Source organism: Nipponia nippon, unplaced genomic scaffold (assembly GCF_047370975.1).
Source record: "Nipponia nippon isolate SJK-2023a ecotype South Korea unplaced genomic scaffold, ASM4737097v1 scaffold_4, whole genome shotgun sequence".
Classification (NCBI taxonomy): Eukaryota; Metazoa; Chordata; class Aves; order Pelecaniformes; family Threskiornithidae; genus Nipponia; species Nipponia nippon.
The window spans coordinates 26,581,204-26,725,382 of NW_028262358.1; the positions used below are offsets into that span (position 1 = coordinate 26,581,204).

General features: G+C 40.8%; 3 long non-coding RNA genes across 4 annotated transcripts in view; 2 read left to right on the top strand and 1 right to left on the bottom strand.

Annotated features, from left to right (window-relative positions):
* LOC148053226 (uncharacterized) overlaps positions 1-1,374 on the top strand; it is a 26,911-nt gene extending 25,537 nt beyond the window's left edge. The window contains exons 5-6 of the long non-coding RNA XR_015708622.1: positions 1,103-1,148; positions 1,259-1,374. This is a non-coding gene — a long non-coding RNA (uncharacterized LOC148053226). The remainder of the gene's footprint in view (positions 1-1,102; positions 1,149-1,258) is intronic.
* Positions 1,375-27,237: 25,863 nt separating this feature from the next.
* On the top strand, positions 27,238-97,082 carry LOC148053227 (uncharacterized). The gene is made up of 6 exons (XR_015708356.1): positions 27,238-27,388; positions 31,942-32,009; positions 33,058-33,197; positions 91,290-91,395; positions 93,347-94,678; positions 95,462-97,082. It is a non-coding gene; the product is annotated as an uncharacterized LOC148053227 (long non-coding RNA).
* Positions 97,083-98,385: 1,303 nt separating this feature from the next.
* Positions 98,386-118,284, bottom strand: LOC148053228 (uncharacterized). Of its 2 annotated transcripts, XR_015708942.1 has the most exons (3): positions 118,209-118,284; positions 117,336-117,471; positions 109,468-110,146 (listed from the first exon to the last, which is right to left on the bottom strand). It is a non-coding gene; the product is annotated as an uncharacterized LOC148053228 (long non-coding RNA). The 2 variants fall into 2 exon arrangements; XR_015708941.1 differs by lacking the exons at positions 109,468-110,146; positions 117,336-117,471 and adding an exon at positions 98,386-99,717 and having other exon boundaries at positions 118,209-118,282.
* Positions 118,285-144,179: the final 25,895 nt, after the last annotated feature.

The window sequence follows — 144,179 nt, forward strand, 5'->3', positions numbered from 1 at the left end:
CTGTACCTTTGGAAAAAAAAAAAACAAACCACTAAAAATACAAACAGTGAAGAGAAAAGCATTGGGTGAAGAAATACAGTTAAAAGAGCACATCTGTTTCAAATTCTTATTTGGGGAAAAAAATCCCCACATATGTTTTTATTTTAAGTTTGCATGTGTGTTGTTATCCTTGTGTTAACTATTAGGTAAATAAAAGTATCGAGAATCCATTTTTCAGTGAAGTTTGGTTAGGAATATTTGTACACATTGTGAGAGAGATGATTTGAAAGCTAATTGAAGCCCTGCAGGTCCCTTAATTTTAAATACCTGCCTTTTGTATACTAGTGTTGACCAAAGACACTTATTTATTTTGGAAATAAAATAATTTTACCCTTCAGTTTGCATTTTTGACATGCCTTGCTAGAGTACAGTGTAACACAGAACCATGTCACCAAGTTTGCTCCAACCCAGCAAATACAGCTCTAGCAAGAACTGAACTGTAGAGGAAAACACATTTGGTTTTGGTTAATGAGGTACATGTATTCAGCCGTGATTGGTTTAGATAGCGATTTTAGATACGCTCTTGTAAAGTTAATAAGTTTTCTACTGAATAGACAGGGGGATCTCATGCTAATAAACCTAGCCATGTGGACATAAGTAGGAGTGAAATTCCAGGGCCATTGAAATCTGCGGTAAAAACTCCATCAGTTTCCTTCAGTGGAACTTGTATTTTACCTTACAGCCATCGTATGGGTCTCCCAATCTCAATCTGCACTTTTGTAAAGATTTGTGGTGAAAAAGTATTCACTTTATTTTATGTTGCAAGGTCCCTGACGTTAGAAAAACTACTTGTGTGAGGGTCTAGAACCATCCTGTTCTGCTTTTGTCATCAAATTGCCTGAATTAGGAGCATTGACCCTTTTCAAGGTCAGCCAAGAGAGATGGGGCAATTTATCCCACCTGGGATCTGATTCATTCTCTGGAGGTGACTCTGGAGGGAGCTGCCTTGTGCTCTGCACGGATGGGATAAGCCAGGCTGGGGAGCTGCCCATTACTTCTGCACTTCCCTGGAGAGCACGAGATCCTCAGGTGCTCAGGGGGACATTGATCTGCTCTATCGCAGGCACTCTGAGGAACAGTCACTGGAATATCCCAAAACAGAAGTCAAGGTGGGACTTTTGAAATTACCCCCCAAATAGCTGGGCAGCGTGAGCTCACCTCCTGATGTTAACTAGGAGATCGCACAGGTGAGAAGGAATTTTTACTCTGTGTTTTGCAGGAGCTAGAAACGCATTGGATGGTGGGCTTTGAATGGAAATAACTTCATGGACTCAGTATACTCCCTTCTTCACTGCAGAAAAGAAAGTGATTCAATATTGTTGCCTCTGCCACTTTATTACTCCAAGAAATAGTCATAAAAAGTAGCAATAGAGTCATTAGAGAACTCTATTAAAACCATTACTGTGCCTCTAACTGCTGCAGGAAAAGAAAAGGGCTTCTGGACCAAAGTTTTCTGTCCAAGATTTCTGCCCTCTGTAGAGACGAAGGAGGCTAAAAAATAAATCCCTGTCTGTAGTTCTTGCCAAATAGGCATGGCTTCAGTGTTTGGAGAGTCCCTCTCGGGAGATCAGGAATGGTTTGATGTGGAAAGATTTATGAGCACTTAAAACTTACAATGAAACTGTTATCTTTGCTCTCTCTTCTCTTTCTAAATCATATAAAGTCAGGTGGTATGTACTCACAGTAGTATTAATAACTGTCAAGTCAGGTATAAAGCAAAAAATATTCCTGACTTGGGTAGAAATTAGAGCTGAGGACGAAAACTGTCAGTGGAGAAGTGATTTTTTGTGTTGTCTCAAATAGTAAGGTGCTGCTCTTGCAAATCATTCTCTATAAGAAGATCTTGTGCCAAGTCTCGTTAACTTCAGCAGGAGCTTCATGAGAGCCTGGGGATCCTGCCTTTCAGAGCAATTTATGTGTCTGAGGCCGAGTTGGAGAAAGAGCATTGTGTGTTGGAGGGCAAGGTGGGGAGCTGCTGGCAGAGGGAACTAAGCAGGGAAGGAGTGAAGGGGGAAATAGAAAGGTAGTAATGGCATTACAATCAGAAGAGTTTTCTTGGATTAAAAATCCAGCTGAAATACATTCTCTGTTCCATTTAAAAAATACAGCCTTAATAATCCTGGATTGCCAGGGATCAATCCTGCCTCCACTGAGGGTGCTGAAGCCTGTTGGTTGGTTTTACAAGCCTGGGGTTTCAGCCCCTGTCAGATCATTCACATAGGTGTATTTCTGACTTGCACAAGGTTGCCAGAGCATTGCAGGGTTGTTTTATACCCTCCCTTATTTTCATGCTAAGATGGAAACATTTTGAAACTGAACTCAGAAAAAGTGAAATTCTGAAAGAAAACACACAAGTTCCTGTTAAATACTCTGCAGCTCGTGTAGGATTATAAAAATTCTCCAAAGCTGGCTTGATAAATGTGGGAGCTAGGGTGATGTATCCTCAATCTGTTTTTAGACTTTCCCCACCTTTAGCCATCAGAAATTGCTGCTGTGGTAATCATTGCAACTGATGCGCTTAGGAGTGGAAACTGTTTGCCAGACCGAGGTATCCAGAGAGAGAAGGTGAGAATATACATTGAAACCCACCGTTTCCCTTTTCTCCACGTATTTTCTTGTCCAAGAAAAACTTTCTTGTCATCTTTGTTTTCTCCTACCCTGTTTAAGATCCTCAGTTAAGAAGTTGGTTTGCTCACTGTCAGGACTGGCCTGCTAATCTCATTCCCAGCCCCGTCCTACGTTCTGTTTCACAGAGGCCAGCACCATCTGTGCCAGAGGAGGTTTCACGAGTTGCTGAGATAGGTGTTGCTGAAAAACCTGTCTTTAGGGTAAGTTTCTTTTTTCCTCTCACCCCCTTTAATAAGAGTTTTGCTGATGTGGTGAAGTCTGAGTGCTTGTCATTAATAATAATTAAAAAATAGTGTCTACAAGTTGGAAAAGGCTGATTGAAAACAGGACTATACGTGATTTTTGTGCATTCAAAGTTAATACATAATCTATTTGTGCTGTACTACAGTATAATATAAATTTGTTTTAAATAACTTCGTTACTTTCAGAGACTTGCTGTTTAAACTACCTTTTTTTCCTTTCCCCAGTGGCTAGACACTTTTAACCACCCTTTCCTAAATCTTATTCTGTGCTCCATATGTATGAGATCTCATCTTGAACACTTATTGTTAATTTTTATGATTGGTGTAAAAGAGAAGCATGGAATCTGGGTCAGTCGGATTGAATCCATGGGAAAATGCCACTAAAAATTAATTTATGATGGGTGAGAATGATGCTGAAAAGGCTGACTTAATTTGTTTCATTACGTTTGGAGAATGAAGCTGAAGGCTTGACAGCACCAAACTGAGGTGGGCACAGCAAAGCCCAGTTCATGGCAATCTTCACTCACAGCTTTATCTATGCATCTCTTTAATGATGGGTAATATGCTGCTCTTTGACAATCTCTGAACAAAATCCTGAATTAATTTTGCACCCAGGGGAGAGCACAAATCATCAGTGTGATGCTGTTGATGGTGTTTCAGAAACTTCAGTAGTGCAAAGAAATGATTCTGAAACATAGGCTGGGGGAGGGAGGAACAGGAGAAATGGGGTAGCCAGAGTAGGAAAAGAGGACATTTCTTACCACTGTGTCCAAGGAAGAATGGAGATCAAGGGCTGAAGACTGGGTACTGCTTAACCTGTGGAAAGCGCGTGTCCTTAGCAGGGATTTGTTCTTTCACATACACCATAACTGTTTAGTGCTTAGTGTGCGATGGTCTGCTGGTAACAAAAGGATGTCAGCGAATTCATTTCTCTTTGGGATCTGAATCATCTTTGAGCTTCTAAGATAGCTTAATTTCTCTTTTTATGCCATCATTGAATCAGATCAAGTACAAAGTACAATTTTTTTTTTAACTTTAATGTCAGAATAGGTCTCAAATACGTTATTGCGAGAACTTTTCCTGGGCAGAAGATTAAGTGCTGCCCCTTCTCATTTGACTAGTGAAGGGAATGACTAATGAAGTGAGAGTGCGAGAGTTCACACATAATTTCATTCTATTTAAACTTGAAAATGCTGAGCTACAAAAGTGCTAAGAATTTCCATTTGTGGAAGAAAGAGGAAGATGACTATCAGAACAGAGCTCCTACTTCAAATTTACTGCAGTGATTTTCTTTAGCATTACTTCTTTTGTTGTAGGAAACTGTAGAGCTTCTGAAAATATTTTTCCATTTTAAACAAAGGGAGCTGTGTTTCTGGGTTATCGAATGCTGGTGCTGTCTGTGTCTTCATATGTGATCTTGACACTCTGGATCTATCACAAGAAAAACTGAGGCTTTGGCATCTAATTAATAATGATGGGAATCTACCTTCTTTGTCATCAAAACTCAGTTTTGGGAAAAAAGAAATTTTCTTTAAAAAATAACATGTTTAAGCCTGTTTATAGATTCTGCCAAATTTCAGAAATAAAGGCATGCGTAACTGCTAGCACCTTGCGGTATATCAGACAGCAGTACTGTAAACTGCTATTGCCCATGCAAATGGTGTTTCCATATGCAAACACGGAGAAGTCTATGGCCACTTAGGCGTTTACAAGCACACAACGTGTGCATGTTTATGACTACGCAACGGTACATGGACTTTGGCCGCGGAAATGTTGTCAATAAAGTGCAAAACCGTAGATGTACACATAAGCGCATTCTCTGCTTATTAGCAACCTGCTATAAACCCCTGTTGACATAGCTATTGGTTGTGCGTAATCATCGTGCGCATTTTTAACTATCACATTAAGATTCCCAGTTTCTTGTAAAATCAGTCACTACAGTATTTTCTTTTTTTATTAATACCTGTGTGTATGAGGTGTCTGACAGAGTTATTATCCACTTTGGTGATGAAAAACTCCTGCTGAGGTCCGGGAGAACAGGATTGCAAAGACCAGCATGATGTCTGTCTTATAAAGCGCTCATTCTTCTGACTGACCATCTGTGTGTGAAAAAGGACTGCTATTACGCAGCAGTAGTTTTGTTGAGTTTGGCCTTGATTTCTTTTTTCCAGATTCTGCCTAGCAAAGAGGGAGGGAGAGAAGGGAAAAAGTGAATTTCATTGGGGAATGGAGGAGGTGGGGGCGGAGGGAAGGAGGGCTGAAAGCTTAAAAAATGAGTGACTGGTAGAAGAGTACAGTAAAGTCAGTGAATAATTTTACTGTCCTGGTCTAGCAGCTTGGGAATGTGCCATGTTAAACAATAACATCTTCCAAGTGAGAAAGGCGGAGAGGGAGGGGAAAGTTAGGGTGAAGCATGGGGAGGGGACTGGAGGCAAGAGAGGGATTGGATCCTTGAGTACAGTCATTGCCATTCTTGGATCAGCTACTTTTTATTTTTCTTTTTCTTTTTTCATTAAATATTTGACACTGAATCAATGCCCAGGATATAAAAATCCGTACTAGTCTGTTACCATTGCTTGACAAATAACATTACAGGTAGGCTGCTGGCTTCAGGTTTTACCCACATAAATTAAATAATTATTGCTTCTTTGGAGCCTTATGGACCTCACTTCTCTAAAATCGTTGTATGGCACTGAAGGAAACCTAGAGGCAGGGCTCCAGGAAAGATGTAGGGCTGCCATGCAACTTGACCTGGGTCTTTTTTCATTTTGTTTCTGTCCGCCTACTGAAAATGTTATCCAGAGGCTTTTGAAGGCTTTGTAGATTGTTTTCCAAAAGTCTAGTATCTTAGATACTCATCGATTCAGACACCTTCTGCCAGTTTGCTCTTAGCCAGGACTAGAGTGCACGTCCGGGATTTCGGCACAGAGGGTATCTTGGTCAGCGTGCTGAGCTGCTGAGAAAAATTAAGGTAACTATGCATGGACTGCACCGTTCCTGGATGCCTTGGCAAGAAGTGTGCTGCTTTGGGAAGCTTTGGGTAAGCCCTACAGCGCATTTCCTGCCAGGTTGTTTTCTGTGCGCGGTTAGCAACAGCAGCATGTTGCAGGAGTGCCGTGCAGGATAGAAGAGGCTTTCAGGGCATGGTGGCCCAGAACAAAGGGGCTGTCAGTTCACCGCTGGAGAAGACTTCTTGCCTTGGCAGAGATGGTATATGAGGCTTGGGCAGCGGCCACCCGCAGCCTGGGTTTGGGCTCACATGAATACAATTTTTGTGGTATGTTGCAGACATCTGGTTTGGAGGAAACTGATGCTGTGACTGAAGGTGGCCCTTAGTTCTTAGTTTAATTAAAAGTTAAACTCCAACAGGTCTGATGCACCATCTGGTAAGAAGATGTACTGTGTGTGCCTGGCTATGCATGTGTGGTGTGCCCCTCCTTTTCCCCCAGCGTCAACACACCGGGGACAGCGACACTGAGCTGCTGCTGGAGCCGCAGTGGATTTCATGCTTAAGCCTGCCTTTCATCAGCGGCTGAACAGACCCCATGAGACACGTTCCTCTGGAAAGGTGCAGGAAACACGAGTTTCAGCTGCTAGTTTGACTGGTAGGTTTTTCTGGAGGGTGTGAAATTGTAGCAGGGTCTGGGCTTGCTGTGTTGGAGGAGAGGCAGGGCTAAAAATCTGAGAACACTGCTGGCGATATTGGATAATTTCAGGCATTTGAGCCAATGGTGATAGGAGGCAAGCCCTGGTTCGGCACTGAACTGGTCTGAAAAAAAAACCCAAAACAAAAAGTCAACCAAGAAAAAGAACAAAGATATAGGAAGCTGAGCTTCCTACATCAGGTCTTTTCTTAAAGAGCTAACGTGTCATAGCATTGACAGAGACCCAGAAAGGAGGTAAGAAAGAGAAACATGTTGCTTTACTGACTCATAACCCATGTCAGTTAAGCGGTATTTCATGCTTTTATGAGGATGGATGTGGCAAGCCTCCAAGAAATGAGTGAAAATTATGTAGAAAACACTTCCCCAATTAGCAAGAACATTACAGTGATGTAATAGAAAGAATGGCAATCACGGAGGGGGAAGTTACTGACAAAAATCTGTTCCATGTTATTGACATTATTCCTGATCTAAAAATGGGGATAAGCAGTAAAAGGACAAGATTTGCTAATGACACAAAACTGTTCAGGAAAATCTAAACTCAAATCAACCCTGGGGATTTGCAGATGCTATTAGGATGATGAATGGCTGAATTTCTTTTCTCAGGTTATTTTCTAATCTTAGTAAATGAAGAGTGAAGAAACTAGCATAAATTATATATATGCCATGACTAGCAGGAAACAGCTATTGCCATCTGGGGGGGGGAAGCACCTCAGGTGTCATTATGGCTAGCTCTGACAATGTCACCTCAAAACAATGGCAGAGTCAGCTAGAATGCTAGGCATTGGTAGAAAGGCAATAGAAATCAAAGTATAGAGCATCATGCCATAGAACATTCACACCTGGTCTTCTGTGTGAAACTCTGGAAACATTGTAATTTAAAAATCCTAAGGATTTTAAGAAAAACTGGAGGGATGGATGATAAGGATGCTATGGAATGACTTCTACGTGACAAAGAGCTTGATGGACTTCCTAGGCTGGAAAAGATTGAATGTGGGGGAAAGATGATCATTATCTTTAAAAGCAGTGAGGATGAATGAAGAAGGATAGAGGAAGTGAATAAAGCGGTATTCCTCTGTTCATTGTTTCTCACTAAACAAGAACAATGAACACTCAGATAAATTCTCAGCCGATTTTAAACAAACAAAAGGAAGTGCGAGGAAGTTGTGGACACCGTTGCCACAGGATGTTGTCCTGGACAAAAGCATAAGCAGGTTTAGAAAAGGATTAGGCAAATTTGAGGAGGATGGGTTCATGAGTACCTATTAAACATGGTGGTGCAGGTGCAAACTCTCAGTTCAGGAAGTCTTTAAGCTGGTACCTTGCTGATAGCTGGATGGATACAGCAGGGAAAGAATTACTCTGCATACACCCCTTTTCTTATAGCTGTTATTAGACTGGACTACATAGACCTTTGACTGGCTCAGTATGGCAGTGCTAGATTATGAAATACATTTTTTCCCCGCTTGGTGGCATAAGAAGTGACTTCTCGTCAGTCTGGTACAAATGGCACAACGCATCACCGAGTGAATGGGGAGAGTGTTTCTGGAGGGTGCTTCCTGACGAGGTGGGCTCTGCACAGCGTGCCAGGAGAACCGTGCTTGTGGCAAGGGTGCCCACATTCCTCTCTGGCTTTACAAGTAGAGGGGATGATGAAAAGTACTACAAGGCAACGTGCTCTTCATTTAATACCAATCATCTGTCTTAGTCCCAAAGGTGACTGAAAACACATTTTTACCACAGAGAAATTGAATGGCTACGGTTAATTTGGTAGATGGGAATCTGCTCTGGGAAGGTGAACAACGTCTGATCAGAAGGTCGCGTTCTTGCTGATAGTGTGTCTGCTGATGTTTTTTCCATATCGGTGTCAAAGAGGGAAACCAGCAGCTCCTATGCCAACGAGAGAGCTATCTGTTATGAATGTCAGCACTTTGTAAACTACTTCACTATACTCCCTGTCTCTTCCCTTCACCTCTTAACCTCTGCTCTAATAAATATTTTAGATGGAGAGATATTCTCTGCAAGAACTAAATGTGCTGTGTAGAGGTACTGTAACTGTGTAGGACAGAGCCTCCTCTTACCACCTGCTCTGGCTTCCACTCACAAAAATCTGATGGTAAAAATGAGTAGGATGGACTGAGAAGTCAGGTGAAAAAGTAAATATGCTCTGATTCAGACATAAATGCTGATAGTTAAAAAAAATCACCAAAACACTTGATAAGAAATGCATGTGAGTAGACTCTGACTTTTAGAGTGCAACTTAAGAGAGTTGTGCTGAGGTTCTGCAATATTTAATTCATGTTAAATGTTTTCTTCCTTTTCCTTTCTTCACTTCTGATTTTTGTCCAAAAGTGGAAGTGCAGGAAATCCCTCAAGAAAGGCAGTTCTGGAGATTTCCAGCTCATTTTGGGGCTCTAGAGATTCAGATAGTTTGGGTAAACCTGTGAACTTTTGGATGTTTATCTGAACTGAACCTGAACTCTAAATCTTCTAGGGTTCACCCAGCTAAGTCAAAGGGAGGAAGGCCTATAATGATAATTTTAATGTTCTTTTCTCATTCAGCCATGGATATGACCCTCCCCAACCGCCTGAGAATTTCTGTGTGCTGCGTTAAACAAAGAAAAAGCTAACTAGTATGTATCACATATGCACAATTAAACATCATACGCGCCATTACAGCTTCAGCTGCTATACATCCTAGTTGCTAGCTGCTGTCTTTGTAGGAGGATTTAGCTAGAAAACAGATGACTGTTTCCAACCTGACATTGCCTCTGATGACGTCTTTCATGTCAGATGAAGATAACTTACAAAAAACCTCTAGAAACAAAATTATTGAGCTAGAGTAAGCAAAGCAATAAAAAGAAAAGAAAGCTCATTAAATAAACACATACATGAATATGTAGTGTTCATTCTGTCAAGCTTTTAGAAGTGAATATAGTAACTTTTTCCTTATCTGACCTTATAATTACAGCATCTGAGTTCTTGATGTTTATCTATGGAGACCTCTGGGAAACAGGGGAGCAGTTTATAATCTCTGTTCTATAGAAAATAATTTTTTATAGTACCAAAGATAACATTATAGCCTTCCTGATGTCAAAGGCAAAGCACTAGCTGATTTTTCTTGCTGCAAGATTTTACTAGTAGAAGTTAATGTAAGAAATCCACAACAGAGTGAGGAATGGGGACAAGATTTCCATCTACTTTGTCAAACTATCCACCCATACCCCGTCATCCACCACAGTTATCACTGCCTCAAATTTTTACTCTTGTATTACATGTAAGGAAGCCATGATATGTTCCCTGAGGGTTCTCCAGCTTGAAAACACCCAAAGGTGCTACCCTGACCTAGCTCTCATATCTTGTGTCTTTTTTAGACTATATCAGGGATGACAGTGGTCTTACACTCATTTACAAATAGGTGTGATGAAAACATAGGGCCTGTGTTCCAGTGTCCTTACAGATGCAAGAAAATTAATTGCTAGAAAAATGCATAACTACATTTCCTTTGGTGAACTGGCAGGTTAGCGGTTTGGTAGGGAGTCTGAAGAGGCAGGGTGCTTCATTGCTGAGGTTTGGAAACATGATACCTGTCACCTGCCTTTCGGGCACCTAGGTGAGTACCACCCTTAGGAGCCTTCAGTGCTTCCTCCAGCCTGTGGAGAGAGGGCTAGTGACCGCGCTGTAAGATCTGGCTTACCTTCTGGTGGTGCCTGGAGTTATAAGGGATAAATCTAAAGCTTGCTTCCCGAATGCCTTCCCAAGTCATATTTCTAATGTTTATGAAATCACTATGACTGTGTTACCACAGCAGCAATCATTTATGCCTTTGGAGCTGCTGCCACTGCAGGGGAAATCCGGAAGAGCTCGTTTTATTTCCAAAGGAATTTGGAAACCATCAGTGCTCGGTTTGAGCTCCTGGGTTTTCCGCAGAGCTCGGCCTTCAGCAGCGGTGTGCTGCTCTCATCAGCTTCAAAACTTTAAGGACTGCTGTTAAGTCCTTCAGTCACATGAAATGTCTGTTGCAAAGTTCAGACTGGGCTCATTCACAGATTTTTGACAGGACTCTCAAAAAAATTGCAGTTAATTTATACTTTTGAACAGGGGCTATGTGGGATTCAGTAATTTTGTGGGATTTCCGGATTTTTGAAATTTGGCTAGCTTTCTGTTTTCTTCTGTGTGTGGATCCATGCAGGCATGAAGTTCATAGATATGAAGCTATGAAAGCTGTAGCTTAAGGAATGATTTTCATCAGTCCTTGTGAATGGAGACTTCCAGTCTGGCGTACTTATATTGCACACCTTACTTCAAATTGTACTCAGTCTTTCTAAAATACTGCCTCCTGGGGAGTATGCTTGAATAAAAACACTCTCCAAACTCATCCAGCTTCTAGGAACATCCTATTGGAAAAGTTTTTTTTTCTCCTACTGAAACCAATGCACTGAGTGGGAGAACGATATTAATGAACAAATCCTCTAGAGGTAATGGCTTAGGAGAAATGTCCATGCCAGCAGGATGCAGGAATGCCTCCTAGATATACTTAACCTCTATGTGCAACTGTGTTTACATAGCAAATCAAAGATTAGCTTCTGTACCCAAGGTCCACGGAGATCTGAACCAGGGGAGTTATACTTACTTGAAGGATACAGCACAGTGAACTTTTTATCAAACTCTTAGCCTCACCTTCAGATGTAGGTATAAAATTGATTCACACATTCACTGTCTGAAACCTTGGTAGTTTATCTAACTATGCATTGTTCCTCTGCTTTGTCCTAGTATTGATAATACTTATTTTGCCATCCAAAGAATGGTTATGACTTTCTTTGAAGCCAGAGTATTGGATGCAAGTTTACAAAATTGAATACTTGCAAAAAATACTTAGATGTCAGTCTTGCAATATCTTTTATTCTGAAAATGTTTTACAGAGAAGTCCCACTGAAAGCAGGTCACCATCAGCAGTAAGATTCTAGTGCTGATGTAGCTTTATCTCAGAGAGAGAGAAAAGCCAGGCAATAAAATGGGATTATCAGTGGAAATGAAAACATTCAAAGGAGTGAAGCATAAGAATAAACAGTCTCTCTCACACGCCCTCAAAAGAGGATCTTTCAGCTGGGGCTTCAGATAAGGAAACATTTCCACTAGAGGTGCAATTAGGAGAAATAATTGGGTCAGTTGAACTCTGGGTCAGTTGACCCTGGACCTCGTTGTGGCTTAGGTCTGATTCTGCCCTGAGCAGGAACAGACCAGGGAATTTGACTACACGCGATCTTTGTAGAACCCAGATTCATCCCTTTCTGAGTCCGAATGCTGCAGGCTGAAGCCCTGACTCTTAATATTGCCAAACAGTGGGGGAGCTAAGATCCGAATCCGGATGGGGATCTACGCAGCATGGTTTGGATCCCCTTTATCCCTAGGGTACTGTAGCATGCTATCACACTTTTGCTTTCCCTCGTTGCACTTATTTGTGAGTCATGCAATTCTGTCAGCTCACAGCCCGGTTTCTTCTCTCCTGATGAAGCCTGAGAATGGTGATTAATGTCTTACGTTTTGTTGTGCCATGAGTTGCCATGGGAATGAGCTCGAAGTTGCAAATCTAATGAAGTATCCTATCTTGTGGAACAAAGAAGAGCTGGAATTGGTGACACTGTGGGCAAGGAGCCTTATATGAATGTCTGTTGTCTGAGATCAGCTGGCTGTCCTGGTACTTCCTATCTTGTCTTTCAGCACATCAGGAAATGTTATTAAAACTTGCTCTAATTAGTAATTATTCGTTACTTAAATATGGAGTTTAGAGCCTTATTTCCTATGTGCTTTTTAAAATAATGTCTGTGAAATTCTTGTTGTTTACTGACTGAAAGGTTTTTTACTTGCAGGAAAAGGAAGAATATATGCCTAAAAGCAAAAATACATGGGGCAAAAATTCAAGAACTGCTGAGAAAAATGCCAACACCCTCCTTTCTAGCCCAGCATGCAGTGCTCTATAGTGGATGTGCTGAGAGGAATGTAAAACCAGAGCAATATTAGAGTGATGCTTTCATTGTTAAACTCTCAAAACAGCTGGTAATCTGCAGTGTCGGGGCTTCCTGGGGCAGGGGTTGTATCTTGACCTTTTTGTTTTACAGCCAGTGGTCCTCACTTCCTTCACCTCTAATATGCTTCAAAATTATACAGGATTTTGCAGACTGGAAGAAACATCTCATTCTGCACAAAGTTATTAGAAAGGGTGGAGCAATCTCTGAACAGCTAGTATTATTGTTTCCTAGTCAGTGATACTGCCAAGTGTGTAGGAAGCTGAATTCTTCCTGTACAAGTATTTCGCATAATTTGTACCTTAATTTCCACTATACTAAGTGAAATAACTTCCTGTCCTGGGGTGGGCTTTGTTTTCTCTTTGGGCATGTGGAAAGGTTGGAAAACTGTATGGATAATGCCGTTGCTCAGTATTGTCCTTTTCCAGAACTCTGGTCCGCGTGGTGTGCAGGATTGTGCTGGGAATTTCCCTCCTTGCGTTTGAGCCCTGCCTGCAATTTATAGGAGAAGGATGGAAGTCCTGACATTTGGAACACAGCAATGCCTATTGCTTATTTCCCAGTAGAACTTTCGACTTAAAAGATTTAGATGCTTTTCTTTATTAAATGGAGTGAATACTTCAGTGTTTTCAACTCAAAGCCCATCAACATATCTCCATATTTTGTCAAGGGGCCCAGCTGCCAGTTCTCAGTGGAAGTGCTGTTAGCAGTGGTGGTGATCCAGCATGGTGGTCTAAGAAGAGGATAGGAGCCAGACATTTGTGTTCAGGCTCCAGTTTTCTCTCTTGTATTTGGCTACAGTCACTGAAACCAAAGCTTTAAAAAAAAGACTCTGGTTTGTGATAAACGAGATGGTCACCCCAGAATCAGGACCCTCCCGCTTTTGAAAATGCTGTCTCTTACTTTGTGCCTCTGTTTCTTGATCTGTCAACTCTCAATGGTGCTGTATTTCTTAAAACAGACTTGGCTGTTCAGTAAATGTTTGCAGTGCAGTGGTTAAATCTAAGAAAGTAAATGTGCGGATGGTAGGCTAGGCTGTTAATTTTGGTCTGTAATTGCAAACTGAGAATAGAATAGGGAAAGTCATACAAAACTGGATTATATATTTGAGACTTTAATCTCTGCCATTAAATCTCCATCCCTCTTCGTCTCTTTCTCTCCCTCTCTTTTGCACACACGTCCTCAGGCCTCATACTCTGCTCTGGCTCCCAGCTCAGCCCCGCTGTCCCCACAGTGTCATTTGGCAGTCCCTGAGGTGAGAGAGGGAGCTGAAAGTGTGCTGTATGGTGTCCTGCAGCTCTGCCCTGGTACAAAACACATTTCCCACCTCCAGGAAACTTTTTCATGTCTTCCCTTCCTGAGCCTTCCCTCTTCCCCTGCCCCCACAGGACAGCACTCCCTTTCCTTTAAGAAAAGTTTTATATTCAAATTACTAATTTTAACCTGATTATTGTTTGTGAAACCAATAATTGGAAGAAGTCGGTTATTGGTTAACAGCTTTAGCGATAAATTAGTTCCAGCAGCTCGCTGTGCTGCTGCTAGCATGAATCCACGTGCTTCTCAGCTAGAAGCTCTTGTCTCCCGCTCCTCCCTCTCTCTCTGTCTCTGAGATCCTTTGCTGGGCCCATATGGTGTTGGGGATGTAAGCACTTCAGAGGAGTGTTTCAATATACAGTTATGATTCTAATTTTTGGCGTCGGCTTTTTATTACAAATTGTTGCCTGGCTGGAGGCGTGAGAGAGTGGGAACAGGGAGGGTTCTCGACCATGTGTGAAGCAAGGAGACAGCAGGCAGCAGTAGCAGCAATAATACAATAGCTTTTCTCTGGAGCATGAAAATGGGGTCTGGAGCAATCCCCTTGGCCCCTAATCTCTTGCTAATCGATATCTGTTGCTAGCTCTGGGGTTTATAGCATGGACCATGACAGTTTTTGGGAGGAAGGGTCAGGTTTTCAACCACAATAAAAGTTGCAGCTCAAGTTAGTAGCATGTTTTGGTCTGGCATAAAAAAGGGTGCATAAAGTATGAAATCCATACCTCTGTTTAAAATAAGATCTATTCTAGGTACTGGTGCTCATTTTCTATATTGTCTTGAGTTTGATTTTTATGTAGGTCTAAAAATGTAATGAAAATGTAAGCAGATGTGTTTCTGTGATAGTACAGAATAAGCTCCTGATATGCAGCAATTTGGTTTGTACTTTATATTAGGTAGAAGTTGATACTTACACATAAGATCAGTACATGCAATCATATTTCCAAACAAAACTAGTAACTGACATAACTGTAAGAGATTGTGTGAAATTATTGGTAAATGGCAAAGATGCAGAGTAATACCCTCTGATTAGCAATCACAAAACCTGGACATGCAAAATTAAAACTAAGCTCAAAAAGGAATGAAACAATGTCAGGGATGGATATGCTCAGGTTTAGGTCCTGTCCTGAAATGATCTCATGTAGTAGTCTCATAATATCAAACTTTATTACCATGCACAGAATACCACACACAGCTCTCCATAATGAAGCGCTGATGTACCACGGTTGATGGGAAAACCAGAATAACAGAGATTCCCCAGGGCACAAAGGGAGCAAAAGCTTCAGACTGACTTAGCATGGAGCCAGGTCTGATCCAGCTGAAATTATCAATTCTAGTCCAACACGAGCCCTGCTAAGCATGACCTGGTCACCTTGAGATTATGCAGGTTCCTGTGTACCACGTTCCCCTGTGCTCTGAGTTGTGCTGAGCTTGTGAAATAAACAGTAAGAACCAGAGCAGCCTTGTTGAGCGGGTTGAGGGGAAAGAACACAGGTAAGCCCTGAGGACGTGGCTCAGGGCTGGATTTGCTCAGCGGTAGCATGCTGAAGCGCCTGGATGGAGGCTGCTGAGGAGCAGTACGAGAGGTCAGAGGTTCCCAGCGAGGTGCGGGTGGTAGGTGTGTCTGGGTTTTGGTCTTACTCTGAGGTGCTTGTGCCTCCTCACAAACTATGCAGAGAGCCGAGGTGCCTAAATGAGGGTTAGAGATCCCACTTAGGAGCTAGGAGTGAGGTGGACTGCATGATCTCGTGTATTGTGCTTGCCTGTAAGAAAAAGCTTTGTGGTCTGTTAAATTTTGGATGAGTTTTGGGTCTTCCTGAAAGTAGTTAGGGAACAAATGAGTGTGCAGAGTCCTTCTGAAGGAGAAAAGGATGAGAGTATTCCATGGAGACGTATTAAAGTCAATCCAAAGTGAACTGATGACTTTACAACCCTCAAGCAAAGTACCCCCAGATCATTTGTTTTGTGCAACAGGATCGTGTATGAAATATGAAAATGTGTGCATGACCTTTTTTTAAACGGCTGTGATTTATTGCTGCCAGAACCATGAGGGAATCAAGATGAGCTTATGAAGAAATCAATGTTATGTGGGATTGCAAAATGATGCTGGGTCTGACGAATCCTTTCTGAAACCCTTTAACCACAAGAAAACTGCTGCTTTACTCAGATGTTGCTGAGTGGATATCTCATCCACTCTGATTCCAAAAAGCCTTAGGTATCTAAAGGATTTTCAGGAAGGTGATGTTTGCCTTTTTTTAGTATTAGTGTTTGTGTTTCGTGCAATCTTCTGCAGGTACTTAGGTTCTGTTGTCATGATGTCTTTTAATTGATGAGAAACTTGAATCATGCTGGTTTTATTTTCTTTGGCAGCATAAACCAACCCAATTTACCTTTTTCAGCTTATTCAGCAACCTTTATTTGCCTTGCTCTGCTAAACATGCTTTAGTTTAAAAGTTACTATGTTCTTTCATATTTATGATTTGACGTGTGCTGCTCCAATTTTCCCCACCCTGCTCAGTACCTTTGTTCTGCAGCGGCTGTCTTCAGGTAATAGTTCTGAAGCAGGCAGAGGAATACTGGGGAGAACTGAAAATTTTTATGTGTTTTCTTCAGAAGATACAACCTGCTGAAGCAAAAAAATTCTTTGAGCTGAAAAATGGGACACCTCAGCCTTGAAATGATAATACAATTGCTTCTGTTTGGAAAGGTACCATAGCATGACCTGATTTTCATTGCCTATCGGTGTTTCCTACAGTATAGGAGTAAATCTATCTGATATTTACAACTAGTTTTTTTTTCTCCTTTTCTCTGTGTGCTTTTGTGAACAACTAGTGCATTAAGCAGCATGCCTGAAACCTTGAGATACCTCACGCAGGCGTTGTTTTCCAAAAATACTGAGCTCTCAGTCTCGGGCCTGCTGGGTGATTCAACACAGGACCCCAGAATCGCAGATTACTTTCGAAAATCTTTAATGGGTTTTCACCTAAGTGGAGTTTTGACCTATCCAAGAACTAGCTTATAAAGGCATTGTAGTACATGAGCCATCAAATGTCTCTGACTTCTTCGTAAAGCAATAAAGTGGTCTGCTTCGCACGGTGCAGAGCTAACCGTTGTGGTTGCTACCTGTACAACAGCTTTGGGATCACTTGCGGGTAGTTGGTCCTCGTTAGATAGGTGTGATGGAAAGTCCCCATCAGACAGATAGAACGCACGTAGTGAGTATCTCCCAGAGCACAGCAACGTGGTACGTACGCAGCCAGGGGAAAATGCTGCAGCTGTAAGGCTGCCTGGGATCAGACCTCCTTCCCACCCGCCGCAGTCATGTTCCACTGCCGTACCTCACCCATTCTCAAAACCCCCTGCCATTTGGGGTTGGTTGGTGGCAGTAATCTACATGACGCTGTGCCAACCTTGACTCTCGCTTTCTCCTCCCTGGGGCCATCAAAGTGTGATGAGGCTTTACTAGACTTGACTTGGAAGTTTCAGTGGCTTCTTCGCAGCACTGCCGCATCTGTCATGGCAAACCTCTCTGTTGCTGCGGAGTCCTCCACTGTAGGGCTGTGAGAGCAGGCAAGTGCTCCCCCACAGCCCAAATGATGTCTGCTTATGATAATGTTCCTTCCAGAGATGCTGGCTGAAAGCGTTTGCCAATGAAACTGTATTCGGTAGCATGTTTCTCTTCTTACTAGAAGGGGAGGAGGATGACATTTCTTTCCCTGAAGCTTCTGGCCATAGGGCTTAGAATAGGCAGAATTTCCTTTACTTCTGGTAAAATCTAGTCAAGATTATGTATGACAGGGCTGTGTCCTGTATGGATCATGTTAATTGTATGTGCATCTCAGCTTGAGGTAAGTCTGGCCTGACTCACCATTACTTTGTGGTTGTATATGACAGTCAGGGATTTCTTTTTCTCAAAAGAATTTTTTCTTTTTTAATGAGAAAAACTTTGTGCTCAGACATGATTAATCATTTTAGTCAAAGTTTCCAATGTTTTGATGAAAAATCAGATCCTGTAATGTTTATTTTATTATTATTGCCATGTGTTATTGTTGTTGCCATTGTTTTCAGTCAAATCTGTGAGTTTCGGTTTTATTATCAGATGACAGGTTTTGCCTTGGGACCTTAATTTGAAAGTGATTTTTTTTCTTTGGGTCTGGTTTGGCAACGTACTGTCCTTCAATAGGGATGAAATCAGCTCGGGAGCTGCTTGGTTCAAGTGTCAGGATTTTGGGAGTAGCCTTAAACAGAGGAGTTGCTGGACAGGTCGCACTTTGTTCCCTCTCCCTCTGCTCCCACATTCTGCTTGTGTGAACAGAGCAATTGGTGCTGAGAAGCTGATGTCCTCATGAAGCACATTTCAGGTGCTCTACCTTGAACTATTTCTAATCTGGTCCTGTAGGCTGCATACCCGTAACTGGTTGGAGTGCAGTAGGTGCTCTGCTGGAGCGGATCTTCCAATTTAGTTTCATAATCCAGTTTGTGAGCCCTAAGGCTGTGTGAAGTGCAAACCAAAGCATGGTAAATGGGATGATGAGGACATTTTCTTCAAATGTTTGCTCCTGATTTGAAACAGAAAGCTAGTGTGATCGCACTTCCTTTATTTCTTGTGCTCAGTGATTCCTGACACGTTACCCTCTATATGAATATCCCTTGCGTGGTTAAATTTTCAGAAATGCAGCTGTGCTCTCAGGCAAACTTAAGCACTGTGGGCCTTTACACAGTAAAAAAGAAAAAAAATAATCTAGCATTGTAAGAAGTCCTGTGCAATGTGCGTTAAAACTGTGTGAATGGTTGTTCTCCCTGTGCTTCAGATCATTTATAAGTCATCTGGAGCAAGTATATTGTGTGCCATTTTTATCAGTTCAAAATGTGGACTAATTTTCACATATTCAGTGGCCTTCAGCTTTTTCAAAGCCCCATGCTACCTATGGTGTCAGCTGCTCTTTTTACCTGGCCTGGATTCTCTTCCACTTACGTTACACCCTCACTTCTACATAAACTCTACTTCTGCCCTGTTTTGGCTTATCACCTGTAAAATAGTCGCCTGCCTTCTGAGATAACACCACAGATGATAACAGTGTGATGTGTATACCCACCCCAGTCCAACTTTAAATTTGGGAGCAAAAGGTGTCCTGTTAAATTCAGGATTATCTTTATCCATTGATCACTAATGTAAGGAGGGCTACAAATCCAAAGAATGTAGTGCTATATTAGCCATATTTTTCTATGTCTGTAGGTTTATAAGAAAACTATGGTCTAGCGTGCTTGGATATTTCTCCTATGTTAAATATATACAACAAACAACCATTAACGAGTTTTAAAACTATGATGCTTATTCAGTCCACCCAGTGCTCTTGAATGTGAGCCAACATTAATTCAAGCCCAGTTGATCCTAATAAGTAACTAAGACCCCAATTCATAGACATGCAATTCTAGCTTGTTATTTCTGGCACTGCAATTAAGCAAAAGTCTCTACCCTCAGAACGACAGAATTAAGGGATTAGGGATAAACTGAAAATCGTGAATAATTCACAATTTCTTCCCTCCTCTTCTCCCCACCAAAGGCAACTCTAGAGGGGCTCAATAACTGCTCTCAGTTATGCAGCTTTTCTTCTGTGAGTTATGCACAGGAGTGTGACCTGCCAGCACAATTTTTTGCTCATACGAGTGATTTGCTCATACGAGTGGAGTCTGTAGGATCAGATGTAATATCTGATACTTTCTATTATCATCATAGGTTCGTTAGGACAAGGACCAATGCCTGCGCTAAAAGCTACTACTTACACTTAGCCATCCTGAACAGGGATCTTTAGTGCCTCCCTAATGTGTGTTGTCCCAGTACATATTTCTTTTCAAAAGAATCTATGACATTTTTTACTAAGATGCAGCCGGTGTAACTTCTTTACGGTGGTCCTTCAGATAATCTGGAACATGTGTTATACTTGTTCCTTAAATAGATTTTCTGTTCTACTTCCCTGATTTTGCAGTAAGATATTCTATGAAGATCTTTTGGAAAAGGAGAAACTTCGCAGCAAATTATCAGGAGATGCATGTTATTATGTAAAATCCAGTGATGTAGGAGTTCAGATTAAAGCAACAAATACTGAAAACCAATGTATTTTTTAATAGAGACATTTCTTCCTCAACCTTTATCTCTACCATGCCACCGGATTTCTCATGCAGGTGTTGCAGTCTTAGAGCTGTAGAATATAAGTTTAGGACTGTCCTTTTATGTGTTTGTACAGTGCCCAGTCACTGGTGTCTTTGGCTATCTGAGCTTCTAGGCATTATGGTGATATGGAAGAGGTAAGGATACGCTTCGTCTCTTTCCTGCAGTGAGAATTGCTCGCTTATGTTCATAAGGTCTGTGTTGCTAACATACTCTTTTGCTCAAACTCTGAGCCTTCTTGCTGATGCTGCAATGTTCGTATAATGCTGTTGTATTGTTGCAGCATTCTGCCAAAATTAAAAAAAGAAGTCTAGTTAAATTAAAAATTGGGGTACTAATGGCCTTATAGACTTGCTGTCTTGTTTGTTCAGTGTCAGTGAATGGCTGTGCTCTTCAGCAGCACTTATTAATTTTTCTCAAGTGGTTGCTGATGTCGTTATTGTTCTGGGCTTTCTTTATTGTTCATGTGCAATTGTTATTTTTATCGAAGCATGGGGGGAGAATGCTGTGCACACAGCTGTGTCAGGAACGAATTCAGAAAAGGCCAAGTCAGTTTGTAAGAGAAATCAGGTGTATTGCCATCAAGTTTCGGGTCAGTAGCAGGGCACCAAGTGACTTGGCTTTCTTAAAAAACAGACTAAGGCTTTTAATTTCTGAACAGAACAGGGGAATGCATGCAACCCACAGAGACTGGAGTCTCTCCAGGCCTATCTAACATAATGAGAGAATTCTTTGTGAAATGCATAAAACGATGACATTTTCGTGGTGAGTGAAATATTTGATTACTTTTTCCATAACCTAAAATAATTGGAATGTTCTTTTGCAATCCTGTTCCTGGTGAGGACTAGGAATGTGTAACCTCACCATATATCTACCTCAGAGACATCTCCAGGGCATCATGTGGTGATATGGAAAAATGAGTTGAAAAGTCTTTTTTAAAGCACCAAGGAAAAGTTACAGTCATGTTCATCTGGGAAAACATCCAGAAGATGAATTCAGTCATGACCACAAGTCTGAGGAGAGAAAAGATGGTCTGGGTGAGGTTTGGTGAGCGCTGTGATGGCCAGTGAGATAAGGGTGAGCACCTGGCCTAGTCTGGCACGTCTGTGTGGCTGTTTACAGAATGGAAGAAGGGGCATGCTGCTGGCTGGCACCCGGGGACAGGGCAGCACAACCCTGGTGCAGGGGAGCGAAGTCCGGTCCCAGTCTGGCTGGACTCACTGGCAAAAAGACAGCCAGGTCCTGAGCTGCCTCTTTGTCCCCTGCTCCCTGCCACCATCCCGAGAGGGTCCACATGCGGGCTGAGCTCTCCTGGGGAGGGTGCAGTTTCTCCTCAAGTTTGGACGTGGAGATCTCAGCCCTGTGGATGACAGGCAAAGTCTGGCTGTGCCAGCTCAGCACGGGGCAGCTGGCTGGCTTGCCCCTGTGGCCTTACAGGATTGATGCTAAAAGGATGGTGTATTCCCAAGGAGTTTTATGGTGAAGGGTGGACAAACAGAAAGGAATAAAATTGGACTCACTCCTGGCTGAGGGCTGAAATGGCTACAACACATTGAGGTCTGCCTTAGTTCTGACAATCATTAGTGTTTATCGGTGTGTGAGGAGTAAGTGAATAATACAGAAGGGATTTTGGCACTGCAACACAGAGGAGATTTTTAACATCATGTAACATCTCTGACTAGCATGGGTGGTCGGTCAGCATGGTCTTTCACAGCAAAGCTTATTTGGTACATTAAGAGGCATGATTTAGCATTTCAGCAGTGGTAAAGAACAATTAAAATCTGTTAAATTGGTCCTTGACCTTCAGGACATGTATGCTCCTGCAGCAATAGGAGTACTCCTAGGTACTATATTAGGGTTTTGTATTTGATGTATGGAGACACTGAGCAGCTCTGACACAAGCCATAGCCAACCACAGAAGAAAAGGATAGTCTCTGCCCTGTGGAAGTGGCAACTAGAAATTCAGGAGGAATTTAAAGGTAGACCCAACCTTTCTACTCCCAGTAACATCATATACCTGCTAGCAGAGGACTATGTCTGTTTAGTTGCTGAGGGCAGAGTATATATTGCTCAGCATGGCTGTTTTATCAGACTGCTCATGGATAGTTCTTTCACATTTTATATTGTGTAAACACAGAAAGACAGTTTATCAAAGAGTAGTTTGCAACTGTGTTGACGCAGCATTTCGTGAGGACACAGAATACCCTGAATGGCTGTTTCTAATGCAAAAACATTAAACCATTTAAAGCCGAATGAGTTTCATTGATGAGTTAGACCATGAATAGTCTGGTGCAAAGGAGCTAATATCTGTAAGAGGTTGAAAGACTGGAGAGGGATGGTAGGAGTTACATATTGACAGAAGATGAGCCAGGCTACATCATGCCTGTTCGCCAAATTAATTATTTGTTTCAATATTTATAAAAGTGAATAGGAAACAGATGGTAGAAATGGAGATGCCTGTCAGGTTTCTGTAATGGAGAAAGGAGAAGGAGTGAGAGGAAATCAGAATCCCACCATAAGAGGGGAACAGGAAATTAAAATGTCAGACAACTGACAAAACTGCAGGACCACACACAAATATAAAGAGGTTTCTCATAGGATCTCTAGAGCATTTTAAATTTGAATCTTCTCTCTTTTGCCACCCAGAAATCAGAATAAAGATTAAAAAAAAAAAATAAAAAGAAGGTCAAAACACACACCCTCAGCCCAGTCTGTTAGAATACAGTATATTGAAAATTTCCTTGGAAATATGTCTTAGTTTGGAAAAGTCCTACTGTAATATCTAGTAAGAAGACACAGAAGAGAAGAGATGGGGAATTCCTGACTCATGTTTCGAGTATGGTGGTATCTACATCCTTGACCTTGGCAGTAAGAATTCATAGTCTTCATTCTGGTGATATGGCAGGCAAAGGTCTTGCAGACTGGGGTTAACAGGGAACTCTGGGTTACGTTTGTCCTCTGCAGCTGTTCTGAGCACCTGCTGCTTGTGCTTTGTCCTTACGTTTGGCTGTTTGTGCTAATTTCACCTGAGGTGCAAAATGTGAAAGATGGGGGCAAGGGAGTACTGCCAGGTGTAGGGGTAGCCTACAGTATATGTTACATCTAGAACGTCAGAGGGGGGGAGGAAGAAAATAAGGGGGTGAAAGGATAGGAAGCCTTCATGTTGAACAGATTTGGTGGAAATGTGCCAGGTGTGTTAACTGAGGGGCAGGGATCCTGAATCCATGTGGGATTCTGATAGCCCCCCTGCAGCCAGCATGCAGCAATGTATTCTCCATGCCTGTCAGCAGAAGACAGTCCTGAAACACAAAGTTGCTCTTTGCAGAAATCTCTTTGTTCTGCATCATTATGTGAACCAGCTGAATTTGGAAAGAGGTTGTAAATCGAGGTAGGGTTACTGGTCTCTTCCCCTCTCAGAGTTGCTTCTGGTCTTTAGTGTCCATGGGAGCATATGGGAGATATGGGAGCACGGGAGAATGTGCTTTGTCCAGCACCCTTCCCAGCTGGGGAAGGTTTGCTGCTGCTCTAATAATCTCTGCTTCTTTAGCTGCCCCTTGCTTATGTCTCTTCATATTCAGCAATCATCACTGAATAAGGGCTGTCTGCTGACCTTTCCTTCAACAGTAAATTCTGAGCCAACTGTGCTGCGCTGCTGAGATATGGATGTTTTTCTTTCTGTCTGTCTGTCTGTCTTGTGGTAGGGTTTTGTATGTCTCACTTTGACTTTGGCCAAGTGCCTCACAAGCTATGGACTCTGAATGTGTGCCTTATTTGGAGAAAAACATAGGCTTTTCAGTTGGCTTGACCTCCCAGTAAGTTTCCTACTCTCCTTTGACCTTGTTTCTGCCTTGCCAGTCTTTGTATTAAACTTTTTTCTCTCTTTCATATGTAAGAGTTCACTGATATCTCTTCCTTCCCCAATAAAAAGACGAGAAAATTTTAGTAGCTGCTGCTAATTGTGCCCCAGTCCTTCTGCTGGCGTTTGATGTTCATCCCAGGAATAAGAGATTTGCAAGTTCACATTCACACCAGTTCAGCAGATGCTTCTGCTGAGGATTGTATTGAAACTTGTAAAATAGCCTACTTTAATCACGAGTATGGAAAAGTCTGCCTCATAGAACTATTGCCCACTGCATTTTAGCATAGATGGGCAAATTCAGCCCTTTGCAAGCAGGCTCTATAGACAGTCCCTGAGAAACAGGCTGTTGTATCTTCATGTTCCAAGAGTAGGCTTATCAGGACGGTATTGGTGAATATAACTATAATTTTGGAGGCAAATGCTGGTCCCTCAGTTGGATCAATGAGATCAAGATTAAGCCCTTTAGATCAAATGCAGATCACAGTCCACCAGAAAAATGACTTTGCAATCAGCTCTTCCTCCGGTTAACAACTGGTAAACCACAAAAACAAAGTGAAGAGCAAAACTGCATGGTGGAGTCCTTGGTCAATGACAATAAGACGCCTGCCAAGTAGATGGATTTTGTGATTTCCTCTGTATTGGCTTTCAAAAGGAGAAGTGTTGGAAGGAGAGGAGAAATAAGAATGCAAATCAATGGTGCAGCAGTGTGTCAGATGGATCTATTTTTTATTTGTCTGATGGTCTAAAATGGGAGCTTTCCATAAATGCATGGCTTTATATGGCATTCATTGTAAGCAGGTAGTGTGGGAGCAGCAAATAGATTTGGTTTTAGCTGGATGCTAAAAGGAGGAGTGAGTTAGTGCTTTTCCCTTTTGCTTTTCTCCCTTCCTCCAAACACTGGGAGCTTTAGCAGGTGCCTCCTTTGGCAGATCGATATCTCAGGAACCTGGTGTTTTCAAAAGATCTGAACTGAACTTGGCTGAACTTGTCAACTTGTCTGAAGTTATCGTTTACTGACCACGTGAAGAAATAAGGGACATTCAGGTGTGGGATGCTAGGAGTCAGTGTCTTTGCTGATCACTGAATGAGATGAGATATCCATGAAGCAGGCTATGAAGGATTTTTTTTTTTGCACAGTTTTCATCTGCTTCTCATCTGACACTACTTCCATTAAAGCTAGATCTAAATTCATCCCAGGGGCTACTCCAAAGATGAGTTGTATTTGGTCTGTTTCATTTGTGACTTAAAGGCTAAAAAGAAGACATACCTGTTACAGAAGTGTTGCCAGTGACTGACTGGAGAGGAAAAAGAGTCCACTCCCTTGTCTCAGAATGTTCACCTCTGTGGGGTTTTTCCCTTGTAATTTATTTTTACAAGGATCTGACTGAAGCTGATTTGTCCTTGGTAATGGCCAGCCTGGAATAAATCTTCAAGATATTTTCTTCCTCTCCTCTCCACTTAACTGAAGCCTGAAGTGTGTTGTCCTGCCATTCTTCCTGCCTGTCCCCCCACCATCGCACTCTCACAGGGCTGCTGTGACTCAGAGAGGATGGATAGGAGCGACGTGAGTAAGGCTCGGTCCCGTGGAGGAGAAATGCACTGGTAGACAGGGAAGGAGACAGATCAGCATCAGCACAATATCCAACCAACTGATGTCTTTTTCGGAGTTACACTTACCCGTACTCTTAAAGTAGGCATGCTTTTCATAATGCTTCCTTCACCTGCAAGCCTTGCAAACCCCAGCCTCTGGTGTGCTGCCTCCTTTTGCATTGGTCCCCATCTTATCCTTACCACACAGCCGCTGCTGTCTGTGTGGTCTTTGAAATTCACACGGCTTGGTGGCAACCAGTAGGGAGGGAAAATAAAGTGTTTTATTTATTTAGAGTCAAGCACAGTTTAAACTCCATTCTAAATAAATAAAAACTCTTAGCCAGATTTATATAAATAAAAAAGCAGATTTTCCCCTCTCTTTTGGCTGCTGTTGAACAGCATCAGTTTCAAGACCACACAAGGAGCTGTGTCGACAGCTCTGAAATGTGCAGTGGAGGCAAAGGTAGGAAGGGTAGGAAGGACCTTGATAACTTGCTTTGGGATTCTAGTGCACAGGGGTTCCCTCTGTACATAAAGGAGTATCGCTTACACTGTGCTGGGTTAAAATGTTAGAAGAAAACTAGGAGCATCTTATGTCTTTAACAGAGGAATATTTCTATAAAAGACCAGTTTTTCCTCAGATTGTTCATCCATTCTACCAAGTAATCTGTGTAAATAGTAGGATTAGTTGGCACAGCTGAGCACTATTATTTCAGTCTTTTAGTATAGTCTAGAGCTGATAGAACACCCATAAAAAGCAATGATTTGAGGAAGAAAAGTTTGATTCTTAGGAGGCTGATCACATTTGGCCTTTGGGGGTTGAGTCTGCACTACACAAAGGTAGTTTCCATCAAATGGTGCTCCCACACAGGTGCTGACAGTGCCGTGTCTCCTGTTACAACCATCACTTAGGGAAACTCCAAGCATGGTTTCGTTTTCTTGGGAATGAAATGTATTATGTCTGCACAAGGTTTCGGATCTCTCTTCACTTCCAGACCTGCCAAGCTATCAGGAAGGGTGACAAGCAGCTGCTATGTGGAGCACCTGGGTTTTGTTACTCCAGATGAGAGATTATAACAGGCCCTAAATAGATACCTGCTTTAAGTGGGTTCTCCTCGTGGCAGCATTTACTCCGCTGCTCATGGATGAGGATGGGCTGAAGGACATGGTTCTGCTGGTTGCAAGATTAGACTGAGAACAAAAAGGGCCCGATTAATTATTGTTATTTTGTGACTGGTCAGAGGCCACTACAATTATGACAAAAAAATCAAAGAAACACTCCTGCAAAGCAAAGCCTTGCTCACAGTTCATTACCTCTTTCATATTCTGAACCTCCTTGGGCTGGCAAACAAAATGACCAACAGATGTTAGTCACATTGAGGAAAAATTTCAAAGAATAATTTTTTAAACATGTCCTTTTATAGCTTATTTTACCCACTTTATATATTAATTTAAAGTTATGTATGGTTATATATCCCGCAATACTTTTGGGTTGTCTTGTTCTGTTAGTAAAACATCAATTCACTTTTTTCTTCCCACTTAATGAGACAGCTAGGGTCACAGCTCGTTGTAGTCAATGGTATCAGGACAGCACAAACTCCTAAACATCTTCACAAAATCCTTATCCTTAAGGTAGTTAGTACATCTCAAGCCTGTATTGCTCTATGGTCCAATTAACAGTAAAATGCCATTTTTCTTTGCACAGATGAAGTCATCGTTCTACTCCTACATCTGCTGTGCCAACCTGCAGGTGGTTGCTTCAGCTGCCAAAAACCTTCGATGCAGCAAATGGTCTCTGTCCCGGCCCGCTCAACCCAGAGACGTGAAGAGTTTCCCTCCTGGCTGCAGCTGGTGGTGACGTAGTGAGTCTTTTTCCTTGAGAACACTGCTCGCCTTACTAGAAAGAGCATACATTTTGAAAAATGCTACTTGATGCATGAACATAGATAGTGTGGCATAGGCTCACACTGCCTGCCTGCATGAATTTCAAGGCCCCCCGAATTGCTCCCTGTGTAGGATTCAATTTTTATGCGTGCATATTATGATTTCAGAAAGAAACGCTGCATTTTGAAAACCTGAATGTAGGAGAGCTAGGAAAGATGGTGCAATATACTTTCAAACCTGAATTGTATTGATTTTTTTCATTTTCTTTCTTACAAAAAGAAGTTTTTAAATGTTTTCTCCTATGAAAATATAGTGTCAGTGGCAATGGACTGTATGTGCAATAAACAGCTTTTTGCGGTTATTGAACACCCCAGCCTTGCCTTACAATTTAACCAGCCATAAAGTCATTTATTGCATCGTATACTGAGTTGCCATGAAGGATATCGCTTACTTGTCACAGCGTTCTAAGTACCTACACCAAAGAGACTACTCATTTTCACAACAGAGAACAGAAATGATTTACCTCGTTTTAACTCTCAATAGGTGTTTAAGGCCTTGAAGATAATTAATGTGTGAGTTTTAATTCTTCTCTAAAAATGATAACTGAGCTCTTAGAAGTGAACCAGAAAGCAGGTGGTTCTACACCTCTTGTATTGGTGGCTATGAAATATCATACTATCTGGCAAGAATGGGCCCCTGGAGAAATCTTGTGCAAATTTACAGAAAACAGCTATAAAATTACAAATACTAACAAATCTAGGTCTTTAGATTCTGAGTGAGATGGAGCTGCTATTCCATTTTAATTATTTTACTGGAATTCAGTGTAAATGCTAGCTCTGAAACATTGAAGAAATTCTAAGGAATAAAAAATAAAAGCCTGTGGGAGACGTATGTTTAAGGAGAATAAACAGAATAATCTGTGTAACTGTAGGCAGGCTAATCTGACACTGATTCTGAACAGAAATCATTAAAATCTTCTTAGAATATACAATTAGCTAAAGGTTGTAAAGTAATTGTTGCCAGTCAAGATAGTTTTATTTAAGTCTGCTCTTGCCAAATAGCTAGATTAAATTTCAAATATTGTCAGTAAAGTTAAATGCGATGACAAGCTGCTCACTTAACAGATTAGATTAATATAATTAGTTGGAGATAAAATCACTCACTACATATTGCAAGGATTAAAAATATTTTGCAAAAAGTATCTATAAAAAGATTATCATCACCACAAGGGTAGAAAGGGTTTTTTTATTCAGGAAGTCAGCCAGGCTGATTGCTAGCCTAGTGCTATTCAATTGACTCTCTTCTTCCGGTTATTGGGAAATAAGTATGAAGTTATTGGCAGAAAAATATCCCGATGTAATCACACTTTGTTCTGGTAAGACCTTTTTGCTAACCAGGGGACACTGTTTGATAGGGTATATTTGGAAGAACAAGCATTTTCTCACAGGCAAATGTGAGCACAAAGGTCTGTATTTAAGAGGAAGAAAGCCCTGCATGTAAGACTTCTGCATGCTAGAAATCAGTGATCCTGAAAGTTTTAAAGTTCATGGTAGCCACCTAAGTTAACATGAGCTCTTAGACTGCTTTTAGGAGCATGACTACAGTATTGTATGAGCAGGTGGAAGAATATTGTGTAGGACTGGAGAGGTGATTATTCTCATAGATGGGACTGATGAGGTATTTATTAGAAAAGCAGGTTAATTTCTGGTGCCTGTTAGGAAAAGGGATCATAAACCAAGGAAATATGGGGAAAAAAATTCCAGGGATGCTCTGAGGGTCTATCGATACTATAGATCTTGAAGACTCTCAAGTACACAGTGTATAACTTACATGTGTAACACACAATACATACCAGTATTCCTGGTGTTATAATTTTATCTATTAATACATATATGTATTTGTTTAAAGAAGTATGTATACATGTGTGCGTGTATGTTTGGGAGGTTTGTGGTAACACACCTTCTTTTTGATTACAATAGTGTCCATGTAAAAATCTTAGCCATTTAAAAGAACAAATTAATTCTTTTATTAATCTGCTGTAATTCATCTTGCTTTACCTTATACAATATTTTTATGCTTAAAATGCAGCAGTATCTGGTGTGACTAGTATTGTGTATACAACTATAGCTCCAGACTAGCTTCATTGATCTCAGTAGCATAACGGACAGTAGAACTTGGCCCTCTAAAATTTAATATGTCAGTCCTAAAATAATTTTAAAAGGTATTTATATATCTCCTCCTCCTGCTCCTCCACACTGCTTGTAACCTGAGAGCATCCATGTGGCTAAGAATACAGACTTGTCTTTTCTAAATTGAAGACGTTCTGCTCATACCACTGTAGAGACAAACTAAAAAATAAGGCAACCAGATGTTTAAAAATGTTGAAAGTTCCTTTTTTTGGAAAGGTAGCTACGTTAAATAAACATTAAAATGCTATTTTTTCTATATAACTATTCATTTTAATGGCACCCCAAGAGTTCATCCAAGGGTCTCTGTGTCACTTGGGAGAAGGTACAGTATATTTTGGCTCCACAGTCTTCGACTTGCTACAAAGAGCTAATTCTTCCAATTAATGAAATAAATGTTGCTGATGTAGACGGATTGACAAATTATTTTAAAGGCTAGTTTATTCAAGCAGATGGCAAGTCTGATACGACTAGAATGCTTTAAGAGGCCTTCCCTGGCAGGAAAAGAAGCCCTTGCAAGAACAAGATATAGTGGCTATTCGCCCCTGGTGAAACCTGGTGGCGTTTACTCCTTTGGACATCTTCTGTCCACAATGGCACTGCAATGGAGCTAGGAGGTATGAAGACTTTTTGTCCTGTAGGGCTTTCAGTAGGGCTTTCTGTTCTGGGCAAAAGCAACCTGTTTGGACAAGATGCCAGTGATGAACATCAACAGCTGAGGTAGCTGTAGGTCTGGGAGTACCTGCTGGGCATACTGCAGTTTGATGAGCTATTTAATAGAAAAGCAGGTTAATTTCTGGTGCCTCTTAGGAAAGGTGATCATAAACCAGGGAAATGTGGGAAAAGAATTCCAGGGATGCTCTGAAGTTTATCAGTACTTGCTTTATGATCAGATGCTGAAAAGCTAAATAGAGCAAGGAAACCAAAGGGAGATTTCAAGGCTACAAGTCTGCTTATGTGGGAAAAGACTTTTGGAAACAGTATATTTTCCTGTCCCTCTTTGGGACAGCACCCTGAAATAGCTGCATTTTAATTCAGTTTGCAACAGTTTATGAGAGCAGTTGTATTGCAGTGTTGATATTTCAGGAGTAGATCAGCTCCACGGATTAATGCATTTACATGTGTCAGTAATGGTGAAGGTGGGTTACTGCACACCTGAGACCCTCTGTAGGGCATGTTGATGTCTGGCTGCAATTTCTGAGCTTTACAACTTTAGCTAGCTAACGTGATAGCCTCTGTGTTTCCAGACAGGAAATAACACTCACTGTCAGCTGTACTCTACGTGGTGATGGAAGGTGTGTCGCTGCCTTGATACCTAAAGATATAAAAGGGGTTACAGGGAAAAGCTGCTCATCTCTCAGGGAACACGTCTACCTCTAGTTATGGCTTGAAAAATACAAAAAATATGAGTTGAAGAAGTCAAATGCAGCATTCCTTTTGCCTTCTTTGCAAGCAAGACTCGAGGCTCTCAGCTGGTGCCCATCAGTGTAACATCAGAGGGCTGTAAGGTGATATAGGATGTTGCACACTGCAGTAATGTGGATATACCAGAACTGGCTTTAAATGCACTACCTGGTGTACCACAGCCAGACGTCCTACACGATAGTGCTCAGCTAGGCCTTTGGCAGAGCATGAGGGTGTATATAGCATATGCAGGGCTCCATGTTGCTGTAGCTAAGCTCCTTTCCTTCCCCATGCGCTAGCTTGTTTGGAGCCTGGTCAGCTGTCCATGTGCTACACGCTATATGCTCTGCTGTACTTTATACAAAAGACAAATGTCACAACTGGGCAGAAAGCAACCATCCCTGTAGTGGAGTTAACATCCATGGTCTCTGGGTCTAGCTCAGTGAGAATAATAACTTCAAGACATGGAATTAAATTGCTTTGCTACTGTATGAGCTTTAATGTTAATTAGCTGTGTGAGTGGACATCTGTGCAGGACTGGCTAAACCTCCAAATCCTGACTGAACATTACTCTACTGGGAAATGCTGGACCTCAGTCTATGTAGATAGGTGGGTTTTTTCTTTCTTCCTGTTTATGGCAGGGGAGCTTTTGGAGGCTGTTTTATTTTCAGTCACTTGGAGCTCAAATATGAGCTGTCAGCCCACAGAGCAGTGTAATATTACAGATAGTTGGATGTTTTTCACAGAGCCCCAAAGGCTAAATCACCTCTGGTTGAAAGATCAGTTTTCATTGTTAGTGAAATTTGATTTTTCTGAAGAGAAATGTCAGGAATACATGGAAGAAACTGACTTATCATTACTGTTCTGGTAGTAGCTTAGTCGTAAAAACATGTTGTATTTGCAGTACATGTGGATAACCTCTTATAATGTATTGTTTACAGAGCCCAGGAGAGAAATCTCAGCATCATGCCAATGCAAGAATTTTGTTATCCCTTCTCTTGGGAGAAAGGTATGCAAAGAAAATCATTCATTTGTTGTTTTAAGAGTAATATATTTACCTTCCAAGAATTACGTGTCGCAGATTGGTTTGATTACTGCCATTAGCCTATCTGCTGCTGCAGAGTGTTTGCTTTGTTTCTTAAAGAGAAAACAAAATGTGGTGGTGCAGCTCAAACACAGGGGATAGGAAGAGTATGGATTCGCATTAAGACTGCTTTTTCTGGCTGCATCCATAGAAAGATGTTAAGAAAGCAGCCAATGAGGCAGTTTCAGCAGATAAATTTGCACGTTCTTAAAAGGGTTTTTTTTGCTTTGTGTTTTTTTTTTTTTTAGAAGCTTGTAGACTGAATAAAACACAATTCCCAATATCTCCAGCTGTGCGCTGTCTACAGATTGCTCCAGAATTTCTGTGCCTTCATCCTCATCTCTCTTTCTTTTTTTTTCAAACACTTCCAAGAGCCAAGAGGGTAGTTGCTGGTATGCGATGAAGGCTCTGAAAGGAAAAGAATAAATTAACATCAAATGGGCTTCTCCTCCTCCCACTCTGCATACAGAATGTCTTAAGGAGACCATAGCACAGTATCAGTACTGCCTCCCAACATGTTCTGTATCCCAAGAACCCCTCCTAGTCCTTTGCAACCTCCAATAACTTCACTTAAAATAAAACTCCTTCTTTCGTCTTTCTTCTGTGAAATTATTGGTGGTGTCTTCTGGAAGGTGCAAATCTATGAATTCCCTCAGTTCCTCTTAATGTCTGAAAGAACTGGGGTTGTATGGTGCTTTTCAGTGGCTATTTAAGGATAGCATCCTTAACTAATATCCAACTGGATTCAGCTATTGACACAGCTATTTCACACTGTTAAAGAAAGTGGTATATGCTTGACGTCACCTGTCTTTTCAAGGGTACCCTTCTTGCATTGCTTCTATCTAGTCTACATATTAAAGAAGGAGTGTCAGAAAAATGTCAGCACTTGTATCAGTGTATACCGCATTGTTGTATCAGTGAATACTCTTTAGCAAATCAGAGTCTTATGGTTACCTTACATGTCTTGTTTCAGGCAACAGACTGCAAGGTGAGGACTGAGATATGGAAGAACACTTTCCCGGGCAGGGCAGCACTCCTGGTCCTGGCTCTCCTGTGGTTCCCCTCCCAGCTTCACCAGAGACGTCTCAGATACCAGTCCAGGTGACAAAAAAGGTACGTGTAAAGTTTAATGTGCAAAGATGGGATTTATTTCTGAACTTCAAAATGCCAACTTGTTTTGCCATGATTAACAAGGAAAGAAACCTCTGATGTTCATGGTAAGAGAACATGGCTGAGAGTGTGGAGGGATAGCAGTTTAGCTGCACTGTGATAATGTTCGTGGCTTTTCTTTGCCCTGTATGAGATAAAATAATCATGTTTAAACCTCAGTAAAAGCAGCCTTGTCACTACATCATATCTGCTTTGATCTGTTTTCCTTGGTTATGTATTTTTCGTTTGTTACAGGCTCCCAATTTTCCTTCTTTGCTCTAAAAGCTATACTCAGAGTATTGGGTCACTTTTCTCCATATCAGTGAATCTGCTTACTGACATCCTGTGCAAATTGTCTTCAAAAAGGAATAAATGAAAGACACTAGTGAAAAGCGAAGTTTGACCAGAGGGCAAAGTTCTGTCAAAAACACTTTATCTTTCTTTGTTACTGAGACAAGACCAGATGCTTGTTTATAACAAAATGCCTGCATTGGGATTTTTGAAAGCCCAGATGAGGAAAACTGTATCTAATTGCTGCTAGGAGTGCAGCCATGTCCTAGCTGCAACCTGGGTTGTTGTGTCCTAAAATACTATATTTGGAGATTCTGGGAGTGGAATAAAAGTGCATATGTTTTTGCTGAAAGGAGATAGGGCTGTCAGTTCAGAAACACACTGAACATCTGCTCTGGCTGAGCCCTGTGGTTTAACTAGATTAAAGCCCCACATTAAAATGATCATCAGTCAATCAGAACGCTTCCTCAGTCTGAGAAACATAACATCACGCTCAGTGCTGCAGTTTCCAAAGAAGCCGATGTGTCGTGGTAAGGAAAAAAAAATGAGAACAGTGAAATATTTCACAATTGTGGTTTGTTTGGCTTGTGTGACATCACAGACTAATGTTTAACCTAGGATCAAACAACTTGGAATTTGTTGCCCTAAATGATTTTAAATCTAGCTAATTATTTTGAGCACATCTTGGCTATTAACTCTAGTTAGCAAAATGAAATGTAATTCCTCTTCTTCTAGCTTTGGGTGTGTTTCCAACCAATAAAACTGTAGCGCAGACCACAAATTTGTGTTGTTTCAGTGGCACGTAGATAATTTTCCTTTTATTTAAATGCCTAGACAGCCATTTAAGACTACCAGACTTATAGACATTTAGATAGACATTTAGACCCCTAGACAGACATTTAAGACTACAGGTCTTATAAATTATAGGAGTATGAATTGCCAGAAAAGCTCTGTTCTATTAATAAAAAGAAGACCCAACCCTGCTAGGCAAATCAAGATAACCTTCTTCAGTTGGCATTTGGCTGTGAGCTAGTTGTGTCAGGTGTATACAAATAATCCTTTGCCATAGACAAGTTGCTAACAATTGAGTAAATGTTGGTCCGAAATATCTTACATGATGATTTGCAAGACCTTTTACTGTAGAAATTTTGAATTATTTAGAATTAAATGCCTTGTTACATTTATTAAAGTATTTAATTAGTTTGGTTTTGGCTTTGTTGTAGTGAAACAGAGAAGACAGAAATGTGTATTTTCTTCTGCACAGTGCATGTAACAACATAATTTTTGAAGTCTGTTTAATTTAGACCAGCCAGAAAATGTATTCAGCATTGTGGAAACACAGTGTTAATGAAAAAAATTCTATAAATCAATGTACAGCAAGTTGATGCTCCCTTTCAGAAACACCCACTGCATGTTGAGGAAGCATCTGGTGCAACTTGGATGTTTTTTGTCACTGATTTTAATAGCCAAATGTGCAAAAGAGCTTACTGAAAATATTTCAAGATTTTTTGCTGATGGAAGTTACAGATATGAATTGAGAGACGGGAATCAAGGGACAGATTTATGGCTATTTGGAGCCTGAAGCACATTATAGCATATGGATCCTGTGTGCTTCTCCTGCCCCCCTTCTCATTCCTTCCCTCACACACTCTTGGAACTGCAGTGGAAGGAAGGCTTCCCTCTCGGGAAGCATCAGTGATCCTTTTCCTTTGCAGACAGGGAATTTCTTGGAAGACAGACAGCTATGTTCCCCCATGCTTCGAAAGCTTGGCTTAGCCTGGCCTGCTGCACTTTTCTCCTGGTAATATTTGACCAGTCCTTTTTTGGGATGATGCTGAAAGAGACCTTGCAGCAACAGATCTCACTGAGATGAATGTGTTCATATTGCAGAACTTAAAAAGATCACACTACACCAGATAAACGTCATGTTGTCAATCTTTTTTTTTTTGGAAAACTGTGGGCTAGTATAATTTGAAAAATAAGAAAAGGAACTGTGAATCCAGTATTATCAGATGATCTCATGATCTGGGATGGTAAGGAACAGCATTAAGGTGTCTGTACGTTAACCTCTCCTACCTGAAGCAGCTCTAAAAAGTCACATTTACAGGCAGCACTGTAGTTCTATGTAAAGTTCTGAGAAAGCAAGCTGTGCTCCTTAAGGGAGGAAGATGATGGTAGAATAAAACAATGAAACATCAAAATGAGATAATTGGTTTTTTTCTCATCTTGGATATTTTGTTTCTATTGATTACTGACCATGTCAGATTACTGATGTCATGTCCACATATCCTAGCTCCTTTCTCATTGTAACTTTTACTCTCTTCCGAAGGAAAAAAACACTGTAGGGGCAATGAGTGACTTGTTGACGAAAGAAGTAAGGTTCTCATTATGGGGGGAAGCATTCTCTATCACTTAGAATGAAATTTTAGTTTTCCAAATGTCTTCAAAAGTCACCATGTGTTCCTGGTGACTACTGTGTTGGAAGGCATGGCATTTGTCTGATCAAGAGCTGAGTTTCTTTGTCATGTGGTTGGCATTACATCATGGATGTTCAAGTTACTGATAATGCTCTTCAGATGCATTAGAGATTTAGTGTAGTTGGTCTAGACTTACACTAAACGTTAGGTGCCACAAAGTGGCTTCATCCTGGGAGAAAAGCAATGGGCAAACTGCTGAAATGAAGCAACAGTTCAACTGTAAGAAAAAAAATGGTATGTAGAAAGGTGATTTTGCTGGAGCTTCTATTCAGAGGGTAGACATTTATCAGATAAAAGGAGGTATGCTATATGTAGAGAGCTACAAAGAAGTCAACACCACTGGCTGTAAAAAGCATTGCACTGGCATCAGGAAAGAAATTTATAAAACTGGTGAACTAACAGCATTACTCCATGGGCCAGGAACTACAGCCTTAAATGAAATATATGCTATGATTTCTTCAAGAAGCATGAGGTGTAAAGAAAAATGATTTTAAGATTCAAGAGTCAGAGGGACAACAGAGTATGAAATTAGAGTATTTAATGGTTACAGTGGTGGGAACTTGAGAGAGGGCAAATAAATTATGAAAAGACAGGTAGAAGCCTATTAGAGCAAGCAACCAAGTGTGGTCCAATTTGAAGAATGGACATTGTCTGCAGGATTATGACGGGGCTGAGCAGAGTGGAAGAGCAATACCAGGCTCTGAACGAGCAATGACTCTGCATTGTTCCCAGGATTTGCAAATATGCTTCAGATCAAACGAAAAACAGGACTGCTGGCACGCAGACTAACAGGAGAATATTTTATACCTTGATTTTCTAATTAGAACTCATCTGCAATTAAATTTCTCACTTCTGTGGTGTTTTCAGCCAGTAAAGCAGCCACTTGTCTAGCAGTGCCTATAACCCAGACACTGCATCAGCCTCCAGCAGCGGACTCCCTCAACACCGGAGCCTGAAAGCAGAAACCTCCAAACAATTCAGCCATGCAGCAAAACTGCAGGAATAAGATAACATGCGACTAGCTGAGATAGAGATGCCCAGGGTTAGTTTCCCAGGTTCCTACCACGTGTGGTGGCCAGAGGTGGCACAGGCCAACCCTCCTGCAGGGATCTGCCCTGTGACTCAGGCTGGCGGCTTCAGATCGCTGGCAGAAGGTAGCTGTGGTCACCATGTGTCACAGGGTGAGTGTGCCGGGCCGAGGGTGACAGCACACAGCCCGTCAGCTCTTTTCCTCTAACTGCCCTGTCATGTGCTCCCACCCTGCATTTCTGCTCGAGGGCAAATCTGTCATGGCTGTGCACAACGCTGAGTACATGGGCAGTTATTCTGAGAGCAGTTAATGCTCCAAAAAGTTACTCCTCACCCTGCCTTGTGGTATCTTCTCTGTGCTGACACACCTTGTTCAGTGTTTTACTGACACTTGAGGATTTTGGAAAAACATGCAGTAATTACAGTGTATTATTATTATCTGCATTTCTGATACGTAGCTTATCATAAAACGCCTCTTAAACAATTTCTTGGTTTTTCTTAAAGTGTTGCTGCAAATGACCTCATTTGCGTGTGAACTTCAGTTGGATATGGTAACACCTTGTAAAGTACTTTAACAAGACAGAAATGCTTAAATAAAGTTTGGGTTTGGTTTCAAAGATCTTCCCTTTAGGAGACTGCAGTAAATTCAGCCCCCGGGCTGACACCCAGTTCTCTGTATAGATTTAGTTTTCCAGGGTTAGCATTTCTTCATGGTGCAATTTAATTGCTTTACAAGGAAAGACTACAATAGTGCTATATATCTATAGTGGCTTTCCCTAGCTTTTGGAAAGTATATGGTTTTACAATTAAGCGACAGGGATGCTCTAGTCTGTCACATATTTGGGTTTGTTAAATCCATTAGCAAGCAATAAAATCTCTGGTATTCAATCTTTCTCACTATTTATATCTTATTTTTATCCCACCCTTTCACCCTTGGCTTTGACTTACTTTCACTTTTGCCAGTTTATTTACAACCACTAAATAGAAACGATGCCACTCCTGCTTCACAGCTCAGCAGACAGGCAATGGTGAATCACCGTGCTGGGCCATGCCTATTCAGCCTCTGCTGCCTGTGCAGGTTTTTATAACCGAGCCTGGCTTTCTCCATCACACCTCTAAAGCCCCTCTGAATGAAGTCTATCTTACAAGGGCAGGCTCTTAAAATGGATGTGAGTACTACAGGTTTCCTGCAGTTCTCTGTTTTCAGCGATTTAAGCACAACTGTTTTTGACAATATCCTTCTTTAACCCAATATACTCCTGCACTCTCCAGCCTGATGTAATCCTGCAAGTGCTGGGCAAGGCCTAGGAGTCCCGAGTGATTCACTGAAATGTCAGTGTATTTTCAAGCCCCAAACTGAGATTTTGTTTAAAAAAATTTTGAAATAATAAAAAAGAAAGGGCTAGAACTGAATAGATTTTGTGTACGCTGTCCAGAAGTACGTGTATGGAAAGCATCACTCCTTAGTTAAAGTCTTCATAATTCTCTGTCCCCAGGTTCTGACTAATCCTGGATGGGATTACACAACACGAGGATGTCTCACTTGTAGGGTTTAGTCTTATGAGACCAGGGCAAGTTTATCCTCACTCAAAAGGCAAGAAAGGGAAAGGACCTCACCCTGTTAGTCACCATGGCGGTTGGAACATGTGCTAGTTGTGGCTGGGAAGGACTGATGCACGAAGCCTGCTCCCTGTGAACGTGTTAGCCACTGGGCTGGTTGTGGGGAATGTGCCGCAGCCTATTGTGTAATGGGTAAACTTGGCTTGTGTTTGGTTAGAAACTCGTCTCTGGAATGAAGCAGACCTCTAACAAAATCTTCTTTGCCCTAAGCAATTGCAAATGACATCCACATTGATACTGAGGAGAAAAAGCTGAAAGAGAAATAGAAGTCTGAAAGAGGTCCTAGGGAGGCATTCAGAATTTGCTGGGCAGGCTTTAGAATGAGATTTCTAGAGGAAAAAAAAAAGATGCCTGTGTGGATATTTTGGTGAATGTAAAATCTTACAAAGAAAAGGCAAAAAATCACAAGGCAGGTGAAGCCCAAAGCCTGTCATTTGTTTTGTGGCAGTCGAGTCCCAGTGATGCCTGGCATTTGGAAGGAAGTATAGGAACTGGAGGAGCTACCATCACCCGGAGAGAGTTTGGAAGCATTCATGGAGAGTGCACAGCATGCAGAAGGGGGAGTGATAAAATTGCCACTAAACAAGAGGAATTCCTCAGGGGAGCACTGAATGTAGGAGCCACCTCCAAGTCTGAAGTAGATGCAAAGCTTCTACAGAAAGCAAAATACAGATTGAGAAATACTGCTCTGTGTTTAACTTGGTTACGTTTATCTCCGGGGCAATTTTAGAGGACTGGAACACTTTTCGTTTAGATGTAGATAGTGTGATGATGGGAGCAACACACTGGGGTTTCAGGAAATGCTGTAGGCAGCAACAGGTGAAATGCCAACATAAGCTTTACAACTAAGGGTTTCCCAGCATATATGGGTAAAAAAGTTGATAAGAATAAAATTTGCAATTGTATTTGGGGAAAAGGTGTCTTTTACTAGAGCGAAACCATGTCAACCACATCAAGAGGGCATGCTCACTGGCAACACAGGGGCTTAACCTACTAAAGCTTTTGAACTCATCTCTCAGGTAACAGGGACACTTCCAGCAGGGTATGAAGTGGTCTGAGGAATGGGTTTGTCTCTAGAAGACTTCCTTTGCTATGGAGGTGCGGTTCATAAAAAGTCTGGTAGGTGTCTTGCTCAGAGCTTGTAGACCAAGTAGCCAAACTGTGGTGTCACGGTGACAAATTTGGGCTCCACTAGCTATGGAAATGGAGTAATTGGGCTTAAGTCATCAGCATGGGGTGGGGGTTTCTGAAGCCCAGCCTTGCTCAGAGGACTCCTCCTGAGAGCTAAGCTTGGTCTTTTAGGGCTTCCCGTGAGCTTGGCTTCACCTGCTGAACTTCTGCTGGCATCGCAGTGCTCCCGCACAGAAACATCTCCCGAAACCCCCTCCCCTGTGCATTCGGTGGGAGTCGCAGCCCGGTCCGTGCGGGAAGCGATCTGGCGTGTCAGACCGCAGCCAAGCAGCTTGCCTCCCTCCCGCAGCACTGGGGGTGCAGCACGTGCTGGCCTCCCCTCCCCGCGGAGCATCCTCAGTCTTTGAGGCTGTTACTTTTCAGGTTACAGTAAGTTCGATTAGAGTTAAGGTGACTGTTTCACTCCAAGCTGCCGATTAACTGGCAACTGCTATCTTGATGATCTGTTTGTGATTATCCTACTGAGAGTTTTAATTTTATTTTATTTTGGCCTGTTGTTATTTACTGTCCCAGGGGCAGGGCATTACACTGCATGCTTTGTATACAACATTATGGTTACTCTTCAAATATGTAAGTAGAGACATGTGATTTCTCTCAAATCCCTAGCTATTGGGACTCATTTTTAATGCTACATACATTTGCCACACAACTCTTGGTTTTCAAAGCCCCTGTTTCTGTTCTCAAACCTTGGTCTTTATTTAAAAGTAATATTAGAGTTGATTAACTGTAAAAAAAAAAAAAAAAAAAAGTTTTTGCTGCCTAAAGCAGTGTCCCCAAACAGAGCAGGTAGATTATTTTCAGTGATGGATTCAAACACCTCTGGGGGCTGCTCGGTCTTTCTGTTTGTTATTATCAATGCTGTAATTTTGTTATCAAGACTGGCAGTTGCTTCTCACAGAAAAATTTTATTACAAGGCTGACCAGCCTAACACCTCCTTATTAGTAACAGAAACAAATAAGAGTTGATTGTTCAGCTGCTGTCATTTAAAAAGACTAAATCAACCTGCCACAAAAGGATAATTCCCTCTGGTAACTTTATCCATTTGCCCTTGGTGGTGACACTGTGGATACCACCCTGGTTGAACTATATATTAGTTCCTAGAGAAGCACTTGGAAATATATAGCTCTGCACAATGTTGTAGTTGAAAAAAATTGAATAGCCATACATGGTTCAGTAATCTGAAAAGAATGCAAAGGTTCAGTTCTAATTGCTTTGCACAATTTAATACCATTTTGCTGCACTTTCCAAATGGGTTTATTCTGCTGTTCTACGTATATCTATTATACAGTTTGGCAGCACTGGCTATACGCAGGCAGCACTGTTTTTTAAAAGGATGTGGCAGTATTTTTATTTTATGATCTGACCGCATTTTTAAAAGACTTACCTAACCACTTGACCCACTCCAGGTGTTTGCTATTCCAGCGAGAAGGGTGGCTGCTCCTCCAGAGTCCTGAGAAGGGTTCAGTAACCTGTGAGATGAGTTAAGGGCCTGACTTTAAGCTTATCCATTAAAGTAGTCTTTCTTCTATTGTGTCTTGGAATCAAGTCTCTAAATTCTCTTTGGACTGGGGGAGCTTTAAAAGCTGCCATGAAATATGTGCTTTTTAAAATTTACTTTATAACATCCACTCAGATTAGCTTCTATTTATTTTACATGCAATTCTTCTAGGTCTTTCTGGATATTAAACCCTGTATACTGCCTATCTGTGAAAAGCAGCTATTCTGAAATCTAAGGAAGAGTGACTCTGAACAGACAGTCATCAGAATGGAACTTCAGCTTTAACTTAAAATGGCCTTTTTTTTTTTTAAACACTTGACATTATTTTAATGTTCTTAGTGCATTCCTCATATAAATCCTACTTATAATATGACTGTGCTGGAGACTACTTTTTCTTTTTAAAAAAAGGTTTATCTAAAATAATTGTTAATAATATTAATAACTGTAAATACCACAGAGACTAAACCACCGTGCTTCTTTTCAAAGCAAATTATCTTACTGCTGATAGAGATGGTAGTAAAACTTAGTTAAGACGTAATTCAGGATATACATATATATTTCAAGCCTTTTTTTCCAGCTAAGCAGAGGATTCTTTTGGTTGGTGGGGTTTCGCAGCTGGTTGTTTTAAGGTTTCTGTGTTGTTTTTATAATGATACAGATGAAAAAAGAGTCATAGTGGGATTTAAAGCAGGCAACACCAATAGGGTCAAATTGTTAAAAACCTTAGGAAAAACACTTGCAATATTTTCAAGGTCTGTATAGACGTATATATGCAAAAGGCATGAATATAAATACAATCACACATTTCATATGTGCCAAAATGCATGCTAGTAAGTATTACAGTGCTTTTGGGAGGCTTATTGGAAACACAAACCCAGATGAGGGAAGTGTATGGGAATAAGTATATTGTCAGACTATCAGGATGTGAACTGCACAATGGAACAGAATGAGCAGCAGAGAGAAGCAACTTTCTTTTAAAAAGTAAATTGAAAATAAAATGCATCTTCTCCATTTGTGGTGGAAAACCAAAGACAAATGGAGACCAAGGAAAAGAGAAGATAAGAGAAATTAATAAATGAAGATACACTGAAGTAAAAACAATTGATGGTTGAGAGGAAGCGGAGATTGAAACTGCTTTTGGATGTCACTTAGTGGCATTACACAATGTTCTTTGTTCTAGGGCAAGCAGGCTTTGGAAAGCCTGTAGGGGATACGAGGTTTGTCTGGAGTTTCTAGATCTTGGAGTCTATTTTGTATATATGTCAGTCTCCAGGTAGTTCTAGATGTAAATTCTTGAAACATCCTAACTTTCAGCATATTTGTATCCCACTGATATTGTCTTTTATTATCCAAGAATACAGGAGTCTTTTATGCAAGCTAATTTCTGATTACCTATCAGTACATTGGTTATAGGACATAATACTGTTTTTAAGAGAGGTATTTCTTAAAATTAAGATAGCCAATAGTAATTTTCTCTCTCTAGCCTATTTTGATTAGTCCTGCAAACAGTGTGGAACCGATTACTCAAATCTTGGCTAAGCAATGGTCAGGTCCAGACTGCTTTCTGTGGAGGCAGGTATAGAGTCCACTGAAGGTTATTTTAGTATAGCTGAAAAAAGAAGCATTGAATTGGGAATCAATAATAAGATATAGAATGAAAGAGTTAACTTCTACGGTTTCACTGCCACTCTTCTGTTGCAAGGACGTTATTAACAAAGGCTTGATTGTTGTTTTGGCTACAAGTATTAAGTACAAAAGAACTTTATGAAGGTCTCAGGCACAGACTGGCATTTAGACTGACTGTCCTTTTCCAAAGCAGCTTTTCTATTAAATGAGTCCATTATTAAAACATGGTAGCTTTAATTAAATCTCTGTAATCTCCCATCAGGAAAATGGCATTAGCCTGCTAGCCAGGAAAATATGGTAAGTCCAAACAGTATCCCTGTTATTAGCGCTTGATTGTCTGTTGGAGTGTTTGATCAAAGGCATGGAGATTTTGATGTTGTTTTACAGTAAGACAATGTACTCAGGAGTGTGTGTGTGGTAGGGGTTTGTAACAATTACAACTCTTTCTAAATACTGGACCTAAAATCCTAAAGGCTGCACAAAATACTGTGCTTGTACTGGTTTAGCTCCTCCTCGTGCGGTGCAGTTGTGTCACTATAGAAGTGCTTGGCCTAGCAGAATTTATTGGCACATGAGAAAACAGATAAGCGTGTAAGATGCATTTAGCAAACATAGATGTGTCTTCCCCTAAAGGCTGTAGTGCTGGGAACTGTAGGTATATACATAAATAAAATTCTTCATTTTTCATTTAAGTTTTGGTGAGATTATGCTAAATAACTTGATTTCAAATCACACCTTTAAATACTGGTCCAGATGTGAGATCAGAAGCATCTCTAAAGGATTTCACCCATCTCTCCAGATAAAAGTACTAGAGATACAGAACTGGTAAATAACAAACATTGATGTGGTTGTTAAATGAGTCGGTTTGTTTGCATGATTCAGTCCAACTTGGCTTTAGGATTTACACTTAATTCTTGTCTACTCACCACTTTTGAGTGACATAGTTACACCAGATTGAGATGGGGAGCAGTGCACAGGAGACCTACTTGCATAGTGTCTACACTACCATGGAGGAGTACTCAGGTTGTCTGTGTCACCAGATGGGCTAATTCTTTCTTCTAGGGAAAGGCAATAAAAGAAAAGGTCATGGAGCTTTTTGTGCTGGAAGTCCACTTGTCACTTACTTGTCCATCATCACTGCCCTTCCTGCTTCCACTGAAATCACTGACAGCTGCTGTTGACTTCAGGAGAATGAGCATGAAGTCCCATGTGACAAATATGAAAATGATGGTAGTCCTAGACTTCTGAGTTTTATAGGAATGCAATTATCTTAAATATGGGCTGTTCCTACCACCACAAAAAACAGGGAGGGATGCAATTACCCAGAGAGCATGTGGCATGCTTGTCATTGATTAGACTGTCCTGTTTGATTAAACTCCTCAGTATTTTTAATTTTCTAGCCCTAATTGCTGCCTTACATCTTTCTTGGGTCCCTTTGTTCTAACTCATCTGCTTTCAGGTCCAGATTTATTTTTTCAATGCATTCAGATTCTCCACAAATGTATCCTGTCATTATGTGTTTTATCTGTCTCTGCAGATGGTTATTTGACAGAAAGTTTCCATCGACTCCAGAGAATGGGTCCTGTAAATACCCTTTGCGGTTCTCAGATGGAGTACTTGCAAAATGGAATTGATTAAAAGGTCAAAAAACATTACTGTTGCAATGTCTGAATTGCTCCATCAAAGTGGTAGTGTGACAAATCTGTGCAGATCTTTTCAAGAGACTAGTCTGGATTTTAAAAAATTCTTCTCTCATTCAGATCAGCTTTCTGATGTTTCCTAACAAGAGAGACATTTTCGAATTATAGATACAAACTAGTTTCTCCTTTTACACTAGTGTCAGTTAGTAGTAATCTGGAGGTAATGAGGTTCCCCTAGTCTGAGTTACAGTAGGATTGAGATTCATAGTATTTAATCTATGTTCCAAATTCTGGCTCCAAGTTGTTCAAAATAGCTGTTTTGAAACCAGCAGCGCTATTAGTACATCTAGCTAAGGGGAGACTTCTTGCAGAAAGTGCAAGTAACCAGATCATACCTGGGTCTTTCAACATCAGAATGGCTGATGGGGAGCCAGTGAGTAATTCCAGACTTGTTTCACATGTAGTACATGACACAGGAGAAGTAGCAGCTACATGTCCTCTCCTGCTCAGAAAGTCATAGAACGCCAACAAAGTCTCAAAGGTGAGGATACTAATTTATAAGGACGTCATGGCCAGGGCTTGGCAAAAATTTCATTCTCAGCTTATCTTCACAGCAGTCTTTACCGCCTTATTATCTAGCCATCCTACATCAGGATATAAATTTGCCCCTCACCACTTAAAATACATATCCCACAAATAACTATTAGCCACTGCATCTTAGTTATCTGCATTGAATCCCAATGGAGGCAACATAATTGTAACTTTTATTGCCAGCTAGGTAAGCCCCATATGGTGTCTCCTCCTTGTGATTTTTCTAGCAGCAAAACCTCACTGAGCTGATGCATACACTCCATGGTAAAACACAAACCTTTGCTCCATGATGAAGGCAAAGCCTCAGTGTGAATAACCTCTGTGTCTCTCCATTCACATGAGAGTGGAGAGAGATAATTTATGTCCGTCTGCAACATCAGTAGTGAACTGGGCACTTGAACTGAGCTTCAGGGACTTGAACGGGGAATTGTTTCCACCTTTCCTTATGCACTCTCCTAAAAGCAGAACTTCTTTTCGGGTGTAGTAAGTCAGTTTGTCTCACTCCTGGTTTAGCTAGGCAATTGCTGGGCAGATGGGCATCAAACTGAGAACTGTCTTCCTGACAGACTGTGCACATATTCTTCGCAGAGTTTATATGCGTTGCGGGTGGATTTAAGAATGGACTTTACACAGGATTTTGAGGGAAGTTTCCTTCAAATTCTGGTCACAGATTCACAACATTATTGAGGTTGGAAGGGACATGTGGAGGTCATCTGGTCCAACTGCCCTGCTCAAATAGTGTCGCCTGGAGCCAGTTGCCCAGGACCATGTCCAGACAGCTTTTGAATATCTCCAAAGAGGTAGACTCCACACCCTGTCTGGGCAACCTGTGCCAGTGCTCAGTCACCCTCACAGTAAAAAACTGATTCCTGATGTTCAGAGGGAAGCTCCTGTGTTTCAGTTTGTGCCCATGGCCTCTGGTCCTGTCACTGGGCACCACTGAAAAGAGCTTGGTTCTATCTTCTTTGTATCCTCCCTTCAGGTATTTATACACATTGATGAGATCCTTGATCCTATCAAAACAGTAATTTCAAAGGGAACAGGATTTGTGAGGAAAAATCAGTTTGCCTATGGGTTTGAACAAAGCTGCTTTTGCATGAATTCTGGAAGCGGAGTACCTGCATCTGTAGGACGTGTCGCTGGTGCCTAACCTCCGCTCCGTAATCTGCAGCCATGTGCAGACCTGCCTTTCGATCGCAAAGGAGCGCTTCACTGCATGCGCAACAGAGCTGACTGGTACGTGCACAGTAAATTTGAGGCACGTCGTCGCGTGCAGGGTGAGGGGAAAGCTGGTAACAGAGAGCAGCCACCATGCACTCAGTTTGTGTGACTAGTAAAGGGTGATGCGCCAGATGAACCGTTGTGGTGGGCAGATGGCAACCCATAAGCCTGGGTTGTGGGATGATAAGGAATGTCTTATCCAACCAGACAAATGACATCGTTTCTTGAACAGTGAGTAGTATTCAACACGTGACACTGTTCTCCAGAAACTTTTAGGGCTTGCTGGTGTTATTGCGGTTTATTTGGATGACAAAAAGTATTTCCAGATAAATATGACTTTGCATAATCTTAAAGCAATATGTAGAGATGGTAGAAATATTGCAGTTCAGCAGAACAGGAAAACTAAATTGTAAATGACAGGACAGTCCCAGTTCTGTATTTTGCAGTGTCTAATGAAATGACAGATGCGGTACAATCTATTATAGAGGGCAAATGTCAAAGATAGAATATGCTACTACATAATTCTCTCAAGCACTTTTAATTTCTCATTAGGATTAATTCCCTATTCTTTCCCAGGCTGCTATTTCATAGCAACATTTGTGATTTCTCATATAATAATACTGCTTTAAAAAAAAGCTCCTTTGGATGAGCGTAGGCTGTAAAGTAGCACATTGCCAAGTTAGGAAATATATCTTTTCAAAATGAAGTCCTACAACAGGAGAAAATAAACACACAATACTAAGGAGCAACTGCCAGAGACGTTCACCAAATTCTGTCACCACTGGAGAGGGAGACAAATCTTTTTCTTTCGCAGTTTTTCCTGGCTAGCAAGAGAAACTGTACACAAAAGCTTCCCTGCGTCTCTTTGGTCTGCTCTTACAGTGCTGTGCACCAGTGCCGGGTCTGTTCTTAGCTGGTGGCCTGTACACTCGCGCTAACTCCTAGCTTTGTGCCTGGCTGTTCTTGCAAAAAACTTGGGGTCTGCCTCACAGATGGGCAGTGTGCCTGCATGTATCTTGAGATGCAGGTCCTTACCTTCTTTTAACTCTGTTTAATGGTCCTGCTCAAATTTAAATCTGCTCCCTTGGTTTTACAGTGCGAGAAGCTGAACATGGGAAAGAAAAATATAAGCATGTAAACAGGCAATGCATTGTAATCTAGGTGCTGAAGCATGGCTGTCATCCCTCCAGTTCACCTGCTAAAACAGCTCTGGTGGTTCTCAGATATCACACATGGCTGCTGCGGCTCTGCCAGCAGTGTTGGTCTGCCCTTATAATAGTCATGTTCTGTTGTTGTTTTGGCAGGCTACTAACATTTTCCCGAGGAAGGAACACATACAAGGGAAGAAAACCAATGAATTCAAGAGTGTTGAACTACTTAAAAATAAGGTTCACTGCCGCCTCCCCCATGATACATTGCTGTGAGTAAAGCTTCAGCACTGGTGTTATGTACAGCAACTGCAGCGCAGGGCTGTCAGTTCTCATTATTTAGAAGCTGAGCAAATGGATTGCATTACTTCTTCAAACAGTCTTCTGAAATCAGGCTGTCGAACAGAACAAGAGGCACCAGTGCAGCTATAGACTTTCACATGGTTTGAATTGAAGCAGTCGTCTTTCCTCTACTCTCCCTGCAGCATCAAGGAGTGCCAGTGTTGGTGCACTACCAAGGAAGTACTGACTTGAAATGCAAAGTAACCGTGCTTTATGATTGCTTTTAATGGACATGTAGCAATGTTCAGTCCGTCCAGAGCTGAAGTGAAATATTCAGTTAGGAATAAGCCTCACAAATATGAAAATATAAAGACTATAGCTTGCACTGGAAAGGATAGCCTTTTGTTGGGATTCTGCAATATTGTGGTAGTCTGTGAAAAGTCTGAAATTTGTGACAGTCCCAGTAGCATCATGGAATCTAATGGCAATTCCTGTCACTGTGGACCATTTGTAAAAAACTCACCAGACTAGGAGTAGCCATGTGGTGGAAAATTTAATTCTTATGATGCTCTACTACCATTATGGGCTCTTTTATATTTCAGTAATGATTACCACTCTGAAAATAATAAAGCAGCAGTAGGGTAAAATTCCTTTCAGCCATAATAGGGCAATGGGTACAGAAATCCATCATTCTGGTTACAGTGCTAACTTACAAATGATGAAAGTATAATGATTTCTTTATATATACTGTTTGCATGACCCAACTTTTGTTAAATGTGTGCTAAACTGTACAGTTCCTGAAATATAGTATGTGTGACCCAAAGGCAAGGCTATTTATCACTAGTTTCTCAGACCTGTGGATATTTTGCTTCTGTGGGACTTCTGTGGTCAGTGGCAGTTATCTCTACTGTTTTCTTTTGATCTTGGGCTTAGGGATTGTGCAGAGCCTCAAACATTTTAAAATAAAGTTTAACAGAAAGAATCTATTTGGTAACAGTAACTTTTGTGGTTCTAATTTGTGATTGAAAAAATGTGAGAAAAACGCTCTGCGTATAAAATCCTTTGGTATCACATCGGTGTCAGTGCTGGCTTCATGTTACCATTACCAGCTCCTTTTCCAGCTTACAGATTAGCAGAGACAGTTTGTCTTTTCCAGTGGCAGCGGCAAGAGGTGGTGGGTATGAAATATCGCCATGTATGTGTTTAGAAAAACTGAAGTATTTTTTGTGTAGAAAACGTTCGTGTTTTAAGTGAAAATTAGAAGAAAGCTGAGATGGGAATAATAGAAATCATTCTGCAGTTCTAAAAGTACAAAGGCCACTTTATTAACCCTGGGTAAGAAAACCCTCCCTTTTACTTAAAAACTGAGTACACTTTCTCTTTTATTGCTCTGATGATGCGTAATGCTACAATTTCTTTCCCTGATGATACACTTTTTTACTTACCTACTCGTGTCTGGCAGATTATGATGTAGAATACAGTTTTACATTTATGACTAAAAGCCAAGTTTTAGTTCTTCATGTACTGCCTTCTCTGAGGTGTCACATTCAGTCAATAATGCTATGAACAAATTGCTTCAAGCACATATTCCTCTTCTAGTATCATTTACTTTTATTTTGATGAACAAACTAGAACCAGAGTAGTTTAAAATTCAAGCATGGATTCATTTTCAGCAGGTCAGCTTGTAATAAAAAAAAATGCTTAAACTTGTTGGAGAGAGGGATATCAGTGAAAGTGAAGGAGATTCAGAAGGCTAGGAAATTAATTTTATTAATCCAATATGGCATATATAAGCTCTTTTGCGTGAAATTTTAGTTTATTCTGTTTCTAAACCCACTAAATGCTAATGAGGGGAATAGCAGTGACTTCTGCATTTTCTCCTTTTGTCTCTTTTCTAATTTACTGCTGTGGGGTAAAAACCCAGCAGATACGCAATGCCATTGTAGGCATCAGAGACAACGACTTGAAACGCATAATAAAAATTCTCCGTTTATTAGATTTGTCCTTCTGTGATTAAAAACATATCTTAACAGCAGACATCTGTTGGACAACTTACATGGTTCCTTATTGTCTTGGTATGTGAGAAAATACTGCAGGCTGAATTGCTCAGCCTTGTTAGACCCTAGTACGTTGCGGATGCACAGGAAATTAAGCATATGCTCAGTGGTGGAGTTGTAATAACGTGCAAGTTTGGTGTAATCTGTTGAAACGAAAGAGTGCCATTCCTTGTGCTGGGCCCTGTGGAAAGTAAAAGGAGGCAATGACAGGAGCCCTCTTCCCTTGCCTGATTTCTTGTCTTATATCTGATTGGTTGTGAATCAAGTTTGACAGAAAAAATAAGTGTATGATAAGCAGCATGTTAACATCAAAATAATTTTGCAGCTGCTCCTTTGAAGCCTTGTACTGTGGCCGTTTCATGAAGAGATCACTATGAAGAGCAGCGTTACAGAGCAGAGCACTGCTTGCACTAATTTTTACAAGAGAAGTTGGATTATTTTTTTTCCCCTCAGCAAACATATTTCCTTCAGGCTTCCTTAAATGGGTTGTCTCTTTCCTTAGCATAAATACTTTTCTTCCTGTGAGCACAACTAACCAATCTTTGGAAAGGTGACTGCTTTGAAGTCAAAATAGCAAAATAGTACTGTGGGCTGCCAGCATGCAGCAGACTTTGTTTGTGTGTACTTTCAAAGCAAAAAAAGAACTTCATTGTTATAAAAAGGCATTTCAGAAATATTCAGGGCCAGCTCTCTGTTTTGCAAGTAAATATGCAACGATGCCCATGAAAAAAGTCACCAAGAGCATAATATTTATTTACATACCCATGGTTCATCTAAAATTTGTGTGCTACAAAAGTATTAGAACAGGTAAAAAGCTTTATGAGCTAGATTTTCAAAACATTGAAGATTCATATGAATAAAAGTATATTCAAATTTATGATAAAGAAGGTTTAAATCTTCATGTTTCAGGACACAAAACAGCCTCTATGGAAGTTTAGGAAGGAACTCATCTTGAGTCTAAATATACAATGTCCTGCTGAAGTACTGGGCTGTTCTCCCTCAAATCCAAGTCAAAGATGGACTACATAAGAGCAGTGGGCTACTATTTTGATATGCTGTGGCAATTACCACAGAATTGTATCTCCATATACTTCCAAGAGGACATAAGGATATCCTGTCCTTGATGACAACCTGGGAGCTGCAGTAAGTACTGAATCCTTTTTGCAGTGAATCCCATGTTATCAAAGCGCTAAGATTCAGAAACGGGGCTTTGTGCCCCTCCGGGATGTGGACAACAGCTGAGGTTAAGCCTCTAGGGCTCAGGTCTTGCATCAAGGTAACGTGTTCAATAACCAGGAAATCCAGAGGTGAAGGTACATGCTGGGCAGTTATGCCTAACTCTTTAGGACTGATGATCATTGCTGCAAAAAGATTCATCAGAGTTAAAAAAGTACCAGATCAGTAGTGGCTTCTCCATTTCTTGACCTTCTCAAGTTGGCGCTGGAGACATATGGAATACCTGTTTGTAAATCTGAATGTGATGGTTTCAATACCAGAGCAACTGGGTTAATTCTATGCCCTGTGGTATACATGTGTTAGAGAGTGTGGAAGTCAAACTGCATGACTTTATGATGTTTTCTTGCTGTTTACTGGTAGGTATGAGAAAGGCCTAAGAGAATGCCCTTCCCAGTGGCTGTGTCTGGCTTCAAAGAGTTAATTTCAATAGGCATTTCAGCTGGATTCACTCTGTTAGCTGTATCTAGGCTGAGTGATAGAGAAATTCCTTGGAGCCAAGCTGTGAGTGTAATGTGAAGAAAAGTCAACACATGCTATGAGAAATCAGGGATGTCTTTTTCCAGTGTTTAACTTGGTACGTTGTATGAATGAAGAGTTTTCTTCCTGAGCCAGTGCCAGTGGTGTGGTAGCATATATGACGGACTTTGGGACTCAGCAAGAAGTAAGTGAAGAAGGTTGAGAAATTCTCCTCTGGGAAGCGATGAAGAAAAGGCTAATACCTAGCAAGTATGGACAGCTTTTCTTATGTGGTTTGTAGGCCACAAGCTAGAAGCTCGTTTTGGCTATGTTTTACTGAATTGCATGAGCTGAAAGGTGCTTATGTTTTACAAGATTCGGAACTTTTAATTTTCCAAAGTCTTCTAAACAAGTGTTTGATAGCTAACCTGCAACTTCTATAAGTGATACAAGTATTTTTCCATCCACAAGATTTCCTTTTCCCATTTTTGTTTAATTTTCCCTGTGTCTGGTTAAGCAGGTGAATTACTTTGTGTATAAGTAGTATATTTTTCTTAAAAGAAAGTCTTTTGATAATGCTCAGTTCTGGCAAATTTAGTAACTCTGTATGCTAACTGATGTCAAAACAATTTACCTATTTTTTTATAGCTACAGCTAGAGCTGGTTTTTATGGCTACTTTAGTCCAAAAAAATATTCCTGACTAAGTGGATCAAGATAAAACCACAATCTGTAGTTGCTTCTTTCAACAAATACCAGACTGGGACAGTCATTTGGCCACTCATGGGTTTTCTGGCTCCTTTCTTATTAGGCGTTATCCAGCAGTTAACAAAAAAGTCTAGAAGAAGCTTATGCTTGCTTTTGGACCTTGGTCAAATCTGACCATATTCTGATAAGGAAGATTTAAAGCAGCGAGTATGTACATAAATTGTACATTTTCAAGTAAAGTTGTGGGGAGAGATGTAACAGTCAAACGGCACAGAGGTCCTGCTTTCTCATGTAGGCATGGTAAAGATGAAAATCCCAAAGTCTCTTCTTTTGATCTAAGGAATTTAGAAGGTATCACATAGGAAATCTTTGGTAAAACCAGGAATTGTTCCCACTCCTCCAGGCTCTGGCTACCATGAAAATGCTTATTTTGTCTTTACTGGTTGACTAAGTGATTCCAGGGGGGTTGCCCAGTGTAAGGAAGAAGTGTAGGCTCTGATCCTGAACGTAGTTGTCTCAGTATCTTCATTTTCATTATAGAACTAGAAAGCTCTACCTCTTTTTTCCTGGAAGGGGAAACCCCCCCACTTTTTGGTGTGCCTCCTGACTTTTAGTAATACCACAGACTTCTTTGCCTTGCAGTGAACCAGTTCCACAAGGAGATTGCCACATCAGATTATGTGAGTTTGCTTCATTTCCAGGCAGTGCTATTTAATATACATCTGCTATGTAATAGATGCAAAAAAACCGAAATGATTTTCAGTTGCATTAGTCTTTATTGGATCTGACCTCTGGTCTAGGAGGTGAAGGGAGAGTGGAAAATGAAAGCTGATTTGGTATTAGCCCACTATTCATATTAGAAAAAGTAAATGCTTTTGCGGTTTTCCTTACAGAGGTGTCTTTATTCATTTGGCATGCCTTTAATAACTAATTCTAGTTGTCTGGTTGCCAAGATAGATTTCCTACAGGCAGACTTAAAAGTGATTTTGTCCTCTTTGAATGCATGGCTTCAAATGATCCCAGAACAGCAAACATTAAACTTCCCCCTAGACCTTGAGATTTTCCGAAGCACTGTAATAACATAAAAGGATAAGACTATTAGAAAAAAATAAATAAATTAATTAAGCATACTCCATATGATATGAGCAGGACAATAAAACTCCTTATTTTTCTGTGCTAGCTAATATCTCCTTTCTAGTGTTGGACATATGCTGTGGATTTCTCACTATTTTATGGATTTCGGTATCACCATTCGTAGATGCCTGGGGATGAGAATGTCTTGCAGGTTTCATCTGAAAACAAGGAGCCAACAGACCCCAAAATCTTTCCTTTCACAGATGGCTTTGTCACTGTTTCTTTCTCACATTATCACAGAGCTTTAAATATGTATCTAGTATGTCTATGAGCATATGTAAAACTGGCACGTGAACTGTGAAGTAGGATGTCTTCCTTATCATTTAAGTGTGTTATGCACATAAAGAAATTAGGAGCAATTTTCAAACTTGGCTTCATACAAACCCAAATTGAGCTTGGGTCTGCTTGTTGCTTAGATAAAGAGCATGAGAAAGAATATTGTAATTTCCAGGCATGGACTTACACTGTCAAGGGCTATACCTGCCATGGGACTGTCCCCATGCATTTTGGGTTAAGTTTGGTTAAAATCTGAAAGCTGGATCTCTAGTGTACTGATAGCCAGACTCCACCTGCTCTTTGGGCTACCGAAGTCTAATAAGATACTAATTATGGGTAATTACTACAAAGCTTTTTACCTCAGCTAAATTTTAAATAAGCTTAGTTTGGTAATAGAAGCAGCCTTGCAGATGAGAAGGACTCAGCCAGACTTCATTTTTCAGGTGAGGACCTTGGTGTTGCCATAGGCAGGTTGTGCTTAGTGACCAGGTCACCTCATTCAGTGCAAGGAGTTTCATCTCTGTCCTGCATGGCACTGAGCAGACAGACCAGTCCTGATCTCTCCCTGAAGTTGAGCCATTTAATTGTTGCCTTCTGAGAGGTGATTTCATAGGATGACACACACTCTTCCTCCCAGGCCAGGCCCACCAGATATTTGTCACTGCTCCTTTGGCAAGCTCTTTAAGCACTGTTGACAAGAACAATATGTTTTGAAATAAGAGATCACAGCAATAGCTTGTGCAGTGCGCATGCCTTTCCATTTCACTGTAGAAAATACCTTGTGGATAAGCCTGGGGTCCATCCAGTTTAGCTTTTTTAATGGTTACATCACAGTGACAGCTCAATAGCATTATGTGATTGGTTTGAAGACATGGGACCATAGAAACAACCAAAGAGGACCTACTTCTGGCAGCTGAATACACTGCTTACATCAGAAGTTCTTGTTATTTCTCCTTCCGTACATTATCTTACATCTCATACGATGCAATTTACTGTCCTTTCTGTTAATTGGGTGACCTCAAGGCCTTTTGACATGGCATTCTGACACTTCTGTACTGCCGCTACCATAGTCATCAGCAAATTTTGTCAGCACAGTTTCACGTTTTTATGCTAAAGACACTGCTGAAAACATCAAACATGCTCAGTCCGAACTGTGAACAACTCCATGAGTACCCTCCCATGGAGCTGATAGTACTTCTCAGGTACTAACTCCTCTTAGCTAGTTCCCTGTTAATCCTGGGGTTTTTTTGTGTGTGTTTTTTTTTTTCCCCCAGTTTTCCTAATAATTTTCCTAAATTATTTTCCTAAATTATTTTCCTAAATATTTTCCTAAATATTTCCTAAAATAATCTCTGACCCTGTATTGAATGTTTACAGAAGCATAGGCAGATGAGATCTTCCTTTGTCTGGCAGATGGGTTTACTTTCTAAATGAAGCTACAAGGTTTGTCTGGATGATCTGTCTCTAGTAAAACCGTGTTGCACATTTTCCAGCTGCATCCACATCATTATTTTTTTTCTTAAAAATGTGCAGCTTCCTTGGTACCTGTGAACCAGTAAATGTCTGGACCGCTGTATGACTCTCAGTGGTGCAGGGATCCTGTGACATAAACTAAATTTCATTTTTAGAGAAAAATAAAGTCATGCTACACCTCCTTGCTGCAAAAGCAGTTTTTTTTATGCCATGGATATGATAAATGATTGCACTTGAAACAGCCTGCAGCTTATAGCATTACCCTGCCAAAATAAAACTACCAAAGCTAGCTTGCACAGTACAAACCTGCTTAAGGAATTGCAATTTTAAAAGCAGAGCAGTTGTTTTGAAATGCAATTAAATATTTTGGAAAGTTTCTAAGAAATATTGTATCATTTTCACAGCACACTGATTCTCACGCCATGCAAGTTATATCCATTTAATTGTATTCTATATGGTATCAAACTCCCTGCCAAAACGCGGTGTTGGAATGTTTTTCGTTGTTACGGGTCTATCAACATTACATCATTTACTCACTGCATCATGTGTGACACACATGTCTGTGCTTAACCTTTACAGTTAGGATATTTGAGCCTACTTTAATCAAATGTTACACTGCTAAATGGGTGTTATTCTTTAAAGCTTCCTTGCTGAGGAAACAGGTCTGAGTTTTCATATGTCCACCCACTAGAGGTTGCTATCAAATGTAATAGAATCATAATTACCAACAAATTGCCACATACTAGAGGCCAAAATTTAAACTTGGTTGCTTTTGTTCTGTTGCCTTAGCCCTTGTTTCTCACGAAAGCATCCAAAAGCTGTGGATTGGAAGATGCATGTCCACACTCTCGGGAAACCAGTAAGATCAGTGGCTTCTTTGCAGGAGACAGAATGGGAGAATGCTGAAGTTGTTCAAATGCAGAGACTTCTTCCCTTACAGAGGTGTCTGTGGATGTCGCCCCCACACTCTGCCTCTTCTTCACTGCTATCGATCTAGAGAAGAGATGGGCACCTCCCTCCAACAGTCCTTTCAATGCTGCTGTGTGCAAAGCCTTTGGGGTTGGATTTCACACCCCTCAGGATAACTGAGAACAAGATTTGCTCTGTTATTGAACAACACAATGTAGCTACCAGTAACCTATCCCAGAGGGGCCTTTATTCTGGGATCCCTTTATTAAACTCATGACTGTTTCTCCATTCTGAGCCTTAGGTGATAAGTTACACGGCAATTTATGCCATCTTTTGGGAAACTCAGATAACTGGGATGAATTTCTTTGGTGAATGTGACTGTTGGCAGTGTGGGAAGAGATGAGTTGCGAGCACCTTTCAGAACAGAAGGAAATCATAACCTGCCTAAATAAAAGCTTTGGCTCAGAAAACCCTCTCCTTCCTCTCTCTTTGCTCAGTCTCCCCAGGTGTTTGTCAACTGTGCAAATGTGTAAGACATCTACATAGCAAAGGCTATCCTAAAAAGCAGGTGAGACTATGGTGAGATTCCTATCAAGTTTCTACTTCCATTTTTTTCAGTAAAGTTCAAAAGATAGTGTATTGGACATCCCGGGCCAGGACTTGAACATGGAGGTAGCACCACAGTGCTGTGCTGGGAGGACATCAAAAAAACCCTAAACGTGCCACTGAGGTAGACCCGCATTGCACAAAGCTCACCAAAGGCAATGAAAAGGACTCTGCAGGGCAACTCGATCAGGCTCTGAAGCAGAATGGGAACACTGAAGTCATCCTGATTTCGCTTGGTTAAAGTAAGTACTATACTTAGGTATGTTGTGGAGTTTGAGCTAAAGGTTCAGTCCTGATGTTAGTGAGACCAGCAGAGTCACCTCGCACAACTTCTTAAAGAAAAGCTCCAAATCCAAGGTCCTTTCCCATGGATTCCTGCACTTTGAGCTTCTTCTGCTCTGTCCTAATCAACATACAGACTTCAGGAAGGTCAGTTCAAATCCACTGTGAAACAAATGGAGACAGCCGTTTGCCTGTCTATATCCTAGAAAAATCTTTGCGTCAAAGATAATATATAGATATGCATCTCGAACTCTGTTTTCCCAGAAAACAAGGAAAACAGAGCATGGGTGAGCTACCAAGTTAAAGTTCCTCTCTTGACTAAAGTCAGTTGCTTTAAATAAATACAGATTTTAAACAACATTATAAAAAGTATCTTTTGCCAGATAGTATGTTTGTAAATACTAAACGTTAATTGAGAAAGACTGTTACCTATGAACCTGTGTGAAGCTAGAGGAATTATTGGAGGGCGGGGTGTGGGGGGTTGGCTGGTTTATTGCTTGACTAATCAAAACATTTCAGTGCCATTAATTATGCTCAATGGCTAAGCCGCTATGTGGGTTAAAGACTTAAAAATTATCTGATTTTCAGCTCTTTTCTATTTCATTTTGTAGGTAGTGTAAGTGATTCTGTGTCATGAGAAAATGTATACAACACTGATAAATCCATAAAGTATTTGACCTTTAATCAATCCTAATATTTTCAATCCACAGAGCCTTCTTAAATGCCTGTAACCTTGGCCCTTCCACTCCCATTCATCACAATTACTGTTTGAGCTGTCTGATGCAATGCACAAAGTATTGCATGTTGACATCCAATATTTTATCATTAATAAAATAAAAAAAAAAGTAAGAAACTTTCCAAGTATTTTTGCTGTTCTGATATTTTCCAGTGCAGTGCCCGGGAGAGGAAAAGGGACAGTTTTGATTTATGTTAGTGCTAGCAGATACTGTTAATTAGTGTTTGCTGTTAGCAGAATGTAGATATAGTTGAATCTCTAAGTAACTTGTTTCTGGATACTATGCTAATTTTCAGTGATTGTTAACCTTTTCATACTGAGAGTAATGTTTGTAAAATAGGCAGGTAGACAGTATGGATTGCATTTTAAACAAGAGTTTAAGGAACCTGGAACAGCAGTGTACATGAATTAAGAGAGCTTTGGGCCAAACCATGCAGACCTTATTCATGCTAGAATGCATGAACTAGGGCTAGTAGGATTGTTACAAAAAATCTAATATTTTCTCCCGTCCTCCAAGACTTTTATTATTGTCTTGATCAAAGAACACTGCAGCGATGGATGGATGGAAATGCTAACAAAGTTTACCCACAGAGGGGTTGGTTTCCGTAGACGGCTGAATGATTCAGTGCAGAGAACACTGAACTCCTCGTGAAGGAACTTGCAGTTCTGCTGCGCACCCAGGCAGTTGCTTTCTGAGGCCTTTTACTCTTTGTGCGCCTTGTCAGTGAAAATTTCAAGATTTTTTTCTTGGACAGTCTCCTTCCACACACACTTCTGTGCCAAGTACAAAGAATAACACATTTGGATTGAGATAAGTATGACAAAAATTAATATTACTGAAATTTTCTCTTGTGTAGCATTGGCTTTCACATCACCTATGATTCACAAACCCCATGAGGCAATAGGTGCTGCCTGGGATTTTTGCTGAAAGAGAAATTCCATTTTCTTTGCAGTCTGAATGAAATATGAGTCCTTGGACCTCTGCTATATAAAAGCACTGTTTGGATATGTTATCGCGCTGCTATTTGTCCAGTTTCAGACCTAGAATATTCTCCCCAGACCTCTCGCACCCAATACCAAAATACTCTTTCATTAGAATCATAGAATCATTTAGGTTGGAAAAGACCTTTAAGATCATCGAGTCCAACCGTAAACCTAACACTGCCAAGTCCACCACTAAACCATGTCCCTAAGTGCCGCATCTACCCGTCTTTTAAATACCTCCAGGGATGGGGACTCAACCACTTCCCTGGGCAGCCTGTTCTCAGACAACCCTTTCAGTGGAGAAATTTTTCCTAATATCCAATCTAAGAGTATTCTTTACATAAATATATATATCTTTATAGGTACACCTTTACATATATGCATTTATATGTATATATCTTTCAGAATAAGGAGGTATCATGACTACTTCTTTGGCAAAAGGTCAGAAATGCAAAGAAATGGCAACGATAATGTTTTTATAAATGTAAGTTCCATCTTAGCTGGAAGGGTTTTATGTTCTCTTTCTCCATCTTGTAGATTTTTCTTAGTATAGTTTTTATAGGTCTTAACAATTTATTAGCAGGACCTATACTTTTAACGGAAATCATGAAAACATGACATGGGAACATGATCTAAGTCCCCCCTCTCCCCCAGTGATAGTTCCCTGTTGTTTTTCCAGCTATTTTGCCAAGCCAAACAAAATGATTATAGCTGAGCACTGATGTGTAAGAATTAGCATGATATGTCTCTGCAAGGCTGGATGGAAGAATGAGCATGATTTCATTTTTACTGCAGTTAAAGAGCCTGTAGGCTCTTCCTGCCTCTGCAGTTTCGTGCGGGTGGAAGTTTCACAGGAATGCCATGGAAAGATTTACAGACTTTCTGGCCAGGTTGATCACTAGCCTCTCTGACATCCTACTTCTGCTGTCAAGACTGCCTGATATGAATTACAAGATAAAAATCTTACTCTGCTCCAGAGAGCTCAGGGATCACATCATTTGAGTGTGGGAAAGATGGACTGTGGCATTATTGTACACGGGGTATCCACATACTGAATTGCCAGACCTGCAGTTCTGCATAAAAGAGGTTCTGAGAGAATGTTGTAGGTGTAGGGGCAGACAAAATTTGTTAATTCTGCTGTCTTTAGTGGAACTAGAGAATGCTAAAGGAGCTGATAACCTATTCCTAAATAATAAAAATTGTGGCAGCAATTCCATTCTGTTGAGTACTGGATATCCTTAATTCCCAGAAGAAAATGGCTGATCATCAGAACTCCTGTTTTCTGCTATTCATGCAGAAGACATGAAGTTCGAGAGGTCCCAAAGAACACCCTTTCCCTTTACTTCATTTATGCGCAAAAATTCCAGTGTGTAGATTTTGCACATTTTTGTAAGGCTTAATCAGATAGTGCTTGCAGCTTTGTTTCAATCTGGCATAAAATGGAGTGGCAAAGGTTTTTGTCTGTGTCTATGCCAATAAGGTTTTCCATGATGGAAGCTCTGCAAAGAGCCCATCTTAATAGCACTTCCAGGTACAAGGTTGACTAAGCTGAACTTAGGTTGGAAATATTTTCACAGTTTTGTAGAACAATTAGGTCTCCTCCATGCAATGATGTAGGGTACTAGAAGTAGTCTCAGATGTTTACCAGTATGCGGGTAAGCTGTTTTCCGTACAGTGGCTAACTGTATGGCTGGTCTATGACTCCACTTCTGTTTCCATAAACTCTTCCATGTTGCCCTGTGGAGAGAAACACCTAAAAGAAGCTCTTCCTGTGATGCCACCATACTGCTGAAGAGGCTTTGACTTGTGGATCAGAACAACTGACATATACTTGAGTACTGTGGCCTCTTCCTTCCTCTCTTTGACTCTGCAGATGTGTACATCCTCTAAGAAATCTGTTGTTCTTGGCCGCTGTAGCTTATGTTATTAGTCCCGTATTTTAGGGAAAAAGCATTGCTCGTATTTGTGAATAAGAAGTGCTGTTCCATAGCTCTTGATTGTCAAGAATTCAGCCTGCTGCTGAAACTGCTTGTTGCTGCTTTATGTCAGAGATGCAATGCTGGTGAGACTGATGTCTTGTCATAGACCTGTAATCATTAGTTTCATTGCACATGGAACATACAACTGCTACTGAAGTGCTCGTTTATTACTGCATGAAGTTGTGCCAGTTCTCTAGGAATAGATCTGTGAAAAATGTTACTGGAAATGTTTACCTGGGAAGTAAATGAACTGGACTCAATGAGGGGCAGGGTGTAAGCAGGGTGAGCATCAGGGGAATGGATCCCATTGTCTGGTACAGTCCTCCATACAGGCAGATTTGATGATGGGGTTTCTGAGCATCTGCATGTGGCAGCTGTTTCTCCTGAAGCCTGCCTTCTTTTACACCCCCACCCCATTGCGCAGAGGAACTGTTCAAGCTGAGATGAGACACCCTTTTTGAGGGCATGCAAGTTTGCTCCTCCGACGAGCGCTTGGGATGTTAATAATAGTGTTGCCTGAGTAATGGAGCAAGATTCATCCCTCATACTCAACTTTCTTCTCCCCTGTATGTGTTTCCCTAGTGCTCGGAGCCAGTGTCCTTTCTCTTCCCATTCTCTGCCTCCTGTTTTCTTTCATACCCGACACTCATTTGAAAAAGCCAGCCGTATATAGACACTGAAACTGTTTATCTTGGTAGAGTAAGCATTATCTATGCTGTTCAACTTTTTGCCTTAAGTCTTTTGTGTCTCGTTTTTCTGAACTTAACTCATTTCCTTGAGTCTTGTTGCTTAACAGCCTGAGTTTTTATCCAGATACTAAATTCATAGCAGGCGACCTTCCCCTGTAACCTCTTTCTCTTACAGTCTGAGTTTTTCTGAGCTCTTGTTCTTTTTTCTTTTTCTTTTTTATTTTTTTAAATTCTCCTTTTGGGGAAGGCCTGATGCTGGTTTTGGAAGTCAGTGGCGTAGGAGAGATTATGCCTAATTGCTCAGCAAATATATTCTCAGGCCAAAGCAGGTTCCAGACCAGAGAAGAGAGACCTGGTAGCATAGTAACAGTAGTCTCTGAAGATGAGATGAGGTTGATCTAATCCTGCATGAACTTTCCATAGGTTTATACTGAATTTTCTAACTGCAGTCCTTTCAGATGCTAAGCTGAATGACCTCCTGAGGGTAGGGCCAAAGGAAATGCAGGTTAGTTTTCCAGTGCCTTTAGTGTTCAAAAGTTTTTATAAGGATCCAGTTAAATATGATTGTTTCTGTGTATTCTGACTTGTGAATTTAGGGAGTCCCCCTTGCCCTGTTTTGTGCAAAGAGATAAGAAGGTGTATTTCACCCAGCAAGGCAGAAAATGTTCCTTTTGAAGATATTTATGAGTATGTTGTGATATATGAAGGTCTCCTCCTGAAAATTCCTATAAATTTGCTTAGCAATGTCCCTTGAAGAACTCGGGAACCCTAAAGTAAAAATACATGCAAGTTTTTAGGCTGTAGGGCTGCTGGGTTTGTCCTGTGAGCTTGGCACGTTCCTGTGGACCTCCCTCCCCTCAGCAGGAAGAGAGAGTTGTGTGGGTAGTGCTGCATCACATAGGAAAGTCAGTGAAACTAAAATAAGAAGATATAGCTCTTTGCCAGGAATTAGTAATAAAATGAAACTTGCATCCAAGTTTCTACGAGGAGTGAAATGATACAGTTCTTTTCCAGTAGATGAGTCTGCAGAGGCACTGGGGTTGTTCATGTCTACACACATATATATATGGCAGCTTTATAATTGAAATATCAACAGCTCAGAAACAAAACTCAAAGTAAATACGTTTTCCTTCATTTGAATTCAGTAAACTGTTCACAGCTGTTACTTCAACTGTGATGTGGGAATATTCTGTAAAAGGAGAGGAAACTTCATGGGCTAAAGTTCAGTTCCTCCATTTTCCTCCAGCAGTGGCTTATGACAGTGGCTTCTGCATATGTGGAGGGGCCTGAGTTTCCCTCTGCTAAACTCACAGAGCTCAGGAAGCCTGGGCTTGCATGGGTACATACCTTATATGTGTTTTATACTGCTGCTAAGTGAGCATGAAGTCCAGCTGTGCTTGCAGGCCTTTGGACAAGCATGCTGTGATGAACTTTACTTTTGGGGCTCACGCTGTCTGGGTTACATGATGTGGGGGAGAATGCTAGGTTTCCCAGGGAGAACACGCGTAAATCTGGAGGAACCTGTTCATCTCCTTTTCCAACCCCCTGACGTGTTCACTGCAGCAGAATCCATCACACAAGGGTTTCTCCAGGTACAGGCCCATCACTCCCTGCTGGTATGTGCATTTGCCCACCTTTCTCATCCCCCGTGGTAGTGGCTCTGTAGTCTTTGGAGACTTGATGTTCCATAAGTATTGCCAAAATCATGTGCCATTGTAAGATTTCACACACATAGAGTTGTGAGATTTGAAAACAGGTACTTCCATGAGCAACAGGGCTTAGCAACCCTGGGGCTCTCTCCGATAGAAATGCATGAAGCTGTGGTTGAATCTGCCTTTATTTCAAATATAGGTGAAATTGGTCAGAGGGCTATAAAGCTGTTAAGAAGGGATTCAGTAAGACTACATGAGAGTATGCATTTAGTCCTGTTTTCTTGGGAAGCTGGATATTGTATAATTAATCCCTTTTATTTGTTTTGCTTCTGATGCCTTCAGGTGTGTTTGGGTCATATATTCAAGTTTTCCTCATTACCACATGGGATAAAATTTACATTCCTGTAAAGCAATAAAGACAAAACCAAAAACCTGTTCTTGCTTCCAGAAGCTGAAGATGCGAAAAAACACCAAACACTTTAGCCTTGTAGTAAAATACCGAGATGGCAATGCTGCTGCTGTTCTCTTATACCGGGATATATAACGCACGCTTCCGCAGAAAGCAACAGTGTTTAGCTTCCAGAGAGCACACCCAGGCTCCTCGAAGAAACCCAGCAACCGCAGCAAAGAGGCAGATTGAAAGGATCCCCTAATGAGTGAGTATATCCAGGGCTTTTAGTTCCCCATCTGCTGTTTTGACAAATACATGTGAGCTGTTTTGCCAGCAGATATCACTATGTGCGTCCAAATTACAAGCCAGAATGAGAGAGAAAAAGCATTTCTCTACTCATAAACGACAGGCAGATTTAGGAATGCCTGCTAGAGCGTATGTGCATTATTAGGCACATTTTTAATTCTTTTGTCAACCTCTATTATGAGGTTGTTTCACTTCAATGCAAATTAAAACATAATTTTTCACCTTCCTGTGTTCTCTTTTTTTCCTTATACATTTTTTTAATGTGTTGCTTGATCACGGCCTCTAGAACAATATAAAAGCCTTTAACTGTCTCAATTGAACTACTGTGGCCTTTCTTGTCAAAAGGAGCTCCTGGATTTATTTCTGTGTACATTGACGCTATAAAATGTTACTTTCTTTTCTCTCTTCTGCAGGCAAAGAGCTATAATAATCAAGTTTCATTGTCATTTCAACCTTTGTTCTAAAACATTATGATGTGTAGAAAATTGATTAACTGGAATTTAGTATATACAACAAAAAGAAACTTTGTTGAAATCCAGAGGGCCATTTCTGTTCATTTGATAAATGTATTAGTTTCTTTGGTTTCCTGAATTACCAGGTAAAGGGCAACATTTTCCAGATCTAACTAATTTCACTGAAACATATGAAAGACAAATACCAGAAGTCAAATCTAACATATTCTTCCCAGGGGCCTTAAAAAAAACCCACCCCAAACTCTTTATTTTGAAAAGCTAAAGTAAGAGTTCAAAATTAAATGGATGATTCATGTGAGATATGTGAACTGAACAACACATCAAGCTGTTGTACCAGCTGAAATGGCCTGGGTTTTCTCAGCACCATTAAAGAAAAGAAACAAGAGGTGAAAAAAATAGATTGCTGTTTTATTCCATCTACGCAAGCGTCACCGTATCTCAGGTTCGCAACAAACCAGACCCTCTACGATGAGCTCTCTGTGCGAGGGTGAGGGCATTTAGTCGTGGCTGCGGGGAAAAATTTTGCTTCCTTTGTCTCTCCCAGGCATGGAGGAGCTGAGGGTTGGACGGGGTCCATAGGAAGAGGATGCTGTGCTCAGCACTGGTGGCCCTGCGAAGCCTTTACTCACAGTGGCAACCCTACTGCTTCCCCAGCTGCAGCTCTGCGCTCGTATGTTATTCCTCCATAAACCTTTTCCCTCCTGCTGCCCCTTTCCTGGATGTGGAGCGCAGCAGAAGGCTACCGTCCCATCCTAAGGAAATTCTCGGATGTGTAGACAACTGCTTTGCAGACTCCTGATCTCACGGTCATATGCAAAGAGACCTACTGGGGTTTGCCATGAATCTTGCAAGTGTGAGGGATACAGCAGCCTCGTCAGTCAAGTAGCAGGACGAAAAAAGCAATCGTAACTAAGAGAAATGTTAGCTATTAGTTCCCTGACATGATCATAGTGTGTTTCTTACTGAAGGTAATTAAAGAGGAAATCATGTTCTCGTGTCTGAGATGGCAGAATGTAAACATGGTAAAAATCATAGCATATGGTGCTGCTGGTTTTTTGAGTAACAATAATTTTAAGCAAATGTAAATGTTCCCAACTGAGCAAATGAGAATCCTTAACGGAGTCTTCTGTAGGAGATATGTTATAGTCCCTAGCAAATATTAACCCCGACTTCTTGATGCAGAAAAGATCCATCTCGCTGGTGTCAGTCACGTTTATTTCAGTTGAGACAAAATAGCTCCTAGGTGTCGCAGGAAGAAACAATGGCATCTGAGTGCCTCCTGGAGAACATTCAGATCTTGAGCATATTTTGTTTTGTGCTGGAGTTGAATTTGATGTGATAGGTCTGGAAAAATATAGAGCTGACAGTCTATATACACAACCAGGTTTTTAGTCCACACGGGTAATGGGACCCAAGCACCCAGCCACTTTTTTCATGCCTCTGTCAATTTAAAGTGCATTTTTAAATGAACAGTGGGGTTATTTGGGTCTATTAATTACAGTAATTGTTTCCTGCGTGGAAACCACATGTATGAGATGTGAAAGGCGCATGTGTGTGAGAGGGAATGCTGGCGTGTGTGAGACTGGTGCAATTCCCCTTTGAAGATTTTTTTTTTTGTCCCTAGAGAGGGAGCTTGTAATGAGCAACAACGTTTACACTGAAGACTTCAATGCTCCTTGTTGCCCCATCGTTGCCTTGCCTTTCACATGGAGATTAAAGCCAGTGGTTGAAGCTGCTCCTCCTTTTCCCATGTGGCTGATATAAATTCTACATCAAATAGAAAGGAGGAAGGGCAGGTTTGGCTGTCAGCAAAAAACGAAGGAGAGGTCTGACAGCAGCAGGAGCAGGGGCTCAGTTCTCATTAATCTGGAGGGCACCAGACGAGTAAAAATAAAACCTCGGGAAGATGCCTACTGTGCCCTTTAAACAAAGAGCCTGTGATTGGCATAATAAGAAGAGCAGCATTGATAAGTACATGGGAAAATGCTTTTCATAAGGCTCGCCTACTGATGGATATGATGGGAAACTCATGCAGATTTTGATAGTTTGTATAAAACTTGAATGCTGTGGTTTGTGCATTATGGAAGTACAATAATGATCCTGTAGTTCAATTTCTAACCTGTTTTCCATTACAAGTCTCTCCCTTTTAACTTTCACAAGAAAGCCTTCTTTCTGCCTGATTATGGTATTTTTCCTAGTGCAGAATGATGCCAGAGGAAAATTGTTTGGGGAAAGTTTGGGATTAATCTCAAACTTTGCAGAATGTTATTTCCCCTTTTACATCTCCTTTTGCTGCGGTGACACATCTCAAATGTGGCTCGGCCCGTGTGCTTTCCTACGCTTCACCCTGTGGAACAGCTAGCTTAGCCTGGAGAGAAGAGGGGAGGGATGGAAAAATATTCAGCAACATGTCCTGATGGTGTTCTGCAGTCAGACAGCGTGGCTTTATTGAATTAGGGAAGAGCGATGCTGGGAAGAGAGACAGTAGATCTCCCGAGATATCTAAGAGTAGATAGTTAGCTCTTAAGCTGTGCAGATAGTTTGTATGTTGAAGGCACGGCACAGACATAAATCACTCCTCAAAGGCATTAGAGTTCATAGTTTATTTTGTCATTCTCTCAGCTTGATTTTAGGAACAATTGCATATTCTCAATTCTGGTTTTTTTCTTCTGTGCTGAGGTCCTGTTCTCTGCTCCTCTGTGTGGTAGATGAGTAGCAGAGACCCTGTTCTGATATACCCAGAAGTATATAAGCAAGAGGTGTAGAGTCAGCACAGGGTTTTTTATTCATCTCTTAGTTTGGGATGGTTCCTGTGCATGAACATGGCAAAACTTACTCTCGACACAACTGGGACAATACATGGTCAGAAATCAGCATTTTAGCTACTCTAATCAATGCTGTTTTCCCTTCTTTCTTTCCCGGGGAAATATTTATAGTTGTTAATACTGCTCCTTTTACCCCTTCTCACCCCAACTGAAGATATAAGTAAAGACTTCAAGGTTTAGAGACAAGACTATGAAATATAACTCCCTTTGTTAGTTAAGCTAGAAATTTGAACCACCACAGAAGATTATTAGAAAAGTTTTTAGGCCAGGGGAAACTTTGGTACTATTTGAACACGGAGGAACCCAGGTTGCACATCAGAGAAGATTTGTGTCAGCAGCACAACATTTTCTCTCTCAAAAAACCCTGTTGCTACCTCATATTGTTTATTATCTTACTAGTTAAACTATTTCAGGCTTTTGCCAGAGTTTAAGTACAGGGCTGTAGATATTTGAGTCTACTGCTTTTGATGAATAATACGTGGTTCCTTTGAAGCCACTCCTTTAGTACCAGGTGGCATCACATCACATGAGCACTAAATATCCAGCTGGGCCAAATGAAGAAATAGCTGGCCTCAATGCCAGGGCTACTGGCCCTCTCCTCCTTTTGTCAGGAGGTTAATTTTGTAGTTCTGCTGAATGTTCATTCAGTGAGATCAATGGCAATCTTGTTTTTTTTTTTGGCTCTGTTGTTTCTGCACCATTTGATGGGACAGGTTCCTCATGGCAGTTTTCTTGTGACATAGCCAGAACAGAAAGAAATTTGTTCTCATCCGGGCTTCGCCACCAGAATAAGGAGACCGGGCTGGTTTTTGTGATGGGAGTATGCCAGGGGAGAAATAACTCTTACGGTAGTGTACTGATACACAAAAGGATAAAGTTCTTGTGAGCTCATTAAGTGCTGGGTAGCAGAAAAGGTAAGTCAGAAAGAGATTAATCTGACAGGGAATCTGTGATTGATTGTACCAGGTATTTTGGGTGAAAGTGAAAAATAAAATGTGTTCTTCCTGAAACTTTTACTTATTTTGAAATATTGCATATTTGGAAGTATTTTTGTGATGACCAAGTAATCTATGCAAGTCTTAATATAGTAAGACTTAATTAAAATGAAATAGTTGAATTAATTCTTTTAAATGCATAATTTAAAATAGTGTCTTCAATCAAACATATAAATACAATAGTCTCTGTAAGTGAACTGCATCAGCCTAAGGGCTTGCTATGCTTTTTATTTGCTTTATTAACTAAGAAAAAAAAAAAACTTCTGTAGGAGTTATTTTATGTTTAGGCATGATTAAAAGTTCTCACAGTATCAGAGGATATTAATGGGCAATTATATTTTGAGTTTAAAATGGATTGATTATTCCTTTCTGAAAGAACACCAATGCACAGACAAACTGCACAGAAATAACATGTCAGTAATATCACACTACTGTACAGATTTTAAAGATAAATTTCCATCTGGCAAACAGACATTCAGGAAGGAACTGTTGTTAATGTGGCTTTCACACAGACGAAGTTCGTAAGGGATAAAACCCGGCTTGAAGCTTCGTTTCTACTTCTCACAGTTGGTAAATGTAAATATACTCTAGATGTTTCTTAAAGAAATTGAACGCAAATAACCAATAAGGAAAAAGCTGAGTTTCCTCTCTTGTCCCACTGGAAGTTTTGGACTACTCAGATGGTCCTTCCAGAGAACAAGAGCCAAACAGCAGAACAAAAAGAATTCCGAAAACGACAACTACAAACCAAGAAGAAAACATGCTCAGTAAATATTAATACTTCACTGAAAACTTCAATGTGCTCAACAAACGTCACTTAATTTAAGCCCTGTGAGGGAAGATAAATAATAAAAACCTCATTTACGAATGAGAAGGCCGGAAGAGAGCCTGAGCCTATCAAAATGATATCCCTGCTGACTTCAGTGGCCTTTGGAGAAGGTCCCCTCCGATCTGTGCAAGGTCAGGGCTGATGACTGCCACAGGATGAGGAGGAGAGCCAGGCTCTCTTCTGTTCTTCACCATAATAGTAGCCCAGCATTATACAAGGTAAGATAATGGAGTAATACCTAGGTGCTCACTATAAAACACATTGAGTTTGTTTCCCTAATGTACATGCCATGGGTAAACGTGAATAATAATACTCTCTGTTACTGTAGTACCGTTTGACCCGAGGTATTCAAGGATATTTTACCAAAGATGCACAACGTATTTTGGGAGGGAAGAAAAATTAACCAGACAAAAAACATATGGTACTTTTAGTAAACATACTGTAATTGCAAGTTGTCTTTGCTCATGGAATTGAAGCTAAGAGTAACTGCTACTGGTAAACAAAGTAAATATTAAAACCAGCAGAAGGGAGAGCTGTTGAAAGATATAATTTCAAACTGGAATGGTAGCTGAAATTTCAAAATTTATTTCATCCTGAGCTGAAATGAAGTATCAGTCTCAGAAGTTTATTTGGGAGAAAAAATATGTTAACAATGGTATTAAAATATGTTCAACTGTATTGAAATTCTCCATTTTAAATGGTGATGAAATCAAGATGTTAATGTAAAATATTTTGACATTATTTATCCCCATTTTGTAAAGGAAGAAAGGTTTCCTCAAAGTGTTTGATTATGTCATCGATTTTTATAACAGTTCAGCTTCATAGTTTAAGGAATAGATTTGACTGACACTTAAATGCTTAGTCACAAGGAAACAGGCAGCTACTGATTCATAAGCTCCAACGGACCCTGTCTTTGAAGGCCACCTGTACAAGTGCTCATTAAGCATGTTCCAGGCTGCTTATGAGATCTCTTGAGATCAAATAGTTTAAGAAAATAGGGTTCGTAGTCTTTACCACTAATAGGAGTTACACGAATGTGTCTGGGGCAGAGCGTGCCTTGTGGATATTTTCTTATTTGCATTCAGTATTGCCTTTCCAATGGCCACTGTAGATTTGCTCTTTTGTAGATTTTGCCATTTTGTAGAAAGCTGATTTATATGCTAATTGGCTCACTGTGGTTCACTGAAATGAAGGCTTGTTTTAAAAGGGAACAATATTGTAACTCAATCTGGTAAGTGTGGGAGACAGCTGTCCGCAGTTCATAGTTTGAAATATTGTTTTAACAATTGTTTCTTTCTTTTTCTTAAATCAGTGGTAGAATATTGCCATTATGGGACTTTAGGCAGAAACACCTATTTCTTATAAGAGAAACAGACTTGCAGAGAGTGGAGCTTGGAGATGGGGCACCTGTTAGTTATTTTCTCAATCGGTCGCAAACTGGGATCTGAATTCTAACAAATTCCCCTTTTCAGTTGCAAAAGCTCTTCAGGAAATGGGATTACACTGAACTTAGAAACGTTGACTGTTTCAAACTGGTGCCAAGCTAAAAGAGATGTGTTAGCCTGTGGCAGCAGTGTGGCTCCGTGCTTGGCTCTGCAGAAACAGGATATTGTGCTTTGGGGTCACATACAAATCCACCCCAGATCTGGATCTGAAAATAGCTGCTCTCTGAAAGCTTCTTGCCTGTTGATGTGGAATGAAGTCTATGTCCTGAACGATGGTCCTTCATCTTAAAACTTGCCTATGCTGTGGGAATTAACTGGCACTTACAAGTTAAATCTAAAATTGGGCTCAGCATCTGTTGTCACAGTATATCTCGCGCATTGGGGATGACTTTGAAGTTGTATTTAGACTCCTTACAGTTAGACCTGGGGCATCCCTTCGTCTGCCACATGCAGGCTCTCAGCCTCCCATAGGCAGGGGCAGTCTCCAGATGTGCTGGAGAGCATTCAGTGAGGGCAAACAGTGGCTCACGTGCAGATGGCCTTTGGCGGAGGGCAATTATACTGAGGAGCTGTTAGTAGGGAAGCAGGCAGGGAGGGAGGCAGGCATCTGCAGAATAGCTTGGATGCAGTTCAGACGCTTGCAGAAATGGAAAAAAGGAGTTAGCTAGGAACAGCCAAGCTAGAAAACTTTGTCCTCTGGTTGAGCAATGAGCTTCAAAATGAAGGAGAGGAGGAATAAACAGGGCTTATTTCCTCTGCGTCAAGCAAGGTAAGGCTGGCTGAGTTGGAAAGGCCAGGTTGGGCAAGTAGGTCAGAAAATAACCGCTACGTGTCAATGCAGAAGGTGAACAGGTTGGGTACTGAAGTCAAAAGTGGTTGGTCTCTGTGCTGGGAGCTGGAAGTACTCGCTGAATCTAAACATTTGTCAGCCTACTTGGAAATCTGAATATACACTAACTTGCCTAATTTTAGCTAGCCAAATTTTAACGTTTTGCCCTAAAGCCCATTTGTTTTCGTAATCACCTACAGAATTACTGCAGGGCATAAAGCTCTGAGTTTAACAAATTCTGGATAAATAAGGGCTTGATTCATCAGTGTTTGCCAGATTAAATAATTTCTTAGTACACATCTTTTCGACCCCAAGATTTCTTATGGTCCTGCATAATAAACCATTTGTGCAATTAGCAATAAATTTGTCACTGTAAGTCACTCTTTAAAGCTGGGAACAAGTGTAACATTTATTAGTGTGTTAGAGTTTGCAGTTAAAAATAGCTACCCTGTTTTCATATAGTGAGTGCACTTTCAGGCTTGTTTTCTCCAGCTCTGTAGATACAGGGAAGGTGACAGAATCAGCATGAGTATGTGATAGAAAACAGTATTCTTTGCATAGAAATAAAGTTTATTTGCAATATATTTTGATAAAGGAAAATCTGCAAATTTTGGCTTCGTTGCCACCTCTTTCAGCATTACATTTTGGGCTTTAACGAGTGTTTAATGCTGCCCGTTCTAATTGCAATAGGCCTTATCTGAAATGTGCAGTCCAGTGGTATTAATGTTAATACATTATACAAATATGCAATGTTAATACATTATGCAAAACCAAATACCAGCTGGTGCTCAGCATGCAGCTTTAGCACTCAGTGATTAAACAACACACAGTGAAGGACTTAACTTTCTTCACATTGAATACTGTGGTCTAGCATCAATCCCTGAGGTACCAGTCTTGCAGATGTCTTTGCACCGAACTCTGCAGTGAAATTGCTAAGATTGCTGCTTGCAGTACTATGAATGGCAATTAGACTATGTAACATAGACATTTACTTTTCATAGCATTTACCAGAACTGGTGGTTATTTATTTGGAAATCTCAGACATGAGGTGTTATTTGATTTAGGGAGCAGTCTGTGTAATTTATTACCTCTGGATATCCTTTGGCTCCTTAGGAAATATCTAATTAATGCCATTTTCTTGATTAGCTGATTCCTAATTAAATTTAGTATACCGTATATGTTTATTTCATTTGCTGCATATGTTTATTTCACTTGATTTAATTTTGTAATAAATCTTTCAGGCTACGAATTACATGTCTATTAGCTCTGAAAAACTGAAACTGATGCAATATAGACGAAAGAGTTAAGCTCACTGTGGGCTTCAACCTGTAAGAGGTTGAGGAATCTCTTTTATATCAGTAGGAGAAGAGCAATCTGAGCCCTCACAAAATTATACCCGACCTGTGTGTGGAGGGTGGTGGTGGGGAAAGTTGAAGACTGAGGAGGAAGAGGGGGAGACTTGGGGCAAGAAGGATTCCAAAGAAAGGATTTAATTATATTGGAATTAACTCTAGATCATTGAACTGGACTGAAACAAAATTAATTATAAAGCATTTGTTTTGAAGTAGCTGAGCCAGAAAAAGCACAATGCTGCCAAATAATATTTAATAATTGTATTCAAAAATTAGAAAAAGGACCCTTTGGGACTCTTAGTAGATCATTGAAACCAACTGCTCTTTTGATGAAGTATGTGTCTTTCTCAGATTAAATTACAAGGTCTGTCTCATGTTCTCATGTGATTCTGTAAACCTATATTACATTATTTTAGTAAAAGCAAAATAAAAAGAATTAATTGGTGATCACAGACTTTTTAAGAAAGGGCAGAGTAGAGTTTTAATGAGCAGTTACTCAACTGTCTGTTCCCCAGCCTGAGCTTTTCCCCAGCCTGAGCCTCATGTTTTCTATGGTGCTGGGAGAAACTACTTTTCTTGAACAATTTCACATTTCCTGGCCCTGCTCATGTCTTGTAAGTGATGACGTGTCTTAGAAAACAGAGCAACAGAAAGAGAATGATGGTTCTTGAGTGAGTTGGGAAAAACACAAGGAAACCTTTTCAAAGAGAGAAAGGGATGTGTTTACCTTTTGCTTTGGCTTCAGCCGTGTCTAGACACAGCTTTATGCGCTTAATGGTAACCGCAGAGCTTTGGGGAGAATCCTCTTGCTCATTAATGCCCTACATTAATGCTTCCTTGAGGCATTTGCTCCAAGGAGGTGCTAGGCAGTGCCACCAAAACTTTGGCAGGACCTGGCAGCGTGATTATGGTTTCTTGAAAACAAAATCTCAAATGCTGCTGATTTGTACTGCCAAACGCCTCTACCCCTGGGACGGGATGTTCACAGACAGTGCAACTCTCCCTTGAAGCTCTGTGGGTGCATATTCACTGCTAACTAATTTTAGGCAATGCTTCAGTGTTTATGTTGATTTGATGGATAAAGCTTTCTGAGATGTTTTGTGTAGAGAATTCAAATGTAGTCACAAATGAGAAAAATGTTAACTGGATCGGACAGCTCTGTTAGATTTCAGGTGCCCCACAGCTGTGAGCCTTTTTTCTTTTCAACAGTGTTTTAGTCAAGAAGTGGAATTAATGTTGGGTTTATATTAACATTTCTGATTTTTCTGGCTTAACATGGCTCCTTTCTTGCCCAGTTTGAGACTCCCACTGGGAGATAATTGAAGTTCCTCCTGGGAGAGTTTCTGCAGCAAAACTGTTTTCTTTTCAAGCTCCGTTTCTGTTTTGCCTCACTTAAAATGGATGGAGATATGGCTGGATGTGTTGATCAATTTTTAAAAGGGCTATGAGCAAAAAAGATGGGCAGAATGGCTGATGTGCAGTGATACCTGGTGCAGTGCTTCTTGGTAAAAAACAAATATGGCTGTCAGACTTTTAGGTGTTAGATTTGTAATTTTTCTACTGTGTTAGGCAGGTTTTCATGTCTTGCATTTCATTAAAACATTTCTTGACAACATATGCTGTGAAGGGTATGCCGTGCGTGGAACAACTTGGGGGATGGAAAGATTAACTTGGCACTTCAGGATCTGGGCCTCTTAATGCTCTCCTAATGTCTGTCACTGGAATTATCCTCACAGGCACTCTTCTCCCAAGATGTTTCCCCTGTAAGGAAATTTGTAGTACCTCTTCCAGATTTCGGTGAAAGAAAAGCCAGTGCTGACTTTCCTGACTTTGGCTCTACATACAGGTGTTAAATCTCTCCCTGAAGTTCAAATCAGGAACTCTCCCTGAATTAAGAGGGATTTGTCAGTCTCTCGTGGGCTCTGCTGTCTATCACAACAATGTATGATCTTAGAAACTTTGTGACAATAAGGGCAAAACAAGGTTAAAAGAAGGGGAAATAAAAATTCATGACCAGGCTGCTAATTGCTGGGTGACACCTTGTGTGTAAGTGCTCAGTCAGTATCCGCGGCCCTGCTCCTGCCAGACGGTTTAACTCCACCTGGGGAAGGCCGCAGGTTTACTGGAGGCCTACAACATGCTCTCTCCCTTAATCCCATATAAATTTTTTGCCACAAATTTAATTTTGTGAATCAGAAAGAATTAACAGCAAAATAAAGCTGGGAACTGAAGAATAAAGTGGAGAAAAATAAGAAAGCACGTGGGTTGTATCTTGATGCTAGGCCTTGTTTCCCAGAGAAGCAACAGTGCTGCCCTACAGGTAGGGGACCCGGGGCTCCTGTCTGGCTTTCTGCCACGGAACAGGCAGGGCAGAGATAACATTTCAAGGATATTTTAAAAAACTATAACTACTTAGAAAGCCTGGTCATTCTTGCACATCTCAAACTATCCCGGCCCCTCGGAGCAGGCTCAGACACAGAGCAGATCCCAAATGGCTTCCTCCAGGGAGCATGGCTCCTGCCCCTGTGTACACGTCCCGACCATGCTCCTCCGGTACTGCCATACGATCACTACATATCAGTCAGTACAAGTAAACCTATTACCGTGGCCATTATAACGGCCATAAAGTGGCTATAGAGAGAAAGTAACACCACATCACTGGGGTCTTGCCTTTGAACACGTTCTTAAAGATATAATTAAAACCACCAAGTGCTTATTTCAAAGCCAAAGTTCGTAAGTGATGGGTCTGGCATCATGCCTATTGCAGGAAGGCTAATTACACCATAAATTAAACTTTTTTTTTTCCTAACCAAACATTATGACCTTTAATAAAATTGTTTTTACAACCAGCTGTCAATAAATCATCCAGGAAAGCTAGTGAGAAATGTTCTGTGAGCACTCCACTTCTGTGAATTTCATTAGCTGCAGTTTATTTGGTTTTGTGAGCTATGATGGTTTTTAAATCTCAAATTAAAAGCCCCGAACCATAAAAACTAATTCAAGAACATTAGCATCTCAGTCTCTGAAAATGAGCCTCTCTAATTGCAGAAATTAGTCAAGATTGTATAACGATCAGGAGGTCATTAAAAAAAAGAATAGTGCATAGGCAGTGCTTGATTCAGCTACAGCAGCTCCAGAAAAGCTTTTTTTGAATATACCCTTAACGACAGAAAAATGTCTCCAGGTAGATTGATTTGAAAGCACTGTGAAAGCCTTTTAACCTAGCAGTTTGATTTCTCAGACATCAGTCTTCTGGCCTTATTTATTCTCTTACGCGCATCAGGCCTTTTGAGTTTAGACACATGCACGAAGTTATGCTGCGTATTGTACTGTTGTGTATGTAGCAGTGAAGTATGAGGTAATGTCAATAGGCTTTACTTCAGGAGCTCTTTCTGTTTTGCATTCTTAAGGCTCCTGTACTACTTCATGATAATTACAAATATTTGTAGGAAATATACTATACTGCTTGATTTGTGACTTTAAGATGGACATATTTTAAAGCTAGGCGTTTTTATTAGATCGGTACCGGAAAACGAAGCTGTTAACATTCTACTCCTCTGCCTCATAGAGCTCTTCTAAGTAGAGCAGTGAGTTTATTTTGTGTTGTAGAAACATCTAGAAGGCCTTTAAGTTTGAATCTGATAAGACAAGATAGCAATCCTTATTCTCAGCTCCTTTTTGGAATTGCAGGTTTCCTCACATTTCTGTTTTCCTCTCCATATATTTTGGCATGATCATTTCAAGCCCTTCTTAACACTCACTGTTCATCTGACTTTCCACAGCTCATTTGTGTGGAATATGTAACATAAAAGTCAGATATACCTTGCTAAGCTGTGCATAGCTTCCATGACTCCTTGTTTATACAGATGCTGGCATCTCACACAGATGTCTGTATCCTGCCCTGTGGTTTATATTCAGAGGGTTCCCTAGGAGTTAATCTGTAAATTGTGTCCACTCTCTCTATCATATTTTGTTTCAGGGACCCTAAAATGAATATTTAATCAAAAGGAGAAGATGAGACTTTCCAGCACCTACTTTTTACTAGCAAATTTTTAAAATTGCCTCTTTTCCTGTACTCTCCCTCTTTTTTTTTCTTCCAGACTTTTTTCCTCTTACCTGCCTCTTGTCACAAGCATTGTCTGAGCCAAAGGTCTTTTGGCATGTCTACACCAAAAATATGAAAAAATAATGTAAAAAAATTTTGAGTCTTTATTCACCATTTCAGGTTCCCTGTGTGCATGGGAAGTTTTGAGACACCTGCACCCCTTATTCCATGAGCTCTTCTGAATCTCAGTCTGAGACATCAATTTCCCTACATGTTTTCCTTCTCTGGGTCTCACAAATTGGTCCATTCACTTATTTCTTGCCATACATGCATGCGCACTGCCAAAACCAGCCTTTCAAACCCAAATGCTGTAGTGTCGTCATTCACATTATTCCCCAGCTTCCAGTTCCCTGCATACCAATGTGTAAATGCAGCCATACACATGCACACATTTATCTATGGCATGGTGATGGAAGTGCCAGTTTTTATTATGTGACTTGATTTTACAAAGTGGGCTCCCTTAGTTTGCTAGCATATTATAGCCTTGTTATTTCTGAAACAAGCAACTTTATGCTTATTCCTCATATTTGATCTTTAGTGAGACTGTTATTATAGCTATTCTGATGATCTTTAATGTTTTCAGACTGAATTTCAATTAATACAGTGTTTTTTCCCCTAGACGTTTGCCTGTATGACATGTAACTGTCACTTAAATGCCTTGGCAAAACAGTTTGCACTACCCTTCCACCCCAATCAAATACTGAAACATAAACTCTGAACCTTACTGTGTGGAAAATAAATAAATTATAAATTAATTCTAAAAGCAAGATGTAAGCTACTGATGAGGGCAAGAGAAATCAGAATGTATAAATATCAGTTACTTGAACTCCGTGAAATATACACACACACACACGCCTGCGTGCGCACACGAGCATAATGTTAAACTTGATCTGGACTTTTTCCTTCTGGCTTCGTTAATCAACTAGCCAATCAATCTGAAATATTTCACTTCAGCTTCACAGATCTGTTTTATGTATATACATTTTTCAGCTTTTATTTTGTTTGAGGTTTTTTAGTATTACTTGGCTTGCCCTTCCATTATTCCTGAATGTTTAAGGTTGGAAAAAAAAGTAAATTACAGACCCCTGTGGACTGATGTAACACAAGAAGGCAGATGTTTTTCCCTTCTCTCAGGTCACACATTGTTTTTAAACTGAATGCACTAAGTCCAATAAAATGCTTTAAACAAAATACCGGTTTCATATAATAGGAGGCATCTCTTTCTGCAGCCATGTTTATCATCTGTGGAAGCCATGGGCGCTTCAGATGAATAGCTCCTATTTAGTTCCCATTAAGTACCAATTTGAATTGGTATAACTTTACCCATATGGAATATACATCATAAGTGTCAGAATTGCCTTGGTGAGCGGTATATAGTTTTCACAAGTTCTCTGCCTAGCGGTCTATTAATCTATCTTTGGATTTATTTATTTATTCATTTATTTAAATAACAAACAACTGACTTTAGCAAAGGTACCAACTAAAAAATACTTTTCAGAAAAGATTTTCCATGTTGATTTAACAGGTAGTCCTGTAAAGTGAGTACTCTCTGCATACGTTTTCACTGTGCATGAAAACGGAAACTCTGGCAGCTGAGAAGAGTGTCACTCCGTATGACTCTTGCTCTGTGATATGACCAGCTTGTTAGGATTTTGTATCAAATTACTGCTTCCCCCCCCCCCCCTTTTTTTTTTCTTAACTGCTTTAGCATTAGTGGTACTACTCCTTTCATTATAATTGGGTCTTTCTTATTGTTTGGCTTTGTCTTGCAGCAAGACTCGGAATGTTTCTAGAAGAGAGAGTATAAATATGACATATCAATAGAATGCAACATCTGAGGGAAAATGCAAGGACTTGCCAGATGCAACATTTCTGTCCAAATTGGCATCAGAGTTTTCAAGTTTGGATTTAAGGCTTTAGCTCAGGCCTGGTACCAGGAGAGGGGAAACTCAGCACTTTCACTAAGTGCATGATTGCTGACAGCCCCAAGCTCATCACAACTGTCTAATTTTAAAGATGTTTCCATGAGATTTTTCTGAGTTTCTGAACTGATGTCCTTTTATTGCATTTTTACCTGTGCAGGATATAAAAGATGAGTATTACTTTTGTGGGTAAAGTTTTTAGTTGCTGAGTGTGTACCTGTTACTTTATAGATGCTCCGTTATTTGCCTGCCATTTTAAAGTGAAAGTAAGAGTTTTTTAGACTGCTAAAGAGTCCCTGGATTGTGGGAGTGCTCAGGGAAAGCCAAGATACCAAACACCTGTTTTTCACTAAACTTGAGGATGTTGGGTAGGTCAAGAGGGGAGCTGTGGGTTAGCTCATTCCACTGTAAAGCAATGAAAACCATAAAATATTATGAGCAAAAAGCCACCTGTTCTTGAATTAGTGCTTGCCGTCTACCTTTGTGGTTTAAATTGAAAGTTCAGTATCTAGGCAGCCTGTTTTCCTTTTGCTCTAACTTAACCACAGTGTGTCAATTTGTACAGTGCCTTCACAATCAGCTCCATCTCAAAGCTCTTTGCAAAACATAAAAGCAGGTGCACACACGCATCCCTTCCTCTCCCAGGCACTGTGCTAACGGCAAAGCTACTTTTCTGTAAGCAAAGCATCAGGTGAGTGTCAGAAACTAAACTGGATACCGAAGTACTAGAGAAGATGTTCAGAAAAGATACAGCCATCACGATGGATGGCTGAGACAGCACTGATTTACTGATTTACTTCAGGTGCAAATGTTTTCCAAGTAGCAGCTCTCCTCTGGCAGCTTCGTAGTCCTCCTTTGTCGGACAGAAAAGCTGATGGTCTCAGTCTTTACTGCTGGGTGTCAGTATTGAAAAGCATGCAATTTTGTATAATTTGGTAATTTGGTTGGGTTTGGGGGGATTTTTGGTGGTTTTATTTATGTTTTTTTAACCTGGTAACATATTAGTTTGTTCAGATTCAAAATGTAAGTGTGGAAGAAAAGGAGCTGATCTTACAGAAGAGCCATGTACCTGATGAGAGGTACTCAGTCATTCCACTGCTACGTTGACCAAAAGACAACTGGCTGAAGGCAATAAAAGTAGCTAGACAGGGTTTTATCATGAGATGCCTGAGGAGGTGGTAACCTAAACAGATTTACTCTGTCCTGCTCTAAAGGTAACGTGAGTGCGGCTGACTCTTGGGGACTAAATGCTGTACAGGGGACTTGTATCTTGATCTTCAAAAAAATGCCTGCTGATACTGATCTCAATGCCTCTGTGCCTGTTTTTCCTTGTGGCATAGGCTATTCAGTCTATTGTATTTTCTCAGTTAGCATCCAGTTCAGTGGTCTCTGAGTATGAGGCTGGTGTGGCCACGTTACACTTTCAGGAGCAAGTCTGTTTGTTTCATTAGGTCCTTGGCTTTTAAGATATTTGGGGCAACAGTTATTTTATGCACCTACCTGTGATGCCTAGGTGAGAGCTATGCCCATTCTCCCCTTCCCACATTGTCAGTGAAGAGAGAGAGAGAGCATCCTTGGGGCGGTGATTCAGATCTCACTTGGGCTGAGGCATCATTTCTGGAGATGCTTCGCTTCTCTCCACAGACAGCTTGTCCAGGAAGTGTGCAGCAAAGCTCGGGCCAGGGTCCCTTTTAATGCTCTCTCGTGAAAAACATGCGAGCGTAAGGCTTTCCAGCTTCCTTTCGGTGGCCATGGGAGGGCTGGGAGTCTATGTGCTAGGTCACATCCGTACAGCTCCGCTGCTATATCTAATGAAGCCCTAACATCCAGAGGTGCAGCTTTTGTGAGCACTCTAAATAGGCAGTTCCCTGCCATGTCCGCTGCAGATGGCGCAATCTAAAACCACAGCCTTCCCACCAGCTGAGGGCATTGAAAATGCAGGTCAGTGAAGGATGCAGGCTTCTGCAGTGGTCCATGTGCACTCCAGCAGAAGTTGTGAACAGGCTGGTTGTTCAGCTCCACAAGAAAGTTTGCGCCAGCTATACAAGGTTTTTTGTCACTCATCTTCTGGTGGACATGAGAGAGGAGCTTTATCTTTAGTAAGGAAAAGAATTTTTTTTTTTTTTTTTTTGCAATATGGTATGTTGGGCTTAAAGAATAACCATATGCTCTTCAGGCTTATTTTAAGTCATCTTCACTGTTATATTTGCCAAGCAGTACAAAATGCCCAGGAGAACTTCAGCTTACCTGTGTTTCAATGGGTTGATATTTTCACATTTCTCTGTGTTTTTGTTAGTTTAAAAAAATTTATTGTCCAAAGCAAAATATTCCTTCAGATAATGCTATAAATTTTAGTCTAGCTCCAATTCTTCTTATTTTGTTAGTTCTGGCTTATTTAAAGTCCAGAATCAAGTAAGACAATAATCAGTTTAGTTTTGCAAGAAAAGGAAACAAAAAGATATAGCTAGGAATGTTAGAAAAATGGAAATGAGTTGTCTCAGTCTCCGTAAGAACTACACACAGATTAACTGATGGATTTTAATGCCAGTATTTCAAGGTTAACTTATATGACATTTATTAGAAAAACCTTAGAAAAACCTTAAAATTAAAAAAAAAAAAATCACAAAAAGATTAATGAAGTGGCTATTTGATTTAGTATTTGTGCAGGCTGCTATTTACCAAAAGCGAAACCTCATATTCTGCTCTGCATACTCCAAATCCACTTCCTCCGTTTCTGAGCTTGTGCTGTCAGCCACTTCCAAAGCTCTGTGGTAGCACCATTAATAATCCTTTTGATATTCTTTTCTCTAATAAACATAAATCATCATGAACTCATTTGGTATTAGCATGGATGTCCTAAGTATTTCTATGGTATTCCATCACCTAATAGAAACACTCAGTTGTGGATCTGACTAAAACTAAAGCAACAACATTGCTGTGGATGAAAACTTGAAAGAATCCCATCTCATGTTATGAATATGAGTGTCGCTGTGTACTCTGATGTGAAATTTGGCCAGATTGTGTCAAGTGGGACTATGAGGGACATGACAGACTGACTCCTGCTTCTTCTGAGCTTGGAGAGGGCTCCCTGTAGCATCCCAGGAACATGGTGGGGCTCCAGGCGTTACACCCAGGGTGCAAACCCTCCTGCATACAAAGGCAAGGCCAGCATAGCTGCTCCTGTGCTTTTGATTGGCTCAGCATGAAGTGCTGAGCAGTGGTGACCGGGGCATTGACACCAGGTGGGCACTGATGGCTTTTGGTTGTTCAGATCAGTGGTGGCAAAGGCTGCTGGGGCTGCTGGCCACAGAGCTGAGCCGGTGCTGTCAGGTCTTCTGTTTCTTGTAAAGCTTCATCTCTCAGAGTTGAGACAATGTACGAGAATCATGGCTCTGATGCCAAAGGAACTTGGGCTTTTGCTCTGAGCAGGCCTGGAAGTAGAAAGAGGAGCAAGAAGGTCCTTCTCAGGTGGCTTTTCAACCAGTGTAAATCGTTGTTTCTCTGTGGAAGTTCAAGGATAATTTCCACAAAGTGAGGATCTGTCTGCATTGTTTTTTAAGCAGACTATCTTATTAATCTTAGCTGGACTTCTGCTTAAATTTGATAGCAAGGGGCAGCGCCAGGCATGCAGCACCCCGGCAAAGGAGGAGGATGAGCCGCTCATGCTCTGCTCTTCCAGCCTGGTACTCTGAATTTACCTGGTCACAGCAGCTTTTCTCCAGCTGTGGGGACAGGTGACATGATGGGCGAAGTATGGCAGCGCGTGCAGTATCAAAACACATTCACAGCCTTTGGCAGGAGGGAAGAAGGCAGGTTTGGAAAACTTAATGACGTCAACAGGACCAGGATTTCCCTATTTTAACTTTGAATTTGGTTTGGTACACGGGTCTGCTGGCTGTGGTTGCTGGTCCTTGCGGTGAAAACAAAGCACTGACATAGATGAGAAAAGGGAGATGAAACTACAGTGTTACTTCAGTCCAGCATCAGCCATAAAGACAAAGAAAAAAAAAAAAATAGCGTGACTCATTTCACATGGCAAAATAGAAGCCCCTGCTCTTTAAAGTTACTGAACAAATACATCTTTCTGTAGTCATGTCAGAAATAAAGCCTATATTGAAATTGCTGGGGGTAGTTTCAACTTTGCTATTGATTCATACAGTGCCTTTACACTGAAATTTTGAGTAAGCTTTTTCTTTTACATTTTGTTTTGACTTTTTGGAGGATTAGGTATTTACATTTAGACTGGGGAAGAAGGCAGGCAGACTGGTTTATAAACTTTGTATTACTGACCATTTTTTTCATAGAGTGAGCTATTATTTTGGCAGTAATTGCAAATGATCTTTGCACTGCAAAGGTATAAAATGTCAAATTCTCGACATCTAGTCAAAGTAAAGGAATATGTCAGCTTTTTAATGAGTCCAAATGTTGATCTGCATGATTATTTTATTTATGTGATTGAGGTCAATTACATCCTTTTAGAACACAAACAATAGTAATCATTTAAATTTTTCTGTTAGCCTTTTAACTGTGGTTAAATGTTTTTTCCTAAACAGCTTCTTCTAATATCTTTAATTTGCAATATTTTTACTGGTGCCAATTGTTCTGCTAAAGTTTTGCCATGGATATAAACCACAGTGGTTTGTTCATTACACTAGATGCCTACAGATTTCTTTTTCTCTGTAGCTGTGCTGTATGATTTTATGTGAAATTGATTCTATACAACTGTAACTAATAGGATTTTCCTGGAAGCAATCAGAACATCTTGTACCAATGTTTACAATAAATACATAAGAAGAAATTGATAGCTATCTAACAGTTTCCAGCAAGATGTGAATTAATGCAAAGCCAGCCTCTGAATGTTTTTCAAAGGGAAAGATTGGGTTTTGTTTTATTTTATTTGTATTGAAACTTGTCATGTTATTTGAATTCCCTTGACATTTTTTCATACTTCAGAGCCTTTTTTTACATTGTCCATCCATCAAACATGCTGTTCTTACGTGGTGCCTGGGAAATGTTAATTGAACAATCCTGAGTTTAACCCTTCCTTCAAATGTTTTGTAAAAATACAGCTGTTAATAACGTTTATTTGGCTTCAATTTAGATATGAAAAAATCCATTTCAGGAGGTTACTGAAAAAAGGTTTAGACTTAATATGTGTTCCCCACATATTAAGAGCTATGGCATGTGCTGTAAAGAATAAAAACCACAACACACATACATCAGTCCTCATGGGCTAATGGAAATCTAGACCTGATTAAAAACCCATTTCAGGACTTTTTTATTGCAGGGGTGGGTTTGATAGCTGTCAGTGTACAGGAAAATAGCACATCTGGAATCTTACTGTGTACTTGTGCTGGCTGGTATAACTCAACCTGTGTGTCAGTTTTTTTTTTTTTAATAGCCAAGATTTATTTGGTTTCTATTAATTTTTTAAAAGTCTTTGGTAAGTATGCTTATTAAGTACTAAATTTTTACCCTCCACAAATTAAAAGCTATATTTTAGTAGTGAGCAGTTTCCTTTTGAGAAAAGTAAGAAAGCCAGAAATACACATTAGTAATGTGGAGAGTTAAGTTATTTGATTGCAGACGTACCCCAGTGGGTTCTCAGGGATGGCTATTTTGCAATTCGGTTAACGAAAGTTGCATTTTTCTTGTGACTTTTCTATCTAGTTAGTTATGGGAAGCCTAAAATGAGATATTAAACAAGTAGCAGACTCTGACTCACTGTAATATCAAGAATTTATTTTCCCATTAGGACAGTGTATACACCTAGGAAATTGTAAATATAGTTTAAAAACCAGATTTGCTTGTAAAACATGAAACTTCAGGAAAGAAGAGGCTTTTTTCCTAAGCAATGTCTTGGAGAAAAATGAACAGTCAGCTACAGATCAAGAACTCCAGCGTTGTTTTGGTTTCAGATCTAACCACGATTTTAATGAAATATGTATATTTGTAATCATCCTTAAGTTAAAAGCAAGAAAGAGCAATAAAAGTCCTTTGACAGTCCCCCACATCCTTAGATTTATTGTCTAGTTAAATTTTTAATAGTGCAGTTTCAGAACTTTTCTATTTTAATTACTCTAGGGATTTGTACAGCTGAAATATTTAATATATTTTCATATATTCAAATCATGGTCTAAAATCAACAACGACTGGGATGTTGCCTGTCTTGCATGATCTTAAAAATCTCCAAAGATTGAACTATGCATATGAATTAATAATGTTTTGGCTGATTTACTCAACAGTGTCATTTTAGCCGCCCTGTCCTACTTGGAAAAAAACACAATATTTTAAAGTTCTTGCAGGTTAGAGTTACCAGGTGAAACTGTAAGTCTTCAATGGGAAAAAAGCCAAAAGGGGATAAATTCTAATCACATTCTATTGCATTCAAGATGGCAATGTTTTTGAAGCAAATTATGTAGTATTCATTCGATTTATATACAGCGTAGGTGGACACACATTTAAATGTCATTCCAGTGTTAAAATGACTGGTTATAAAAGTCATAACAAAGAACTTCTAGAATGTCACTACAAAGTGCCCAGAAAAGTTCAGCCAATTCATTTGACTGAGGTGGAGAGAAAGAAAAGTACACCTTTCTGGGGTAGTCACCCACTGGAACAATCATTCATCAAGTAGTCATAATCTTGACACAGCAGAGTGCCCATCAATTTTATTTGGACCAAAATCAAGTGAAATACCTGCACATGAGATATTTGGGAATTTTGTGTGATACCATGTTATTTGCCCCCAAATATACCAGTCTTTTCAGTTTCTTAAAGGCTTTAGAGCAGAATGCAGTAGTGACTTCTCAGATAATTATTTATATTTTACAAAATGTACCATGTGCGTTTCCCTAGGAAGTATTATGCATGAGAAGTAAACTGTACAAAATAAATGAGCAAAGCATATGTCATGAGGTAATAGCCTGGCTTTTGGATTTCTTACTAAGCAGGCATTTTCAGAAACAGATTTTAGAATGCTGTGGTTCATGGGTGATCAGTGGGAGATATTCTGGGCATTTTTTTTTTTTAATGAGGAATTGAATGATCCTGGCTCTTACTGGACTCTGACCTGGGCTCTTGCACTGGGTTCCTACCTTCTTTTGCTGATTAGTCTTAAGAGGTCTAAAGTTAGAAGCAGAAAATGTTGATAAGCAAAGTCTGCTTTACCAGACAAGATCCCCCACGTGTCCACATTTTAACCTTCTGATCAAACTGAACAAGGTATGAGGTTACTGACAGGTTTGCGGGCTTGCAAGGACAGGAGTCTGCAGTCAGAAAGTAATGGGAGGTAGCATTTCTTTCATCTTGTGTAGCAAGGAACATCTCTGCTGATCTTTGGCGAGTAACAACAATTTGTAGTAAAATTTTGCATTGTTTTGTTGCAAAGGGTCAACCCAGAGTCAGTGCTTCCTTTTTTAATCTCAAAATAAGCTGAAACTAAAATAGGCTGTACACAGTAGGAGGTGTGCTCCACAGGACTTTCTCAAGGCACGGATCCATATTAATGGATCAAGGACTGTGTTTTTGAGAGGCACTCCCTGCCAGAACACTGCTGGTCCAATGCTGGGTGTGTTGCACTGTTGTGCTTCTCTGGGCAAGAGCAGCTCCTTCAAAATGAGCCAGTTTCGCTCCACAGACCACAGTGAGTAGCTGTCATCAGCACAGCCCTGCTAGGCTTATGTGGTGCAGGTCTGCAGTGCTTGGGCCAGGAGAGTAGGTGCTGGTGCCAGGCAGGTGATCTGAGCTCAGTAATCCAGTAGGAAATATGGAGCCACCCTGCTATTGTGCAGCCCCGCGCTCCCAAGTGTCATGCACAGAGCCTCTGCACTCAGCAGGCAGTTTTGGTAGAAACCTCATGCTGGGTGTGACCACTGGTGAATGTCACTCAGTGGGCTGCTGGTCACTAATAGATCAGAACTGTGTTGCCTTTATTCATGTCATAATTCTGTGGTGAATGAGGTCAAGTCATTTGCCGTTGCCTTTGGATGCTTGCAGAGATCCATCATGTTTGCTTTCTTCTATATCCATGCAGTTTAAATGTGGCAGTGCTTGCATGAGCAGATGAGTACTATTAAAGGTGTGAAAATATCTCCACAGGACTGCAGCTCTTGTGTACATTCCTGGATTTCAAGAGAGAGGACAGATCCTAATGATGACCTCTTAGCCATTTCTGCAGCCGTTCTCACATCAAGCTTATAGACCTGAATGCAACCAAAGCTTATTTTTTTAGACAGACATTTGGTTTTGCTATTAAGTCTTCAAGTGACAGGGAATATATTATGTCCTCAAGTAGACTATTTTAGTGCTAATTTACCTGCCTAGTAAAAATGCACATTATTTTTAGTCTGATTTTGTCTGCTCTAGCCATTGGACTTTTTCATATCCCTGTCTACAGGCTTAAAGTAGACCTGATGATTTATAAGATGGGAAATATTTTTGGCATGGATGAGTGTATAAACTATGATCAAGTCAAGCATTCAAATTACCTTGGATAAGTTTGAATCTTTACAGTCATTTAGGAAAAGGCAGGTTTTCCAGCCACAGACCTATTTCTCTAACCCTTTTCTGAACTGTTCCCAGTTTCTGAACATCCCTTTTAAGTGAAACTCGGCTAGAGAGCTCAAGATCAGAGGTGCAGCAAACCTTGTCTTGTGCTCTTTTAGTACTCGTTGTAATTTGCCCTGTGATCCTAAGATGCCCCAGAGTACAAAATAATTTTCCTTTAAAAAAATGTGAGCTTTATAAACCTTACAGAGCTCTCTTTCAGGATGGTAATTCTCATCATTACAGCTGTCACACCATATTTACTGCTGTCACTGTTTTCTGTTAAAATGATGAAGCAAAGCAATGTCTGCAATTGTTAACATCGTCCTGAGTATGAAATGTCTCATGTTTCCCAGCAGACCCTAAAATAGAGGGACGTAAACTGAGGAGGAAAGCTTTGGCAACCCTGAAAACCAAGAGCAGAAAGTTGCTGCCTAGTGACAGTAAAATGAGAGAGGACACAAGGATGACAAATGGGAGTCTGTGTGGGGGACGCCTCAGGACACAGCTATGGAAAGCTCTGGAGTGGGGTGGGATTTTCGTGTGTCCCAACATGGAAAGTTTGGGTGCAAGGGCCAGAACTGCAGGGCCTGCTTGGCAAAATACAGGTGAAAGAAGGAACATGTTCAACCCCTTCTTGGATGGACCAGGGTTTCTGCTTCTGAAAATGGCATAAGTCCCACAACAGCCATGTCTGTCATCCTAGTAGCCCTGCCACAACCTAGTAGACGTAAGGCATTTGCCCGTTGGTGTCAGCTCTGATCCTGTTTGAAAGATATATATTTTTTTAGCATTCACAGTGGCTCCTCCTATTGTACATCATTATTAAAATTTACATTCTGTAGAAACTTCTTCACATTTATTCTTCATGGGGAAAGATTTTTTTGTCTGCTTGGAGTACGGGAGCTTTCCAGCCAGGGACCTTAGAAAACTGCGGAAACGGGACCTGGTGCAAAATGCCTTGGGGGTTTTAACCCAACCTGAACTGCAGGTCTCTGTGGGTAAAGGATATTGCTTCATGAATGGACCATATCTGGCAAGGAGGTCTAGTGACATTGCTGAACAAGACAATAAAAGCAAAGTCTTCTGCTCCTGTCAGATTTCAGGACCCTGAACTTTAGTTCTAGATAAAGATAATTTTTATAATTTAATATTTTGTCCTCTGTGGTTGCTAGTCCTGGTCACTTCTTTCTTTACCTTGTTTTCCCTTTGCTGGCTTCATTACTTCCACAAATCCCACCCGTCTTTGGCTTTCCCAGGTCTTCACACTCAGCTATACCTACAGCTGGAAGTATGGGTGTAAATGCCAGTAGAAAAGGATAAGTGAATTCAAAACGGCTTTTCTATGAGTTTGTTGCTACTAAGGTGAATCTTCTATAATATTAAAAAAAAAAAAAAAGAGATGCCCCACCTAAACTAAACCCAGTTTAACTATTATGTTGGTGGGAACGTTCTGTGCTTGTAAGCAAATGCACAGACTTCCTGCCAGAAGGGGGTAATTATACAAATGCCTCTAATAAGCTGTAGAGTTTGTTTAATTGAGTAGAGATTCGAAAGCTAAAACAAATGATAGACTTCCAGAAAATACCGTTTTGTGACATTTGAAGCTGGAAAATATTATCCCTAGTTTATAAATGAGGAAACCAAGTGCGGAGATGGTTATGTGATTTGCCAAGTGTTTCAGAGACAGTGTGGAAGAGAACTTAAGTGTGACAACGCTTCTAAGGAGAAATGATAGCTCTAATGTATGTAGAGTTAGCTTAGCTCCTCATTGCCTAGCAGAGTCCTACACTTCTGCACTTCGTGGCTGTGAAAAAACACCTAATCAAAATGGTAGCATTTCTTGTGTGTTCACTTTTCATAGGTGCAAATGAAAACACCAGATGGAAAACAAAATTTAGCTGATTGTGGATATTTTAATAGCTATATCAATATCAAGCATTCTTTTTCTTTACTCCATTCATATTCAACAAGGACTTTCCTTAACAGAAAGGGTCACTGGAAGAGTTCAAATGATGGTGCTTTTCTAACCAGTCGAAGAGAATTAACTGCTCTAAAATGCTTCCTGGCTTGTGTTACCACAGAAATTGTAAAAACGGTTTTACAAGCTGTTGTGCTTTAGTGCAAAGCAAACACATGAAAAACATTTAATGAGCATCGCTTCTTGCATCTTCCTGTTAATTTATATAATTTAGACCTATAAAAGAATCAAGAACTGTTTGGAGCAGCTTAAGATGTTTATTAATAGCTGTTGGTCATGTTATACTTGTAATGTGAGCCTAGATCGGAACACACAGTTGTAACAGTGATACGATATCAAGAGAAGTTAACTTTGCATATGCTTAAACATGTAGGAAATAAAGCGTTTATGACACAGTAGAATGCAGTTAGTTTTGTCTACCTGATCATAAACTGGAGTTTGATATTTCAGTGCTGTGCATCCTCAGACCCTGAGCCTAAGGGACCTCTCACCTCCATGGTGCCTTTCAAAGTTGGCGCAGAAACCCCGGCGCGGGCTACGGAGGGGTGCCTCCGCTCCTGCAAAAGAGGCAGCACCACATATTGGGAAGCGCTGCGTCGCACCAAAAGGTTCAAAGGCCCTCTTAGGAAAACAACCCAGAACTGTAAGGGGATGGCACAGACGACCTCAGAGATCATCTCCCTTTTCATTTCTAGGGCTAGCTGGTTCGGGGCACTGCTGGTTCCAATTACAGCTCAAGCACAGCTGCAAAATTCCAATGGCACCCACATCTTAGGCACAGCTTTACTGCCTCTCTTCCTGGATCACCAGGCTGATATGCAGTATATGCAACTGATCTGGTAAATACAAAGATTCAAGAACAACTTGGCATAGTCTGTACGTATTATTGGCAATTTTTCAAACTTTTCCATTCGTGTGGATCTCAAAGCTGGTCTCGCTTCATTTGTAAATGCAGTTACTTGCATAAGTCATGCATGATGCCCTGTAATAACGTTATTTCTCCAATAAGCTCAGACCTGTTGGGCAACTTTGTGCTGGAACTAATTATGCTTCCTGACATCCATTGAGGAGTGACTCATAATTTGCATATGCTTGCCTTGTGTCATAATTCCTGAACTGTCAATTGAACTCATTCTGTATAGTCCCATTGTATAGTAACGTAGTTTTTCATAAATCATGTAAATGGTGCATTTTATCATCTATCGTTTCTTTGTGTCAGAATCTCTGACTGTGCTGGTTTTTTATATCTCTGATAAAAATGAAATCGAAAGGCTCAATAAGTAAGGCTTTATGAATAGTGCTGAAAGTTTTCTACTGTGGGGGTTTAAAAATACACTAATAGAAACACTGTATTTTATGTTTTGAATTTCTGCTCTAGTGGAGGAGAAAAATGGTGAAATAGGAGAGAAAGAAAATGGTTAGTGGTGAGAGAAATGTGAAGACGAGGTATGAAAGAGGCTGGGGCAGTACTTTTGATTCTCTTAGCCCTCTGCACAAGGCTCATACCCCGTTCTACACACTACAGTGAGTTACTTTCAGCATATTAGTGGGAAAAAAAGGTGGTACATCAATTTTAGGCTGGCTTTCTGCATGGTGCCAGTTTCACCATTGGTTTCTCTTCTTTACTGTCCTCAGCATCACTGATGTCAGCCAATATTTATTTTGATAATTCTGCTTTCTTCTGCTATGAGTGCCCAGGCTGGGCCCAGTTCAGGCTGGAATATCAGGTAGCAGATGGATATGTGAAACTAAGTTTAATCACGGCACAATGCTCTCTGGTAGCCTAGATGTACTAGGAAAAGAATGCTGTCCCTACAGTGAGGTTAAATAGGTCTGCAGGTGATATTGCTGGAGCAATAACACACCCTCTAATTCACTGACTGCAGCCTGTGATAGGAACATGATGTGCCAGCTGGATAGGATCCTGCTAGGAATGACTATAAACCTTTTTATTAAACGCGATTCTGCTTGTCTGTACTTCCCTCTCCCCTCCGCTAGTTCTCTGAATTGCAATTTCTATCCTCTTTTTTTAATACAGTAGGAAAAATAATCCAGATGAAAGCTTTCATTCTTTGCCTTACAAACCTCTTTCCTCAGACCCCCTAAAGGGAAATTTTTCCTGGAAAGTTTGGACAGTTCCTTTATTTTCCTTAATACTTGCAAAAACTAAACCACTGCCTCAGAAGATATATTTGTATTGCCTTACACTGTTCGGTGATTTCTTTCCTTTATGACTTTTCCCTGTCTCTTTCCTCTGTCTTCTAAGGCACAGCTTGTGGAAATATGTCACATTTCTGTGGTGCAGCAGAGTGGGAGGCAGCAAATCTGGATCTTATTACCAGTTTGGCCATAGTCTTCCTGTGTGAACATGGGTAAGTTATTTCTTTCTGCACTGATAATACAGCGATGTTAATCACTTACTTCATGGGGCAAGGGTGGCCAATCTGTAACATGCTTGAAGTCTTTAAGCAGTGAAGATGAGACTCCCAAAGCGGGTGTCTGTCGTGTGTTTGGCTAGCATGGAGACTTCTGGGCAACCTGAAGCTCCTCCGTGGGACACAGCAAGTGGCTACAGCTGCTAGTGCTGATACCAGCTGGCCACCCCGGGATTCAGCTGCAGGGCAGCCCAGACCTGCTCTTCAACAGGTCCTCTAGTGAGTCATCCCCATGTCCCACCCTGTTGAGATTTTGGTATGAAACATGTAGGATTAGCAAGGTTGGCTGTCTCTGTCACGTGAGAATAAATGGAAATGAAAATATGCTGAGCTCTGGTGGGAGGAATATCAGAACCACAGCAAAGAGGGCTGGGAGAGAGCAGGTGGTCCCCTCCCTGCCAGATGCAAGTATATTCCTGCACGTCTGTTTAAGCCATGCTTTAAAAGTGCCAGTGAGGGACCAAGCTGGCACCAAACTGCAAATATCAGGGTTGATTCATATTATAAGGTACCTTTCAGCCATTTTCTTGTTCCCCCAAATAAACAATCTGCATGGGTTAAGGAGTGCATTCCTCCCCACACGTGTCAAAAATCTCTGGCTGACTCTGCTCAGTTCCCCTGATCCTATAAAGTATGCAAACTGTGTTCATCTTGGACACATACTGCCTTATTTTCCCACTTACTGCATAGCTTGGCAATGTTAGAAGGGACATGTTTTTCCTCCCCTTCTTCTTTTTGTTTTTCTGTCGAGCATTTTATTTAACTGGGACTGTAAAACAAAAGTGTTAATTGCCAGTTTGGTGCAATGCTTCATGCTTTATTTGATAGTGGGCACCACTTGTACCACAGTGTAAAGGTAGTTTAAAAGACGTGCTAACCCACTCCTTCGAGTACAGTTCATCTGTGTGGCGTGTGTAAGAAAATGGCCCACACTTGGGCCTGACAGGGATTGAGAATGGATCTGGCAAAGCTTCACATTCTTCCCCTAGAAACTGGACTGAGAGAGCGAGCAACCTCCAGGCTCACAGACAACAGCTGAGCTTTGGGCTTGGATTCGCACGCCATGCAAAGGCGATGACGCAGCCTAGGAATAGGAAGAGGAGGGAAAGCTCCCTCTTGATAATCAAGCTCTTCTCCAGTTGCTTCTGTTTTAGATCCCCATCCAGCAAAAGCTCCTGCATGGACTTTATAGACTTAAATAGTTCCACTGAAGCAGGTGTGATTTCAGGGTGCTGCCCAATTAATCTTTAAAATCATGTCTGAAGATTCAGTGACTTCCAGGACTGGGTCTTTGCTGACAATCTTTGGATCATTTAGAAAAAATGCATCTTCTCAAAGCAATCAAGATACGAGGAGGAAGCCATAATATGAAAAATGGACCTGGTTTTCCCCAAATTGTCTAAAATTAAGGATCGAGAGTCCCATTTTATTACCGTTTCCCGCTGCTAAGCCTGCCTTTACGAGAAAAAAATTCACAGAATATATTTGACCAACTTCTCAACAAACAAAATTGGAATAACCTGTTTTGCTAAGTTATGTTAACAAACACTTGCTGAGAATCTTTAATTTCTTAAATTCTCCATGCTCCTTGCTAACTATGTGCATAAGAAAATTACACTTTTTTTTTTTTTTTTTTAAATAAAACCTTATCCATTTTGTGGCCCTACTTATGAGTTCTAATCTCTCACACCTGGAGATGTCTCCCTTAATGCTAAACAACCCTGAAGATTAAAGTTTTTTTGAAGGTGCAGGGAAGTATGAACAAGTTCAAAGGTCTCAAAATTGCGTTTGTTGGTAGGGTGTAGCTGGTTTACCAGTGTTACCAGAATAATACTTAACTTCTATACAAACTCAACATGCAATTAAATATGTTTGTCTTGTTCTTCAGAATAGAATTGAATCAGCTTCCAGAATGTAGCTATGCTTGCTATATGCACGTAACACGAGATGGTCTGGAAAAAGCTTGCCAGGGCTTTTTTGTCTCTCTTCCTCAATATACCAGGAACTGCAAATTGAAGGGACCAATATAATATGAATATGGGGGTAAGTGATGCGAGTTTAAAGGAAAAATCATGGTAAGGAAGGTGTTTTGCTTCTGCTGAAAATCACCTTAACTCCTCACACAAGAATTCTGCTTTTGTGACTAGCTTTGTGGGTTTTCATAGTTGGAAACATGATATTGTCTGTGGCCTTCACGGACGAGAGAGCCAGTACGACGTGCTCACATTCTATCGATTTTCCAGATACGGGAATGCTAATATTTTTCACATGCAATCACACTGGTGTTTACATTATTTTGGGATGTGAAGTCTGTTTTGATGCTTTATGAAGTCTGACATTGCTTGAATAAACAAATTCTTAATAATTGATTAAAAAGCTTAGTTGTACCACTTAATCTGTCTGTGCAAGAGAGGCATTTTTCCTCTGGGACAGGAATAACCCAGCATTTAGTTAATCAAGTTTTAAAAGCTGTGAATTTAAGCTCTTTGGGATATATACATTACCAATTGCAGGAAGTTGAGAAATAAAAGGAACTTTTCAAATAAAAAGATGTCAATTTAATAGCAAAGGAGCTGGAAACAGATGTTTCACGCAAAGCATAAGAGTTGTGTCATTCCTTTAGGTTTTCAAAGTCACTTCTTGTCAGATGCATTGGTTAAGAGAGAAAATTAATGAGCTGTGTTAAGTTTTATTACACAATCTTCTGATGTGGGAAAGCTTCCCTCCAGGAACAGCTCTGTGCATGGCTTAACTGATTTAGGCATGCCTGCTGCAGTATTCTCCAGAATGTGTTGGAGATCAAAGTAGAGGGAGTTATTCAGGTTTTATGGCAAGGTAATTAAAAAAATATGGGGATTATTACGTATAAATCATACTTGCATAAATTTGCTGGCAAAATAAAATCAAATAAACACGTTTAAAAAATGAGATCAGGAAAACATTTGGTCACATTTTTTACCGTTACAGATGCAAAGCTGTACCCTGAAGTCTACACAGTTGACCTCTTTCTTCCACTGCAGAGAATTTGGCCCAGTTCCATTTTAGTGGTGTTCTCATTTACTTTAAAAAAACAAAACAAAACAGGGGGAGAGAGAAAAAAACGGGCATACTGAGCTCTCCTATGTTGTGACAATGTGAAGATGGGCACTTTGCACCAGGTGCAACAGACGGAGAGGTGATCCCAGGAAGAGCAGTGGCAAGACTTCCCTTGATTTCTGAGGTGATTTCTTCTGAAAGTATTCTCTTATAAGTAGACTCATGTGCCTGAGCATTTATCTTTTCAATGAAAATGTTAGCATTACATGAAACAAGACACAAGAGGAGACTCTTCTCCCTGCTATTGTTACAGTGCAGTCCGTAAGTAAAGAGCAGGTTTGGACCAACAGCTTCTGGAAAAGAGGGTAAAAAAAAAGCCCTAGAAAACTGCAAAGACTTTCTGTTCTCAGGTACACAGGACTTCTGAGGGGAGTACATACAAGCTCAGGAAAGATTGTAGCTCATCCTTTCTGGCCACGTACGGGAGAAATGGATGCATGCACTATGCTCCAAATAGGGGCTCAGAAATCCCAATCTAGAAAGAGGGAGAGATGATCCAGTTGTAAATGTTGAATTCCTGATCGTGAAATGCAGAAAACATTTCTCTCTGGGTGGGAGAGAAGTGAAGAGTATTGTGAAACTTCTGTTTAATCAGAGGAGAGCTTCCACATTTCTGTCACATAAATATGCAGAAAGGATAAGCTTATAGCTTCAGCTGTCCTAAATGCAGTGATACCATATGATGACAGAACACACATGCACATGCCTGTATAAACATATACACAGTTGTAGCCAAAACGTATAACACTGTCAGGACTGAGCTTTCTCTCTCTAAGGATGTGCATATGCCCTCTTTGGTCTAATTGGGTTTATGACTCTACATGTGCATGTATATGCAAGAGATATAAAATGCAAGTACAGTAGCTTTTGATGTGAAATAACATTTATCTTCTTGTACCAACTACAGGTCCCTGAGAGAGTACATGTAAAGTTCACACTGGAAGCTACACAGCTGAAGCACTAGCCACAGAATAAGCAGAACACGCTTGGCTGTCATTTTACCAATCTTCTCTGCTGCAGTGCTAATGTACATGAAAGAGGGGCTATTGACTGGCAACTGCATGCAGATGAAACAGTACAATTTGGACAATGAAAACCTATGTGAAGTATCAGGTGAAAATTCCCCTGTGCTTTGCTCTTCTGGGTGATGAAATAATTTCCTGAGGGAACTGAAGAAACCACCCCACGATATTGAATTGTTTAAAGGTACTTGATTGTGAAATATTGTCCATTTTAACCTTGTCTTGGTGTTTGGCATGGTGGGTCCCTTCCACTTCTAACCTTTTTCAAAGAATCGATAGATGCTGCATCTAATAATGATAATGAGTATGTATTAAAGATATATTATCTGGAGCTGGAAGCTGAAGGCTGGACCTGAAAGTATTGCAACACTTAGTTGTATTTTCATGCTGCCTGAATATGTACTGCTGTTAATCACATGTGCACAATCTTGAAGACAAGGACCAGAAAACTCATTGAGATTTTGAAACAACGATAACATAAAGCCCATTGCAAGATTTAATATAAAATCTGAACAGTAAAGAATTCTGTGATGTATCTGGTTCTTGTTTGATGTACTTCTACTGCCACAGTTAATATAGTGTTTGCAGTGCACACATAAAGCAGATACACTCAGATTCCTCTCTAAAAGAGTTAAATTATTTTATAGTCATGTTTGCTATCTTTCCTGTCATTTTTTTCCCCACAATTTCTATAGTCTGTATGTAGTTTATGTAAGTTCTTCTTAACAGCTTTCAACAAAATTTGCTGTAATATAATGGTAGAGGTAGATGGTTATAAAGAAAGCTATAAAGATTTTTCTAAGAAATTTCTAAGCATGAGGGGAGTCCCTCTTTCTTGGTAACTACCAAAGTCTATGAGAAAAAAAATCCCCAAATGAGGAGAGATACTTTTCTGTTCTCAGGTGCTAATGATTGTGTATTTCACTACAGCAGAATAAAAATCACCCTCCTACACAACATCAGTCAAAGTCTTCAAAATATTTCAGCCCCCAACGTAGAATTGAAGTAGCATCTAAGTTTTCCTAAAGGCTGATGCCAGCCCTTCAGACATAAGGTTCAATTTAAGCTTTACTTCTTTTGTATGCTTGAAAACACCAGTGAGCTGAGGGTTTTCTTGGGTTTGCTGCAGACGTGCTGCATGCATGTGCGAATGTTTTCTGCAAGATCTACAGAAAGACAGGAACATATGACGCCTGTTGTACAAGCTGTCATGTCTGGCCAAGGTCAGTCTGACCCGAGTATTCAGGATGCTTAGAGCACTAGCCCCATTAATACGTAAGTCCTTGTGTCCAGTAGGAAGCTGATGACTGTTACTGCCTTATTTGTGGCTCTCAGTGGCTGCAAGCATCGGGAACATTGTCAAGAAGTTCATTTGTGTTTGGGTTGGTTGGTGCACGTGTGCTCCCCAGTTGCATCCTAAAGTGCTTTGTTCCATAACTAGTGTGTTGATACTGGGTCCCAGTGTCACTGCTGCTGCTGGCCATTTCTCCCCTTCCCAGCTCTCTTGCTGGCTTCCTGCTGCACTGTGGGGAAAAAAGAGGCAGTATGTTGTGGACATCCTCCATCAGACTCTCTGCTCTGCTGGAGGGACTGAGGAGGGACCAGAGGAAAATATGGACTGGCAATTTGTCGAGAATTTGTGTCTCTGCCTCTCCAGTGCTTTGTGGAAGGAAGATGCCGAGTCTTAGCACAGAGTTCCTTGCTTCTCTGTGCTGCTCTGTGCTTGCTTTTCCAGGCAAAGTGGAGCACTCCAGGACCATGCAGCAACCCCTGATGGTCAGCGTGCCGTACATGGTCTGATGCTCTCCCTCAGCGGGAGCCCTGGAGGCTGCAGGCCAGGAGACAGTGGTGGCCATGGCACTAAGCCCCTGAGATGCCTGCATGCTCGTGGAGCCCTGGCAGATATGAGCACAGAGCCTTCTTCCCAAAAGCAACATGAACCCTCACTGCAGTTGTGTTAAGGTCAAGGGCTGGACAAAGCTGACTTTAAGCAGTCCTGACCAATTAACTAGACTTAACATCCTCGTTTCACCCTTTGTAAAATGGCATCGTCATTGAGAAGCACCTTGAAATTCTTATCTAGAAGCTGCTTTAAAAATTGGAACATTATTATTATTAGGTAACTGTGGAACTAGAAAAAAAACTACCCTGGACTTTTCCTCATATGTGTTTGTGCCTAGACGGCAGCCTACGTGGGCCTATATCTAGACAGACTCACGGGCACAGTGTTTCTCAAGGCATAAATCATTTTAGAGGCTCCCTAGATTTACTTCAGATAGTTCCATCTTCTCTGTTTGGAACAGGCTGTGTTATCAGCCTAATTGCAGCCGTTAAACCATTTGCAGCCAGAATTTTTTGTTTGTGTGCTAACATCAGTGTTGGCAGGAGAATGATCACTGAAGGTGATGCTAACTATCAAATATGCAATTGCTCTCCAGTAACAGTGACTAAGGGCTTTAAAAGGGAAACAGGACCCTATAGAAACTGCTTATTCTGATTCTAAAAGGATCAGATAAAATGAGGAACCTGCTCTGGACTGTTGGGATGATTTTATGATGAGGTACGTGGCCTGGGCAATCTGATTATGGGCCATCTGCATCTCATACCTCCTTGAAGGCCAAATTTGCTCTTTACCAGTTTTTTCTTTGGGGTTGCACCATCTTTTGCTTTTCAGCTATCTACATTGATGAGATTTTGGTAGCTTCTTGTACAAAGCAGCGAATTTAACGGTTTTGCCTAACTAGAGCTATATTAGGTTATACGAAGCAAGGGCATGCTTTTCTGACAAAGATCTCTCTCATTCATTGAGTACGTTGTGTTAATGTTTATTGATTTTTTGAGGAGTGCAATGATTTGGTAATTATCTTTAAATCCTTTCTCTTCTGAGTGTGCAGTGTTTAATGTATGGTTTTATTGATTAAATAATGGCATACACTTATGTAACAGCAGTGTGTTCCTGTACAAGATCTTCCTCATTTATAAATTAGATGCACCATATATTCAAGCATGGCATCAGTTAAGCTGACATGCACTGAGGACGTTGCTGGCCTGGTTCTGGTACAAGTGTCCAAACAGGTATGTAACACTGTGCGTTGAGACGTTCATTACAAATTCAATTACATCAGCAAAGCTGCTGTAAGAGAAGAAAACCTTTTTACATTTTTTAGCGAATGTTGCTGAGGGCGAGTGTTTTTAATGGCATTTTCATTGTTATCAGGATGGTATTGTAGAGATAACTCAAATTTCTGGTGTGACTATGCAGTCTGCTCTCCTACACATCATGGTGGGCTCAAGAGTTAGAACACAACAGCAGTTTGTGGAAACCAGAGAGAAAATAAATTTAACAGATGATCCTAAATATTTTCAGTGACATTACTTAGTTTCCCACTCAAATTATAAACAGACTTGCCTATTTTCCTCCCTCTCTTGCAACACCATTGCCAGTTATTCCATTCTGTGTCTTTAATGAGTAGCCTTCGTTCACTTATCACATACTCATATAATCATTTACCTTTTACATATACATTTACAAAACTCTAATGCAATGTGAGTTTAAAGGCAAAATCCAACCAAACAAGGAGTGAATCAACACACTGAAAGTTGAAAAGTGGCCACAAGATGGGCTATCAAAACACGAAGCTGCTCAGCCAGAAGGAGGAATTTCAGTTCTTTGCAATTAACCCTACTCTGGTAATCCTTCTGCAAGAAGGCATACACATCTGTTTGTCTTTTCATGCAATGTGTGCTGTGGCAGGATGAAAATCAGAAGCAGAACTAGTTGTCCTTCCAGGAACTCCCAGATCTAATGTAAGATTATACATTATTGGCATCTACAGTGTTTGAAGATGGCACAAATAATAACAGAGAACAAAACCTAACCCGATTGTCCTTAAATTCCAGTACAGAAATTGTAGTTAAACCTCCCTTGATACACTTCAAAACCAGCTTGTGTTCCTTTCTGGGCTTGTTCCTTATGTTCACTGTAGGTAAGTGACTGCTTTTCAGCTTTGAACTAATTATCATTCCTGAAAGCATTTTCCAAACCACAACCGCTTTATGGGCCAGCTTCTGTTCCCAGTGAAATTACAGGAGCTCTGCTGGTGACTTCAATGGGAGCAGGAGCAGTGTTAATGAAGTAGTCCTATAAAAGAAAAAAGAGGAAAAAAAGAGGTAAACTGCTTTACCAGTGCTTTGAGGTTAAAGTTAGAAGATTGCTATAGTTGTTACAGTAAAATGACTCATTCTACAGCTTTTTCTTTAAAATGGAAGTGCAGCATTGGCTTATTATGCACATCCTGACCTCTGCCTGTGTACATACTCTCGCTGCATATTCTGATTTTGGCAGGAAGCAAATATTGGAGTCCTTTTTGCTTTGCATTTGCTACAAACAACTTTTTTGGACTCCATGCGACAGATCAGCTATTTCTCCCCTGCTGCTCTCAAAAGTTTTTATAATATCAGCCTTAAAAATCACATTTCTTTGGCAAATTTCTCCAGGATAAAGTCAGCCGTAAAATGGAAGAAAAATGCCTTTAGGCTTACAAATTCTTCTTTCTCTCAAGCAGCAAAATGCTCTTATTTTGAGAAGTGTCTGTGTTCATTGTTTCTCTGAAATCTGAACTTTTTCCACTTGGAGACAGTTAACTCCCTGAGAATCTTGCAGAAACAGTATTAGATGTTGATCTCTTCACAGGAGAGTGAGGAGAAGCAGACAGTCAGGCCACATCGATCTGGGCTGCAGGACGTGTTTAGTGAAAAATCGATAGAGCTCAGCTTAGGGTGTCAGCTGTCAGTCTGCAGAGCATCTGTCAGAGGAGTATTTGCTTCACTGCCGCTGAATGTGAGTAATGCTTTCACAATATGGCAGTACGATGCTATAGATTACAGTTGTAATGGAGCACATCCTGAACAGCTGAGCCTGCTCTCTCTCGCTCATTCAATAGCAAGAGTTGCCTTGCTATAAGAGCTTGGGGGATTATGTACTCCAAACAGCTGTCTATAGCACCATGGATTTATTTGGGCTAAATGAGAACTTGCTTTCTTTAGCTAAATCAAACTTTATCAGACAGTTTTACTGTTGGCAGTTAAAATAAAATGTGTTTGCTGAACAGTAAACACCTTGTTACTGTTAGGAAGGATTATATAAACAAAAGGCATACACAATGAAGTCTTATGCCAACTGACTTACTGTCAAAATAATATACTGCTGTTAGCGGAATTGTGCTCACTTGAAGGAAATTATAGGCCTAAAAACACATCTTGAATGACAAAGAAGCCATTTTTCCACAAATAATCTTTAAAAAGTTTAATACACTGTGCCTTGTAGCAGTGGTTTCAGAGACCAAGGATGCTGTATCCTCGCAAAGGAAGGTTAAGAAAAACTGGGTGAACCGCCTGAAATCTTCAAAGGTTTACTGTATTTGCATAATGCACTGGATCAAGTAGATTTAGCATATTGCCCCTACGAGATATGTGAAAGTTGTTTTTGTCCAACAAAAACTACAAACACTCCCTTTCAAAACAGGATACGCTGTTCTTCTTTCACTTACTACACTATATAATCCATGCAACTACAGAACTCATGGGCAACCAAATACATGTTACAATAATATTAGGCTATTTATGCACCATAAATCAGCTTCCTTTCACTCCTCAAGAGCCTGAAAGTAAAGCAGACATTCTGTTTTATAACCACAACAAGGAAAAAAGGCAGGTCCAAGCCCAGCAGAGTCACTGAAAGGAATAACGCTAACTACAATGAGTTTGGGATGACTCTTCAAAGAGTTTGAAAATGAATTTACTTTCTTTGTGTTAAAAACTGAAGTCCCAATTCAGGAAAACATAGGACTAATGCTATTTGCACTTTCTCACTCCGTTCTGAATTTCACTGTGCAAATTTATTTGCATTTCTTTCTAGAAATGTACAAAGCATTACTTTTAACTGATTACCTAACAGTTAAAACACCAGAATCCAGTGGAAATGACCAGGGAATGTCTGCTGCTTGCAGAACCCACCACGTGACCATAACATAGACTGGAAAGATGGACAGCACCTCAAAGGTCAAGAGCTGTAGGCTGAATTTGGGCTAATGATTTCTGTTACAAAGAACTTCTCAAGGATAACTTGAGGAACGATTCATAACTCTGCAAATTCTTGGGGGAAAAGTCTATAATCTATACGAATGTGTGTTGTGGAAGATCAGTTAAACATTTATTAGTATAATTAGGTTTATTCATTACTACATGTATGTATCGTAGTTTGGAAAACTTATTTTTCTAGGAAGAGAACATGCTGGAAGCTTGAAAAGGGGAATTTTAATGGTGCCTTATAAATTTTCCTTTAGACAAATCTGGCTCCAGGTGAAGTTAAGATAAAGCTTTCCACACGTTTCCCAACAGAATGTCTTGCTTCCTTAATGTTGTGTCTGACCTTAGAAATGCTCCTTTTCTTTTCCACATTCTCACTGAAAAGCTCATATAATATTATTCTGTGGACAAATACACAAATTTTGTTGCAATTACTTTTTCCAGTTCTTTAGGGAAACTTGAGGACCCAGTAATAATCCCTCTGAGTTGCTTGTCATGGCTGTATAGTTTGTAGTGCTATAAAATGTAGACAGGTTCTTAAATCCACCTTCTTATATCTTACAAAAAAGTCACGAATGAAAAGATTTCTCTATTTCATCTTTCAGTAACAGCTAGAAAAAGATATCTGGTTAATAAATGTTGCTGCTGTAAATTTCAGGACAGGGTCTAGAACGATCATTTTGTTGTGTTAACCAGAAAGGGGTGTTTAGGGTGTTTTCTTTCCAGGGAAAATCAAGGATAAGGTGACTTCATGAGGATTTGCTATTGGTCTTCTTTAAGTATGTATATAATTTATGCTGGTACACAAGTGCACTACCTTGGCTAATTAATTAGGGTCAAACCCATTACAGGTTCACACTGTTGACCTTTGACATAAACCTGAAGGATCAGGGAAGCTGATAATCTGTTTTAATTATTTTCTGAATTCAGCTCTTAAAAAAAATGCAACTACGGACAGGGTATTTTACGGAGAACATGGTATCTTAGAGTTTTGTTCTTCCTTCAAACCAGGCATTAAATGGCTTACTGTTCAAAGAAATGGTCTGTCATTTATGAAACTGGATGCAAATTTGGTAGCACACTATACTTCTTTCTTGCATGTATCGAGTTGCTTTCTATGGCATGTGATACAGCACAGACAGAACTGTGACAAAGGAAGATGCATCATTAAAGTCAATTCTCCCATGCACTAATAAGTTTCAGTGAGAAGCAATTAACATTTCCTGAGCAAGTTGCTCTGTAAGCAGCGGGTCAAGTGAGGCACGGTTGCCTTCAGATTTATTTCCTTCTGACCATTAAATTTCTTGCACTGTGAAGACTCTTGACACTTAGTGAGGAAGATACGTGTCACCACTATTAGGAGGTACTCGTACCCCAACTGTCCGGTGAGTTCATGCATGCTCTTTGGCCAGATGCCTACTGCTACACGGAGGGTTTAATTGCAAAACTTGGCCTACCCTCCTGTTTGGGCTATTGCGCTGGCCTAGCTACTGATTATCACTGTATTTCTAGGAACTTTGTTATCTCTGTGACATGTAATCCTTTGTCAAATGTGGTTGACATTTGGGAAAGATTTCAAAAGCTAGAAGGAGATAAAGTGTGTGATTGCACAGGCTTATTTCCTTAGGGAAGAGTAATACACAAATATATATATGTATTTGCAGTGATTTATCTGGTAACATATGTATCAAAGCTGTAGGTAATTTGAGATTTTGTGGTACGTATAAATGCTGTGTTCTGAGAGTAGCAAAGTGAATTGAAGTTAAAAAGCTGAAACACAAAGGAGCTTGAAAAATTCTTACCTTGGATCTGCTGCCAGAAACATAAAGTATGCTACCTCTAAAAAAAAAAAGGTCTTGTCTTACAGATGATGTGAGTTTGGCCTTTAAACAAGGATCAAACTCTTTTCTTTGTAAAAAATAAATGCACACCTATACTCTGGCTACTCTCTCTCTCATTACTCTCCACGGGAATTAGGCAGACAGCCTAAAAACCTCTAGTAAAATTCACCATTGCCTCCAGGTAGCTGCTTTTCTGGACCTTCCTAGCCTTCATTCACCTTGCTTTTAACTGTTAGTTAATTTTAAATTCTCTACAGGGCAGTTATCAGAGTCTCAGTCATCTTTCACCGCCACACCAATGTCCTAGTGGTCCTTCCTCTTGGTCACCATTAAAGCAATGTCCAGCAGTTCCATTTTTAGTTGACCGAGAGAGTAGGTGGTTTGCAGCTGTTCTGGGTTTCCTCTTCTGGCAAACAGAGAAATGCACACCTTTAGGTACTGTTGGCTGTACTATGTGTTTGGTTGAACTGAATCTGGTTCATACACCTGCTGCTACAGTACCACCCCTCAGTAACAGTGCTGGACTCCTCTTGCAAAGTGGCCTTTTCTGGGTTTCAAAGGCCTGGTGGTAAGGGCACTCACTGCTTCATCAGATGATCTTAACCCTCTATTGCTCCACCTGCAAAAAGCACCACCTTGACTTTGTTGAAAGCAGCATTTGACCTTTCTTTCCTAGATCATAAAATCCATGATTACTGCTCATAATCTGGCTCTCTGAAACCAGCGTATCCTCTGGTTTCAGTAAGGACAATAATCAGGGACAGCAAAAAAATCAATTAGGTCTGGTTCAGTTAGTTGACTTGAGGTGTTTGCTTCCAAGAGGAGACTTTAGGAAGAAGGTGCTGGCTGGCACACAGAATAAGCTCTCTCAAGGAAAGGACACAAATGTTAACCAGCAGATGGAACATTTACATCAAAAGGGTATTTCAGGAAGACACGTGATACGAAGGACATTTTCTTTCTGATATGCAGGTGAATTAAGTCATGTCAAAGACAGGTTATATGCTTTGAATTGCTAAGAGCTCCGTAGCTCTTTAAACTGCCAGCCAGAATACAGGTTTGCATGTTTTCAGTAACGCACATTAGTTCTGACCCTCCTCCAACCGAAATGAATGGGAATTTGGCCAACTACATCAAAGGAAACAACACTGGGACATGTAAGTTTGATGCAGATGACTGATTATTGAAAAATATGTATTTGTATGCGTGAGAAATAGGACAAAATAAAAACCAGGAATACAATCCCCATTAGATCTAAAGAAGCATTTGGATTTGGATTTTTTTTCAATTCTACTCCAATGAGTCTTGTTCCAGAGCATATTTAAAACTACACAAATAGCTGCCCTTCTCCATTTCCCACTTTTCAAGACGGCAAAAGTTTCAGGAAAATCAGATTGATCTGTGAGATTACTGGCACTGTGGAAACTGAGAGCATATCAGTATGATTAGGACCTTTCTCATGATTACTGAAACATCAGACTTTTCCCTTGATTTGGCCTCAAATGTAAACTTTGATCCTGAGCCTAAAATATATCCTATTCTACTGTAGTTATCTCTAACCTGAACCACAACCGGCATACTGAAATGTATGCTCTGGGATCTGTAGCGAGCCCTCTAAGTCACACTATCAGCACAGAAAGGCTTTAAGATTGACTTAACTAGGCACTGGGAAAGCCAGGGTGCCCCTCGTCTCCCTGTACGTAACATCAAGGGAAACAACCTGGGTAAAAGGGACCGCGAGCACAGCGGGGCACAGTCCCTGCCAGGTTCACATCTTTGGACAGCGAGCATCTATATGCAACCGAGAACAAGAGCTGAATTAATATCCAGAGGGATTCCTCAAGGTACAGGGAAACTCTTCACCAGACAGATGCATGGCTACGTGTAAGAGATGTGATCGCTTTTTTTTCCTCCCTCTCTGCCTTCCTACAGAAGCCCTGGTCACAAAAAGTGCCGTTTTTGTCTGAACTGATTTTGAGGGTAATGCTGTGGATTTATGTGGATTACTTTATGCAACTATTGGCAGTGTCAACAGCAAAAGATGACCTTTCAGTGTATGTTTCTATTTGCAGCGTTCATAAAAACTGGGCTATCTGCAGTTACAAAAATGAACAAATAGATCTGGAGGCATTTGATTTACTTTCCCAGTCTTGACTTTCTACTAATATGCTGGTTCTTACTACCTGTATCCTTTAAACTGTCACAGACAAGCCCCAACCCACCCCCTCATAAAAAAAAAGAGCCTGCACTGCACTGAAAACCCTTAAAATAAAGACAAAATAACTTTTTTTCCCCCCAAAAGCACTCACATTTGTTCCTTCAAAATTAGGACTCAGCAAATAGTTGGAATACATATGTACTCAGAGGAATCCACATCAGATCATAAATTTGTTCATGTTAAACACAAACATATGAATGCACTCTTATATCCAGGGACTATGGAAGGGTTTAGAATTTGCACACTTTACTCTGTGTAATGCCAGGGCAATGTTTCACTCATCTATGTAAATAGAAAGCAGGCTTGTTGCATTAAAGGCATAAGTATCCTTATGCTCTGCATAAACATCACAGGATTCAATTTTGAGAACGAATCACATAATTTGTCATATCTTTTATTGTGATTGACTTCAGTGATGGGCATACACAAACATATGATTTTCCACTCAGTGTATCAGTGTGTCTCTTGGTATGCATTTGCTGCTAGAATAACAGGAAAGAAGATTAACCTCAGATATGCAAATAAGCTTAATTGAATAAAACGGGACAAATTACCCCATCGGCAGAGCAGTTGCTGGTTTGGCTGGGCTGCACACACCACAGGAGCACCAGGAGAGGGCTCATGTGGCTCCCCTCCTTCCTTCCCTCTTTTTCTGGGGCTGGTGGCAGAGCTGGGCTGGGGTGACAGGTACCCCAGCACGGTGAAGCACTGCAGCACGGTGTAAGGGACCCCAGTTGCACTACGTAACCCCACCTCTGTGTAATTTAGAGACACGTGAAATTACCCAAGCCTTACTGTCTCTCCTAAGAGCCCCGCTTTGGTTACTTAAAAAAAAAAAAAAGCATCTTTCATTAAAAAAAATAACCACCTCCCCCCTTAATGTTTATAACCCTTGTCATTGCAAAGAGGAGGGTAAATGTGAAAACGGTTGACACACGAGGCCCCAAAATCGCGTCTCTGCTAAGATCATTAACCACGTATTTGTACATTTTCAGTGTTGGCAGTTGCAAAGAGACCTCGGGCTTTTGGTTCGCGTGGGATGGCAGTGCTGGTGGCACGGGAGGTGCACGCGGAAGACCTCTCTCATGCTGTCTGGGGCTGCAGGAGGAGGTCAAGAAATCATTTGTAGAGCCTGTCCTCAGGCTCTCTATATTGAGGCTATTTATGTTATACCACACACACACACAAAAAAGGGAATGGTTCAGTACGGGCATAGTGTTAAAGAAATGTGTCTAAAAAAGAGCCACTAACTGATGAGGGAAAGAAATCTAGAGCAGAAAAAAATCTACTTTAAGAAGTATTTTCCATGAAATGTCATTTATAACTTTCCCACCCCTGAAGCTTCATTCTTCCTCCCTTCCCTGGAAAAACTGAAAAAAATATGGAGTCTAAAGAAACCTAATTGTATGTGTATGCCAGATGCAAGTTTTGTTAAGCCATCTACTTCTTGTGAGTTGTGTCTCTTGGGACTCTTATTTATCATCTTTTACAAAACAGATAAAGAGGATTTCCTGCTTCAAAAAATGTACAGCTTAGGGCCCAATACTAAAATACCTTATTTATAAGAGGACTCCCATTGAAGCCAATGGAATTCCTTGTATGAGAAAGCATTCGCAAGATCAACCACTAGGAAGAGAAAGCAGTCTACAATAGCTGACTAATACTGGGGAAAAGCAACAAAATGAAAAGATGAGGGATGGGAATTTATGGTCGTGTAAAATTGTGGAAGATAATGAGAATCTCTAGGGCCACCAGCTTTAAAAAACAAATTGTCTTCTTTAATTCAGCAACGTATCTACGCATGGTGAAGAAGTAGCTACTGATTTTATCAGCCTTGCTAAAATACTGTTGGGAAAATTACTCCAGGAGAAAATAAAATCTAATCTAATCAAGCTAGGGTTTTGTGATCTGCATCACACAGCTATGAAATCTCCAATACAGGTTTTTCTTTATTTCATGTGAAAATTAGTTCCTGGATCTGAAAATGGGTTTCTCTGAGTCAGCAAATCAAAAGGGAAGCAATGCATGTCACCTGTACTATCCGTGGGTGCCTCTCCTCGTGTTAGAGAGCTGGGCAGACAGTGCGAGGAGGAGCGGGTTGCCTTCTCTTTAAGACTCAGCCATCAGTCAGTTGTATAGATAGGACACGAGGGCTGGGTTTGATCATGTAGCAGTCAGGTATGGCCAATTTCATTAGTTTTCACCATCAGAGATATTAATCTCATCTTTCGTAATTCTTATTTGTTCTTCAATTTTACTTAGGGATGTATGGTCTTTGTTCAAGATTGCTTCAAGATTTTCTTAGGTGACCTGGATTTACTTGGCCAGGCTGGATAGTGTTTTGGCGCTCTCGGCTGTAGTTGTTTCATCATGAAACAAAGTGACTCAAACTGAAACCTTGAAGGACAGCTGCTCACAGAAAGCCTTTCTAGACTTTTTAAATGCTGAGCTTCTTTCTTGCCATCACTGCCTGTAAAGCAGTAGTAGCCTGTTGTTGTAGCTCTATGACGGGCTGAGCACACAGGACTGGTAAGCCTTATAGGGAGAAATAGCTTGTGTGTAGATGGGAAAAAGGGTAAGCTATCAGGCATACAAGCCCTTCTTTAAGTGAGCAATATAAGTAAGTGAAGCTTTGGAGCAATTATTCCCAAGCCATATTTAACTTGACATTTTTTCTTTTTTTTTTTTTTTTCAGACTCCAAGAAGAAAATTTGTGCTTAAAAGTGTGCCCATTTGTTCAACAATATCAGGCAACCTGACAAAATCTTCTAGCAGCCTTGCTCTCTCTTGAAAGGACAATCACCATCCTGAAGCATGTCTTGGGCTAAAGCTAGTCATAATAATCACTGCAAACTGTTTATTCAATAAGCCCTTTTTCTTGGCTCTTGAACAGTTTCTTTATAACCCCACTTTTGACATTTGTAATTCTCAAGTTTGTGAGGTTTGCAAACATATTTGATCTGGGAACTGCACGTATACAGTTTGTACTTGCTACTCTGAATTCGCTTATCCAAGGTTTGTGATTGATCATAACTCCATTTTGCTTGTTTGGCTGGATGATTTATGTGTTTATGAAGTATCTCTGCTTCCTATTAATTCAATTCAATTTATTTATTAAGCCAACTTCTGCTACTGGCCCAAGATACATGTTCTACGGGTCTTTACAGAAAAGAATTTTCTTTGTGAGCATACAGAAGATGAAACACAACTAGAATTCCCCCAAAGCTGAAGGACATTTTAAGTCTTTTTTTTTTCCATGGTGTTTAGACACTGGAAAATTCAAACACCTGAATTCAAACAGTATTAAATATATGTACTTTGCTTTCTTCTGTCACTGTCCTGTGTGTCGTATTAATGCAGTACTATAATACTCTAAAAGTAATACTAGGTGCTAGGATTCTTAGTTTGTTAAAATGTTTTTGTTAAAATGTACATGAAATGGCACATTCTAACTGCTGAAGTAAAGGACACTGAAGAGGTTTGGTCAAGGCATTATTCTGAGAAGCATATACCTATATTAATCTTTGCACTATCATTTTTCATATTTGGTGCAAGTTTCATTAACTTTCCTGTGCAAGGTACCCAATATTTTTATCGCCCTTCCTCTGTCTAACCTCAAGGTTTTAAACTATGAGGACTGTGACATTCTTGTAAAGAGTATGATGAATCGGAAAATAACTCCAAAAAAGGTGTGGCAGGTTAAGAAAAACCTTTGCATGACTGAATGCATTTACCTTGTTAGTTGCAGCTCCGTAGAGTCTTCCTAAGGGATCGAATTTACGTGTCTTACTTGCAAAGTGCCAGATGAAAAAAAAAATCTGTATTCAACTCTTACGAGACTTTCGTGGAGTGCAGCTGAGAGTGAGTACTGTGTTACTGTCATTCTCAGATTTGTTTTGGAATGGTCTGCTCCAAAGGAATATATATAAATATATATTTATTTTTATATGTATATGTACATAAATATACGCATCAGCTCACACGCATGCTCATACTACGGAAAGAAAGTCCAGGCAATTAAATAATCACAAGAGAGAGATTTGTTCCTATGCATTACCAGAAATTAGAGTAAACATTATGCCTGTGGTCTCCTTCAGTTCCATCCTGGATGGTTCTGTTAGCTAAAATACATCTGTTGTCAGCACTAACAAAAAATAAAATCTATGGTTTTAACTTTAAAATGTGATGGGATATTGCCTGGAATGTTTTCTCATATAGACAGTGTTATCTGAGTCCTTCCTTGGCAAGAAGTTCAGTCTGAAGACAGTTCTCAGATGGTTTCGGCAGCTTCGTTTGCAATGCCTCTGGAAGCAGAGCTCCATTGTCCTCGTAAGCAATTCCCCCTTCCCAGTCCTTCGAACGTTTTCATCGTTTGGGAAACTCACAGTTGACCATGAAATCTCTTTCAACTACTATAAGCAGTTCTGGAAAGCAATTATAGAATTACCTGTTTACTATAGGCATCACTGGCATAATCTGTGTCTAGAGGACCCACGTGCATTGTGTCACCTGCACGGCCTTTGCTGATGGCTGAAGCATGGGATGCTGCAGCTGGCTAAGCCCGCAGTGAGCGCAGAGATCCCTGAGCCCTCATATTCATTAGCTGTGTTGGGGGAAGCCACTGCCGCAAGCTGTGGCACTCCAGTGAACGCGGATAGATTAAGCCTTTTACAACCTATAAAATGCACCTAAACATAGGCCACACGGAAGAGCTATGTCACAAATTTCTGAAGCTTTTCATTTTTTTTTCTATTTTTTGAGAGACCAGCACTCATAAAGCAGTGTTGAGAGGGCATTATACTAAGGAAGCAAGCAGTAAATTTGTAGATTTGCCTCTAACAGCTGGTTTGGGAGGGACCAGCCATTAGGACAGAGCAGGAGGAATGTGGGATGGGGGAGTGAAAGGGAGATTGTAATAATACTCATAATTAAAATGCTGCATTCTAGCTGCTGGGGAAAACAGTGCTGCAGATTTCTGGAAGAAATTTGATTCCAAGAAGTGCAAGAGGCCATGAGTGAAAATTCTTTCATAAGCAGGAAGTGAGAGAGGGAACTATAAGGAAATATTCTGTTTATTTTGGCCACCATTCTAAAAAACCTGGGGTAAAAGCAAAGAGAAATGAAAGAAAGAATATTGATAAATGATGTGTGAAAAGTACCTAGAATTTCTGGACACTGCAAAGCCTAATTATGAACACAAGTAATTTATTCATGTGTTGTCCCGGAACTAATCAATATTTTGCACTTTATTAGGAATGGAAACTTACTTTGTCTCTTTCAAACATACGGTAGTTAGCTGATTAATTGAGTGGTTTGTTCAGTAGTATGACCAGCTGTTATAAATGTTTTAGTAATTTTTTTGGCATTAAAAGTAAACAGGCTTTTTTTTGTCTTTTTGGCTGGGCTGAATAGGAAAGCACATAGCCAATAAACCTAGATCTTGTTTCATATCCTGAATTTTGTTTTGAATGCATAATAACCTTAAATATGTTTCTATGTTTCTAAGCAGCTTCTCACAAGATACAAAAATAGGCAGCTATTTTGCTTTGTTTAAAAGTTCCTTTGATGTCGTATTTTGCTTTACCAGTTACCCTCCCACTGGCTGTAGCCACAGCCTAAGAGACATTGTGTGTAGACCCTTGAGACCTGTTTTTTGAAGAGTCTGATGTGTATTTTTGGTGTAGGCCTCTTTTTCTTCTGGATTAATGTCAAGGAAGTAACTGGAGAGCACTAGAGATGCTCACTGATTGCGAGCCCAAGCCCTCCGAGGAACATCCCCGCTAACATTGCTGTACTTAGAGCTGTGCACCATGCAAAAACTATGGGCATTATAAAGCCCATATTGCAGGTTACGGTTGAGGAGATGAATGGAGGGATATTCAAAAGTAGGAAAAGCTGTGTCGCAAGGGGCATGGGACTACAGTTTCTTCAGAATACTGAATCTTCTAAGAAGTTTGAGAATGGCTTGTGGCCATGAGAAACGTGTTTGTCAAAATACATCCCCAGCTGTGGGATGGCATAATTCAAGTGTCAGGCGCCGCCTTTCGTTCGGATTTGGAAAGCCGAAGCCCATCCACATTTGTGCTCGATTCCTTGCTGAGCCTGAAGATGTTGCTGGGCCGAAGAATGTCATTGTGTAATTTCCATTGTCGGCTGTCACACTGCATATGTTTTGGGACTGATCTGAAGTTTAGTTTGACATCATGACTTTTATAAGAATCAAACCCCCCAAATCCCTCAGATGAAATCCATATGGCTTTGTTCACAGGCTGAAATAAAATCATGCTCACAGCCTTTACTGCAACTGAGGGATATTTGGTGGGAGTGGTTTTTTGCTTAATAAAAGTATAACGTTCAAATGCTGGAAATGTGGATATTATTAAGTACCTGCTCTGTGAGAATAACTCAAGTGCTGTTTTATTCCCTGTCCCTTTCGTTAGGTCATATGCACGAGAGTCAGATCTGAGGCTGACATGAAGAACGATCTCCGCAGCCTGGCATGGACCCAGCTTCACTTGAACTCTGTTTTAGACATTATTGGGTTTTTGTCTGCATTTTGGCTCCTTGCAGCTCAGTGCTGAACATTTGGCATAATGTGTGGTAAGGGTTATTACGATACACAGAGGTGAGGTAATTCACATCATTTCTGCAGTGTAGGCAAGTTTGCTTGGCTGCTAGAGCGGTTAAAGCAGGAAGCTTCCTGGTGTGCCGAGATGCTGATTACTAAGGGTCAGACCTGCGCTCACCATGACATCATAAAGCACAACCGGGGGCTGATTTATTTAAGAACTGTCATGTCACTGGTTTTGTCAGGAGAAAAACAGAGGACAGAGAAGGTGAGGGGGAGCAGTAGGCTTTCACAGTGCGGGATTTATGTTGAAGAAGAAAACATTGACGGGTCCTTACATAAGAAATGTTTTAGTTACTTGTGAGCCTGAGGTATGGAGTGGCACTCCTCCCTCCTTTCACCGAGTCATTTCCAAAATAAAGAAAATGTTAATAGCAAGTCTGGCATGAGAGGAAGGACCATGACAAAGCTCTGGCCAAATATTTAGGCCTCCTTAGCCATTGCTCTGGACAAATCCAACACCATTTGGCATGTGGGAAAACATGTCATATTTGCATATGCATAAGAAGCCTTGCAGTCCCTTCCGAGGTAGTGCAGCGCTGAACGAGCAAACCTCACCAGGATGTCTTCCAGAAACAGCCATGGGCAAGCGATGCTTCCACTGTCCCACTGCTGGGTTTCTGTGCTGCCTCCTCCCATTCCTTGCGTAGGATGTGGTCTGTGCTGTTGGAGTAAGCACTCCAAGACTGCTGGAGTAAATATGCCAAACTCCGGGTGCAAAACTGGCATATAGGTGGTATTAACCTGGCCAGTTCTGTAATAACTTACCACAGAAATATATTCCTTTCTCTCTCCTCGCAAAAATTGTGTTTGGTTCCTGAAGGTCACCTCACTAGACACAAAAAACCTACTTTGTCAAAGCAATTAATATGACCCATGCACTGTAAAAGCAATGGAAATTCCCATTTGAATGAGACTGTAGTATGAGTAAGGGAATATATTTGTAAACGCAAATCTCGGTACTGATAGGGTACATCTCAGCTTTTCCATACAGCCAATTGTAAAAACATCTGCTTAGTATAGCTAACATCCGACTTTAAGACCATTTTCCTGACTTGAAGCACTAGATTTCAGCTTCAGCTCTTTTGCGTATTGCATGGAAAATGTGTCTCTGGTTCTTATGCCAAACAGTACTCAGCGTTTGGTTTGATACGCTATTGACTAAGTTATTTTTGTACTTCTAGTACTTCCTTTATTTGGCTGTCTCAAACACTTTTCAAATGTGAAGTAGGACTTGCAACAGGCAGGTGGTAATGTTATGAAGGGTAAATTAGACACAGGCAGCTTCACTGATTTCCCTGAAGACCTCCCAGCATGGGGCTATAAATGCAAAAAAAGGGTATTCCAGATTCTCTGCTCTGGTCAGGATTCCCTCATTTCCACAGTAATCTGCAAACAACCTGTGTTGAAAATCTTATTTGGGTTACAGTGCTGAGAGTCCACAGATATTAGAAGGAGAAAATAGTAACAAACACCAACTGATTGCAGGTGGGGACAAATCTCCAGATTGTTCAAGGACGTGGGAGTTCTCTGGGTCATTTCAGAGGCAGCCCTTCAGGTTCTGACTGCTTAATTAATTAATTAATTAACTTTCATTAGGCTTTTACAAGCTATATAGACTCCCACATGCCCTCTATTCTTTTCTATGTTTCTCTCTTCAACAGTTGGACTAGCTACCTGCATCCAGGGGTCAGTAGCTCTGAAAGGTGGGTCAGACCTATCTGGGCTTTTTACAGAAACTCAGGGGAAATGTGGAGGAAAGCCAATGTTGGCAGTATCAGAAGGAGTAACTGATGTCCTCTGGAAGGTTTTGATTATCTGTTAATAATCCAAAAAGCAATTTTATTGTGTATTCATTTAGCACTTAGCAGTGGCAGCTGTGCTGCCTGGTACTTTAAATAAGTAGTTCTGCTGAAATGAACATGTACATGTAACCTTGTAGGTGAGATTTTTCCAAACAAGTCTTAACTGGGCTAACATACACATCTGAGTTTCAGAATGCTTTTTGGGAGGAGAGTGCTGAGGAGTAGAGTGAAGAAATGATTCCCCTTAAAATGGATTTATAAACCACTCTTGAATTCACCTGCAATAGATTTTCAAGGTGATAAGGGCTTGCACCAAATGCATCTTTTATCCATAGATTGCTCCCATACCTAGTTAAAGGCAGCAGGCGTAACAACGAAGTTCTTGTTCGTTTTGTACAAGTAGCCCAGGTACTCTAGAAATATGTAGAAGGATTTTAACGATGCGAGTGCGTTGATATCTTTTGACACTGTTACCCTCAGGGATGCTGGGGAATATTTTCCTTTCCATATTGCATGCAGCAAAGACAGGTGGAGACCATTAGGGAGGTGCTAGAATCTGTTGTTCACTTTTGTTACTTGTGATGATGACCTGAGCCAGGGAAGGAAACCAAATGCCTGGGGTGCGTGTTTCCCCCTTTGTATCCACTGAAAGCACGCACTTTTTAGGCATAGGAAAGGAGATGGCTCTACCCAGATCCCATTCTGTCAGACTGTAACGTTGCTATTCGCACTCGGGTCTTAGCTCCTTGGCTGTGTTTAAAAATGGTTGTAACTAAAAAGCCGTCCTGTTATATTTGTTGCAGAAATGAACGGGAGAGCAGTGACATTTTTTTTTATACGTTCTGAAAATTCTGCAAACTGCTCAGAGCCGTTCCCACCTCTGCATCAAGGGGAAGGTCTGGCTTGAGGGAGGAGTGGGTAATTGAAGCTCTAATTGAAGTCAGTGGGAACTCCAGATGCTTTACCTTGCAAATCAGAACCTACCTGTCTCTAGTGTTATCTCTTTTTGATTTGAGAAATATTTAGGCCTTGTCAGAATTGTTCCATTAGAAGGAGAAAAAACACCAAACTGTATAATTCAAACATTCCTCCTTGTTGCAATCCTGTGTTTTTATGGAGAGCATACGGGAAGTCCTGCATTTCTGCATACAGCAAATGGCAGCAGGTGGAGTGTTTTTGCTCAGAAATGAAAGGCTGCTTTTGCAGGGTACCTTGCTCAAGAAAGCACTTGCTTTTAGCCTCCATCAGGGTTGAAGAACTGGGAGCCAAGCTGTGAGCCAGCAGTAGCCAGAGGGTTGTGGCTTGTTAACAGAGCCACAGCCTGGCTGTGCCTCCCCCTGCTCCTTCCCCAGGGCTCCTGCATGATCCTTGCGTCCTGGGGGCTGGCAAAGACTAGCAACAGAGTCAAGGTAGGTAAAATCCTAGTGAGAGAGTGGTAGAGGCTAAAATCAGTCCTCTCCTTTCCTTGGAGGAGTAGAGATGCTCAGGCACTGGTCCGTACCATGCTGAGTGATGAGGCAAGGTTACTGCCCAACAGACTATTAAAGAATTTTATTTCTTCAAATAGAATACACCCTTGGACGGTGTATTTGGTCCAGATGGGAAAGAACACAGGGGCCAGACAAAGGCTTCCTTAAAAATCTCATTTGTCTGCATTTCTCTGTGTTTTTAGTTGGCAAGCACGTATTTAATGGTCAGGCTATAAGGGGCCTCCCTAAGTCAGTATAAAGAAATTGTATCTTAATTAACATTAGTCATTACAAAATCACCATGAAGGACTAATTTAATTTTAGCAGTCCCCATGACAGCCTGTATATAAATCACAGTATTTTTCTTAAATTCACAGTCTCTGTTTCAGGGCTTAGTTGTATAGTAATGCAGCCAGAGAATTGCTCCCTGGATATTAATTAGATGAGGATTTTTGTGTCAGATGTGAAAAAATTTGAAGAGACTTGTGTCAGTTACCACTGTCCCCTTTTTGACCATAACTAATTTAAATCTTAGGCTACTGAACTTTGGATTGGTAGCATCATTAATTTGTAGTGTTACAGTATCCCATTTTTTTAAAAAAAGATCAATTGCAGAAGGCCAAGAACTGGCAAAGTCACTTACTAGATGGTGACTTGGGTTGGTGGTGACCCTTGCTTGTCTGAAATCAGAAGCCCAGAAATACAAGAGGACTTTTTCAGTCTTGATCAGTGGTGTGTGCAAACCTGTTTATTTAAATAACAGCAGATAGTTTAATGTTCATCATTCAAAGGGAACTTTTTATAACTTTTTCCTCTAGGTTCATGCTTGCTTTCTGACCCTGCTGCTCAAATAAACTGCAGGGTTTGTTGCTCTTTACATACCAGCAGTTTAAGTTCTAAAGCCACTCTTGCTGACCTGAGATCAGATAAATACTCTCCTGGGAAGTTTTAAGTTATTTGCTGACACACAGTTGGATTAGGAAGGGTACAATTTTCTGCAAAAGCAGACAAAAGTAGAGATGTTCCTCTCCATGAAAGATCTTTGACCCTTGGTCTTTGCCCTGGAAAAAAGGTTGAGGGAGCATTTTTGCAGGGTGTGTAAAAACGGTCTAGCAGCTTTCTTCTCATGAAGAAGCCTAAAAAAAATCTACTTCAGCTCTAGGGTCATAGAAGACCCCAGTCTAGGTCTCACTGGAATTACTAGAGAAGCTGTAGTGAACTTCAGCAAGCATCAGATCAGGTCCAGAAAGCAAAACTTTAGGATACAGCTTAGGCTTTTTTTTTTAAAAAAACAAACAAACAAACAAAAAAAAAAAACCAACTTGCAGATTGGCTGCAATGTCTTCCCAAGCCAACTTGGAAAATGTTGATAGTCATGAAGGATCTCTTGCTTCTAATTCTCACAGCACAATAAAATTATAGAGGCAGTGATTGTAGAGCTAAGAAAACTAGATCTTCATACATTTCAGAGAGGATCTGGGTGTGTCTGGGAATGAGGGGTGTTGCACCAAAAAAAAAAAGCTTATTTTCTTGTCAAGAAAGAGTTCTTGAGTGGACTGGTCAGAGAGCATCTTCGTAGTTTAAATTCATGTACTTTAATATATTCCTTCTTTCTGCCTCCTCCCACTCTTTTACTTCAGTGTTTTCTTGGAGAGGCTTTTTACTGATCTGAATTAAAGCAATAATATTTTGTACTCACAGGGATACTTGCCTGTTTTACATCTCTGGATGAACATTAAAAAGCTGCATTACTGCTTTTTCTTCTTTCTTGCTGTATGTATTTGAGTGCCAGATTTATCAGTTCTAGTTCTCCCAATGCTGGAAAACGAATTTGCTTCAAATTATAGCTGTTTGAATGAGACCAGTGCACAAATGAAACCCATTACTGTATGCCTACAATAGGGCCAAACCTCTGATCTCCATTTCAGTTCTGTAAATGAAGAGTCAACTCTCATAACTTCAGTCAAATCACTTTGGATTTACACCAGGGGAGCAGAAATCAGAATCCGGACTTTCATGTTTAGTCTGGGAAGCATTTTGAAATTCTTGCGGATGAAAGATACTAAAAATGTATGTTATTATTATGTTATTCCTTTTCCATATCCCACTTCACATCATAGGACTGACCATAGATCCTAGGACGGTTCAACCCACACTTTTCCTAAATTTTACCCCTTTAATTTGATGATTATAGCTTTTTCATGTCATAACTCTACAGTTAAGGTTAAGCAATCATTTTGATTTGAAACCGTTCTCTTCAGTACCGTCCTGGGAAATGTGAATGAAATCTATTCCACCAATTTTTGAACTAGAATATGGGAAGTTAATCTTTTTCCCATTTTTAATTTATCCAGCCTTTTCTTGCCAGCAGTTTACTTGAAAACTTCTTAATGCACAGTCTGAAAACTTGGCGTGGACATCTGAGGAATAATTTTGTATATGTTAAACCTTTGTTAATAATAATCCCAAGCAAACTGCAAGAGGAGAAACTGCTGGCGTAATGTATATTAAATATAACAAACAACTAGTGGAATAAAAGATCTTTGGAAAGATAAAAAAACAATGCTGAAGTCACAGTACTTACTATTGTACAACCACATGAAGTGATCTCTTCAGAAAAGTTTGGATGTTGAACACAGTAACTGTCCTCAGGCTTGCAGCTTCTTTGTCTAGATCTGGCAGTCCACAAATACGTATCTGAAAACTGAAGCTTAAGAAGTTAATGAAAAACTGAAGCTTAAAGATTAAATGGATGAAAAGGGGAATTTAACATGGATGCATGAAGTTATGGTTCTGGAGCAGACATATCTGAGGCCGACCCTAACTCTGTGGGACCCTGTAGCTGTATAGGGCACTGGAGCCTGTGGTACACGGGGCCTCTGACCCAGCTCCCACGGAAATCGGTGGGGAACAGCCTGCCAGTTTAGATTAAATTTCTCTCAATTAGGCCAAGTCCAGGGAAGTTTTAAAGCACATTTTTCAAGCATGGACTTCTGTCTTTTTGACCAGAACTTGTGCTGTTCTCCTGCATGACAGGTACACATTGAATTTTGTCCCGGCAGTTTGGTCTTCAATTTCTAAAAATAAGTTGACTATCCCAAACCTTTTTTCATGGCTCAACTGATCTTAAAGTGAGGATCAGAATGAAACGTTGTAGGTCTCTTAAACTTTGGGTGGTTTTATATTACTTTCTGGTTCTTGAGCTAATAGTTTAGAAAAAAAAAAAAATGGAAAACATGAAACAACATTGCAGCTATTTTGATATGTAGTTAAATTTTCTGGAATTATGTCAAACTTTGTTCATGACTGGAACTATCTGAAATCAAAATAAGACAAGACAGGAATATTAGCACTAACTACATTTCCAGCAGTATGGTTTTTAATATCTTCTGCTAATGTAATTGTAGCAAAAAGATGGCACCTGAATCTTCTACAAGACTTTTCCTCTTGAAGTGTTTTACAAAAAAGACTGGCGATGCTAAGCTCCTGTTAAATGAGAAATCACGGTACAGTGTGATGGAAAGGTTATCCAGCAAACCAATGGCAGGAATGGGACTAGACCCATCTCTTCATGCAGTGAGTTAGCTGTCACACCAGTGCCTCGCTGGTGCTGCTTATCATCAGAGACAGTCGGACTACAGTCTGCTCCTATACGGCCTGTTCCTACGGCCCTATTTAAAGAGGAAGGGAGCTGTCTAAGCTCCTCTTATGGTTCATGCCTTCTTTTGAAATGAAAGCTCACTTTCTCGATGTAAAATTTTGCTCAGAGAGAAAACTAAAACTAAAAATGTCAAACATGTGACTGGGGTGAGGGGGAAAGTACCCAATACAAAGAGTGTTCCTAGTGGCTAGCAGTTTGCGTAAAACTCCATAAATAACAGGGGAAAAAAAAAAAAACCAAACCTCTGAGACCTGTAAACCATAGTTGATATCACCAAAGGCCTTAGAACATAATGTCCCGCATAACAGCAAGCACAGTTTAGTTTGATTAGGTACTCAAGCAGAGAAGCCAAATGGCAACATGTGTAGTAGTGTCCACTGAAGATCAAGTATAACTTTTTTTCTTAGAGATGTGACAAGATTGACGGAGTATGTTATCTTGAGACCCCTTAAAAAATAAGCAGCAGCCAATCAACACCTCTCTTTACTATTACCCTGTTTAAAAAATGGTCGTTTCTAATGCATTTGTGAAGTGTATACATTTCGCACAGTCTTTTTGAAATAGCTGTTTAGTTAAAGTTGTGATGGGAAATGTCCCTACTTGCTACTCCTGGTGCAGAACAGCTTTCCTACAGGTGTCACCTATAGAAAGCTCTCCCTGCTGCCACCTCTAGCCAGTCCTGACAGCATTTACATCCAAATTTAAATCCATCCTTTTACACTCTTCACAGAGGAAACAGGTCTAGTTGCATTGGTGGGTGTTTCGAGTAGCCTTTATTGCAAACCTTTTCCAGGCCTATCAGTTTCTTCCGGGCTTTTGCCCTGCAAAAGAGCTGTATCATGTAAACAGGAAACATATAGGAACTTGTTAATTGTTGCTGCATAAGAAAAATAAACCAGCATAGACTGCTTTTCTTATTGTCACTGGAGGGATCAAATTACGGCATGGAGCTTGGATGCTGGAGCAGAATGTTAAAGCAGTAAAGTGGGTTCAGGCTGGAGGAAGCGGGGAAGGCTAGGTCTCTCCTTTGTTGATAAAGCCCATCAGTTTTTTCCTTCTAAAACTTGCTTATAAATCTTGGTGAAAAGGTGCTTTGGGAAACTGTCCCAAAAAGGGACAAGGTAGCTTGGGAAAACTGCTTTTCTGTCACAAGGTGATGCTTAATGCTGAGGTTTCTAAAGCTGTTATCGTTGCCTGCAATGGCCAGCATATCTGTGAGGGCTACAGAACAGTTAAGATTTTTTTTTTTTTTTTTTTTTATTTTTGGCTATGCTGGAATCTATATGTTGATGCTACCTCAGCCTTGCTTTCAGCTGAGATAGATGCTCTCTTGAGGCATTGTGGCAACAACACTAACACAAACACACACAATATTCAAAAAGAATTAAGAGTTGGCTCTTACTTGAAGAACAGACAGAGGAAAGGGTGCTCACTGATGAAGAAAACTGGAGGCAGCCCAGTAAACCATTTGAGGATCTCCTGTTCCCAGTTCAGAAAACTCCCCATTCAACCAGGATGAGTCCTTACACATGATCCTTTAATTGCAGACCAAGATCAGCTTTTACACCCATTGTAACCTTTATTTTGGGACTAGGTTCTTGGTACAATTACCCTGGCTTCTTACTTTGATTATTGCAAGATTCGCTACTATAAGCACAAGGCTCTCTGCATTTATTTTTTTGGTGCCGTTGTCTGAGAGGTGGTGCTTGGCTCTTAGTGGTGGATGTTGTCCCTTTCTGGCTTTGCTTTCATTACCAAGCACTGTGAATCAGCTGGAAGAAATCCTCGATAAATCATAATAATCATGTATTGATATACAGTTTACTTCCATGATGTGTCATATAAGATACTCCCAGACTTTGCCTTACAGTGAGCTTGTGCATGACTGAACTTAATGTATGCCACTAGATTCATATCTGAGAAAATATATAATATTATTGCCCTGCTAATAATAGTTTCCTTACTTGGCAAGAAGCAAAATGATCATTGCTGGGATCTTTAGGAACCATCATAACTTAACTGGAAAGTAATCCCATAGTGTGAGGCAACAGAGTGTTTCTTGGAGCACACCCAGTCAGTCGCCGCAGGGGGGACACCCCTCCGAGTAGTTCTTAGAGAAAAATAGCGGTGTGAATATTTTCCTGGGAGAGAGGGGGTTTGTTGTCGATAGCGTACTATCAGTGCCAGAAGCAGGATATCACATGCTATTGTGATATTGTGATATGCTATATTTAGTGTCATTTAGAAGGCCTGAGGAGATAGGACTGTTTCAAAGGAGCAGTGTACAGAAAACAGCCATTGAATTGAAGTGAAAAAGGGGAGCTAATGAGACAGAGTGATGATACAATGAAGAGTTCACCAGCAATCCTCAGCCAGTGATTTCTACTCCCTTTTGAAATTCTGTCAAATTCTCTCACTATTACAGTAAAACATTTCTGAAGTGAAGACCAAGACTCTACATAAAACCAAAATAGATCACAGGCTATAACGAGGAACTCGTCAAACATTTTGAAAAGTAACAAGCGAGTAGCAGGGAATGTTATACTAACCTGGTACTTCTAGTTGGTTACAATTATTGATATAAAAACTTCCTTGGAGGTCTACGGCTCTCTTAGGATGGCCACCTCGTATACTGAATTGCATGTTTCCCAGGCAACAAATGCATTTTGCTTCTGTGCTTTAAGTTTATTTAGGGAGAAATGAGCCCATCAGGATGTAGGGGACCTAAAAAGGGGAAGGAAGAGGCATAGTTGCAACAGGAGAATATCAAACAACGTGCAGGAAAGAGAATAAGCTTTATTCTTGCTCAGGGCTGGGTCCTGTGTACCTCCATCCAAAAAGTAGCCCCAGTGAAGTTAGTGGGAAAGCTGTGCAAGGCAAGAGTGAAGCTGGTCCAAATCGGAGGCATTATCTGAAAATGCCTTAGAAGTAGAAAAATCTATCAGATTTCAGTTAAAATAAGAACAATTCTTTGCAGGTCTGCCAAATGTCTGCAGGCTTCGGGTGATTTATTGTGGAATCAATGCGTGGCGAACGCCGAGGTCTGCCTTCCCCTCTTTCCACGCCAAACAGAGAAACCTTCACAAGACCTTGGCACTTGTCAGATTTAAATCCTTAGGGCAGTATTTCTCACCTCAAGTGCAAAATTCACCACTTCCCTGTGAAAATCGGTACGGTTGAGAACTGTGCGTGCAGAGCAGAGCTCACTGCTAGCGTTTATACAAGGTTCATTATGTGGGTTTTGGGTTTGCGCTTGGTAGTGTCAGAAACTGGGGGGGGAAACTGCTAGTTCCCATCCCCCCCCCCCTTTCCCAATAAGCTTAAAATAGCTGTGTTAGAGTGCAATCTGGGCCTGCCTAATCTCAGTTCTGTTTTTTAGAAATAATCTTCTCATTCCCACTCTCTCAGCTTCTTTGAAACATAATGAATTGGAATTACATGTAAATGCCAGCAATATTTCAAAGGGAGGCTGAAACACAATGTCTGGTCTCTAATTAGCTTTGCAGTGTGTGGCCTGTAAACTTGATGATAAATGAAGCAATTAGCCATCAGTGGCTTCAATTAGATGGCAGTAAAAATGGTAACAAAATAAAGTCACCAGTGAGGAAATTTGCTCTGAAAACTGCTGCTGTGGGTTGGCTTCAAGCTTACCAATGAATTGGGGCTAATTGGCTCGTTTGTTCATTGTTTCTCAGGGGCAGAGCAACTGCCTAATTAGTGAGCGCTTTGCAGGGCCCAAAGAAAACAGGAAGGAAAGATGAGACTTTGCTCCTCTCTCGGAGCACCCTATCTCCCCATGGTGAGAAAATTGCTGTGGGGAGAGCACACTGTCCCCTTGCTTTTCTCTGGTGGTTGGGGAGCGAGTTGGTTTGTACCATCTTCCAGATAGTCGCTTAAGCCTCAGATCCCAGGGTGCTTCTCAGACGTTTGTTGACAAAGCAAACCTCAGCAGAGCCCTCTCAGACTCTTTTCTTGAAGCAACAACCAGAAGTCAGGAGCTGGCTTGCTGGCATCGTACTGGGAGGAGAAGGAAAGGGCAGAGTGAGCCCTGGGACTGCTGAGCCCAGCAGCGCTTTCCAGCTATGCTGCACTGTGTAGTGTGTGCCTCTGTTGGTTTTGACACTTAAGTGGGGGAAAATAACAATGGTACAGCACTTTCCTGGTGAGAGATTCACCAATGTTTTCCCACTTTGACCAGTATTTTTTTCCAGGACACTCCCCTCTGTATAAACAGGACAACTTAATTGCTACCAAAAGTACACGATAGGGGAAAGAGTCAGGCTGGTGGTAAAAACTGTTTTCTGTCTGTGATTCTAAATACATTCCTCTGTCCCCACCTGTAAAGTCATGCCCATCAGTGATGACTATCATTATTGTAATGGGAGACACTGGGGCTGTCTCATTTTCCATAAATGCTTTCCAAAGATGATCAAGTGAAGAAGCACAAATAAGATAAAAGCAAAGTGTGAAAACACAAGGGATTTTCAAATTGGGGTTTACGTTTTCAATTAGGAGACTTTGTTATTGAAAACAAGAAGCCAATTTGTCAGAAGCAAAGGCTAATTTGTCTTCACCTCCGAAGACTGGAGGGAAACAATACATCCTGCTCACTCCAAACCCTCCAGCTGGGAAAAACGAAAAGGGCCGCTTGGTTCCAGTTCTCCCAATTCAGCCTCTTTAGGGACTGTGGTACATGTTCTAGAGGATGATGATTATTCTTTTCCAATGGTCAGGGTATCCTAAAACACATCCTAATTGAAATATAGCAGCTGCAGAGGAGGAAAAAAAAAAAAAAAGTGTTGCAATGTCAACACTGGTGATGTGATTCAGGAGTAAACTAAGGAGAGCTGGTGTCTGGCCCTGCTGATGAATTCATTTTTGAAGGTGTTAAGCCTGTCTGCTTCCAGGAAAGCTATTGTCTTTCACTACAGATTTTACCAGAATGATACCAAAATGATTTGGAGAGTCTCTATGGAAACTGCAAATTCAGATTGATAGTATAAAAATGCTGCTGTGACACATCATAATTAACACCATGTCGTGGTTTAACCCCAGCTGGCAACTAAGCACCACCCAGCCACTTGCTCACTCCCCCCACCCCAGTGGGATGGGGGAGAGAATCGGAAGGGTGAAAGTCAGAAAACTCGTAGGTTGAGATAAGAACAGTTTAATAATTGAAGTAAAGTTAAATAGAGTAGTAGTAATAATAATAATATAATAAAATAATAATATACAAAGCAAGTGATACACGATACAATTGCTCACCACCCGCTGACTGATGCCCAGCCCATTCCTGAGCAGCGATTGCTGCCCCCTGGCCACCTCCCCCCAGTTTATATACTGAACATGATGTCATATGGTATGGAATAGCCCTTTGGCCAGTTTGGGTCAGCTGTGCTCCCTCCCAGCTTCTTGTGCACTGGGCAGAGCATGAGAAGCTAAAAAGTCCTTGACTGGTGTAAGCACTACTTAGCGACAACTAAAACATCAGTGTGCTATCAACATTGTTCTCATCCTAAATCCAAAACACAGCACTATACCAGCTACTAGGAAGAAAAAATCAACTCTATCCCAGCTGAAACCAGGACACACCAAATTTTCTGCACTTCTTGGCAGCTCTGGGCTGACATCTCTAATGATACTTCACTCATGGTGCATTCATTGCACAGCACCCTTAACGTTTTACCCAAAGCAAAACAGAACATTTTAGCTGCCCATCTGTGGTGCTGGGTGTCCCTGCCTGCACCTTGAGGAGCCCCGAGTATGGGCTCTGCCTGGAGCAGTCCGGGAGGAACTCCTGCCCACATCAGCCGGCTGTGGGTCAGACCCACACCATGCTCTGCAGAGACCAGTGGACTCTCAGGAGATAAAAGCAAATGTTCTGGAAAGGCAGGATGTGTTCATGTACAAAGTGGCTTCCACTTATATATCTTTAAACTCTGTTGCATATCTTTTTAAGCTCAGGAGGTCCCTCAGTATCACTGGCATTCCCTGCTGAAAGACCAACAACATTACATGCTCAGAGAAGTGTGCCTGTTTCAAAATGACAAGCTTCCAACAGGACCCTGCTTATTGGTTAAAAACAACTAAAGAAGAAAAATTAAAATTTCAGTGCTGTTCCCTGAGCAGCCAAGCTGTGGTGTTCAGAAAGGCTTTGTGGTATTTCAAAGAGCAATCTACCATTTTGCTTCTCTTCAGGGAAGTGTGAACCGATGCAGTTAGCAATCCTGGCTGACATCTGAATTCTTAACAGGAGGAGCATGTTCTTGCAGAGCAGAGAGAAATAACTGAGGCCGCATTGCATCCCCTGCTAGTTGTGGTTATTATCAGTATACATATATTACCAGCAAACTGCTGGGCTGGACGTTTAGCCTGTAAACTAAAAATACTTTAATGTTTTGCTCCTCTGTTCAGAGATTTGCAATTGGAAAAAAATAAGGTTGTTATTTAAAAACAGGCTGCTAAAATGAGACACATAAAATATTGCAGTATTTTTATTATATATAAAATGAAGTCTCTGCATTTGTTTTTTATTACTGAGTTACACACAACAAATGAATATGCTCTGAGCCAACAATTTCTACTCCGTTACACATGTGCACTGTGTTCCTCTGACTGCAGTGGGGTTTGACTAAGCCCTTCTACCCAGTTGAAAGAGTAGGCGGAATGATATTAGCTTAAGCAATGAAAGTCAACAGAAAATGGGGGATTTGGGATCTGAATAGTAAAACGTGTCTTGGAGCATGTCATTTGCACAACGGCAGTTCTTGGCATCCAGTGGCTTTGTGCTAAAAATGAGAGTTTATTCCTCAAAAATCTCCAATTTGGGGAATGTGTGGTGGGCTTGAAAGGACTCAGAACCTCTTGCCTGAATGACACTGCTGGGGCTGGAGGGCAGATGAAGACTTTAATCGCTTCCAGTCATCTCTTTTGTATGGTTCAACAGGAATGAGTTAGAGCATTACTGTGAGCAATGCCAGCATGTAAGACGTTTTGAGTCACTGGTATGTTAAAACTGGTCAAATCTTAGAGCTAACAGTATAAAAAAGCATGACTATGATCTTACTGTTTTGTCTGCAGCGGTGATACAATACCTTGCCTACCTGCTCCGTGCCTCCCTGTAGAGTAATGGCTGAATGCCAGCTAAAATTGCCTGGAAAAACTCAAGCCTTTTTTTAGATTCATTGCAGAAAGACAATCACAGCAAAACAAAGAACAAAGTCCCCCCCTCTTGAAGTAGCTTCTAGGAAGCATGCAAGATCTGGACCTCCTTTTGCTTACTTCAATATTAGAGTGCCGTATCTTTGGAAAGATTCCTGATGTACATCAGTGGAAGCCAGTAAAGACTAAGGTCTGATAACTTCATACAGAGTTGAATAACGGAGTAGATTAACAATCACAAATCTTGCAATATTGGAAGAGAACAAAGCTTTTCATTGCAAAACTGTATCTGGATGAAAGCAGCAGAATAGGAGTTTGTCACATAAGAGAGCCTTCAAAAACATATAAAGCAAACAAAATTACGATGAAAGAGAAATCTGGGAAGATTTTTTTTTTTTTAAAAGGGTCTGAGCATTGCCAGGAAAGTTCCTTTTTTTTTCCTCTTCTCTTTATTTTTTTTCTTTTTGTTCCCTAATCCATTGACTATGGTAACACCCTAAAGGTAGGAAGCAAGTCCGTGACCCTTTCCATGTTGGCCCACAGTGCTGCATTAGGCTTGTGTAATACGTAAGCCATAAGTTGTCAAGCAACAGCCTGGCTCATCCTGCATTCTAATATTAGAGTGGACCGATACTATTCCATGTGATCTCCACCTATAGCTGTGCCTTGAAGACTTGCATTAGTTTTAAATTGGATCTGAACCCTTCAGCCCCAGTTTGTGCCAGGCTTAATTCTCATGTACTGTCAGTGATTACTATCTTCTCTCTTTAGCGATTGCTGTTATACTCAGTGAGAGCAATGGCAACAAAGACTGGAAATTACTCTATTGCACACGTGCCCTTCTGCCTGTTAATGCAAGATGGGATGTTGAAGATTAGTCCCTAGCTCCTTTCCATTACGGTATCTTTCAGAGTGAGCTGTAAACCTATTAGCACTCCAGAGGGATTAGTTATCATTGTGTCTAATTGCGAGATTAAAGTATGATTAAGAAGGTATAAAATGGCAGGGGGTCTAAAGTCCATCATATGAAGAGAAACCTTATTCCAGGATTAGGCTATTACCACCACAGGCTGTCCCTCCATGGATTCATCTGCCAAATGGCTTGGTCAAATACTGATTACTTAACGCCATTTACTCTCTGGACAGGTGAAAACTGCACTTAGTTATAGCCAATGAACATGGCAGCCAATGAATTATTGCATGGAAGGTCAAAACTCTTTCCTTACAGAGTACAGGTGAAGAAATCTCTGGATGGGATGGCGTGGAGGAAGATGTGAATATTAATATTCTCCAGGGCTAGAACAAATAGTATGAAGGATGTTTGTCTAAGCCCTAATAGTCATTCATGAATATAGGGTTATTTAAGACAGATTCCTTTGTTCCTAGGAACACAGGGTTGCTCAAAAACTGGCTCCCTAGACAGCAAAATGTGAAATGTCTGCTAATTTTTCAACTTACAAAGGCAGGGCAAGAGAGACCTATATATAAATCTAAACACTCCTTAGTCACACATAGTATTCTTTTCATGTCTGTTCACCTGCTTCTACAAGTGTTGAAGCAGAAATATCTGTATTTGGAGTTTATGAATAAGTTGTTTATTTGTATTTATCAGTAACCTACAAACTATGTTAAGATGAATGGAAAAGAGTTTCCATTCTTTCAAGGTGGCTCTCCTTAAATTTGGGATACAGGAACATGCACAATCCCTTAATGCAGTGTTTGAAAGGGTACCAGGGCACCCTTCAGAATAGCTACTTGTACTGGTAAGATAGATGTTCAGGAGGACCAAATATCTTCTGGTGACCATCATGGTCTAGTAAGTTCTCTGACTGCATCAGGATAGTGAGGAAGAGCATAAACCCTGACGGCTGCAAGAGAATTTCCTTGTGTGTTTATTGAGCCTCTTCTGTTTTAAGCAACTCGGACAAGTTTCAATAATTTCTCTGGCAATACTCATGACACTGGTGCAAACAGTTTCTCAGAACTCAGACTTCTCACTGCTATCCCAAACATTTCCTCTGTGTAATTTGATCTACTCCTTTCCAAGTGAATTAGGAAATTAATAAATGACAAACAGTAGTTGAGCATTTATTGCTTTTACTTACGTAAAAGAGTTGCCTCATTGCGCAAAGGTGGTGTCACACAGATAACATTATACATAAGTTTGAAGTCTGGTGTTTTAGCAAGTGTGAAGTTCTGCCTGTTCATGGCATGAAGGTGTGTTTTTTAAGCTGCCTGGTAAAGGGCAGATTGACTTTGTCAAGAAGAAACTTGGATCTACTGAACCTAGTTCTTCTTGCTGTCATTACTTATCTACCAGAAAAAATTGTGCTTTAGGGGCTTGTCTGAGCCCCCCAGCTTCAAAGGACGAGGTCTCACGCTGCCTAAAAGACATCAGCCTCTGTGAGCAAGAGACAGCTAATGGCTTGAGGTTTGTTGGGCCAGCTCTGCAGCTCTGTCCCTGAGCACTCTTTGTCACCGGTGCTGGGAAGAGCCTGAGGGAAGCATCAGAGACAGCTGCTGAATTGTTTGGTTAAGGAAAACTGATGTCCTGTTAGAAGTGGCACTGAGATGCAGAGGAGTAACACATACCGCATGCAGAGAGCTGGAGGCATCTTGGGAAGAAGAGGCAGGTGGTAGGACAGCCACCGTGGGCATCTTTTAAGGGGCTACCCAAATGCTGCATGCATGAAGAGCATATACTGTTAAGCAACTATTCATGACAGTAATGCTGTAACAACAGTTTTTTCCTTTTTTCTACTACTCTACTTTCATGATATTTACTTCTGTGTGCTGACAAGAACCAAATTTCAGTCCTTTGAGGTTTGTCTTTAATGAGTGAAAACAATGCCTAGGTGAGAAACAACTGAACGCTTTGAGGAGCCATTCACTGTGCACCATCCTATAAGAAAAAAAAACAACAAAACCTCATAGTTACTAATAAAAATAGTAAGGGAGATGGGAAACCCCTCCCCCACGTCTACCTGTAGGACAGAGGAAATAAATGCCAGGCATGAGTATTTGCCTGAAAGTTTGTAAACAGATAGTAACAGGGATAGGCTACTCCAAGCATCTCATGTATGGCAGATGCTGTGTGTAATCAAGATACAGCATTGGTGTGCACAGTGGAATGATGGATGGTTATCTCCTTTAAGCTGCAGTGAATAAAGCTCTGAGAAGGGCTGCCAGGCTCACTTTTACATATGCGTTTTCTGCAGCCAGATGAAAGTAATTTTCTAAGAGCTGGCAATTGCTAACAGGGTGTGCACCACTGGCTCTATCCAGACGTGAAGGTCTTTTCCACAGAGGCTGAATGCATTTTTGGCAGCTTATGTTGCTCAGAAAAATCAATGGTTTTTTGTAACTGTTTGTTATCTGAAGGCTCTGTGTTATGCTGTGCAGTGGTCTTTAGAGCAAGGTGGATTAGAAGTAGATTAGAATTGCAATAAATAAGGCTTTGCATCAGGCTCTTGCTGTTCGAACTTTTCTGCCATTCACAGTGCAGGTCTCCTTATCGCTGAGCTTCTCCCAACAAGGAATCTGAGGAAAAGAGGTGTTTCTAGTTGATGGGCTTTTTTGCCTTTTTTTCATTCCGATTACTTGTATTGCAATATGGAGCAGCATCCAGAAATCTGACCCCAAATGATTTCCTGGTGTGCTAACATACTAAAGGCAGATAGTGAGGTAGCCCATACCCTAAGGAAGCCTGCAATACAAGAAGATAAATAAAAAAAACTGGAAGGGCATAGAGAGGCATGCAGAGATGATACGATTTTCTTCTGGCTTTCCAACAGAAGCCAAAGAGGAACTCTGATTTCTCCTCTTGACATGCCAGTATGCAGTCCATTAGTCCACATAAAAAGGTAAATTATGCTGATCTTTTTTTTCCACACAATTACATGCTATTTACAGTCCAATACCCTCTGACATCTATAGCAAAATTCCCAAAGGTTTGGCAGGATTGTGATCAAGGCCTGTGAGTCAAATCCTAGCTCTTGGACATAGATGGTGCAGGACCAGGCTTGTGGGACGAAGGAGCTGGCTGATGAATGAGCGCTGCTGGCAGGGACTCTGGACAATGCAGGCGGTGTGGGGCAGCTGGGTGAAATAGGTGAAAAGCAGAATATGTAGGGGACAACTGGGTCTTGGGCTAAAACCACTGAGAGAAGAAGAGATGGTCTGAATTGTAACTACAACCCTGTGAAGGATGGAATTAGCAGACTGAAAATAACCAGGTTTGAGATTATTGTGCTGGTCCAAAAGACGCTCTATGAAACACTATTAGATGGATGTATGGAAGAAGGAGTATATATTTTTGAGATATCATTGAATGTTATATTAGAGAATATGGATTTTTGTGCTAATGCCAGGAGAAGGCCCTGCTTGCCACATGAACAAAAACCACACTGAAAGGTAACCCAATGAAGTGTGAGCTGATTACTGCCAGCTTTCAATTTTATTAGGGTGTCCATATTTTCTCCTGTTTTTTAAAGTCTTAGTTCCTGGTCATGTGTAGCTACCTAAGAATCTCTCTTAGAGTTGGTTTTGTTCCTTCTTATTATTTTTAAGTACATCTAGTCCTCAAGGAGCAAAGCTTAAATATGCTATGTGAATACAAGTTGCTCAGAAACCAGAAGGCAAATGAAAGAATTAGAAGGGGTTGTTGCTTTGCTTTGGTTTGTTTTTTAGAGACATTGTGACTTTTAGGCCAATGTCCTGAATTTTTTAAGACTGATTCAACGTTTTTTGAATCCTTTGGCTTTTCTCTGGCTTGGTTCTGAGAAGCCTCTGAAAGAGGAGTCACACAAACCCGCAGAATGGGCCTGTCGTGTGCTCTCTCTGATCCGATTTTGCTGCATTTCATAGGAATCCTCATTCCCACCTGGGGAGTGTGAAGCACAGTTTGGAAGCTGGAGATGAGCTTTCCTCGGGCACCAAAGGTTAGAAGCTTAGAAATGCTTCCCTTCCCTCTTGAAAGGCAAGATGACAGCAGCAGAAATGAGAGAGGAAGAGGGAGTTAGGAAAAGGGAAAGAAAAAGTGGTTGTGATACATTCTGAATACCACTATGCTATGCCTTGGCTGCTGTCCTCTAATTATTAAAACATGCTGTTGACTAATACATGTGTTTTATTTCCAAGGGGTTTGCACGGAATTATTCACATCTATGCATTTCATATCTCCTAAGCCTGGATATGAATAATAATGGCAGACACCTGATTGTCCCGAGCAGCCTAATGTCAGTCAAATGAATTCTCCAATTCAAACCAACTGTTAGCAGTAGTTTCTGAAAATGGGACTTTGATATGGAAGCAACATTATTCAGGTTAGATGTTTTAAAACATCGATGGTGGTGTCTTTAGCTCTTTTGCTTGTGAATAGGTATAGTTGGCATGGCAGTTATAATACCAGGCATTACTAGACCTAGGACCCTCACCTCTGCTAGCACAGGCAACTAGAGAGTATCAGTCCCTTTACTCTGTGCAAGGCAGAAGGCAATTCTGACTATGGAAAAACTGATGACCTCCAGTGGATCTGAACATCTGCTTACCTTTCAGCACTTACACTGAGGCCATGGGTTGGATTAAAAGTACAGCTTCAGAAACCTTTCTGCCTGTGAACTTCCCACTTGCTAGGTGTGAGGTACATTATTTTCCTCAGGGGCTGGCTCTGATCCATCCTTCCTTGCTGTCTTGATAGTCCCTCTGGGACTCACCTAACAACAATGCCACTGTTTGCTCAGATTAAAAAAATTTAAACAACAAACCTCCCTAGATTCCCTATGGATATTCCTCCCCACAAAAAAGCCCAAACACAAAGCTTCTGCCTTAAGGACACAATTAAGCCTCCAATTAACAAGTACACAAAGGCACACCAGAGCAGAGCTATCTTTGTTGATTGGGAGCAAAGCTAAGTAGCTCCCATTAAGCATCCCCTTCGCTGAAACCATTAACACTTCTTGGGGTTGCTTTGCATTTCCCCACCGGTGCAGGACGGCCAGTCCCTCCTGTCGCAGGCAAGCAGGGTACTGCTTCATCTCCTTGCAGAATAACTTAATCGGGCTGCAGATCTGTTCCCCAGCAATGCCTGGCTGCCTGCCTGCCCTGGGGCAGGTCTTGAGCTGCTGGGGCACCTTGCTGGCGGCAGCCTGCTCCTGGGGAAATGCCAGTAAGTTGCTCCCTCCCTCTCACTGCATCATAGGATCATAGAATATTTTAGGTTGGAAAAGACCCTTAAGATCATCGAGTCCAACTGTTAACCTGACACTGCCAAGTCCACCACCAAACCATGTCCCTAAGTGCCACATCTACACATCTCCAGGGGTGGTGACACATCTTGCTTCTCCCTCTGCAACCTGAGGGCTGCCATCCCTTCCACCTTTACAGGCCTACACAGATGGTGACAGTTTCAGAGCATCACAGCGAGGGCAAGAATTTGTATATTTTTAGAGTCCAGTACCAAGAAGGGGAGGAAGATAAGGTCTTAGATGTGGCACCTGATGCTATGGTAATGCACATATGCATGCAAAAATAGGGAGCAGGAATAGCAAATAGTCTTTTCCATCTCACTATCTCGGATGAATAATCACAGTGAAACTGAGCTGCATAGGCACAGTCATATATAAAAGAGAACCTCACCAATGCAGAAAAAAATGGTCAAATCAGATTTCCCTTATGGGTGCTCAAGCACAGGGTCGTAAGGAGCCGAAGATGGCATTGTCCAAGTGGTTCCCTGGGCATCTGGGGGGCATGAGCAGTGCGGGGTGCCTGGCTCTGTCTGAGGGGGCAGCTCTGGGACCCCAGGGGGATGACGGCTCCATGATATGCCCTTCAGGAGCCTTTGCCCCAAATCCACTCACTTTCCTCTGAATGCCAGGTTTAGGATGTGCCCAAGAGATGCTACCTTATATTTCTACCATGAGGTTTTATGGAAAAAGTCTATCCATAGATTTAAGCCTAACTAGACTTTGCTGTATTGACACATGGCTGATGTTTCCTGCCGGATGATTTGTCTTGTGACAGCTACAGGAGAGGCTAATGAAAAATGAGAAGAATGTGCTGGCCATCTTAGCAGCCATATTTCACAGTGTGGTTTTGAAACCTTTTGTTTTCTTAACTTCCTGAGGTCAACGGTTACAGGAGATGGATGTCACCACATGTGCTCGTTTGGAAAAATAGCGATGGTTAGGCTTTAGGTTAGTGAACAGTGTTATGGAAAGACAAACAAAACCCCAAACACAACAACAACAAAAACCCCAACAACTTATTTGTTTGGGACATGGTCAGAATTTCAAAAATCTCAGTTCAGGATGTTGATTAGGCAAATTCAGCAGGCCTTTCAATTAATTTATGATTTGTTCCAGAACTGAATAAACAATGCATGAATATTCAGAACTACTTTAGGCTTTTTTAATTAATATTAAGGCCTTCTTGAATCCAAGTATGACTACAGATAGACTCCCATCTCTTCCAGGGGGCTTTTCATCTCAACTTAGTACGAAACCTTGTTGTTATTCCTCAGGTACTGGAAAGGCACTCACTTAGGATACCAGTCGAGCACTTGAAGGTATGAATTATTAGGGAGCGTAGTCACTGATGTTGTCTACTGAAAAGTCTAAGAGCTAGGAGGTTTTAAATAAAATACTCTCATTTAAAATGTTAGACTAATTCAAGCAGCAAAAGTGTAATAGTAGTGTTTTTAGCATTTGTATAATACATAATATCCTCACTCTTGTCTCCAAAATACTTCCCAAATACAGATACGCATCATCCTCATTTTACAAATGAGGAAGCCTGATGTAATTTATCTATGCTTAAGTGCAGGGCTAAAGACCCGGAGCCAGCTGCTAGCGGGGCCATAGGGGAATGCTGGGCTCCGTGCTCCCCAGCCAGCGCCAAGCCTGGGGAGGAGCGGGTCGCCCGGTGGCAGGGGTGCCTGTGGCCAACTCCAAGCCCCTGGGACTCCAGCAGCTTTAAAACCCAAATCGGCTTTAACTTTGTGGCTGCTGGATGGAAGGACCACCCAGCTGGATGTGCTCTTGCCCTGTGGTGCAAGACACCCTGGCACAGCTGGACTGCGATGGTCCATGCTGAGTTTGTACCAGCAGTGCCTTACCTGTATTCGATTCAGTGCCTGTGCAGTATTCCTCTTGCATGGGCACGCTACCCTGTTATTAGCCGTGGGATTTGTCACGCGATACCCACTGGCTCTCCTGGAAGCGATGGAGGCTGGTCCCCCTAGGCAGGGAGCTGAGAATATCCTGCTTCTGGCAATAATAAAGAGCAAGGCGATGCTCCCTCCACTACTTCAGTTTCCTGGCTGCGTCATGCAGCACATTTGTGCGATACTCGGCGCTGGCTAGCGATGAAAAAGAAATGAACTAGAAGGAAAGGGTATGACAAAAACGAATGGTATGGTATAACAGAAACTGGTTACAACGCATGAGACGCCAATACGGAGCAGTTATGCTTAAAAATGCTGAACAGATGGCATAGGACAATGCAAAGATTGTTTAGCATTACCCTGAGGTATAGTGAAATATTGTCAGAGGTGTGGGAATGTAGTGAGATTTTCCAAAGAGGTCTTCTGGGACTGCTCACACACCCCAGCATGTTGGCAAGCGTTGGGAGACAAATTGAAACTAATAGCTGAGCAGGTGAGACCAACAGGATCTGCACTCATGTTGTTAAAATGAGGCTTTAATAATACAGAGTGGGACAGTGCCGTATATTCGATAGCTATTTTTGTTGCCATTACAAGTAATTTATTTTATGTAGACATTAGAGAAGATAAATTACTAGTAGCAGAGGTGATTAATATGTTAGGCAGAAACACTGCAGCTCTTCTTTCAAATGCCAGTGTCCATACATAGGAAAACTTACAGGGAGCTGTGAAGCTACAGCAGTCACTTTGCCAGAAATGAAGGCACTTAGTAGATTTAAACCACACTTGACCAAAATACATTTAAATGAAGGAAAAAAACCCAAACAGTCTACGATTTTTTTAAAAAAACTTAACTATTACAATTGGTTAGTTCTAAAAGTGTTTAAAAAGAAAAAAAAATGAATTGCACTGGATTTTTTAATGTTAATTTCTATATCGCATCAAAATAATTAAAGAAAAAGTACTACTTTCTTGACTTCTGTCTGAAAGTATAAGACAAAAGTTGTCAAATATTTGCATGTGGTTTCTGTGGGAACAGCCCAAGAGTGTTTTCAGTTAAAAGAAAAAATGCTCTAACTTTTTGCAAATTATATTGCCTTGGGATGTGATGATGCTGGAGAAGTGTTTTCTGTTTTGTTTGTACAAGAAAAATTTTCAGAGGTCATATGTCAAACTTGAGTTCTTCCTGTTTTCCACAAAATCAGCAGGTGGTACTTGCAAGCAAACTCTATCTTCTAATTTGGCAAAAATTCCCAAGTAGAAAATATATGGCAGATCTGCAGTTTGTTCCAGTGTGAAACTTGGCAAGAAATTTTTTTGCCTGCAAAAATAAGGGCTTACTTTATTACATTAGGCACTTTTTCTTTTTCAATATGCAATAAGGACATGAAACATCTTCTGGATGCTCCCTAGAGATGGACAAAGTTCTCCCTTGAATTCTTTCTTATGAGAAATGTATGCACATAATTTTTTGAAAGGTTTCCATGAAATAAAAAAGAAAAAGCTGAAAATTTTGTGGGGTTGTTTGGGGTTTTTTTTGTTGTTGCCCCCCCAAAAACCCCAAATAAATCACTTTGACAAAACTCCAGAAAATCAAAGACTGTTGTTTGCTTCTTTAATTTCTGCTGAAAGTTTTCAGGAGCTGGTTTCTCTCTGCCTGTCAGCTCTCCTAACCTCCTCCTCTCTTCAGGAAGCATCTCAAATATCTTTTTTTTTTTTCAGGATTGCTTCATAAGCCTGTTATTGTTTACAAATATTAAAACTCTCAATGGGAATATATGATTCCTATGAGTTCCTGCCTGTATTGTGGTTTTTAAAGTCTACATTTATAAAATCAGGCACTTTGGCTGTTAGGAGTTTGGTCCTGCAGTTCTGGCCAAGAAAAAACTCTTCCCCGTCAACGTCAGACATTAAGACACTGGGACCAAGCCAAATTGCTGTTGCCCTGAAATTCCTTGGGTTTATGATCCTCCACGAGAGTGTGGTTTGGAGGTGGACTCCAGCAAAAGGCTGTACCCTGGAGGGGTTTTCACGCCTGCAGAAGTCTGGCGAGGGCTGGCAGGAGCTGACTCAGGGCACCATAACCCCATCATGTGCCTTCCTGGGATCCTCTTTGAGCCCTCAGCTGCTCTCCAGAGCTCATGGAGGCTCCTCTAACCCAGCCTCCAGTATTTGTAGGCCATAAAATATTTCTCCTTGTTATTCATGAGGAGAACTGTTGCCTGCTTTGCTCTCTAGCCTTTGAAACCTGTGTTTCCCAGCAGTTCTCCTCATGCACCCACAAGAGTCCAAACAGCCCTTAGGATTACCACAACCCATTTCTTATCTTGCAGCACCCTCCGAGAGCTCCCTTGACAGCCCCACTGAGAGCCACCTCCCTCCGATGTCTGATTTATTGCTTCTCCTCCTCCCGCGGCTACAGCGGGTCAACGCCACACTGAGGCAGTGACAGTCTCCCTGTTGGAGGTGGCCCTGCTTAACACGGCTTTCCTCGGGGAGGTGGGTGGCCCGGCTACGCCAGCGCCAGGGCTGATGGCTGACAGACAGATGAGGAAGTCAGTGGGACATCACTTTGCATCTTTTTTTTGCCTTTTTTTTTTTTTTTTTTTTTTTCCCCAGAGTTGTCACGCTTTCTGCTTGCAGTATTTTTAAACCAGGCTTCTGACAGCTTTTCGAGGGGAAAAAACTGCCAATGTACTGTCTTTTTTTTGGAGGGTAAAATAGTCCAGTGAAGTGGATGATGAAAATAAACAGCCAAACAACATCAAATGAAACATGAACATTTAAGCAGAGCTTTCTCACTAAAGTCTTTTTTTAATAGTTTAAGAAAAAATTCACAGGAAGCAAAAGAATACTTTTTTTCTTCATGCAAGCAACAATAAAATAAACAAAGCACAGTGCACCCAGCAGAAAATGCAGCTGAGAAGACCTCTACAGTAAAGCTTCATCTTTAATGCTTGATTTCTCCGTAACTGCAAGCAGTGACACTTTGTGTCCATAAAACTGAATCAAGCTTTAAATTAGAATGAAATGACCCTATATCTGATTCTTCTCTGTCTTACACCAAGGTACGCAAGTAGCATGGCTGATGTTAGCAGGGCTAAAATCCAACATCCAAGAATAAATTCTTCCTTGTGATGCACTTCTGCATTTGCTGAATAGCACAGCTATCAATATTTTTAAAAATTAAACCAGCAAATTAAGATAGCAATTGTTTCTCATAAAATAAACTACATTGTGTGTCCCAGACAACGCGTATGTGGGAATAAATCTCAACCAGGCAGAGGCTTATTTAATTGATTAACTTTTAGATATGGTAAGTAACCACACTGGAGTCAATGTAATAAATAAAGCCAAACATATGCTTTGCCTTTGCGGGGCTGGAGTCTTAAAGCTGAAAAGGTATAAAAGAACTGCTTAGCTGGAAGCCAGCAAATTTGTAACCTTTCTCTCGTTTACTATGTACAAAAGAAAATACCGTGCATTATCAACAGCTTCATTTACCGTGAATTTAAATGCAGTTCCCAGAAAATAGCTCCCATTAGGATTTAATTAGAAGACTGCCACTTTTTCCAGCATTCTGTTCCTCATGAAGTTTTTGGGAGTTAAGGGTAGGGAACACATTTTATCTTGAACTGATGCAGGATTCATCCTCATACTGAGTTGTAAAAACTGTTCCCTGACATTTTAGCCTCAGATCCTTGTAAATGCTCATTTCAGCATAAAACTTCTATCCAAAACATTTGTCATAGATAGATCTAAAAGTAAAAAAGTTATTTTGTGTTCAAAAATTCTCCCATCCCACTTCCAGAAGTGGCTTGGATGTGGCTGGTGCCTGTGAGATACCAGGGACCGCAGACAGCAGGCAAAAGGTGCGAAGGCCAGCGCCTCCTCTTCAGCCAGATGGTGTGCAAGGCTGTCCACGGGTAAAAACCTGGCTTGTAATCCGACTTTGAAACTCGTGTGACCTCTCTGCCATGGAATATTAGGATCTAGACGTGGTGTTTCAAGGTCTTCAACTTTTTCATGGTTTTTACTCGCATGCTGAAAATAGGTGGCTTCCCAGAGCAATGGCTGTGACGTGTAGTAAGAGATGCCTACTCTTTCCCCTCACCCCCACTGACTGGTTTAGATCAGGGTTTCAGAGCCATGCTGATAAAGGTAATTTCAGCCAAATTTTAGGCTACATCCAGAGAAAAAAATGTGAAGGCCCTAATTTTTCTATTTGTGGGTTTACAGTGTGTTGCTTATTTTGGAACATCTCTGTTGGCAGCTTGGAGTTACTCTCTCATTACATACCATGCTGCAGTCATGATGACATCTTGTAGTGGAGTGCAAATAACATTTATTTTTCAGGCAAAATATAGACCTAGTGGTTTCTAAACGTTGTGCTGTTTCTTTTTTCAAGGATTTTTTTAAGATAATATTGAACCTATGTCAGGAGTAACGTTTTCCTGATGTATACAGTCCTGGCGGCAGGGTGGTGAGGCTGCCGTGCCTCAGCTGTGCTCAGGGTACCATAGGTTTTTTGCGGAGCCCGATGCATCCCTCCCAGTCCTCTCGTCGGTGATGTCTGGGCTGGAACTCTTGGGAGTGCTGGATCTGGCTACCTCTCTGCTACAGGCTCAAGTAAGCCATGACCTGATCCCTCAGCAGGGCAGCCATATGAGATGATTGCTGGCCCGTGGTAAGCACTGAGGTACGGTGGGGGTTTTTTGGGAGGGATGTGTTAGCTGGCCAGGTACCATGCTGAGAGTTTACCTGGCTGGATGGCAGCCCAGGCTGCGCAACCCCTCCTGCCCTGCCCCTGAGCAGCCAGCCGGGGCTGCCACGTGCAGGTATCTGGGGGATGGGCCATAGGCACAAATTGCTAAAATTGAGATGGTAGAAGCCTGAGAGTGCCTGGAAATTGGTACCCTACTCCAGCAAACGGAGATGTTAGCAGGTGACAGAAGTTCTCTTGCCAAATGCTGCTGTATTGTTCTCTCACTTTAAAATATTAGGGGAAGAAAAATTTATGCTTATTCCAGTACATAAAGGAAAATTCAACTAATCCAGACTTACATATTGCAAAATTTTTCACACAGTCAACTTATTTATTTACTTGTACAGAACATGTGTCACAAATCTGTTAAGTAAGAGCCCATCCAGGGTGTGTTTTCTTGTTTGAATGCTGAGCTTGGGCTCTGCTTTGAACAGTATAGTTTGAAAAACTCAGAAACAACCAGATGTATCAAATAATTATATCAATATTATTACAGCTTCTATATTATTTATGCATAAAATATATATGTATGTACATATATTTCATACATATATATGTTTAGACAGGTTATATATAATCAGTTTAGACCATATTCCAAACTGGTACAATATTGGTCTTGTTTCAATGAATGCTATGCAATATACACTAAGGATCTGGCTTTTTCAATATTAAACTACAAAAATATATGCTTGACTTCACACATTCAACAAACTCACTGCTGCACACAGAACATGAAATAAACTATGTGCAGCACCAGGCCTTAATTTGTTAAGTCAAAAGCTCGTTTGACTTAGTCCAGAGTGTTCCTTTGTGGAGCTTTCCCATTTTTCATTAAAGATGATGTTCTGTGCTATAAATGCAACCGCTCTAAAACCAAAGAAAAAAAGAAAGAAAAAAAAAAGGAGGAGGAGGAAACTAGAGTAAAAAATAAATAAATAAATAAAATTCCTCAGAATTAAAACCAGGATAATATTCTTATACAGGCTGTGAATGTTTTGGACTGGGGTGGGGGTGGGGGTGTGTGCGTGCGTGTGTGCGTGTGTGTGTGCGTGTGTGTGTATACACAAAAGAAACCACACAGACAACTAAACACTAGTCCAAAACATGCGTAGTCCTATGTCTGCCAGAAAGGAGTTTTGTTAATGTGTGAATTTGTGAACTGTTATACAATTAGACATTTTAAACTATTTTTTTATAAATATGGAGATGGTTCACTGTGGGTACTGAAGGGCGAAGGAAAACATCTACTCCTATCATCTCTGCATTTATTCTGATTCAGTGATTAAGATTTTCACACAGTCAAATTTGGAAAATGGTTGGAAAATGTAAAAAGCGCCGGTAGGAAAATTTTCAAGTGCAGAGACACACCTTGGGATGCACTTCTATGCCCGCAGTGCTTAGGTGCTAATAGTAATAAGCACAAGTTTGTTCTCTGAAAGGCTGCAGCATAGCCTGCCATGCATTTATACCTGCAAAAGCAGGTTTTTCCCCAACTTTTTCCATGTTTATAACTGAATTCTGCTAAGAACAAGATCTGTGCATGGAGAGAAGAGAAAGTGTTTAATGGGGAGGAGGAAGAGCTTGCGACAAAGGAGCACTATCAGCTAGAGGACAGACACTGCAGCTTTTGAGCGCATGATGTAAGACAGCGGGACAGAGAGCTGAAGGCCAACACATTTTCTTTCACTGGAAATCACACAGCGTAGGCAGCAATCCTTCCAGTCGCTTATAACTGTGCTTCCCTTGGACTGTAAACTTTCCCTGTGATCAGGACGGGCAGAAAACATGAAATCAGCTAATTAGCCTTTCAGCTGGAAGCGTTTTAATCTGCTGATAAAAATCAGCAATTGGGAAGGGCGGAAGGAAGCAGCTGTAATGCTTAATGATTTTTTTTGTGGGGTATATAATTAAATCTCAGTTGGGTTTTTCTTACTGGTAAAATATTATTTGGGGAATTCAATCAATGTGTTATACATCTTTCAAGGATTCTGGTGCTCTTTGTAAACTGCTTCCCTTACAAAGACGAATTACTGATCTATCACTCCAGGTTAGTTGGCCCCGTGCTCTTACGCGGCGCAGACAGACGAGGCATGTAATTTCATTCCTACTTGCTTTGCATACTTTTCCTTGGCCTGCTGGCAAAAGCCCTCTGGTGCCAGGTCTTGCATTCCAGCTGTTGTGCATTTATCTTACTATCGGACAAATACTTTATCATCCCATAACTTTTTTTGGAAGGGGGCTGCAGGGCAGACAATATTTGTGGGAAAATCTGTGGAGTCTGGCTGTGCCTTCTGATATGCTATGGGATGAAGTGGTTTGTCTCCCTGCTGTTTAGAAAGGTCACGTACAGACACGCATTGGGCTAAAGAACACAAAAACCACTTCGTTGAGCCCAGTTTCTGCACATCCCTGTTAGATGCAGCATCGGCATCCTACACTCAGGGATACAGATGCTCCTCACCTGACAATGCTTTTCTGTTTGCAATATGAACACGTTCCCTGTGCCGCTGCTGCTCACAACCGCACGTCTTTCACTGCAATTGCCTTCTGACAGCTACCTGCATTTCCCCATCCATTTCCCCCTTTTCCAGTGAAACCTGAAACCAGGTTAAACTTGCTCAGTGTCTGATTTCACTTCCAAATTGAAATTCAAAGCCAAAAGAAGGCCTAGGTCTTCCAAGGTTCACCAGCCTCTTGTCAACCCAGGACTCAGACACATATCAATGTAAGCCAATTTAGGGCAGTATGTGGAAATAATGTGATTCAAAGTCTCTCCTCATTGCTTTTATCCACACTTGCTTTTAAAAAATTTCATTTACTTTGTGTCTTTGTCTTTCCTCCTTTGTGTGTCGTCTGTCCGATAGGGTATATTGATTGTGTTATTGCACCAAAGGCTTGACACATCTTAGGTATAGCATAAATGCCCATTTTTTAATGGGTGGCATAATGATATAAGTTAAAATGTATGACAAACATTCACACAATTCATAACTGTGTCCAAGACAAACCTCTCACTGAATTGAGAAGTTTTGCTTGGGTGAACATAAACAGGTAGTCCAATTAGGCACAAAGTCTGCACACAGGGATTATTTTTGCTTATTTTAAAAAAATTAATTTATTTTTGTAAAAAGAAGGAATACCAGCGGTAGTTTACTTTGGATAATTCTGCTAAGCAGCTGGACTTTGAGGAGATTATGTAAGTTGAACTAATTGCCAAACTTCTGATGCTTGTTCCTTGCTAGCCATAATTTAATTCTATATTAAAGTTTCTGGCTTTCACCCCTAGTTCCACATGATCTGTGCTTTGTATAGGGCCAGGGATGGTGAGTAAACAGTAACTATGGTAATCCTGAAATTCCTCTGTTCCTATGCCAGCCGTTCGACCCATCCACCTCCTAGGTGAATATTAGAGCTGCCTTAAGGCTGTTCTAGCTTATACTAGCTTGACTCCCACAGGAATATTCGCACAGCTGGGAAGAAGACGACTGTCATTACTGCACAGGTTTTATTTATTGTTTCAGGGTAGTATTTATGCTGGCCATATTTCGCATTTATTTTGAAATCAAACGTTTTCATAAGTGGTAATTTCATAAAGAAACCAGACAGTTAAAAACATTGGAGCTACAAAACTTGTTAGAGCCCAGTATATTGAACGTATCCAATTCTATGCGTAAGCTGCATCAGTGATAGCAATGGGAAAGAAAAGTGGGGAAAGCACCCATGTGATAAGGCACCAGCTGTGAACAGTTCAGCGGACTACAAAAATGCTCCTACTGTTGCAACTGCTAGTGGAATGACCCGGGGGTTGAGAGAAAGTCACGGTAAGAAATCTGAACAAAAATGCAAACACAGACCCAGCCACAGAGGCATATTTTATCACTATTTAAGACTGTGACTTTTTTCAGCATATCAAAATGACTGTCCTATGCTGTTCCGGCAAGATCTACTGTGAAAGTTCAACATCGGATCAGCTTCAGAAGGTCCCGTCTGGTGCCTGTGGTGGGAGTAGAAGTATGAGAGCAGAGTTAAGCCACTGTATCAAATCTGAGGAAAGTTTTTGATAGGAGAAAATAACTGTATTGTTGATTCTCATTGCTATTCTTATAGAAACTAATGCTTCAGTCGCAGCTGGAGCTAGGCTTCTTTCTTTGCTCGGCCCTTGGGAGGGTTACAGGCAAGTCCTGAAGAAGCATGCTGACATCCATGGAGCAATTTAGCCTAATGAACTGAGGGGATGGACACGGTGGGGGCAGAACAACGGGCTGTGTTTGCGGTTCTCACTCCCCTCTGTGGTGCCCGGCTAGCCCCTCAGTCCTGCTCCACGTTATCTGTGTCGTCTTTAGCATTGAGCGAGGCTGTTGCCTTTCATTCGCACTCAGAGTTGTGAGTGTAGCCCCGGGGTTGCTTCCGCTCCCTCTCCCCATCCTTCCACCAGACCGTCTCTGTGAGGAAGGCAGGTGGGGCTCTGAGTGCACAGCTGAACTGATAGCTAATTAATAATGCTGGGACAAGTTAGATGGCAAATTTTTTTAATGTACTAACAATATTGTGGTCGCCTTTGAGATCCATGGAAAGAGAGATTAAGGTGTTGCCGTTACTCCTGAGAGTGTGTGTGGAGTTAGGGATGGAGATTTAGTTATGGACAACTTGCCAGTTGCTGCCTGTGGTGGGAGATTGGTTCTCCCTTCCCCAGGTAGATAACCAAAAACTCCAGCATGAGAGCAACGACACACTGACACGGAGCACACAGCAAAGAGCAGCACACCATGTCTCTTCAGCGCAAACTCATGAAATCTGCTGGCTCCTC